Below are 144,179 nucleotides of genomic sequence, written 5' to 3'. Positions count from 1 at the left end.
AACTATAAGTTCACTATTGATTTTCACAAATTTTTTACTTTATATATGCAGGAGTCCAATGAAGATAACGAGTTAATAGATATTGCAAATACACCTGCCAAGATTTTGATTTTCTTCCATACTTTCTCTGTTGGTTGGATACCTATGTGAACCAATCGACCTATTTGGCTATTTGTGATACAGTTTTTAGTAAATGATGCACATCCAATCATTATATGTTGCTTCTTTACCTTTTAACAAAAGAAATGGAATAGTTGTGTTAAAATTAAACTGATGAAATAAGTGGTGGCCTATTGGTTTTTGAATAGGTCTCTACGTAAACTTTCAGGGACATAAATATTTCTTATAGGATGAACCATCTATCATGTTAAATGATGTTACATATAATCACTCTCTAAATATTATTGAATGTTTGTGGTATTTTGTTTGATACTAAGTAGATAGACTTTGTGCACCATCCATTGTTATTGGGTGAACCTCTTGAAATGTTTATGATAGATGTATATGGGTCAAAATCTGCTTTCATTAAGATTCGACACTAAGCGGTATCGAGCAAAGCGATATGGCTAAGGTCGATTAGTAGAAAACGGGGCTCGTAGCCGAAGAGTCAATAACGGCGAGGTCGAGTATGAAGGGCAGTACTAACGGCTAGTTTTCGTAGTAGAATATTCTCTTGAATATTCTATGGTGTATGTACTTTTAGGGTTGATTAGGGAATGTACCATATAAATAGAAAAGGAGATAGAGAAGAGGGGGGACTCTCTGAAAAAATATCCTTTGTAAGGCTGACACTCTCTCTAAACAAAAGACAACTGCTACCTTTCTAAAGAGATGGGATGATCTATTATGCCATACTTTTTCTGTTAGATCGAGAAAAGTCCTAACATTTTAATACTGGTCTTTCATTCATCATTGTCAGGAAGAAGAATCATCCACTTCATTCTATATTGGGTGAATCATTCTCCTTATTTACTTTAATGCCATTTATTGCTATTTATTACTCAATATTCCCCGATCATCAAGGATCTTGGAACATTGAGCGCACACTATATTTATTATTCTCTCAATACTACTCTTGCGTTATCTGTGTCAATCAATTATAGATCTGAAGTTATTATCATCAACTAAGTTTAGCCCTTCGTTTTATTAAATTAATTAGTTTAATCAAACGTCTACTTTTCTTGGTTAAACAATTTGGCGCCGTCTGTGAGGATTATTTAGTTAAATCTTTAGTTTCTTCTAGATCTATAACTGGTACAGTTCACACAAAAAAAAGGAAGCTCCTACTTTCTTGTACACCCAGATCTGACATGGCAGGTAAGGGAAAAGAAAGGATGAAGGCAGTGGCCGATCTCCCTACCAACCTCTTAAACACCACCAATGAGGTCTCCGAAATAGAAGGCGAAGATATAACGCCTAACACCTCTCCCCGGCGAAGTGGATCACCCCTCCCGCACGGCAGTATCACAACATCCCGTGATAAAGGGGCTTCCACGTCCACAGCGGAAGAGGTGCCACAAGCGGTGAAAAAGCTACTCGAGGCTTGGCTGACAAATACGCTGACCGGCATCCTCGACAAGCCCACTCAGGAGGAAATTAGAGAAAATGCAAGGACATACATTACACCAGCAACGGCCAAAAAGCACGGCCCTCCCCTTCCAGCAACAGGTATCACTCACGACATTAATAATGCAGGTAACGACACCCTCACGGCCATTCTGAGGAAAATAGAAGAAATGGAAAATGAAAACAAAATGCTTCGGGATCAAATGAGAGAACACCAAGAAAGAGTCGACAAAATACCGGGTGCCCCAAAACTCTTGACAAAAAGAGACGCTGGTCGGTTCGTTGAGCAACCCTACAGTGATGAAGTCATCCCACATGCCATACCCAAGACCTTCAAGATGCCGCCTTATCTGAAAATTTATGATGGTACGACCGACCCCGAAGATCACGTAACTTATTATGTCATTGCCATAAAAGGCAATGATCTCGCCAAAGAACAAGTCTCCTCCATCTTGTTGAAAAAGTTCGGCGAAACCCTTACCGGAGGAGCATTAACTTGGTATTGACAGCTGCCTGCGCGCTCTATTGAAACATTCAAAGAGATGACTGACAAATTCGTTACGACCCATGATGGGGCTAAAAAGGATGAGACAAAAGTGAACGATATATTTTCCATCAAACAATCACCCGGGGAGGGGTTGAGGGACTTCCTCGCTCGATTCAACAGAGTAAGGATGACCTTACCGAATGTATCAGAAGGAATAGTTGTAGCAGCTTTCTAGAACGGGTTGAACAGGAATGGCTCAAGGGCGACCAGAAAATTGTTAAGCCGGCTTATGAAATATCTCCCAACAACTTGGGATGAAATACACAATGCCTACTGCGCCGAGGTCCATGCTGACGAAGATGACCTGAATGGGCCAACCCATCGATTGACCTCGGTACAAATCGAAACCAAGAAGGATCGAAAAAATGATGCCAGGAGAGATCTAGCAGTTCCATGATCCTACAGAGAACGGAATCGTCCATATGTCAGAAGCGCCATCATGCCTCCCTCCCGCCACGAAGAGGGCCCATCTAGGCCAAGGACAGGGACTCTGCGGAATGAGAGGTATGCCCCCATTTACTATCTGCTCACAATTTTTGTGTGTCGCCCTCAGAAATAGTCTACGCATTGGAGAAGCTCGGACCAAAAGTAAAATGGCCACAAAAGATGAGGTCAGACACAAGCACTAGAAAATCAAACACTCTTTTCGAGTTCCATCAAGAGCGAGGTCACAAAACCGAGGACTACATCGCCTTAAGACATGAGGTCGTGAACATACTTCATCAAGGACACCTCAAAGAATTGTTGAGCAACCGAGGAAGAACCAACTTTACCCGAGGACATGAACAACACTAGAGACCGCCGAAACCACCCTCACCAACTCGCACTATTCAAATGATCATCGGAGGCGGCGTCGACATTTCAATCAACATCAAAAGGTTTGCCACAACCCACAAGCTCAAATGATTAGTTACTCAAAAACGGTACGACGAACTCGAAAAAAGTATCATCTTCGATAAGTCAGATACCCACGGTTTGGTTTTCCCTCACTATGAAGCCCTTGTTATCACCTTACGAATATTAGATACATATGTAAGATGCATTATGGTGGACGATGGGAGCGGTGCATGCATTGTCCATCCTCGAGTACTTGCACAAATGAAACTCGAGGATAAGATAGTGTCGCGTTGCATCACGCTAACAGGCTTTAACAATGCAGTTGAATGAACATCTGAGGAAATCACACTCTCCGTTCTGGCTGGCGGCGTCACCCTGGAGACCACATTCCACATCATGGACCAGGATACGGCGTACAACGCCATAATAGGTCTACCTTGAATACACGCCATGAGGGATATACCTCCAGCCTATACCAAGTTATCAAATTTCCAACCCCATGGGGAGTATTCAGCATAAGAGGAGAATAACGCACATCTCGAGAATGCTATCTCATCGCCCTGGATAGTACTTATACCCAACAAATGAAGGGAAAAACAGAGGATGCATAGCAATTAACAGGGTCGGGGTCAAGTTGTGATGAAAAAGCGGATGTCATCAGAGATACCGAAACAACAAACGCCACAGGAACAACCGTAGAAGACCTCGACCCCGTCCAACTTGACGAAAATGACCACATCAAGAAAGCCTATATCGGCTGCAAGCTTCAAGAACCAGGTAACTTCCGTCAATTCTTAACTACTAACGCAGACTTGTTTGCTTTTTCCCATACAGACATGCTAGGAATCCAGAAGGAGGTAGCCACACACAAGTTGAACGTCGACCCGTTCTACTAGCAAAAAATAGGTTCAGGGGCTTACTGGTCACATCGCTGCACTGTCAAGATTCATCTCACGATCATCTGACAGATGCCACAAACTTTTAGACGTACTCAAGAAAGGCAACAACCTCAAATGGACTTACGAGTGTGTTCAAGCCCTGAAGGAATTAAAGGCTTATCTATCGTCACCGCATTGCTTTCCAAAGCGGAACCAGAGGAACGCCTTATCGTCTACTTGCCGCATCTGAAGTAGTAGTAAGTGCAGCCCTGGTCCGAGAAGATAAAGATACACAATCCCACGTCTATTACATTAGTAGAACGTTAATCAATGTCGAGACGAGGTATCCCTACCTCGAAATATTGTCCATGGCCTTGGTCGTAGCTTCACGAAAGCTTAGACCCTACTTTCAGTGCCACCCCATCTCGGTAGTCACAACTTTCCCCTTGCGGAGTATTTTGCATAAGCCCGAACTGTAGGGCAGGTTAGCCAAGTGGGCCATAGAATTGAGCGAGCATGATATCATATATCAACCGCGGACGGCGATAAAATCACAAGTCCTTGCCGACTTCAGCAAAAATAATGTCTGAAGTCAAAAAAGAAGCTGCCCGCGCTTTTCCTCGAACACAAGATCTATGGATTTTGTACACAGACTGTGCATCCAATGCGTCATGGGCCGGACTGGGACTTGGCTCGAAGTCCCAAAAAGCGAGGTGGTTCGCCAATCCATAAGGTGCCCATACATGACTAACAACGAGGCTGAATATGAGACCGTGATTGCAGGGCTAAGACTAGCACTCAGGTATGGGGCGAGGCGGGTCATCTTACGCTACGACTCTCAACTCGTCGTCAACCAAGTCACAGGGACTTTCCAGATCAAAGAGCAAAGGTTACAAAAATACCAGGCCGAGATCTACAAACTAATGCCCGAGTTCGATGAGTGCTAGCTCGACCAAATCCCTCCAGCATAAAACATCGAAGCAGACGGCCTCTCCAAATTAGCGGCAGCAACTAAAAGCACAACCGGAGAAGGAAACGTGGTCACCCTCCTCCACTCACTGATAGATCAAATTGAGGTAAGGACTATAAACCTAACCTGGGACTGGTGCAACCGTATTGTTACATACTCCGGATGCCAAGAAGCTCCGGATGCCAGGAAGCTCTGGTGCAACGGCGTACTCCCAGATGATAAAAAGGAAGCCAAGAAGCTCCGGATGCAGGCGACAAGGTACATCATCATTCACGACGATTTATACAAAAGGATGTATGGTGGCCCCCTAGCGAAATGCTTAGGCCCGAATCAGACGCGGCACATCCTAGAAGAACTCCATGAAGGCCACTACGGAGCTCATTTAGGCAAACGAGCTCTGGTCAGATGTCTCATACGGGCAGGTTACTACTGGCCTACCATGAAAAATGAGGTCATAGAATTCGTGAAAAAATGCGAACAATGCCAAAAATACGCCCCAATGATCCATCAAGCGGGCGAGCATCTCCACTCGGTCACCTCCTCTTGGCCTTTCATCAAATGGGGAATGGATATCGTTGGCCCCCTCCCTGCGGGGCGAGGTAACGTACGATTTCTTTTTGTTTTAACTGATTATTTTTCTAAATGGGTAGAAGCAGGAGGATTCGCCCAAATACGCTAACATGAATTGATCACCTTTATATGGAAAAATATTGTGTGTCGCTTCGGCCTCCCCAAAGAGATCAGTTGCGATAATGGACCCCAATTTACTGGAAAAAAGGTCGCCAAATATTTTGAGAAGTGGCATATCAAAAGAATACTCTCCACACTATATTACCCCGCAGGCAACGGGCAAGCGAAATCCTCCAATAAATCAATACTGAACATCATGAAGAAAAAACTTGAGGACGCCAAGGGATTATGGCCAGAGCTATTACTAGAAGTGCTTTGGGCCTATCGCACAACACCAAAGACGAGCATAGGAGAGACACCCTACTCTTTAGTCTATGGGATTGATGCGGTACTACCAGTCAAAGTCGGAGAGCCCAGTTTATGATATTCACATGAGAGCGGGACGAGGAACGATGAAAGTAGAAGGCAAAAGTTTGATGAAGCCGAGGAACTGAGAGATATGGCCTACATAAGGATGGTCGCCCAAAAACAGCAGGTAGAATGCTATTATAACAAAAAGGCCAAGATCAGACCTCTCAAAGTCGGGGACTACGTGCTCAAGTCCAAAACACAAGAAAGTAAAGACCCGCGGGAAGGCAAACTAGGGACGAATTGGGACGGCCCATACAAAATCATGGCAGAAGCACATAAAGGGTCATTTCAACTAGAAACATTGGAAAGAAAACTACTGCCAAACAACTGGACCGTCGACCACCTCAAGTACTTCAGCTTTCAAGAAAAAAAGTCCTCCAAATCGCACTCTTTTTCCCTCACTTGAGTTTTGTCCCAATTAGGTTTTCTCGAGAAGGTTTTTAACGAGGCGACAAGGGGGACACTTCCAAGTCGCAATACGAATGGAAAGGGAAACCGGATAGATAGTTCATTCCCCAACCTCTCAACACGTCTCCAAGTTACCCAATAAAGGGACTAGATAGACTGGGACTCAAATGCCAGCCCGAAAAACATGTAAATTTCTCTTGGCACGTGAGAAAAACACAAATGTATGAAGTTCGCCCATGTTTTCATCAGAACAGCATCGCCTCAATATTTACCCGGCCACAATTAATTAACTCACATTCGACCTCGTTCGAATTAACTCAAATTCGACCTCTTTTGAATTAACTGACATTCGACCTCGTTTGAATTAACTGACATTCGACCTCGTTCGAATTAACTTACATTCGACATTGCTCGATTTAACTTACATTCGACCTCGTTCGAATTAACTTACATTCGACCTCATTCGAATTAAGTTACATTCGACCTCGTTCGAATTAAGTTACATTCGACCTCGCTCGAATTAACTCACATTCGACCTCATTCGAATTAACTCATATTCAACCTCTTTCAAATTAACTTACATTCGACCCCGTTCGAATTAACTCGCATTCGACCTCGTTCGAATTAACTCGCATTCAACCTCGTTCGAATTAACTCGCATTTGACCTCGTTCGAAGTAACTCACATTCGACCTCGTTCGAATTAACTTGCATTCGACCTCGCTTGAATTAACTCGCATTCGACCTCGTTCGAATCGACTCACATTCGACCTCGCTCGAACTAACTCGCATTCGAACTCGTTCGAATTGACTCACATTCGACCTCGCTCGAACCAACCCATAATCAAGCTCTCTCGAACCAACTCAATACAGGCTACGTTCGACCGCATTTGAATTAACACCTTTTAATCCACGACCATGCCAAAAACAAATTTTTATGATTAAAACGACATTTCTTACTTCAAATATATTCCTTACAAAGGCTAAAATAGATGCGAGCAAAAGTATGTACAAGAATTACAAGCAAAACTCGAGCAAACTATGCGGGCATGGTTCATTTGACCATTTGGCCCTTACAAATTTTTCCTATCGAGACCCTGTTGCCATAAAGTAACGAGCTTGCCCGAACTTGATGTCCGAGGGCGATTCCCCCCAGTATTCGAGGTTGATTTGTAAAGAGGCCTCGGATACTGTTGAATCGTTCTAAGTTAGCACGATCAATGGTTGCCTCATTAAAAACCTCACTGGAAAACCCATTTGGGACAAAACCGGTCTAAGGAAAAAAGAGTGCAACGTGTGCTTTCAGACCTAAAGGTTTTGTGTTTGAAGAATCTATCCATGTTTCTGCTCAAACACCTACAAGGGTTAATTTTGAAATACAAATGAACATGGGAGGGTCGTACCTTAGTATCGTTTTAGGTGCGATACGTTCCAATTGCTCGATAGTTGTTTGCCGTTTATCATACCGAACTTGTAGGATCCTTTTCCAACGATTTTGAGAACCTGATACGGTCCTTCCTAGTTCGGACCCTAGTTTCCCTTCATTTGGATTTCGGGTGTTGAGGGTGACTTTTCTTAGCACCAAGTCCCCGATGTTAAAATGTCGAAGATTGGTTCTTCGATTATAGTACCTTTCGATCCGCTATTTTTGGGCGGCCAATCGGACGAGGGCGGTTTCTCGTCTTTTGTCCAACAATTCTAGGCTCGTATTCATGGTCTCTTTATTTGACTCCTCTGTTGCATATCGGAACCTAATTCTAGGTTCTCCGACCTCGATCGAGATAAGAGCTTCGGCGCCATAAACCAACGAGAATGGTGTTGCTCTGATACTGGATTTCGATGTTGTGCGGTATGCCCATAGGGCCTCGGGTAGTATTTCTCTCCATTTTCCTTTGGCGTCGGTCAGTCTCTTCTTAAGATTTTAAATGATGGTTTTGTTGGTCGGTTCGGCTTGTCCGTTCTCGCTGGGATGATACGGTGTTGATAGGATCCTTTTGATCTTGTGATCCTCGAGAAATTTAGTTACTTTGCTGCCGATGAATTATTTTCCATTATCACATACAATCTCGGATGGCATCCCGAATCGACATATGATGTGGTCCCAAATGAAGTTTATCACTTTTTTTTCTCTGACTTTATCGAATGCCTATGCCTCAAACCATTTAGAGAAATAATCGGTCATAAATAAAATAAATCGAGCCTTACCTGGGGCCGATGGGAGGGGGCCAACGATATCCATTCCCTATTTCATGAAAGGCCATGGAGATAGGACCGAGTGGAGTATATCCCCGAGTTGATAAATCATGGGCGCATGCCTTTCTCATTTGTCGCATTTTCGAACAAACTCCCTTGCATCCTTGCTCATATCTGTCCAATAATACCCTACTCCGATTACTTTATGGACCAACGAATCGGCACCGGAATGATTTCCACAAGTGCCCTCGTGAATTTCTCGTAGGATGTAATTGGTATCTCCCGGTCCCAAATATATTTCCAATGGTCCATCGAACGTCTTTCTAAACAACGTTCCGTCTTCAGACAAGATGAACTGTGTTGCCTTTGTGCGCAGCGCTCTCGATTCCTTTGGATGTGATGGAAGCTTCCCGTTCTTGAAGTACTCTATGAATTTGTTTCTCCAATCCCAGGTTAAGCTTGTGGAGTTTATCTCGGCGTGACCATCTTTGATTACCGATCTCATAAGTTGTACGACAGTCCTCGACTTGAGTTCGTGATCTTCGACCGATGAACCTAAGTTTGTAAGAGCGTCAGCCTCGCTGTTTTGTTGGAGGGGGACATGTTGCAAGGTCCATTCCTTAAATCGATGTAAAGTCACTTGTAGTTTATCCAAGTACCTCTGCATTCGATCTTCTCGGACTTCAAAAGTCCCGTTAACTTGGTTTACCACGAGAAGGAAATCACACATAGCCTCTACGACTTCCGCTCCCAAGCTTCTAGCTAGTTTGAGACCTTCAATCATGGCCTCATACTCGGCCTCATTGTTAGTCAATTTTGTAGTTATGATAGACTGTCTAACTACATTACCTGTGGGTGATTTTAGTACAATGCATAGTACGTACCCCTTCGCATTCGAGGCACCGTCCATAAAGAGAGTCTAGACTCCCGAAGAGGTACCCGATTTTATCAGTAGTTCTTTTTCAATCTCGGGTATGAAGGCCGGCGTAAAGTCAGTCACGAAGTCTGCTAAGATTTGAGATTTGATAGTGTTTTGGGGTCGATACTCAATATCGTACCCGCTGATTTCTATGGCCCATTTGGCCAATCGACCCGAAAGCTCGGGTTTGTGCAAAATATTTCGAAGAGGATAAGTTGTTACAACATGTATCAGATGGCACTGGAAATATGGTTTTAGTTTCCTAGAGGCGCTTATTAAAGCAAGCGCTAATTTTCTAAGTATGGATATCTAGTTTCGGCCTCGCCTAAGGTTCGACTGACATAATAAATAGGGAATTGTGTACCTCGTTCTTCTCGAACCATAACTCCACTTACCGCTATCTCCGAGACAGCTAAGTACAGGTAAAGATGTTGTCTACTTTTGGGGTATGAAGCAGTGGTGGGCTCGATAAATACCACTTTAGTTCTTCCAAAGCTTGCTGGCATTCCGAAGTCCATGCAAAGTTGCTTTTCTTCTTAAGCAGTGAGAAAAATTGGTGGCTCCTATCTGAGGATCTTGAAATAAATCGTGTGAGGGCGGCTATCCATCCCGTTAGCCTCTACACGGCCTTTACATTATCTACTACTGTGATGTCCTCGATAGCTTTGATATTATCGGGGTTGATATCGATTCCTCGATTGGATACCATGAAACCAAGAAACTTGCCCGAGCCAACCCCGAATGCACATTTTTCGGGGTTGAGCTTCATATTGTACTCTCTCAGTATGTCGAAAGTTTCCTGCAAATGCTTTAAATGGTCCTCTACTAGTAAGGACTTAACTAACATGTCGTCAATATAAACTTCCATTGATTTTCCTATTTGCTTTTCGAACATTCGATTTACTAGGCGTTGATAAGTTGCACCAGCATTTTTTAGACCGAATGGCATTATGTTATAACAGTAGGTATCGTACTTAATGATAAACGAAGTCTTTTCCTAATCCTCCGGGTTCATCTGTATCTGGTTGTACCCGGAATAGGCATCGAGAAAACTGAGAGTCTCGTGGCCGGCCATGGCATCGATCATACGATCGATATTAGGCAAAGGAAAAGAATCTTTAGGGCATTCTTTGTTCGGGTCTTTGTAATCTATACACATTCTAAGTTTGTTTCCCTTCTTAGGGACTACCACCACATTTGCTAGCCATTCAGGGTATTTTACTTCTCGAATGGATCCTATTTTAAGAATTTTGGTTACCTCGTCCTTGATGAAGGCATGTTTGACCTCGGACTGGGGCCTTTTTTTTTTGCTTTACCGGAAGGAATTTCATATCCAAGCTTAGTCTATGAGTCGTTATTTCCGGTGGGATCCCTGTCATGTCAAGATGGGATCAAGCAAAACAGTTCATGTTAGCTATAAGAAATTGAATACTCTTTTTCCTGAGCTCAGGATCTAACCATGTGCCCAGGTATACCTTTCGCTCAGGCAGATGTGGATCCATGGCCTCCCGAACAGGGTGTTATATCTCATGTCACCCTCGATCACGTGGAACTTCATTTCTTGGATGGTCCCAGCCATGTTTACTGGCAAAATCATCTCGCCCTTAGTGGTTTCACACGCCATATTGAATCTGTTTAGTACCATGGTTGCGGGCACGATCTGGTCCTATAGACCGAGTTGCTCTACGACTTTTGATCGAATGATATTGGCCAAACTACCCGGATCAATTAACACGCGCTTAACTTGAGTTTTATTCATAAGTACAGATATCACCAGTACATCGTTATGGGGCTGCATGATTCCTTCCGCATATTCGTCACTAAAGGATAAGGTTTCTTTAGGTATGTAATCCTGAGTTCGAGATCATTTCTCTCTTATGATCGACATCTTAGTGCATTTAAGCACCGGCCCCTGTGGAACATCGATCCCTCCGATGATCATGTGGATGATGTGTTGTGGTTCTTCTTTTTCGTTTTGTCTATGGAACTCTCTGTTTTTGAAATGGTTCTTGGCCCGGTCACTTAAAAACTCTCGAAGGCGCCCTTCATTGAATAATTGGGCTACCTCTTCTCTCAACTGCCTGCAGTCTTCAATTCTGTGGTCATGGGTGCCATGGTACTTGCACATTTGATTGGGATTTCACTGGGTTGGATCGTACTGCAGAGGTCGAGGCCATTTAGTATCTTTGATGCGTCCGATAGCTGATACGATGGCGAATGCATCGATGTTGAAGTTATATTCTGATAACTGTGGTGCTTCCTTAGGTCTGGTATGCCTGTCGAACCCATTCTTGTTCATCAGCAGCCAAGACCCTTGGCCTCGATCACTTCTCCTTTCACCTCGTACGGAGTTACGTGCAGGCTCGCTACCCCTACGATCTCCGTTATACGGCTAATATCTGTCCTTGTTCGACCTTGGTTCTCGGTCGATGTCCCTTTTAATGATAGATCCAGAACCTAACTAGTCGTCTTCGACTCTAATCTTCGATTGATATCGATTGTGTATATTGGCCCAGGTAACAGCCTGGTACTCAATCAAGTTCTGCTTCAACTGTCGTGAAGCCATCGAGCTTCGTTCGTTCAGTCCTTGAGTGAAAGCTTGAATAGCCCAATCGTCCGTGACCGGTGGTAAATCCATTCGTTCCATTTGAAAATGAGATACGAACTCTCTTAGCATCTCGTTATCTTTTTGCCTTACCTTGAAAAGGTCTGACTTCCTGGTCTCGACCTTTATGGCTCCGGCATGTGCTTTTACGAAAGAATCTGCAAGCATATCAAAATAATCAATAGAGTTAGGCGGTAAATTATGATACCATATCATTGCGCCCTTTGATAGGGTTTCACCGAACTTCTTTAATAATACGGATTCGATATCATCATCTTCTAGATCATTCCCATTTAATGGCACATGTGTAAGAGGTGACATGCTCGTTGGGGTCAGTTGTTCCATTATATTTAGGAATTTCGGGCATGCGGAACTTCTTGGGGATCTGTTTGGGAGCCGCACTAAGGGGGAAAGGCTTTTGTACGAATTTTTTGGAATTCAAGCCCTTTAATACCGGTGGTGCCCCCGGGATCTGATCAACCCTGGAGTTATAAGTTTTAACTTTTTTGTCGTTTGCTTCGATCATCTTTTTTCCTGACTCAATTAGTTTTGTTAGTTCCTCGAGCATCCTGATAATTTTGGGATTAGTCCCCAATTCTTGTTCATTTGATCTTACTACAGCTGGCCCCATTTTGTGGGTAACTTCTCGGGGTGGACCAAGCTCGGCCCTGCTTGGTGCCTGGGTTTGGCTTTGTAACTGAGCTAATGCTACCTGTTGAGCTTGCAATATTTCAAAAAATCATATGCAGGTTGATCGTGTCTTCTCCAACATTTTGGGTATTTCGAACTGCAGATCGAGTTCCACCATGAATGTTGTTTTCTGGGTCGGAACTTTGGTTCACCTCAATGGACACATATGAATTAACGTCAATTAGATCTACGGCCCGAGTTCCAACGGGATCGACGAGTGGCCTTTCATCCCCAGTCATCAGGTTGTTGTTCTCATCTTGAAGGTCAGCTTCGTTGTCGATAAGTAGGGCCATTAATTGAGAGTTCGTCGTTTTTAACCTGAAATCAATGACACTTCCAAGAGCAAGCGTAAAATGGTGTGTTTTGTAGAGATTCGTACCAAATAACCATTGTTGTCCTTAGCCCCACGGTGGGCGCCAAACTGTTTACCCGAAAAACGGATAGAGTTGAATTTATACGTAGTTCTAAGGATGCGTGTTATAACTTGGTACAAATTGGAAAAATAAGTAGAGATATATCGAATATTGACTGTAAAAAGGAGTGAATACAAACCCAGATTGAATAGAAAATGAATTGATAAGTGAACAAGATGAATCAATATCAAAAACTCAAAAAAGAATAATATTTCCTAGATGTTATGTAAATGTCAATGAAATCTGAATGTCAGAATGTATGAATGTGTATCAGTCCATGTCTACTGCCAAATGACAACCACTCTTAATATAGTGGGTGAATCCCATTTTGGGTATAATTAAAAATACATAGTAGGAATCCCATGATAGTGTCACGGCCCAAAAATCTAACTAGTCGTGATGGCACCTAACCCCTCCCATTAGGTAAGCCAATTTCCAACTAACCAATTTCAATAACAATTATTAAAGCAATTTAAGTGAATAAAGATCCTGATCTTATACAATCCCCAAGAACTAGTAGTACAAATCATGAGCTTCTAAGAATAGAGTATACAAAGCGGAAATGAAATAAATACATAGTCTGTTTGAATAATACTTAAACAGAGCTTTTATAAATCTAAGGCTACCCTGAACAAGAGGCAGCTACAACAGGAACGCCGGTACATCTTCAAATCCCGCAACCATCGAGCACAGCAATAACAGCAGCCAACATCTGCACGAAATGTGCAGAAGTATAGTATCAGTACAACCGACCCCATGTACTAAGTAAGTAGCAAACCTAGCCGTAGGTTGAAAGTAGTAACGAGCTTCCACCAAGGTCGAGTCCAAAACCAATAGTCCACAACAATCCATAACAACATAAAGCAAATAATACCATAAGTAACTCAGGGATAAAATATTCAGCCAAATAATGATTTCAAAAATAGTAGTTCTTTCTTTCAAATACATCAGTGAAAACCCAAATCGTTTGCCGAAGTTGCCAATAATATAAATAGTTTGAAAATAATAAATTTCTCCAAAAACCTTTTCAATAATAAATAATATGTTTCATTTTCCTTCGGGATAACCCGTGTAAAACAAATGCATCACTATGCCCATCTGCCAAAATGTGTGAGAAATCATGAATGATGTGATGTTGTACAGCATGAGGAAAAATACATCTCTATGCATGTATGTCATGTGTGCATGCCAATGCGATGCAACTCAGTGATAAAATCATAAACAGCCCCTCGGGCAGAACATCACTCATATACAGCCACTCGGGCAAACCTTACAGTCACTCGTGCCACTCGGGCATACCTCACAATCACTCATGCCTCCCAGTCACTCAGCACTCGGCACTCGTACTCAGTAGGTACATGCGCTCACTGGGGGTGTACAGACTCATGAGGGGCTCCTACAACCCAAGCGCTATAAGCACGGACAACTCACGTGCTATAATATCATATCTGGATCTGTACGGACAACTCACATGCTACACGAACAACTCACATGCTGCACGGCCAACTCACGTGCAATAGTATAATATATAGATCCGCATGGCCAACTCACGTGCAATAGTATAATATATATATATATATATATATATATATATATATATATATATATATCGATATATAAAGCCAACATGGCCTGTTGCGGCGTGCAGCCCGATCCCAAAAACATATCCTCACATTCAGGCCCTCGGCCTCCCTCAGTCATCAATCTCTCCAGTCTCTCTTTCATGGGCTCACAATGTCATGAAAATAGCCCAAAATGATGATATAATGTATCAATAAATAACAACAGAGACTGAGATATGATATGTAATAAAATGAATATGACTGTGTATTAATTTTCAATTTAAAATAAATATTTCGCAATAATATGGCCTCTGTGGGTCCCAATAATACTGGCACATAGCCTTAATATGATTTTTAATATGCTTTTCAGCTCAATTTCTTTAACTCATAAAACGCATGGAAAATACCAAGATCATTTAACTACAAAATTCCACAGAAATAATTATGTCACAATTTCTATAGTGCACGCCCACACACCCATCACCTAGCATGTGCGTCACCTCCCAACAATTCACGAAATACATATATTCAGGGTTCATACCCTCAACTCCAAGATTAGAAGAGTTACTTACCTCGAACTGGCCAAATCCAATGTCGAGCAAGCTAAGCAATGCTCCAGAAATTCCAATCTACGCGTATCAACTTCCAAACGGCTCGAATCTAGTCACAATAATTTGATTCAGCCCACAAAAATTATAGGAATTAATTCCATATCAAAATACTAATATTTTCCAAAAATCCGAAATTGCGCCCCAAAAATACCTGTGGGGTCCACGTCTCAAAATTCAACGAAACTCACAAAATACGATAACACATCCAATTACAAGTTCAGCCATACTAATTTCACTCAAATCCGACTCCAAATCGGTATTCAAACTTGAAAAATTCGTTTTGTGACATTATAGAAATTTCCTTCTATTTCTCTTGAAGATTCAATAATCTTACACCAAAAATGAAGATTAATTCATGGAATATAATCACAAGGGAGTTAAGAACACTTACCCCAAGTTGTGTGAAAAATTTTCTCTCCAAAATCGCCCAACCCGAGCTCCAAAATCCGAAAATGGGTGAAAATGTAGAACCCTCAAAATTAAGGTTCTACCCCAGCGATTTCCGCATCTGCGGACAAGATTTGCGCACATGCGCATCCGCTTATGCGAGCAAACCGTCGCATTTGCTGACTCCACTCACCTGCCCAGTTTTTGCTTCTGCGCGCATCCGTCCGCACCTGCGCTCATGCAGGTGCGGAATTTTCCCTCGCACCTGCGACCAATGCCTCACAGCCCTCTGCGCTCCTTCTCGCGCAGGCGCGATTCCGCACCTGCGAAGCATCTTCCGCACCTACGCACCTACGCACCTCGCTTCAGCGCACCCCTGCTCGCACGTGTGACCACTTTTCCGCAGGTGCGATTACACTAGAAGGCTTCAGTTCCAATAGTCTTCCAAATTCAAAAATTAATTTGTTAACCATCTGAAACTCACCCGAGGCCCCCGGGACCTTAACCAACTATATCAACAAGTCCCATAACATAACACGGACCTACTTGAGACCTCAAATCATACCTAACAATCTCAAAAATACGAACTACACACGGATTCAAGCCTAATAAATTTCCAAATTCTACTAACGACGTTGAAACATATCAAATCACATGCGATTGACCCCAAATTTTGCACACAAGTCACATTTCACATTATGGACCTATTCAGATTTTCAGAATCAGATTTCGACCTCGATATCAAAAAGTCAACCCCCGGGTCAAACTTTCCAAATATTCATCTTTCGGCATTTCAAGCCTAATTCCATTACGAACCTCCAAATAATTTTCCGGACACGCTCCTAAGTCCAAAATCACCATACGGAACTATTGGAATCATCAGAATTAAATTCCGGGGTCGTTTACACATAAGTCGACATCCGGTCACTATTTTAACTTAAACTTTAAACCTTGGAACTAAGTGTTCCAATTCATTCCAAAAACCTCACCGGACCCGAACCAATTGCCCCGGCAATTCACACAATAACTGTAAAGTACAATTTGAGCAGTAAATGGGAAAGCATGGTTGTAATAATCAAAACGACCGGCCAGATCGTTACATTCTCCCCCACTTAAACATACGTTCGTCCTCGAACGTACCAAGAGTTGTTTCCAAGCCATCAAATCACTGTTCCATCTTACCACACATGTACCCGGGGGTGAACCCACATCACCCTATTCCACATAGGCTTGACTACACAATACAACTGAAAATTATTAATTTAACCTTAGCCCATAAACCTTGGAGTTTAATTTCCAACCTTTAGAATTTCTTTTAAGATACAAATCTTACATTTACACAACTCGCATGCTCGTAGCACCATTCCTGATCGCATTGACTACTCCAAAACCAACCACATACTAGTATTAAACCCATATTGAACCAAATCTCATCCCAAAACCTTCGTACACTGTTGATGATAAAAGAAACACGCAGAATCTTGTAACCCCTTATCAGACCAACAATTCATGGAGATCTCTCGCCCCAACCGGAACCATAATCACTTTCTGAGCCGACTTTCAATATTATACTCCCGAATATACGGAAATTAAACCTGATAGTACCTATTCTATGTCCAATGACCTTATATTACTAAACATAATTATTCCACAGATATACCGCACCAATATAACTGGGAGCCACAACCCGTGCCATCCGTGCACCAATACGCAACATTCAAATGTACCCAGTCATGGAAAATGACTCAAATGAGAGAACTGCCCCACCAGATTAAAAGGTACCGCCATAACGAAACGCTGAAAATTCATCATACACCGTAGAACCATCACCCGATTCTAACACGAGGTTCATATTATATACTCCGAGCCACCTTGCTCCAAATTAATAACGACAGAGAGGCAAATGACAAAAATACCGCACAAAACCTGAAAGGACATAACCATTACGCTATCGATCATGCAATACCCAAATACTCATCACACTCAAATTACGCTATAAATCTCAAATAGAATCGCACCATTTGTGCACATAATCAATGAATCACAACTCCTCGTAGCATAATGGAGTAATTCACAGATCATTTGAGAACACGAATAAGTTCAACATCAACCAAATGACACATCCCTCAATAATAGCAGTATGGAGCCAACCATTCCGGCTCGGTGTAAAATACACATCTTAATTGGGCCTACTTATGGACCCCCAAATCAACTCGGGTTACCCACAAATAGATAAAAAAAAATCCATTCGAAAATCCATAATGACTGAATCATAATACATTTTATCATCTGGCTAGCTCTGGCCACAACTTCACAGTCCACAACCATGAAACAATCTGCTCCTGGGAACTCCCAATCTCCAAATCCATAGAACACGCAAATTGCCATATTTGATTCCATCTCCACCGCCTGAATACCTATCACCTCTCTCATACACGATCATCCCATGAGAAATACTTTAAAAGTTCTTCCGTGCCACTTGACAAAATTTAAATATCAGCAGTCTATCAACCATGTGAGTACTGCAATACTAATTTATACATTCGTAAGTCAAAATACAATGCGCTTCTGAAGTCCTCCCCTTTCTCATACAACACCAATAATTTATATACCATTTTAGTTAGAAACCTTTCTCTTGCTTCTTTCCAGGAGAAAATCACAATACACAACACGTTCTCCACACCGGTAGAAACCATCAAGAATACTTTGGAATCTATTTGCACATAATCAAGCCCTTAAAACTAAATTCCTCTAACTCGACCAAGCCACGCAGGTCACCAAGTCCAAGTGTATTGCCAAAAAAGCACCTGTAGAAAACTCCCACATCATAAGCACCCAAAGAACCGATCATATCCATTACCATACTGATCCAACCTACTACCAGTTGTCCTATTTTCTCCGAGTCCCTTCCGAATTTGTCTTCAGATTGATACTTCTTCTTGCTAAAATACCATGATCTTTAACCACAACTCACCCTACAAACCTTAGCATAGAACCACAACGCCCTACGGCCCATAAGCAACTGTATTCTTCTTAAGCACCTTCAAAAATACCATAACTATAACACTCACTCTGAGAATACCTTATGTGAATTTGAAATTGTTTTTCTTACCTTCCTTATACAAAAATGTAGAATCCATAGTCATATATAATTTCCGCAAGTCCAGGAACCATCAAATTCAAATCTCGGATTTTATCCATACACAAGTCCGGAAACATTCTCAATTGCTATATATAATTTTCAAACCCACTGGAATTTTCTCGTGAGTCACCCATTTTGCTCACATCTAATTGCACTGCCCAAATGGGCCAAAAGACATGTGCCCCATTAGCACCACAACACTCAAAGAAGTAACTCTACTTTAACACCACATATCAAATTCATACTTCATGCGCACTACATCATTCACCAATAATAACTCACTCATCCCACGATTTGTTTTTCATATACTCATCCGTGCAATATAATCCATAACCAGGACTTTTCCTTATTCGAGTCATTTTCGAACTCCACCTCTGCAAGTCATGATTGATTCCCAAGTATACTTTAGACCCAAACAAAATTTGACACATACCCATGAATTGATTTGTCCATAGCAGGCTCCCCCACTTGGCTCAAAGCCATAGATTAAAACACTCCATAATTCAAAATACCCATACCCTATTACTGTCATAATACCGTAGACAGTGCCACAAAATTCTTCTCAAGCTCATGCAATGCCAACCATAAAAATACCCCAAATCATCCGCTAAGATCGCAATCATTCTCTTGATACTCAAGTCGACTTTCTCAGCCAAATTCGAATTCAAATCTCCACACATACGCCCCACTGGCAGAAAAGAAACCATCCACTCATATTACAAGGAACACACCTACGTAGATTACTCTCCAGGAGATAACCTACCTCCCTAGCCTCAAATTGGCATCTTGTTATATCTTTTCGTAGCCACAATTTCTACGCAATCACTAAATCATTCTGAGTCCAAACTCATTAACCCGACCTGAGAGTTTAATTTGTCCCATAATTTAACACGTGAAAGATCTTTCAAAACATTCACACTCGATACTGTACGTCATATCAAATCAAAAATCAAACATCCAATGGCCTTCCCTTTACATATGAAGGAAACACTTCTAGTTATGTTCAAATCGTCTTAACACATCCCGCGGTCACATCATACCCATCATACCACTATTTCACCGCTCATCGAGCCACAAATTTCACTGTAGGGTCATCACCGGACATATGAGTCTAATTGTACAAATTACAACTGAAGCTACCGAGTTTAAGCTGCGATCTAAACCTGGCCTCAAGTCCTCCAAACTGGCCCACCACCAAAACACAGAACACTCACCTCAAACCTCGTTCATAGAATCACAAGCCGGCGATGCATAGCTGATACCGAGCGCTCATGTGCGCATACGAATACGTGGAAGGAATTCAAAGAGTTATATTTCATGCTGAATTAATCTCGCACGATAAGGAAAGAAAGATGGGAAGTATATATATATCCTAAATGCCCTGTAGCCTCTCCAAGATAAGTATGGACGTCATCATACCGATCCGCAAGACTCTACTAGACACTTGCTCATGACTTGTAGAACCTATGAACCAAGAGCTCTGATACCACCTTGTCACGACCCAAAAATCCAACTAGTCGTGATGGCACCTAACCCCTCCCGTTAGGTAAGCCAATTTCCAACTAACCAATTTCAATAATAATTATTAAAGCAATTTAAGTGAATAAAGATCCTGATCTTATACAATCCCCAAGAACTGGTAGTACAAATCATGAGCTTCTAAGAATAGAGTATACAAAGCGGAAATAAAATAAATACATAGTCTGTTTGAATAATACTTAAACAGAGCTTTTATAAATCTAAGGTTACCCTAAACAAGAGGCAGCTACAACAGGAATGCCGGTACATCTTCAAATCTTGCAACCATCGAGCACAGCAACAACAACAGCCAACATCTGCATGAAATGTGCAGAAGTATAGTATCAGTACAACCAACCCCATGTACTGAGTAAGTAATAAACCTAGCCGTAGGTTGAAAGTAGTGACGATCTTCCATCAAGGTCGAGTCCAAAACCAATAGTCCACAATAATCCATAACAACATAAAGCAAATAATACCAGAAGTAACTAAGGGATAAAATACTTAACCAAATAATAATTTCAAAAATAGTAGTTCTTTCTTTTAAATACATCAGTGAAAACCCAAATTGTTTGCCGAAGTTGCCAATAATATGAATAGTTTGAAAACAATAAATTTCTCCAAAAATCTTTTCAATAATAAATAATATGTTTCATTTTCCTTCCGGATAACCCGTGTAAAACAAATGCATCATTATCCCCATCTGTCAAAAATATGTGAGAAATCACGAATGATGTGATGTTGTATAGCATGAGGAAAAATACATCTCTATGCATGTATGTCATGTGTGCATGCCAATGCGATGCAACTCAATGATAAAATCATAAACAGCCCCTCGGGCAGAACATCGCTCATTTACAACCCCTCGGGCAAACCTTACAGTCACTCGTGCCACTCGGGCATACCTCACAATCACTCATGCCTCCCAGTCACTCAGCACTCGGTACTCGCACTAAGTAGGTACCTGCGCTCATTGGGGGTGTGTACAGACTCATGAGGGGCTCCTACAACCCAAGCGCTATAATCACGGACAACTCACGTGCTATAATATTATATCTGGATCCGCACGGATAACTAACGTGCTGCACGGATAACTCACGTGCTATAATAATATCTGGATTCGCACGGCCAACTCACGTGTTGCACGGCCAACTCACGTGTTGCACGGCCAACTCACGTGCAATAGTATAATATATAGATCTGCATGGTTAACTCACGTGCAATAGTATATATATAAAGCCAACATGGCCTGTTGCGGCGTACAGCCCGATCCCAAAAACATATCCTCACATTCAGGCCCTCGGCCTCCCTCAGTCATCAATCTCTCCAGTCTCTCTTTCATGGGCTCACAATGTCATGAAAATAGCCCAAAATGATGATATAATGTATCAATAAATAACAATAGAGACTGAGATATGATATGCAATGAAATAAATATGACTGTGTATTAATTTTCAATTTAAAATAAATATTTTGCAATAATATGACCTTTGTGGGTCCCAATAATACTGGCACATAGCCTTAACATGATTTTTAATATGCTTTTCAGCTCAATTTCTTTAACTCATAAAACGCATGAAAAATGCCAAGACCATTTAACTACAAAATTTCACAGAAACAATTATGTCACAATTTCTATAGTGCACGCCCACACGCCTGTCACCTAGCATGTGCGTCACCTCCCAACAATTCATAAAATACATATATTCAGTGTTCATACCCTCAACTCCAAGATTAGAAGAGTTACTTACCTCGAACAGGCCAAATCCAATATCGAGCAAGCTAAGAAATGCTCTAAAAATTCCAATCTGCGTGTATCAACTTTCAAACGGCTCGAATCTAGTCACAATAATTTGATTCAGCCCACAAAAATTATAGAAATTAATTCCATATCAAAATAATAATATTTTTCAAAAATCCGAAATTACGCCCCAAAAATCACCCCTGGGGCCCACGTCTCAAAATCCGACGAAACTTACAAAATACGATAACCCATCCAATTACAAGTTCAACCATACTAATTTCACTCAAATCCGACTCCAAATCGGTATTCAAACTTGAAAAAATTTGTTTTGTGATATTATAGAAATTTCCTTCTATTTCTCTTGAAGATTCAATAATCTTACACCAAAAATGAAGATTAATTCATAGAATATAATCACAAGGGAGTTAAGAACACTTACCCCAAGTTGTGTGGAAAATTTTCTCTCCAAAATCGCCCAACCCGAGCTCCAAAATTCGAAAATGGGTGAAAATGGCGAACCCTCGAATTTAAGGTTTTGCCCCAGCGATTTTCGCATCTGCGGACAAGATTTGCGCACCTGCGCATCCGCTTGTGCGAGCAAACCGTCGCATTTGCAAACTCCACTCGCCTGCCCAGTTTTCGCTTTTGCCCGCATATGCGCTCACGCAGGTGCGGAATTTTCCCTCGCACTTGCGACCAATGCCTCATAGCCCTCTGCCCGCATCTGCGCTCCTTCTCGCGCAGGTGCAATTCCGCACCTGCGAAGCTTCTTCCGCACATGTGCACCTCGCTTCACCCCTGCTCGCACGTGCGACCACTTTTTCGCAGGTGCGATTACACCAGAAGGCTTCAGTTCCAGCAGTCTTCCAAATTCAAAAATCAATTTGTTAACCATCTGAAACTCACCCGAGGCCCCCGGGACCTTAACCAACTATATCAACAAGTCCCATAACATAACACGGACCTACTCGAGGCCTCAAATCATACCTAACAACCTCAAGAATACGAACTACACATGGATTCAAGTCTAATAAATTTCCAAATTTCCAAATTCTACTAACGACGCCTAAACCTATCAAATCACGTGCGATTGACCCCAAATTTTGCACACAAGACACATTTCATATTACGGACCTATTCAAATTTTCAGAATTAGATTTTGACCTTGATATCAAAAAGTCAACCTCTCGGTCAAACTTTCTAAAAATTCATCTTTCGGCATTTCAAGCCTAATTCCACTACGGACCTCCAAATAATTTTTCGGACATGCTCCTAAGTCCAAAATCACCATACGGAGCTATTGGAATTATCAGAATTAAATTCTGAGGTCGTTTACACATAAGTCGACATCCGGTCATTATTTTAACTTAAACTTTAAACCTTGGAACTAAGTGTTCCAATTCATTTTAAAAACCTCACCGGACCCGAAACAATTACCCCGGCAATTCACACAACAACTGTAAAGTATAATTTGAGCAGTAAATGGGGAAACAGGATTGTAATAATCAAAACGACCGGCCGGGTCGTTACAGATAGATTAATTAATTAGCTTTTCCTTGATTTCCGCCGAGATTCTCTTCCCAAATGCGTCTATAACGATTCTTTTGTTCCTCGGCTTGATCCCGATCTTGGCCGGTCTTAGTATTGGTCGGTCTCTGGGTTTCGAGCTCGATATTGATCGAACTTCTAGGTCTCGAGCTCGATATTAATCGGTCTCTGGGTCTCGAGTTCGATATTGACTCGAGCTCGATATTGATCGGTCACTGGGTCTGGAGCTCGATATTGACTCGAGCTCGATATTGATCGGTCTCTGGGTCTCGAGCTCGATATTAACTTGATCTCGGTATTGATCTCGACAACCCAACTTCACGTCACAACTTAATATTATAATGACGAACCTCGGTCCATCATGCTCCAATCTTGATTAATCATACGAATGGCAAACTTGGTTTTGACCGTATACAGGTCATTCTTCAGCAGTAGAGTTCCTTTCTGAGTTGGACTTTGAATGTAGCAACTAGACTTTAGACTTTGCACCAGCGCAAACTTCTTGCTCTTTTGACAAATTAATCGTCATGTAGGCTCAAATCTTATCAAATGTCCTGTTTTTCGAAAGGGAGAATATGGCACAACCATTGAGTTCCCGACATTCTATTTTTTTTATTGGCTAAAAAAAAGTGACACGCCTTCACGCGTGTGTAATGATATCTGAATCATTTTAAAATCTTGAAGTTCTGCCTTTGGATTATTAACCGTTGGTGCTAATAGTTGATTTGTTCTGCCCAAAATTTCTGATTACGTTCTTAAGTTTGTTAAACATACATGGATTTACAAAATTCATTATTACGTTAAATAGTACGTACTATTCAAACAAGATGTTAAGCACTTAAAAATGATATTGATGGTCACCGAAGACTAGCTAGAATCTGCATTTGCTTGCGTGTTAAGTTGAGAATAAAGGCACTTCTTAATTAAAGCAAGAATGGTGTCCATGATCCTTAAAATACCAGACTTGATATGAAAGAAAACTTATGTACTATTCCTAAGATAGGTTTTGCAGAAAATATATATTGTACTACTACGTTTACATTGTGTATATGTATGCTGATTTTATGGTTGCATTGAAAATAATGTCAGGTCCTCCATCTGATCAAGGCAATAGCAGTAGTTCAGCAGCCAACATAGGTGGCTGGTTACATTTTCTCCTTCATGATCATGATCATGATCATTATATAGGCCCTAATGTTGCTGGTAGACTTGATGAGAAGCAGAAAATACAAAGCGTAGCTCCGAATAGTTCGGAAGATGCCAAGCACTACGAGCCCCTTGTGGTTTCCATTGGTCCAATGCACCATGGGAAAGACCATCTTCAAGCCATGGAGAAGTTCAAACGGTCACTAGCGCAGAAGTATGCAGAACGAATACGAGAAGCGGATACGGCAGCTTTTGAAACAGTGTTGCTCAAAGCTCGGAATTGTTACTCTCACTCTGTTCATTCTGTTTATAATGACCCTGACTGGTTTGTAATAATGTTTATCGATGCCTGCTTTATTCTTGAATTCTTATCCTCCGAGCTTGGAGGGAGTAGGTGGGTGGATATGAATATGAAGAACCATGATAGAGATTTGGTGCGTCGTGACCTTTTACTGTTGGAGAATCAATTACCTTTTGAGCTTCTCCAGATATTTTGTACATCTTTTATGCGTGGAAATGATTTCTCTTTGATGGTTATTATCATGTCGTTCCTCTTTAATCGGATGATAACAACAGTATCCGGTGTTTCTTCAACTGATGATACATTAATTGATATTGATCATTTTGATGATTACATCGTGAACAATATGCCGCTGCCGCGCCAGGAATCAGAACGATTCCCCCATGTCTCTCACAAGCATCTTCTTCAACTTTTCAGAGACCTATCGATCGAAGCAATTGGAGCTGGCCCTACAAAACTTGAAGAAGAAGAAGAAGAAGATGATCTTGTTTATAATTACCCAAATTTATCAGTGACAGAGTTGAAGAAAGCGGGCATTCGCTGCAGGTGTGGAAAGGTTGGTGGTCGTCTTACTTATTTTTCCCCATCAGACATTTATTTTAAATCATATGCGTTATCAGGGAAGTTGGTCCTTCCTCAACTAACTATCCACGAGTGGACCAAGGCCTTGTTGTTAAACTTAGTTGCTTACGAATATTCGTGCAGCACACAAGATAATCCTTCAGGGATCTCAACTTACTTGAATTTCATGGGTAAGTTGATTAATCGAGAGGAAGATGTTAAGGAGCTGCGAGGCAGGGGCATCATCAGCTACTCCATTGGCGACGATCAAGCAGTGGTTGACCTCTTCAGAGATATAACAGCACATGTTGCTATGAACAATCCTCAAGCTTTTAAGCATGTCAAACGACACATCTCAGCATACTTAGCAAGTAAAAGGCTCCCTCTAAGAGTTTTTCTAGCTGAATTCAAGCAAAAATATTTTAGTGGTCCCTGGAATATTTTTGTGTTCCTTGCTGTTATTTTCACGCTTGCAATGACTATAATTCAGACCATCTTCACAGCCATTCAGACTTGTAAATAGACTGACTGTGACTGTGACTATCATTATGTAATTTTTCTTCTCTTCTATCTTCATTGATTGCAGTTTGATTGTGTTTAGTTGAATAAGGAAAATTTGGATGAGCTTACTTGATGAATGCTCGTCGAATGGATTTGTTAGGACGCACTAATCAGACAGTGTGGTTGACATGTTTGAAACTAATTGTACTTTTTCATATATAATTCATCATTGTTCTTATTCCAACAATACTAGACTAAGGAAATGGTATATGAGTTTTTACCTGATGAAAACTCATGGAATGGATTTGTTGATAAGCAGCAAGTCAATTTATGATAACATGTTCATAAAACTAATTGTCACATTCTGGGCGAATGTAAACGCATGTTCAGCAGCTACATATTACTTATATAGATACTAGTTACTCGATACGTAACTTGAAAGCAACTTCCCTTAATTTGCACCCTTAGGGAAGTATAAACATACCATGCAAGAAGAGAAAGTATCTAAGCTTACTATAAAAAGGGCAGCCCGTACACAAAGCATCCTGCGTTCGCGCGGGATCCGGGGAAGGAGTTGTTTCATCTTGGTAATGTAGTCGCTCATAGCTTGGTCCTGGGATTTTCCTGCCATGAATATATTATAACGTTACGTTAGCCTGTTTCTAGTTAAGTGCAAGCAAGGTTCAGCCTAAAAGGAGGCATTCAATATATGGGGTTCAAGTTATACGAACTAACAGCAGTTATACGAACTAACAGCTAAGATGTTTACACTAACGCTGTAATTTAAATTGTTATAGCAGATGATTTACTTTATTTTCTAGGATATCAAATCATTTTAGTTAAAAATAATAATCTAATATTGCAGGTAATATAATCTAATATTGTAAAAAAAAAATTGATAAGTTATGTGTCCTCCTATGTTTTGATGATCTGACAAACTTAATGTTAAGAACAAGATGGGGAACCTATTCCACATCGTATGAGTGCTCAAAGAATAACAAGTCTCAAGTGTGGGATATGCTCCAACATTCAGAGTCCAAAAAATAACAGAGAGAACACATTGACATCAGTTCCTTTGCTGACAGTACTAGTCAACTCCTCACAGTTGTAAAATGACTGTTATTGTTTCTCTGCACACACGCAACAGTACAAACAGTGGAGCAGTCACTTTATGGGGAATGCCTTTGTACCAAACATGCTTGCATCATTCAAGTGATGTCACTTATGTAATATTAACATGAAGCAAAGCAAAAACAATACACTTGCACACTCAGAATCCATCAAGCTCTCTCTCAAGTGTATTGCCAACCTGCAAGTGACATTCAAGGCGTCAAGAACAAAGAGCAACATAACGAAGGACTAATTTCTTGTTTTTAGTTATCATATATCCTTAGTTGTGTAGCATCTTTGTCAAAGTGATTTACTTGTAATTTCTACTTAGCTTAGTTAGAAGCATTGTATATGAAACTTTTGTAAAATCATAAACCATGTGTTTGTGTCTTGGTTAGAGTTAGTCAAATTGTAAGCTTTGTAATAGAGTTATTACAAAGGGGCTTGTAATAGATTTATTACAGAAGGGCTTGTAATAGAGTTATTACAAGTTAGTGAGGGATTAAGAGGTTAATTCCTAGGTTATAATAGTTTATAATCTGAAGTTTGTTCAGCAGTGAAGTTGAAATCGTACAAGGGTAGATCGTGATTTTTAATCCCGTGAGCTCGGAGTTTTCCACGTAAAACTCTATAGTATTATTTACTTACAGTTGTGTGAGTGTGTCTTGTGGGAACTAATAGAGAACCTGGTTCTCTATATAAGTTTGGTGAACCCTTAGTTTCTATCAATTGGTATTAGAGCAGGTTCTTTCTATCAGGCTAACACCTAGAAAGGATCCTCATGGCTTCTTCACTAAACTTCGAAGAAGGTCAATCCACCTACAGACCACCAAGATTCAATGGCCAATACTATGGATGGTGGAAGACAAAGATGCATGATTTTATCATGGCTGAAGATTCAGAGCTCTGGGATGTTATCTGCGACGGTCCTTTCGTTCTTATGAAAACCATTAAGGAACCAGCAGTGACAGTTCCCAAGTGTAGGAAGGAATACAGCGATGCCGACCACAAGGCTATAGAGAAGAACTTTCGAGCAAAGAAAATCCACGTCTTTGGCATTAGGCCAGATGAATACAATAGGATTTCGGCTTGTCAATCTGCCAAGGAGATCTGGGAAGCTTTCCAAACAGCACACGAAGGGACAACTCAAATCAAGCAGTCGAAGATTGATATGCTAACCACTGAGTATGAACTCTTCAGGATGAAGGACGATGAGTCCATTCAGGACATGCACACTCGCTTCACCTCTATCATTAATGAGCTCCATTCCCTGGGAGAAATCATTCCAAGGAATAAACTTGTCAGGAAAATACTCAGCGTATTACTTGGTTCCTGGGAAAGCAAAGTAAATGCTATCACGGAGGCAAAGGATCTACAAAAGCTAACAATTGATGAACTCATTGGTAATTTGAAAACTTATGAAATGAAGAAGAAAAAGGATCATGAGAGAAGAGAGCCCAAAAGGGAGAAGAACTTGGTCCTCAAGACAGACAACAATGAATCAAGTGATGAGGATGTTGATATGGCTTACTTGACAAAGAGATTTCAGAAGATGGTCCGCAAAAATAGAGATATTCCTAAGAAGGGCAGCTCTAGCAAGCCAAGGGGATATGACTTATGTCATAAGTGCGGGAAGCCAGGACATTTCATCAAGGATTATCCCCTCCTCAAGCAAGACCAGTACAAGCACAACATAGACAAAACAACCAAGAGGAACTCGGTTCCTGATAAAAGATTTAAAAGAAAAGAAGCTGCCGACAATGTTGTGAAACAAGCTCTTGCTGCATGGGGAGACTCTTCCAGCGAATTCGGAGAAGATGATGCACAAGCTGACACCTCCATGATAGCAGTCGAAAGTGAAGCAGCTGATTATGATTCCATCTCTGCCCTGATGGCAAAATCTGACGATGATGAAAATAATGATAATGATGAGGTAAACTTTCTAGACGTTTAGAGAAATCTGAAGTCTTACTCACAGAAAAAGCTCATATCCTTGGGAAATATTTTAATTGACGCTTATCACAATCTTATAAACGATAAAAATGCCTTAATTAGAGAGTTAGGAGAGGTAGAAAATGAGAGAGATGATTTGGTAGTTGTAGTGGCCGACCTAAAAGAAACCATCGAGAATCTAGTGAAAGAAAAAAGTGTTCTGATTAAAAAGGCTGAAAACATAGAGAATGAGAGATATGACTTGTTAGTAGTCATCATGGACCTAAAAGAAACAATAGAGGAATTAAAAAAGGAAAACAGTTCTAGGACTGTCCAAAAGGAGAAGGAAGTTACAAGTGAGGCATACATTAAGCTTGAAAATGAACTACAATCTGTGAAATCTAGTCTGTGTGTTGAACTTGAAAGAAATAGACAGCTTCAAGAAGATCTAGGCAGAGTTAAAAATGACCTCGAAAAATCTCTAAAGTGGACCTGGTCCTCTAATATAATTGTTGTCATATATACAAGTAATAGTGGGAATAGGCAGGGCGTCGGGTTCTAAAGGGAAAAAACTCCTTACAATCCACATAGCAAGTATGTTACTGTCCCTGATAACTGGCTTTGCACTCACTGTGGCAACGCTGGTCACTTTAAAGAAAACTGTAAGGCTACAATTCAGTCCCAACAGAAAAACAAAGTGTTTGTTGAAAAGGAAACTACTGCTAAGAACCTGGTCCCTTCGTTAAAAATGTATACTGCCTGTCTGGACAAAAAGAAGCTTAATTCGACCTTTTTCTCACTACAAGGGACTCAAACTTATTTGGTTTCCTAAGTCTAATCCTTGATTTTCTTGTGCAGGGAGCAGTGAAAGGAAGCAGCCAAAAATGGTACATGGATAGTGGTTGTTCTAAGCACATGACTGGAAGCATCAATGATTTCCTTTCACTCAAAGCCCTGCAAGAAGGGAGTGTGTCCTTTGGTAATGGAAAAAGGGGATACATTCTGGGAGTAGGAAGAATTGGGAAGTCACTCACCCACTCAATTGAAAATGTGTACTATGTGAACGGCTTGAAATATAGCCTACTGAGTGTTTCCCAAATCTACGACAAAGGAAACAACGTGGAATTTATGTCAAAAGTCTGCACAATTACAAACCTTGTGACTGGTGAAGTGGTCCTGGTGGCAAAAAGATACAAGAACATTTATGTTGCTGATTTTGAATCCCTGCAAAATGGGGATCTCACTTGCCTGAGTGTTGTTGATGATGATGATGAACTATGGCACAGAAGATTGGGTCATGCAAGCCTTACGTTGCTGAACAAACTGGTCAGTAAGGACCTGGTTCATGGCATGCTGATGTCAAGTTTCAAAAACCACAAGGTGTGTGATGAATGTGTAAAAGAAAAGCAAGTCAGGTCTTCTTTCAAGCCCAAAAGGATGTTAGCACCTCAAGGCCACTCGATCTCCTCCATATGGATCTGTGGACCTATGAGGGTGTCAAGTAGAGGAGGAAAGAAGTATATTTTCGTTATAGTGGATGACTATTCTAGATTCACCTGGACATTGTTCCTCAAAACCAAGGATGAAACTTTTCCAGTGTTTGTTGCTTTTGTAAAGAAGATCCAAATTAAGGTGAGCCACAATGTTGCGTGCATAAGATCTGATCACGGCATAGAGTTTGATAATGCCAAATTCGACAAACTCTGTGTTGAAAATGGCATAAGTCATAATTTCTCAACTCCAAGAACACCTCAACAAAACGGTGTTATGGAGAGGAAAAATAGGACTCTTGAAGACATGACAAGGACAATGCTGATTGACAGTGGCACTGCTAAAAACTTCTGGGCAGAAGCAGTTAACACTGTATGTTATTTGGTGAACAGGTGCATGATCAGGCCTCTCCTGAACAAGACTCCGTATGAACTGTTGAATGGAAGGAAACCCAAGCTAACACATTTGAGAACATTTGGCTGCAAATTTTTTGTCCTCAATAATGGAAAGTAAGCTCTTGGAAAATTTGATGCCAAAAGTGATGAAGGTATCTTTCTGGGCTATTCATCACAAAGTAAAGCATACAAAGTCTACAACAAAAGAACGCAATGTGTTGAGGAAAGCATACATGTGATATTTGATGAATCACACCATCTACATGGGAAAGATTCATATAATAAGATTGATCAAGTTGAAGAGAAGTCAATAGTCCCTGGTGAAGTCATTGATATGGCAAATGGAAAGGCTGACATGATGAGCTACGTCAAGGAATCAAATGATGATGATGCAGCGGTCTCTCCAGCGGATGCAGCGGAACCTAGTTCCTCGATCACAATAACTGAAGCTAAGAACAGAGTTGTTGATGTTGTGAAAGGAACCCTCGATGCTAAGCTGAGAAGTGGGACTCACATCAACCATGGGTCACATTCAGAAGTACCTGGACTCTCTCACAATGAGATTCGGGTGTCTAACTGGAAGCACAAAATCTCACACCCTCTTCAAAATGTGATCACTCCTCTCGACTCAGGGATTCAAACTAGATCGAAGTCGAGAAAATCACTTGCCTTCTCAGCTCTTCTCTCTCAAGTTGAGCCTAAAAATATCAAGAAAGCATTGAAAGATATTGACTGGATTACTGCCATGCAAGATAAACTCCATCAATTTGAGAGGAACAGTGTATGACACCTCGTTCCTCGACCTGCTGACAGAACTGTTATAGGAACCAGGTGGGTATTCAGAAACAAGCTTGATGAGTTTGGGAATACAACAAGGAACAAGGCAAGGCTGGTAGTTCAAGGGTACAATCAAAAATAAGGGATTGACTATGATGAAACTTTTGCCCCAGTTGCTCGAATGGAGGCCATCAGAATCCTTATTGCATTTGCATCTCATATGGAATTCAAATTGTTCCAAATGGATGTCAAAGGTGCATTCCTGAATAGCTTTCTAAAAGAAGAAATCTTCGTCAAGCAACCTCCTAGCTTCGAATGTGATGAGAATCCTGAGTATATTTTCAAACTCGATAAGGTCTTATATGGGCTGAAGCAGGCTCCTCGCGCATGGTATGAAAGGTTGTCCAAATTTCTCCTAGAAAATGGTTATACAAGAGGAAAAATTGACAACACCTTATTTCTGAAGAAACGGGGGTGGAACCTGCTCATTGTGCAAGTTTATGCTGAGGACATCATCTTTGGTGCAACAAATGATTCTCTGTGTGAGGAGTTTGCAAAGCTCATGGAAAGTGAGTTTAAAATGAGCACGATGGGGGAATTGAATTTCTTCTTAGGCCTGCAAGTCAAGCAAACTCCTAAGGGCACAATGATAAGTCAGCAGAAATACATCAAAGAGCTTCTGAAGAGATTTGAAATGGAAAGCTCAAAAGTCATTGACACTCCTATTGCCACTGCCACTCGACTGGACATGGATAAACCCGGTTCCCCTGTGAACGAGACCATGTACAAAGGTATCATTGAGTCACTCTTGTATCTCATATCAAGCAAACCACATATCGTTTTTAGTGTGGGGATATGTTCCAGGTTTCAATCAAATCCAAAGGAATCGCATCTGAAGGCTGCTAAGAGAATCCTAAGATATTTAAAGGGAACTGAAGACCTGGTTCTCTACTACCCCTTAGTAGACAACTTTGGCTTGATCGGGTATGCTAATACTGATTATGCTAGTTACCTGGTGGGCAGGAAAAGCACTTCTGGCATGGCAAACTTTCTAGGTTCGTGTCTAATTTCATGGGGTATAAGAAAATAAAATCCAGTGGCTCTTTCAACTGCAGAAGCTGAATATGTGACGGTTGCCTCTTGTTGTGCTCAACTGTTGTGGATCAAGCAGCAACTAGAAGATTTTGGTGTGTTTTCTGATTGTGTGTCATTACTATGTGACAACACCAGTGCTCTCAACATGGAAAAGAACCTAGTTCAACATAAGAGAACAAAGCACATTTATGTGCGACATCATTTTATCAGAGACAATGTTAAAAAGGGGATTATTTGCATGAAGTTCTGCAGCACAGAAAATCAAATTGCAGACATATTCACCAAAGCACTGAGCAGAGAGCACTTTGAAAAGAATCATCTTGCACTAGGGTTGATAAAATTAAGTTAAGGACCTGGTCCCTCGATGATTGGCTATGAAAGAAATGTACAGGTGAAATTACTAAAAAGTGTTTTCTGGCAAGGTCTAACTCATTTCTATACCATTACAGGTAGACACGCATGACGATTACAAAGCAAACAAGGAGTTAATGTATTGCATCTTCGCAAAAAGATGAGGATTACATTTCCAAAATCTGTTAGGGAACCTGGTTCCTGTGACACAGGTTAGTAGTTCCTTTTGAACTCTCATGCATAACTTTTTAAACAGCTAAAAAAGGTGCCATTTCATTTAATTGTCAGCTTCTTTTCTTTGGAACCCAAGCATCCTACCCGTTACAAAACGACCCGTCTACCTAGAAAATCAATACTCATTCCCAACTGGTCCCTCACTCCCTTTTAATAAACCCAAACTCTGTCACTCTCACAACTATTCACATCAAAAGCCAAAATTTCCCTTTTTCTCTCAACAACCAAACACTCTTCTTTCACAAACTCTCATTACACTCTATAATGTCTCAAAATCTCGAAGCCTCAAATGTCCCCAGTGTCGTCCCCACTATATCTTCATCTCTTGATGCACCAGTGACAGAGTCTAAGCACCTTACGCCACCCAGTCCAAACCCTAAGCAAGATTCCCAAATACTCACTGCCTCTTCTCCACCCCAATCAAGTTCTGATTCTCATTGGAGTCGCAAAACTTTGAATCCCAAGAGGTTTGTGGCTATGATCTCTCCCTCTGCCTTGCCAAAAAAAATGGCTGAGGGAGAAACAGTAGAGGGAGAAGAAAATCAGGAAGTTTCCAGTCTGCGTTTAGAAGAGAGTTTTGATGCACAACAAAGTGTGGTTAACACAATGACTACCCCAAGTCTCGATTTGAATGTTGCATATCTTACAGGTAATATTTCTTCTATACCTTCTGAGTTTCCTTTGGGGTTAGAAGAACAAAAGGCCATAGAAAATATGTTGTCAATAGCTGCTGAGGGGTGCGTGGATGGTTTCTATGAAGGTGTGTCTAAAACCAATGGGACTCAGGGAGAAGGTGATAGTCTACAAGAAGAGGATAGGGAAATGGTGCCTATTGAAAATTTGGCACCTGAAAGTACTACTAGGAACAACTCGAGGGACCTGATCTCTTCACCTAAGAGGAGCCCTCTGCTCCTACTTGGAATGAAACCTATGTTCATCAAAAGAACCCCATGTCAATAATGATCCCGATCCCTCTCCTCATTTCTATGTTGAGTCATTAGCCATTGTCGCTCCCGAGATGAGATCTCTGTCTGAGGAGGAGAATGACGGTAGTGAAGAAGACTATGATAATATGGATCTTGCAAGCTTTATTAGTACTAGGAGTAGCATGGAAACTTCCAAAACATCCACTCCTAAAAGACCTACTACTATGCTGCAACAGAAGGAGGCTCTTGAGTCAGCTCTGAAGAAAAGTAAGAAAGAAAAGAAGAGTAGAAGGTTGGTGAAGGGTAGAAAGTTAGTACATGAAGAGGTGGTGCCTACAGCTCTTGTTGTGTACATTGATGACGAGGTGGATGAGGTTCAAAATTTTGGAAAGAGTCATATGTGAAAGTGATGGAAGTTAGTAATGTTGAAGTGGGTGAGTCTGGAGAAAAAGCGGCAGAGGGGTCTGGTAAGAACATGTCTGAGAAATATGTGTCTGAGAAACCTATAAAGAAAGCTAAAAGTGTGAGAAAATCAGTAAAATAGAAGGATGGTGCCAATGAGGAACCTGGTTCCTCAAAAAGGACCAAGGTGAGGGTGGCCAAGAATGAAGGAAGAGAAAATCTGAGTAATCAGAAAGTGTTGTGGGGAAGAACATTTGCCCCTGATATTCTTGACATGTCAGGAATGCGTCAACTGGTTGATATCTGTGACTTTCAACAGTGGACACCTTTGTTCACAAAATGAGAGTCCTAAAGTATATGAGGCCGAAGTGCGCAGCTTTTATGCTGATTTTTTCACAGTCGAGGATGACAACATCTGCATGAAGGTGAATGGGGTTGATTTTGTATTGGATGAAGCTGTGTTGGGAACCATCTTGGGAGTGCCTACTGATGGTATATCCTCCATTGAAGGGACTTGCTCTTCAAACTTCAGAAATGTCATTCTGAAGGATGATACAGTCCAACAGGGGGAACGGTTGCACAAGAAGTCCCTCCTTCCAGTGTACTAGCTGCTATTCGAAATGGTGAACAAGGTGTTGCTCCATTGTGCAGAAAGACATTCTATTACATCACAAGCAGAATTGTTCCTCATGGAAGCACTGGATGCATACTCCACTATAAATCTGCCGGGAATTATGATTGAGCATATGAAAAAAAGGTAGCAGATTTCAAGGATGGTAATCATGGGCTGCCCTATAGGTTTCTTCTCACCAAAGTTTTTGAGTTCTTCAAAGTTCCCCTGGGAAAGGCCACCATGGATACTCGCAAGCAGAGTTTATCCAAAACTACCTTAGAAGAGTGAGTGCATCGATAAGAAAAGAGGAGTTGGCAGCAACTCTACTATCTCCCAACTGATTGAAGCTCAGAATATCACTAATGAAGAGATAAGGAAGTTGAAGGCAAGGAATGTTATCCTTGAGGGTCAGCTCAGTCAGGCCCAGTAGGCATCTGGTTCCAGTAGCTCACAAAGTACAGAGGTTGATCTCCTGACCAAAGAAAATAATGATCTCAAGAAACAGATCGAGGACCTGAAGGAGAGGTTGCTTAATGAGCAAGGGTCTACAAATGCTCGAATGGATATCCTCCTTAGAACTCTTGCCTCTTCCTCTCTGCCTCCCCCTTCCAGTGCTCCTTAGATTCATTCCCTTCCTAGTGTCAAGTTCAAGTTCAAGTTGTTTCTATTTACTGTGTTTTGTTATGTTTGATGACTGGTACCTTTTTGTTGTTTTTATTTGTGGTGATTGTGTAACAATGGAACTGCTCCCTGTTTATTTCCAAAATTAATGAATTTCTCGTCCTTTTGTTGTGCATATCTTGTTCTTCTACTCTGTTTTTAGCCATGATTGTGTGCACACATGTGGCATGAGTTAACCAGGCTAGACTTCTTTTTGCTTATTGCTTGTGCCTGAAGGGGAACAAGCACATGCTGAAAGTAATTGAGGGGGAACAAGCACAGGCTCAGGGGGAATTTATTAATTAAGGGGGAACAAGAAGGGGAACACGCACATGCTCAGGGGGAATTTCAATTACAAGTTTGTCATCATCAAAAATGGGAAAATTAATAAGTTATGTGTCCTGCTATGTTTTGATGATCTGACAAACTTAATGTTAAGAACTAGATGGGGAACCTGTTCCATGTCCTCTGAGTGCTCAAAAATTAACAAGTCTCAAGTATGAGACATGCTCCAACATTCAGAGTCCAAGAAACAACAGAGGGAACAAATCGACATCGGTTCCCTTGCTGACAGTACCAGTCAACTCCCCATAGCTATAAAGTAACTGCAACAGTGCAAACAGTGGAGCAGTCACTTTATGAGGAATGCCTTTGTACCAAACATGATTGCATCATTCAAGTGATATCACTTATATAATATTAATATGAAGCAAAACAAAAACAATACACTTGCACACTCATAATCCATCAAGCTCTCTCTCAAGTGTATTGCCTGAAAGTACAAGGGGGGGTGAATTGTGGTCGATTAAAACTTAGTTGACTAAATATGAGTTTAGTCGACTAGATTCTGCGCAGTGAACAGTTAAAGAGAAGTAAACCAAGCAAACTAAAAGATAACAAGACACAGTAATTTTTATACTGGTTCAGTACCGGTGAGGTACTTACATCCAGTTTCCCTTGGGTCGTAAGGGACTTCTTATATCTTTAATAATAGGTTACAATGATGATGGTTTGGTTCGCTCACCATCAACAACATTAAGTGATACTAGCTTTTGTAATGTTGACACAACTCTCTTTTTGAGTTCTATCTCTTCATATCTTTTATGACACTTGTAGACTCAAGAATACTGTGTTTGTACTAAGAACTAGAAAGGTTTAGACTCAGTTTGCATAGTTGCATAGTAATCCTTGAATACGCCAGTCTTCTTATAGACCATATTTGAGAGTTGTTGTCCATTGTTTTGATTGATGCACACCACGTTTTTACGATACTTGATTCATGACCCATTTCTTTGATTCCTTCAAGAAGGATGGGCTGGATTTAATAATCCAGGGAGTGCTCCAAGCCAAGATCTGGGGAGTTGCTTCCATTTCCCATGCTTTGTCGAAGAAGGGAGCAGTTGATGGGCTGGATTAATTTTATTCAGGGAGTGTTTTACATGCTCCATGCTTTATTGGGTAGAGGAACAGCACTTCAAGTTGTCTCCCATCACATTTTGTTTCCTTTCTATTTTAAATCTTCCTTCATACAGAATCTGTTGTTTGTATTTGCATGTGAGTTACATATAAGGCAATGGTTCAAGATACATAAACATGGAGTGGATCTTCATTCCTATTTGGCAATGCTTGCTTTACCTGAATATATTAATATAACATTAGTCAAGACTTTTTTATGGATATTTGATCATTATTAAAATTCTACACTTAACGGATACTTGATCATTATTAAAATTCTACACTTAAAAATCTCCCCTTTTTTGATGATGACAATAACCTAAAAAGAGTTTGACTAATTTATGGATACTTCCCTATTCTTTTTAAGTGTGTTCCCCATGTCTTTAAGCTGATTTTGATTTGATTTGAATTTGTATCTGCACTTGTCTTTTCAAGTGTGCTCCCCCTGTCTTTAAGCTGGTTGTTGATTTGAATCAACAACTCTTTTGTAACAGACTTGCAACCTTGTAGTTGTAATTCACCTGTAACACAACTGCAACAACTCTTTCTTTCTCCCCATTTGACATCAATCAAAAAGAGGGGAAACAAATTACTTGTTGTAATAGCACTAGCTAAGGTAATAGTACTAGTTAAGCAGGCATAAAATTTGTACAACTAAGCAGTTATAGTGAGCATAGTCGACTAATGCTCATACCAAACACAGCCAAAAGAAAATAGTCTTAAACTATCACACAAAGCAAAAAGTTTGTCTTACGCATTCCTAAACATTCAATGCCTCCCAAGGAAATATTTCAGGGTGTTGATCACTTTAGTTCAGAAGCTTTCATAAGAGGCATCAATGTCTTTGGTGACTTTGGTTAGCTTCTCAGAAACATCCTGCATGACCCTGATTCCTTGCCTCCTTGTGGCTTGAAGAGTGATCCTAAGTTTGGCCACGTCTGCCGCGGTTTCCTTGGTTACTTCTTTGATCTTGTCCACCTATTCCTGCATAGAGGTTAGTAAATCTTTGATATCTGCAATGTTGTGCTGCATCAGCATCAGTTGATCTGAAGAAGAGGATTTGATGGCTTCAGATTGTATTCCTCTACTGCTCTGAGTAGGGATGACTTCTGATGCTTTATCTTTTTTAAGCCAGGTTCCCTCAATTAAAGTATACAACATCATGGCAAAGGAAGTTTTGTCATAGCTGCTGGAGATAATCTTTGGAACATAGATAGATAGATCCACTTTCATGACTTTCAGGATGCGAGAAACTAGTAGACCATAAGGTAGGCTGCTCGCAAAAGAGGAAATGTCCCTAATACTTTCAAGCATGTATTGGCATATCTAGACAAACCAGTTTATAGTTTTAACATTTACCAAACAATACAGGATGACTGAGAGACAAAGTACTGAGTGAACTAGTACGGGGTAGCAAAGTGGTTGCGATAATGTGGGCTAGAACACGATGTTCAAACTTCAAGTTCTTAGGACCTATATCAGGGGGGTTTCAGACAGAACACTTTTGGCCTCACCAAACGATACTTCAAAATTATCTGGCCAGGAACATTGCACAAAGAAGTTGTATCCAACAAACTTTGTGGCAATGATTTTTTCATATTGATAAGAATCAAGGATAATGCGAGTTCCTAATACCATGGTTTCTCTTTATCATTCACAAAAATATTTGCATAAAACATGCGCACAGGCTCTTCATAGACAATATCACCAACAGTAGTAAATAGGGAGACAAGTTTCTGAGTTTTAAAAATAGACAAAACATCACAGTGAGAGTTTTGCATAGATTTTAAGCTTACATTATGACCAAATGCAATTGACTTTCCTTTGAAGACGAAAAATCTAGCCTTTTCTTTAGGACCATAGAAAATCATCTTATCTTCAGGACCAAACACAATATTTTCAGTTTTTACCTTTTTCTAAGATGATAGTTTGGGGATAGATTCGATTGGTCGTTTTCCTTCGCCCTTTTGAGATAAGTATTTATTCTTGGGAGCTACTTGATTCTTCCTCAGTGAGTGGGTTGTCTGTGATTTCGGAAGATTCGATATTAACAGGATCATTTTTGGTTTTCTTGAATAGGTGGCTTCTTCTGGGCAAGGAGGAGGAGGGAGAGGATTTTGCTTTGGCCATGAGTAAGAGAAAGATAGAGAGAGAGTTTTGGTTCCTTTGAGAGAGTAGGAGATACACTCGAGAGAGGAGTTAACAAAAGAGGACGCCTCGATTTTTGGAGAGACGTATGAAAGACAACTGAAAAGTTTTCTTCTGCAAAATTGTACCGTCAATTCAAATAGGAGTAAAGACTAATTAAGTGCTAAGAGAGTTTTTTGGCACAAACAACAACATACATGGAGTTTAAGTAAGAGTAATTATGGAATACATCAACCATTGTTATGAGGGAATTGTGCAAATGTCAATTTTGTTTAAAAGAAAACGAAATCTTTCTTCAAGCAAAGGTTTTGTAAAAATATCTGCCAACTGATTTTCAGTATTAACAAATTCTAACAAAATATCTCCTTTAGCAACATGATCACGTATAAAATGATGCTTGATCTCAATATGCTTAGCCCTAGAATGATGCACAGAGTTTTTGACATACAAATTGCACTAGTATTGTCACACATGATCGGAACAGAGTTAAGATGTAAATCATAATCTAACAGTTGATGCATGATCCATAGTACTTGTGTACAGCAGTTGCCTACTGCCAAATATTCAGCTTCTGTGGTGGATAAGGCCACACAGCTTTATTTCTTGATGTGCCAGGATACAAGGGATTTTCCAAGTAATTGACACGTTCCACTTGTATTTTTTCTATCAAGTTTATCTTCTGCAAAATCTGCATCTGAAAAACCTTTGAGATTGAACTTTTCCAGACTTTCATACCATAATCCATAGTCTACTGTTCCTATCAAATATCTGATACTATGTTTAATAGCAGTCAAATGAGTCTCTTTAGGAGTTGACTGATATTTAGCACATTTGCAAACACTAAATATGATATCTGGTCGACTAGAAGTAAGATAGAGTAATGAGCCAATCATAGCTCGATACATTATTTCATCAACACTCTTACCATTTTTATCTTCATCCAAAGTAGTCGACAGACTCATAGGTATTCCTATGGCTTTTGCATTGGACATACCATTCTTTTTTATGAGTTCTTTCGTATATTTTGTTTGACTAATGAAGATTCATTTTTGTGTTTGCTTGACTTGAAGTCCAAGGAACAAAGATAATTCTCTCATCATACTCATTTCAAATTCTCCTTTCATGATATTTGAGAAATTCTTGCACAAAACAATATTAGTACTACCAAAAATAATATCATCTACATAAATCTGTACAATTAGGTTGCCTAGAGATGATCGTTTGATGAAAAGAGTAGTATCAATATTACCTCTATCGAATCCATGTTTAATTAGGATAAAGCTTAACCTTTCATACCATGCTCTAGGAGCTTGCTTTAGGCCATATAAAGCTTTGGATAATTTGTAGACATGATTGGGAAAGGATTCATTTACAAATCCTGCAAGTTGCTTAACGAAAACTTCCTCAGAAATAAATCCATTTAAGAAGGCATTTTTCACATTCATCTGAAATAGTTTGAAATACTTATGAGCAGCATAAGCTAATAGAATGCGAATGGATTCTAACCTGGCAACAGGGGCGAAAGTCTCCTCATAATCAATCTCTTCTTGTTGTGAATAACCTTAAGCAACTAGTCTCGCTTTATTTCGCACGACTTGTCCGAATTCATTCAGCTTTTTTCTGAATACCCATTTTGTTCCAATAATGGATGCATTTGGTGGCTTAGAAATGAGTTCCCATACTTTGTTGTTTTCAAATTTATCAAGCTCTTCCTTCATTGCAATTATCCAGCTTTTGTCACCAAGTGCTTCGTCCACCCTTTTTGGTTCAAGTTGGGATACGAGAGTGATATTTGATGTCTGCTTTAGAGATCTTCTAGTCTCCATCCCTTCCTGAGGGTATCCAATGATATACTTATGGGGATATCCAGCTTCATTTTTCCATTCATTTAGGACGACTAATTTTGACTCCTTTTCAGCAGAGTTGGTTGGACCGGTCAAAGTGGACTCCTGATTCTTTGTAAGAGGCACAGTCGACTGATTTTGCTGATCAGTCACTTCTTCAGAGGCAATTCCACTTGTATCGATAGACTTTGGCACTATGAAATTTTTTTCATTTTCAGGAAGATGATCATTCTTCAAATGAGGGTTAGTATCCACAAAAATAATATGTATAGATTCTTCAATGGATAAAGTACGCTTATTAAAGGCTCTATATGCTTTACTGGAAGGAGAGTATCCAAGAAAAATACCTTCATCGCTTTTGGAATCGAACTTACCAAGATTATCTTTTCTATTATTGTGAATAAAACACTTACAACCGAAAGGATGAAAATAACTGATGTTGGGTCTTTTTCCTCTCCATAGTTCATATGGAGTCTTCTTGAGTATTGATCGAATAAGGCATCTATTGATGATATGACATGTCTTACTTATAGCTTCTGCCCAGAAGTGATGTGGGAGAGAATTTTCCACAATCATGGTTCTCGCCATATCTTGTAGAGTTCTATTTTTATGTTCTACCGCTCCATTTTGTTGTGGAGATCTTGGGAAGGAGAAATTGTGAGAAATCCCTTGATCATTGCAGATGTTCTCAAAAGCTTTGCTTTCGAACTCTCCTCTATGGTCACTTCTTAAGGAGGAAATGTAGTAACCTTTTTCATGCTATATTTTCTTGTAAAAGACTTCAAAGTTTCGTAGGGCTTCATCTTTGTGACTCAGAAAAATAACCCAGGTGAATCTTGGAATTTTGATTTAATTATGAATTTTTCGTCTCAAATAATTAATTAAACAAGCTTAAGAAGGAGTGTTGGTATAATTATCAAAATTTGGATTAATGAAGGCGTTGCCCTATGCTGATTATTTTCTATCTCTGATGATTGTTTTTGAGGTTTTATATATATTGTGTGGAGCCTTGGGCTATTTGTTGTGAAATTAATTGATTTTGTTATATCTTTGGAATTAGTTATGGTATTGGGCAAATTGTGATATGAATTAATTTTGTTATATTGCCGTGATAATATTTCGTGTAAATTGTCGTGCTATTTAAGTTATTATTTTGAGGATATAAGGTTGGCATTCCACTGTTGATTATGTGAGTATAAGGATGGCATTTCACTGTTGTTGTGTGTGTTGGGATATTATCTGGGCGGAGCGATAAGGGTGGCTATAGGAGAGATAAGGTTGGCTTTAGGAGCGATAAGAGTGGCTATTGATACTCTCAGGGTGTCGGGATAAGGGAGGCTATTATAGGAGTAATAAGGGTGGCTACTGTCAGGGATGATATGTGATGATGTGGAATGGTTGCATTGGTGATTTTTATGTGATGTTGTGATTTTTTTTGTGTCTATTTTTGTGCCTGGTGCAATTTGTCTTGTTGTTGGTAAATTGATAATAGTCTGATTTATGTTGAAACTGGGAGCCTGTGGCTATTGCCAGGCGTATTATGAAAAGAAATGTGGGCACGAGGTGCAGTGAATAAATAATGATAATATTGGCACGTGAATTATCCATGCAGTTGAGATATGAAACGTGGGCACGAAGTGCCGGGGAAAATATGACGGTTTTATTATTGGCACGTGAATTGTCCGTGCAGATGTGATATGAAAAAAATTGGCACGAGGTGCCGGAAAAATATGATGATTTCATTATGGGCACGAAATGCCGTAAAAATATGAAAGTGGGCTAAGACCCGTATTTACGAAAAATATGAAAAGGGCTGAGACCCGTATTTGTATGATTTTAAAATGGGGTGTCACATGGTGACTTTTTATTGAAAGAATTATATTCAAAATATTTATTTATAAGGATTTTTATTCAAAAAGTATTTATTAAAAGAATTATATTTGAAAGACACCTATTTGAGGAAATTATGTTGGAAAGAGATTTATGGAAAGAATTATATTTGAAAGATATTTATTTGAGGAAATTATATTTGAAAGAGAGTTATTTGGAAGAATTATATGTGAAAGATATTTATTTGAAGGACTTGATTTAATTGGGTGTACTTATATTTATTATTTGTTGAGCGATATTAATGGTGCTCTTGTTGCCCTGCTGTGCATATCACTGGTTGATTTGTGTTGCCTTATTGTTATTTGTTTCCTATTATTTTGTATATAATATTTCACATGTTATTAGACTAGTGAGTGTCTTGACTGTACATCGTCTCTACTCCACTGAGGTTAGTTTTGATACTTACTGGGTACCGACCGTGGTGTACTCATACTATACTTCTGCACATTTTTGTATGGTGACTTTTTATTGAAAGAATTATATTCAAAATATTTATTTGGAAGGATTTTTATTTAAAAAGTATTTATTGAAAGAATTATATTTAAAAGATACATATTTGAGGAAATTATGTTGGAAAGAGATTTATGGAAAGAATTATATTTGAAAGATATTTATTTGAGAAAATTATATTTGAAAGAGAGTTATTTGGAAGAATTATATGTGAAAGATATTTATCTGAAGGACTTGATTTAATTGGGTGTACTTGTATTTATTATTTGTTGAGCGATATTAATGGTGTTCTTGTTGCCCTGTTGTGCATATCACTGGTTGATTTATGTTGCCTTATTATTATTTGTTTCCTATTATTTTGTATATCATATTGCACATGTTATTAGACTAGTGAGTGTCTTGACTGTACCTCGTCTCTGCTCCACTGAGGTTAGTCTTTATACTTACTGGGTACCGACCGTGGTGTACTCATATTACACTTCTGCACATTTTTGTACAGAGCCGGGTATTGAAGATATTGGACTCAAACAGAGTTAGAGCGGAATCGCAAGGATTTAAGGTAGAGCTGCTTGGTCATCGCAGTTCCTTGGAGTCTTTTCATTTTTATTGTATTGTTAACTATTATTCAAACAGTATTGAGTATTCGATCTTTGAGATTATTTCATGTATTCAGTTAGAGTTCGTGACTCAGTATTACCAGTCTTCGGAGGTAGTTTGTAACTATTGAATTGTTAGTTTCTATATTTCTTTTTAAATGACTTGAAATGTGATTATAATCGGCTTACCTAGTCTTAGAGACTAGTTGCCATCACGACGCCTGAGATGAGATTTTTGGGTCGTGACAATAAAGTGGGAAACATTTATCTTTGCCCAAACCCAAAATGTAAAAAAGAAGATTACTCAGCGGTGAATGGGTAATAACATAAGCTTTATTTCCTTAATCCATCAAAATGTACATTTATATCTCATATCAAATGTGCTTTGGGTACAAGCTTCAGGTTAGGGTACTGGATACTACTCGATTTGTTTCTCTGTTCCTCTGGGACCGCGAAGCCATGTTTCTCATAGGCAAGTTCGCAAATGAATTGAAGGAACATTACTTGAGGTATATAAACTAATTAAATTCATATTTGTTATTTGAAAAATTCTAATGCAAAATTTCATTCTAGAATATCGGCGTTGTTGATGAGTATTCCTATCCAGTAGAGTTGAACAATATTCTTCGAAAAAAATTCATATTTAAGTTTATTGTCAAGCGATCGAACATTCAGTTGCAAGCTGAAATTTACAGTGTTGTCAAGCTTACAGATGAGGAGCAAATGATAAAGAAATATAATCATGCTCCACATTCAGATGCCTTCACTCTATGTGATCTTCGCTCACAAACTTCATAATATATTTAAATTGCGAACTGTTGTTAAATTGCATATTTTGTAGTATAATTTCAAACTCATTTATTTATTAATGTTTTGTAGGACCCTGACTTCAATACTAATCAAGGCATAGATGGATAGATGGAATGCAGGGTAAATACATACAGATTACATTGTCCTTTAACATTAAAGATACTTATATATCTGGAAGGATATCTTTCTGGAAAAAAATTCCGATCTGGAGTTTTTTTTTTTTTATAACTTTAAAAGTTTTGAATGTTCATTTTATTTATTCTATAGGACACTACGAACTCCCTATTAACATTTTTTTAGGTTATTGATTCTTTTAATTAAAGTATTTGCACGGTATAAATTAATAAAGCTACATGAACTATAAGTTCACTACGTTTTCACAATTTTTGTACTTTATATATGCAGGAGTCCACTGAAGATAATGAGTTGATAGATTTTGCAAATACACCTGCCAAGATTTTGATTTTCTTCCATACTTTCTCTGTTGGTTGGATACCTATGTGAACCAATCGACCTATTTGGTTATTTGTGATATAGTTTTTCAGTAAATGATACACATTCAATCATTATATGTTGTTTCTTTACCTTTTAACAAAAGAAATGGAATGGTTATGTTAAAATTAAACTGATGAAAAAAGCGGTGGCCTATTGATTTTTGAATAAGTCTCTCAGTAAACTTTCAGGGACATAAACATTTCTTATAGGATGAACCATCTATCATGTTAAATGATGTTACGTATAATCACTCTCTAAATATTATTGAATGTTTGTGGTATTATGCTTGATACTAAGTAGATAGATTTTGTGACCATCCATTGTTATTGGGTGACCTCTTGAAATGTTGATGATAGATGGTTCAGTATATGATGTAACATAATCAACTGTATAAATATTATACAACGAAATATAATCAACTCTACATAATCAATAGTTATAATTCAAACAACATGAAATATCTCAATAAAGTTTAAGAGTTCTGTGATTTCATAACATGAATATGGAGAAGTTCATAAGCATTTATTGCTGAGCATTTCTTGTCCTACATTTTATCCATACAGAGCTTGCGCACGTACAAGCAGCTTCCAGGATACTGAATACCAGACCATTTCAAGGAACAAAAACACAAGTAAATATAAACTGTGTACGCAACAGTATCTAACATTTTCCTTTATCTCCACCAATATATGACATTGTACAGCACCATAGAAAAGAAACAATATCAATAAACGATGGCATTCCTGGAGCAAAATGAATCAAGAATGCACAGAACTTTGGTGGATTTACTGAGAGGACCTAAAAGAGCAGATCTTTAAAGGCTTACGAGATGGGGCAGTTCAACTAGATAAGTTTTAGAGTGACTACTGACTAGTAAGCCAAACTAAACCAACCATGCCATAGGCCAAAAAAAATGATCTTGTACAAGTGTATATACATTCCAAAATGTTCTATTTCTTCATAATGTATCTTATAGGTGTTCTAGCACAAAATTCTAAATGGTCTTTTATATGTAGTTTTGCATCTAGATGGGCTTATCATTATAATTCACATACCGAGGCATTCGCTTGCATTCAAGAATTATTCTTGAGATATCCCCTTGACATTCATTATAAACAAGTTGCTATTCACAATCCAAGTTTCAAAGCTACACAATTTCAGCTTTCACAAACTTGTAGTTAGATATACAAAACGTATAGCCCTGCTTCGAGTTCATATGCCTGATTAAAATCCCGAAATAAAAACCATCCTCCAGTTGAACTCTGCTACACAAGGCGATAGGATATGAGATTGCTCCCTTTCGGACACCAAAAGTGCAGGAGACAGAAAAGCCTCAACTGCCGTATGAATCAACAAAAGGCGTTTGCTTTGTGATGATCATTACACTTTGGGTCATACAAGTACAGCAAAAACTTGCCACAACTCATAAGCAAATCATCACAGCTATATACATCATATTCAAAACTGCAAACAACTCATATTATTCAAAATTAACTATAGTCCAGGTTTTAGTAATCTTCTATTCTCCATTTAACTTGAAATTCATGTCATCGTCAAAATTAAATATGACTGAAAAACACACCTTAAAAAATGGGAAAAAAATCATTAATAAATAATTATGGCCTCAGAATTGCAGAATTGACAGCAAGGCCTCGAGGGCCATTCAGTCCCGAAAGATGGTGTTCTTTATAATTGATATCCTCACAGGCCAAATATATTCTATAATCATTAATAACAAGAAATAAAATGTATTTCTCATGGCCAATCCCAAGTAGCAATCGCAGAGACTCTGCTCTACAAGGCGATAGGATATGAGATCGCTCCTCTTCGGATTAAAAGCAGGATTCTTCCTTTCCCCAAAAGGAGAAAAAAAAGACTCAAATGCTAACATCGACAAAGAAGGCTTGTTCTATGATGATATTTACACACTTTGGGTTATGCGAATATTAAATTAACTCGCCCCAATTATACAGTGTACCATCTGAACAACAGATACAAACCTTGTTCAAATTTGTGTGACAAAATCTAAAATATAACATAATATTTGTATGGCTTAAGGGTAAAATCACTAAAGCTTCTAAACTATTTCAAAACAATATGAAAAATATCAAAAATGAAGAATTAAAAACGTAAAGTGAATGTGAGATGAAATTAGTAGACAAGAACCATTAGGAACCCATCTGTGGATTCATCTCAGCGGTTGTCTGGCCGCCGCTGATAAATTCAGCTTTCCCTTTATGCACTGTCGCTTAAGAACCGCACTATTGCATAATTTAGCGAAGCCCTATATTAATGCGAGTGCAATTTCATTCGACGCAGAAAACTAGAATTCTACAATGACGGCAAACATTGGAAGGAATATTCAAAAAGTAAATTGCTGCACTATAGCTTAAAATAAAGGGCGGCCATTGAGTTGGGAGACCAGAATCGGCTCCGAAGCAAAACCCTAGATGAAGTTTAGAGGACAATGAAGAGGAGGTTTTATAGATGGGTTTCGGTGGATATGTCTAGCGGCGGCCATAAAGTGGGCTTGAAATTCATGTCATTGTCAAAATTAAATATGACTGAAAAACACACCTTAAAGAGTCGAAAAAAATCATTAATAAAGGATTATGGCCTCAGAATTGCAGAATTGACAGCAAGGCCTCGAGGGCCATTCAGTCCCGAAAGATGGTGTTCTTTATAATTGATATCCTCACAGGCCAAATATATTCTATAATCATTAATAACAAGAAATAAAATGTATTTCTCATGGCCAATCCCAAGTAGCAATCGCAGAGACTCTGCTCTACAAGGCGATAGGATATGAGATCGCTCCTCTTCGGATTAAAAGCAGGATTCTTCCTTTCCCCAAAAGGAGAAAAAAAAGACTCAAATGCTAACATCGACAAAGAAGGCTTGTTCTATGATGATATTTACACACTTTGGGTTATGCGAATATTAAATTAACTCGCCCCAATCATACAGTGTACCATCAGAATAACAGATACTATCCTTGTTCAAATTTGTGTGACAAAATCTGAAATATAACATAATATTTGTATGGCTTAAGGGTAAAACCACTAAAGCTTCTAAACTATTTCAAAACAATATGAAAAATATCAAAAATGAAGAATTAAAAACGTAAAGTGAATGTGAGATGAAATTAGTAGACAAGAACCATTAGGAACCCATCTGTGGATTCATCTCAGCGGTTGTCTGGCCGCCGCTGATAAATTCAGCTTTCCCTTTATGCACTGTCGCTTAAGAACCGCACTATTGCATAATTTAGCGAAGCTCTATATTAATGCGAGTGCAATTACATTCGACGCTGAAAACTAAAATTCTACAATGACGGCAAACTTTGAAAGGAATATTGAAAAAGTAAATTGCTGCACTATAGCTTACAGAAAAGGGCGGCCATTGAGTTGGTAGAGCAGAATCGGCTGCGAAGCAAAACCCTAGATAATGTTTAGAGGACAGGGAAGATGAGGTTTTATAGATGGGTTTCGGTGGATATGTCTAGCGGCTGCCATAAAGTGAGCTTGAAATTCATGTCATCGTCAAAATTAAATATGACTGAAAAACACACCTTAAAGAGTCGAAAAAAATCATTAATAAATGATTATGGCCTCAGAATTGCAGAATTGACAGCAAGGCCTCGAGGGCCATTCAGTCCCGAAAGATGGTGTTCTTTATAATTGATATCCTCACAGGCCAAATATATTCTATAATCATTAATAACAAGAAATAAAATGTATTTCTCATGGCCAATCCCAAGTAGCAATCGCAGAGACTCTGCTCTACAAGGCGATAGGATATGAGATCGCTCCTCTTCGGATTAAAAGCAGGATTCTTCCTTTCCCCAAAAGGAGAAAAAAAAGACTCAAATGCTAACATCGACAAAGAAGGCTTGTTCTATGATGATATTTACACACTTTGGGTTATGCGAATATTAAATTAACTCGCCCCAATTATACAGTGTACCATCTGAATAACAGATACAAACCTTGTTCAAATTTGTGTGACAAAATCTAAAATATAACATAATATTTGTATGGCTTAAGGGTAAAATCACTAAAGCTTCTAAACTATTTCAAAACAATATGAAAAATATCAAAAATGAAGAATTAAAAACGTAAAGTGAATGTGAGATGAAATTAGTAGACAAGAACCATTAGGAACCCATCTGTGGATTCATCTCAGCGGTTGTCTGGCCGCCGCTGATAAATTCAGCTTTCCCTTTATGCACTGTCGCTTAAGAACCGCACTATTGCATAATTTAGCGAAGCCCTATATTAATGCGAGTGCAATTACATTCGACGCTGAAAACTAGAATTCTACAATGACGGCAAACATTGGAAGGAATATTGAAATAGTAAATTGCTGCACTATAGCTTAAAATAAAGGGCGGCCATTGAGTTGGGAGACCAGAATCGGCTCCGAAGCAAAACCCTAGATGAAGTTTAGAGGACAATGAAGAGGAGGTTTTATAGATGGGTTTCGGTGGATATGTCTAGCGGCGGCCATAAAGTGGGCTTGAAATTCATGTCATCGTCAAAATTAAATATGACTGAAAAACACACCTTAAAGAGTCGAAAAAATCATTAATAAAGGATTATGGCCTCAGAATTGCAGAATTGACAGCAAGGCCTCGAGGGCCATTCAGTCCCGAAAGATGGTGTTCTTTATAATTGATATCCTCACAGGCCAAATATATTCTATAATCATTAATAACAAGAAATAAAATGTATTTCTCATGGCCAATCCCAAGTAGCAATCGCAGAGACTCTGCTCTACAAGGCGATAGGATATGAGATCGCTCCTCTTCGGATTAAAAGCAGGATTCTTCCTTTCCCCAAAAGGAGAAAAAAAAGACTCAAATGCTAACAACGACAAAGAAGGCTTGTTCTATGATGATATTTACACACTTTGGGTTATGCGAATATTAAATTAACTCGCCCCAATTATACAGTGTACCATCAGAATAACAGATACTATCCTTGTTCAAATTTGTGTGACAAAATCTGAAATATAACATAATATTTGTATGGCTTAAGGGTAAAATCACTAAAGCTTCTAAACTATTTCAAAACAATATGAAAAATATCAAAAATGAAGAATTAAAAACGTAAAGTGAATGTGAGATGAAATTAGTAGACAAGAACCATTAGGAACCCATCTGTGGATTCATCTCAGCGGTTGTCTGGCCGCCGCTGATAAATTCAGCTTTCCCTTTATGCACTGTCGCTTAAGAACCGCACTATTGCATAATTTAGCGAAGCTCTATATTAATGCGAGTGCAATTACATTCGACGCTGAAAACTAAAATTCTACAATGACGGCAAACTTTGAAAGGAATATTGAAAAAGTAAATTGCTGCACTATAGCTTACAGAAAAGGGCGGCCATTGAGTTGGGAGAGCAGAATCGGCTGCGAAGCAAAACCCTAGATGATGTTTAGAGGACAGGGAAGATGAGGTTTTATAGATGGGTTTCGGTGGATATGTCTAGCGGCTGCTATAAAGTGGGCTTGAAATTCATGTCATCGTCAAAATTAAATATGACTGAAAAACACACCTTAAAGAGTCAAAAAAAATCATTAATAAATGATTATGGCCTCAGAATTGCAGAATTGACAGCAAGGCCTCGAGGGCCATTCAGTCCCGAAAGATGGTGTTCTTTATAATTGATATCCTCACAGGCCAAATATATTCTATAATCATTAATAACAAGAAATAAAATGTATTTCTCATGGCCAATCCCAAGTAGCAATCGCAGAGTCTCTGCTCTACAAGGCGATAGGATATGAGATCGCTCCTCTTCGGATTAAAAGCAGGATTCTTCCTTTCCCCAAAAGGAGAAAAAAAAGACTCAAATGCTAACATCGACAAAGAAGGCTTGTTCTATGATGATATTTACACACTTTGGGTTATGCGAATATTAAATTAACTCGCCCCAATTATACAGTGTACCATCTGAATAACAGATACAAACCTTGTTCAAATTTGTGTGACAAAATCTAAAATATAACATAATATTTGTATGGCTTAAGGGTAAAATCACTAAAGCTTCTAAACTATTTCAAAACAATATGAAAAATATCAAAAATGAAGAATTAAAAACGTAAAGTGAATGTGAGATGAAATTAGTAGACAAGAACCATTAGGAACCCATCTGTGGATTCATCTCAGCGGTTGTCTGGCCGCCGCTGATAAATTCAGCTTTCCCTTTATGCACTGTCGCTTAAGAACCGCACTATTGCATAATTTAGCGAAGCCCTATATTAATGCGAGTGCAATTACATTCGACGCTGAAAACTAGAATTCTACAATGACGGCAAACATTGGAAGGAATATTGAAAAAGTAAATTGCTGCACTATAGCTTAAAATAAAGGGCGGCCATTGAGTTGGGAGACCAGAATCGGCTCCGAAGCAAAACCCTAGATGAAGTTTAGAGGACAATGAAGAGGAGGTTTTATAGATGGGTTTCGGTGGATATGTCTAGCGGCGGCCATAAAGTGGGCTTGAAATTCATGTCATCGTCAAAATTAAATATGACTGAAAAACACACCTTAAAGAGTCGGAAAAAATCATTAATAAAGGATTATGGCCTCAGAATTGCAGAATTGACAGCAAGGCCTCGAGGGCCATTCAGTCCCGAAAGATGGTGTTCTTTATAATTGATATCCTCACAGGCCAAATATATTCTATAATCATTAATAACAAGAAATAAAATGTATTTCTCATGGCCAATCCCATGTAGCAATCGCAGAGACTCTACTCTACAAGGCGATAGGATATGAGATCGCTCCTCTTCGGATTAAAAGCAGGATTCTTCCTTTCCCCAAAAGGAGAAAAAAAAGACTCAAATGCTAACATCGACAAAGAAGGCTTGTTCTATGATGATATTTACACACTTTGGGTTATGCGAATATTAAATTAACTCGCCCCAATTATACAGTGTACCATCTGAATAACAAATACTAACCTTGTTCAAATTTGTGTGACAAAATCTGAAATATAACATAATATTTGTATGGCTTAAGGGTAAAATCACTAAAGCTTCTAAACTATTTCAAAACAATATGAAAAATATCAAAAATGAAGAATTAAAAACGTAAAGTGAATGTGAGATGAAATTAGTAGACAAGAACCATTAGGAACCCATCTGTGGATTCATCTCAGCGGTTGTCTGGCCGCCGCTGATAAATTCAGCTTTCCCTTTATGCACTGTCGCTTAAGAACCGCACTATTGCATAATTTAGCGAAGCTCTATATTAATGCGAGTGCAATTACATTCGACGCTGAAAACTAAAATTCTACAATGACGGCAAACATTGGAAGGAATATTGAAAAAGTAAATTGCTGCACTATAGTTTAAAATAAAGGGCGGCCATTGAGTTGGGAGACCAGAATCGGCTTCGAAGCAAAACCCTAGATGAAGTTTAGAGGACAATGAAGAGGAGGTTTTATAGATGGGTTTCGGTGGATATGTCTAGCAGCTGCCATAAAGTGGGGTTGAAATTCATGTCATCGTCAAAATTAAATATGACTGAAAAACACACCTTAAAGAGTGGAAAAAAATCATTAATAAATGATTATGGCCTCAGAATTGCAGAATTGACAGCAAGGCCTCGAGGGCCATTCAGTCCCGAAAGATGGTGTTCTTTATAATTCATATCATCACAGGCCAAATATATTCTATAATTATTAATAACAAGAAATAAAATGTATTTCTCATGGCCAATTCCAAGTAGCAATCGCAGAGACTCTGCTCTACAAGGCGACAGAATATGAGATCGCTCCTCTTCGGATTAAAAGCAAGATTCTTCCTTTCCCCCAAAGGAGAAAAAAAAGACTCAAATGCTAACATCGACAAAGAAGGCTTGTTCTATGATGATATTTACACACTTAGGGTTATGCGAATATTAAATCAACTCGCCCCATTTATACAGTGCACCATCAGAATAACAGATTCTATCCTTGTTCAAATTTGTGTGACAAAATGTAAAATATAACATAATATTTGTATGGCTTAAGGGTAAAATCACTAAAGCTTCTAAACTATTTCAAAACAATATGAAAAATATCAAAAATGAAGTATTAAAAGCGTAAAGTGAATGTGAGATGAAATTAGTAGACAAGAACCATTAGGAACCCATCTGTGGATTCATCTCAACGGTTGTCTGGCCGCCGCTGATAAATTCAGCTTTCCCTTTATGCACTGTCGCTTAAGTACCGCACTATTGCATAATTTAGCGAAGCCCTATATTAATGCGAGTGCAATTACATTCGACGCTGAAAACTAAAATTCTACAATGACGGCAAACTTTGAAAGGAATATTGAAAAAGTAAATTGCTGCATTATAGCTTACAGAAAAGGGCAGCCATTGAGTTGGGAGAGCAGAATCCGCCCCGAAGCAAAACCCAAGATGAAGTTTAGAGGAGAGGGAAGAGGAGGTTTTATAGATGGGTTTCAGTAGATAGGTCTAGCGGCTGCCATAAACTGGTCTTGTTTTGCTATCAGCTACCTGAATTTGGGCCGGCTTTTCAATTTGAAGAATTAACACAAATAGCCGTCCGCCCAACCGTTTATACTAAAAATAGCCGATTGAGGTATAATGTATGTATTATATGTGTATAATAATGTGGAATCTATGTATATGGCTAGAAAAAGTAAACAATGAATATGACCGGCTATTTGTGTAAAGAAACCTTTCAATTTTAGCCTAGGAGACTTGAAATTCTTACAAAGTTTTTAAAAGGAACAACTATTTAGTTTAGCCTTCCAAAGCAAAAATGCTATCAAAATTAGTCAATTCATAATATACTATTAATATTAGGTCAATGCTATAAATATTAGCCAAATTATCTATTTGTATACTATTCCATCTCTTTGCAACCTTTTTTGCCAATTTTTTTTTGTTGACCAAAGTGCTTTTTTTCAAAGTTAAATGTTTGGCGAAGCTTTTTGAAAAAAGAAAAAATATTTTTGAGTAGAAGCATAAGATGTTTTTGAGAAACTTTAAAAAACAATTTATCCCCAAAAGTACTTTTTTGAAAAATACTATTGAGAAAATATACTTAGAAGTACTTTTTAAATGCTTGGTCAAATACTAATTGTCACTCAAAGGTGACTTTCACATTGATTAACCAAACATAAACTGCTTTGCACCAAAAATATATTTTTAATAGCACGTGTGAGAAAATCACTTTTCAAAATAAGCTAATTTTAGAAGCTTGGCCAAACAACCCACTTTTCCCTCTTTTTTCTTCTTTGCAAAAGTTTGCCCGAGTAATCAAATATAATTGTTTAAGATCTTAGAGTAGTAAAATTCGTAAAATCTGCATATTAGCAAAACTGTTAAACTTGTGTAATGCATTAGTAAAGCAAATTATAACTTACAACCACCGAGATATAAACTACAAAAATACCGATTTGTCAACCAATTTATTCCTTTTTGTCATCTTTAGTATTTTTGTTTTTTAGTAAATCCATCTTGCATAACCAGCAACAAAAAAATTAAAACTTTCTTCGTTTATAAGCCGCTTAGAAAAATATAATTTTTGTGAACCACACTAATTCATGTTGCTTATAGTATAATTCATGAAACATATACATAGAATCATATATATCTCCTTCGATTCTGTTTATTTTTATTTGATTGTTTGGTGGCAGAATATGAGTTCAAACTCTATTGAAAGTCAATGAATTGAAACCCGCTTAAGCTTGAATTTAAAATTTTGAGTTTTTGAAATTGAAATTTATTTCAAGTGGGTGTTTGGAATAGATTAGGCACGTCTCAAGGAGTTTGAATCTTAATTTTGGGATGATTTGAGGTGATTAGAATTGAAAATTTGAGCCAAATCAAAAGTAGAAGATGAACATGAAATATCATAAATATTACTATTAGAAACAACTGAGAGATAGCAAGCAAATAAGTAGAAATGTAGAAGACATTCAACCAAATAACCACTATGAGGTAAGAGATCAAAACTGCATTCCGCATGTAATTTTTTTCATAGCAGGTAATCTAAACAAATAAATCCTCAACTCCAGAGCTCCCAAATTATTCACTTTACCGCACAGTTTGACAATTGTAGACTTTTCATTAATAGCCGAAAACAATTTGAGTTTAAAATTTCACAATTTGACATGTATAAAACCAAAGTATGTTAAAGTGCGCAAGCAAAGAAAATCTGACAACAGCAACAACTACTAGTGTCTAACAAGTTAGGATCGGTTATATGAATTCTCACTGACGACATTACTCCATTTAAACTAATCTCGTGACATATAATGCAAATACAAAATAAAAAGTAGTACAAGTTCTGTAGAATTTCTAAACGTATAAATATGACTTACAGTTTCTGGTCATCGTCGATCTCGAGCTTCTTCTGGCATCCAGTTGTCGGATTTGCAATGTTGAACTGCAAAACAAAAGAACAAATCAATTCATGTTGAGCGAAATGAATAATATGATAAATAAATTATAGGCTTGTTCAGCTACCTTCATTTTCGGTCGAACTCAGTGGAGGCCGCCAAGCTGACAATGAAACTCTCAAATTTTAGGCTGAGCTCCTCTCTCTTTCTCTCTGGGTTAGGGTTTAGGAGAAGATATATTTTATATCCAGGCTTTTACTAGGTCAGCCACTAATGGGCTTCGGCCCATTGTAATTAGTATTGGTAAAAATTGCACGGGGCGCCCTATTTGGTCGCCCTCATTTAACCTATACCCATTTTTTAAAAATATATTAACTTGTACCCACTGTTTAAACAACTTCAACTTTGTTTTCTGAATGGTGAAGAATTCTAATTTTAATTGCTATTGAAACACGAAAGCACGAGTTGATTCCCTGTGCTTTTACTAATGGTCTTGTTTTATATGTGTATTGCTTTACAAATTTCCTCATAATTCCATTATTCTAAGGTTAAAATATATAATAAATAGTAGTTAGCAACTGAATCTTAATGATAACTTGTCATTATTATTTTAGAACTTCAGCTCTAAGAATGCTGAAGTTCAGCAAATATAAACAAAAACTCCAGCTCCTAGAATGCTGAAGTTCAGCAAATACAAAACAAACTTCAGCTCTAAAGTTCATCACAAACATAACAAAGCTTCAGCTAAAACATGCTGAAGTTCAGCAAATATAGAACAAAATTTCGGCTAAAACATGCTGAAATTCAACAAATACAGAACACAACTTCAGCTACTAGAATGCTTAAGTTCAGCAACACATGATGTTGTTTTATTGAACTAAAGTTTGTCATTTCCACTATGAACTGAAGTTTGTGTGATTGCATTTGCAAGTGAGGCCAAACTTCATGCAAAAATATCTGAAGTTTTGCTACACTTTAGGCAAAAAAATTTGCTACTTCGGGCCCGTCTGCCTGAAGTTACGCGAAAAGTGGGTACGCTTGCAATTTTTTTTGCAAAGCGGGTATAAGTTAAAACGTGACCCGAAAAGCTGGTATAGATGCAAATGCCCCTTAGTACAGAACTTATGGCTCCTTAAAAAGGGATTGGGCTTTTCTGTAAGCGTAAGCCCTATTCATATGTACTTACAAGAAGGCCGATTGTAATCTTTAACTTTGAGGACAATCTGTTTCAAGAATATAGAATTGAAAATTTTCACTTGTATTGTTATGGTTCGATTAAATTTGTTTTCTAAAAGGTCTTGTGTACTTAGGTCTTTTATTCTGCCTAAGTTAAAAAGGAAAAATCCGCAATAAGTTATAAGCATTTGGATAATTTGTTTTGGAAAATAAAGGATTTTATTAACCAAAATGTAAATATGTACAGCTCAAGGTAATAAAAAAACATAAGATGGGCTAACTCTGAACAAACAGGTCCCAGAGTTTAGTTAACTAACATCTGCAGACGACTTGCACTCTTATTTTCCTCACTTAACCGCTATTGCTTGTTACATGTATAAGTTCTAGGGATAGAAATTCAACTGATTGAGCCTCCTTGCCAACCTTGGTATCATACTTCCTCTCTTAAAGATTTCTTGGATCAATTCCCATGTGACCATATCACTGTCTCGCTGCATGAGTTGGAAGCATATATAATTTCTTTCCTCCCATATATGATATATGCACCCTGCTAGAGACATTCGATATACTTCAGTTGCAACAGACTTTACTCTCGCATTTGCCACAACCCATCTGATTTCTTCTTGTCATTATCCTGCCACCCTCTGATTTCCTTACCACTTTAGTACTCTATTCCAGATGTTTGCAGGCACATTACATTCAAAGAATAGATGGGATATACTTTATTCTTCTATGTTGCACATAGGACAAGTTTTGTCAATGACTATTCCCCACCTAGATATTCTATTTTTAGTAGATAGCTTCCCATGCAATGCTAGAAAGAGAACAAAAGTCCATTTGGGCATCCCTTTATTATTACACACTAGCCTTCTCCATTACATTTTTTGAAATACCCCTCTCATGCTGATGTACATCTTCCTTATAGAGAAGACCTCATACTGTTTTAGATCTTGTAGTGTACCTCCTGCAACTACCACATTAACTTGTGCCTTTGGTATCTTTTGGATTACCAATGATGCTTGTTTAGCTTGTACCTCCTCAGTTGGCATTTGAATAATTGAAAGAAAGATTATGAGGATGTACGATTGCAATTTATAGCTCGTCGTAGCATTAGTCGAGGGCCGAAGGAATTGATCTTAGATATAGGATTGTGCAATCGCAAACTAGGGCCCTGCAATGATGCACAATCAAAGGGTTTAAGGCACGGAAGTATAGAAAATGTAGAAATAAGAAAAACTAAACAGCAAAAATATATCTATTCTTAATCATAATCTTCCCAATTGAAGGGTACATAGATAATATACTGAAAAATGGAAGAGGACTAAAATGAAAATAAAGGAACTAATAACAAAAATATAGGACTAGTTTGCAAAGTGATAAGTGAGAATTTATACCACTTGATGCAACTGTAATGACCCGGCCGGTCGTTTTGTGTATTACAATCCCGTTTACTACTCAAATTATACTTCACAGTTGTTGTGTGAATTGTCGGGGTAAATGGTTCAGGTCCTGTGAGGTTTTGGAATGAATTGGACCATTTAGTTCCAAGGTTTAAAGCTTAAGTTAAAATAGTGACATGATGTCGACTTATGTGTAAATGACACCAGAATAGAGTTTTGATGATTCCAACAGCTCCGTACGGTAATATTGGACTTAGGAGCGTATCCGAAAAATTGTTTAGAGATTCGTAGTGGAATTAGGCTTGAAATGCCAAAAGTTAAATTTTTGGGAAGTTTGACCGGGGGGTGACTTTTTGATATCGGGGTCGGAATCCGATTCTGGAAATTTGAATAAGTCCGTAATGTGAAATGTGACTTGTGTGCAAAATTTGAGGTCAATCGGACGTAATTTGATAGGTTTCGGCGTCATTTGTAGAATTTGGAAATTTCGAATTTTATTAGGCTTGAATCCGTGTGTAGTTCGTATTTCAAGGTTGTTTGATGTGATTTGAGGCCTTGAGTAGGTATGTGGTGTGTTCTAGGACTTGTTGGTGTATTTGGACGGGGTCCCGAGTGGCTCGGGTGAGTTTCGGACGGTTAACAGATCAAATTCAACTTGAAACATTTCTGGAATTGCTGCCTACTGGTGTGATCGCACCTGCGAAGCTTTTGATCGCAGGTGCGAAGCCGCATGTGCACGAAATCAGTCGCAGAAGCGGCCAAGTGTGGAACTGGGCAGTGCTCGCAGGTGCGAGGAATTTGCCGCATTTGCGAGGCCGCAGGTACGAAGGTGTTGGCGCAGATGCGGACTGAGGCTGGCGTGGGGCGAACGCAGGTGCGAAAGGGAATGCGGATCTGCGAACCCGCAGATACGAGATGGCGCCGCAGATGTGAGGTTTGAGAAGGTCGACTATTTTCGCAGGTGCACAATTTTGTCCGCAAAAAGCGAGGGTCGCATGTGCGACCCCTTGTCTGCAGATGCGGAAATCGCTGGGTTAGAACGTTAAATTCGAGGGTTCGACATTTTTACCCATTTTCGGATTTTAGAGCTCGGGTTGGGCGATTTTGGAGAGAAAATTTTTTACACAACTTGGGGTAAGTGTTCTTAACTCCCTTGTAATTATATTCCATGAATTAATCTTCATTTTTAGTGTAAGATTATTGAATCTTCAAGAGAAATAGAAGAAAATTTCTATAATGTCACAAAACTAAATTGCCAAGTTTGAATACCGATTTGGAGTCGGATTTGAGTGAAATTAGTATGGTTGAACTTGTAATTGGATGGGTTGTCGTATTTTGTGAGTTTTGTCGGATTAAATAGACGTGGGCCCCACGGGTGATTTTTTGGGGCGTAATTTCGGATTCGGGGGAAATATTAGCATTTTGATATGGAGTTAATTCCTATAAATTGTATGGACTAAATCAAATTAATTGTGGTAGATTCGAGCTGTTCGGGAGTTGATACGCGCATAATAGAATTTCTGGAGCATTGTTTAGCTTGCTCGACATTGGATTCGGTTTGTTCGAGATAAGTAACTCTTCTAATCTTGGAGTTGAGGGTATGAACCCTGAATATATGTATTTCGTGAATTGTTGGGAGGTGACGCACATGCTAGGTGACGGGCGTGTGGGCGTGCACCATAGAAATTGTGACATAATTATTTATGTGGAATTTTGTAATTAAATAATCTTGGCATTTTCCATGCGGTTTTATGAGTTAAAGAAATTGAGCTGAAAAGCATATTAAAAATCATGTTGAGGCTATGTGCTAGTATTATTGGGACTCACATAGGTTATATTGCTGTAAATTATTTATTTAAATTAAAAATTCATAGTGAGTCATATTCATTTCATTGCATATCATATCTCAGTCTCTGTTGTTATTTATTGATGCATCATATCATCATTTTTGGGCTATTCTCATGACATTGTGAGCCAATGCGGCAGAGACTGGAGAGATTGATGACTGAGGGAGGCTGAGGGCCTGATTGTGAGGATATTTTGGGATCGGGCTGCACGTCGCAGCATGCCATGTTGGCTTTATATATATTATTACTATCATATGGATCGGGACTGCCCGCCTGCAACAGGCTTTATTGGCTTATTATGGCACGTGAGTGGTCCGTGCGGATTCTGATATAATATTATAGCACGTGAGTTGTCCGTGCAGCACATGAGTTGTCCGTGTAGAGTATAGCGCTTGGGCTGTAGGAGCCCCTCCGAAGTCCGTACACCCCCCCAGTGAGCGTAGGTACCTACTGAGTGCTAGTGCTGAGTGACTGTGAGGCATGAGTGATTGTGAGGTATGCCCGAGTGGCATGAGTGATGGTGAGGTATGCCCGAGAGGCATGAGTGACTGTGAGGTTTGCCCGATGGGCTGTATATGAGTAATGTTCTGCCCGAGGGGCTGTTTATGATTTTATCACTGAGTTGCATCGCATTGGCATGCACATATGACATACACGCATAGAGATGTATTTTTCTCATGATGTACAACATCACATCATTCATGATTTCTCACACATTTCTACAGATGGGCATAGTGATGCATTTGTTTTACACGGGTTATCCCGAAGGAAAATGAAAATCTTATTTATTATTGAAAAAAATTCGGGAGAAATTATTGTTTTCAAACTATTCATATTTTTGGTAACTTCGGCGAATGATTTGGGTTTTTACTTATGTATTTAAAAGGAAGAACTATTATTTTTGAAATCATGATTTGGCTGAGCATTTTATCTCTGAGTTACTTCTGGTATTATTTGCTTTATGTTGTTATGGACTGTTGTAGACTATTGGTTATGGACCCGATCTTGGTAGAAGCCCGTCACTACTTTCAACCTACGACTAGGTTTGTTACTTACTCGGTACATGGGGTCGGTTGTACTGATACTACACTTCTACACATTGCGTGCAAATGTTGGTTGTTGTTGTTGTTGTGCTCGATGGTTGCAGGACTTGAAGATGTACATGCGTTCCTGTTGTAGCTGCCTCTTGTTCAGGGTAGCCTTAGATTTATAAAAGCTTTGTTTATGTATTATTCAAACAGACTATGTATTTATTTCATTTCCGCTTTGTATACTCTATTCTTAGAAGCTCATAATTTGTACTACCAGTTCTTGGGGATTGTATAAGATTAAGATCTTTATTCACTTTAATTGTTTTAATTATTATTATTGGAATTGGATAATTGAAAGTTGGCTTACCTAGCGGGTTGGGTTAGGTGTTATCACGACTAGTTGGATTTTGGGTCCAAAACTTGCTATTTAATACCAAAGTTATAACGAAAAAAGTTGAATTACAGGTTTTGGGTAAGTGGAGTAGCAAAAAGGGATAAAAAGACTTGAAAGAACAAGCCAAGGGAAAAAGAGTACAGTGTTGTCCGCAATGGATTTGTGCAGACTGCAATCCTGACTTTGCTGCCGAAACCCTAGCTCCTGAAGCCCAAGAGAATCAGCAACTGCAGAACCCATGATTGCGAACCGCAATGGAAAAGTGCAGTAGCACTTTAGTCCACAAATCCATCTGCCCGCTAAAAGTTTAGAAAATCATTGACATGACATTTTGCCAAGTTTTGAATGCTCAGATTTGCGGCTGCAATCATCCGATTGCGAACCACAACAGACAAGCACGCCCGCAATATCTTTAGTAGCGACCGCATCAATGAAGGCCAGCAAATCACACCATCAACTGCAGGAAGTGCGGACTACAATCGTACTTGTGCGGCCGCAATCCTACCGAAAAGGCATTTTTGAAATAAATTTGGAGACGATATAAATAGCTATTTTTAGCAATCTTTAGGCATCTTTTTTAATGTAGCAGTTTGGGGTTGTTAGTTGTAGCTATTTGGAGCAAGTTTAAGCTACAATTTGAAAGATATCACTTTATCTTTATCTTTATTTTAGTATTATGTCTTTAATTTCACCTTTTATTATGTTTTTGTTCTTTTTACTATGAATAACTCGATTTTTCTCTAGGGTTGTAATGCAACCCTAGTGTGTGAATTTGATGGTTATTAATATAATACTTGTTTAAGACTGGGTTGATTGTTTTTAGCCAATTTCATGCTTCAATCTTGAATTAGTGGTTGCACATTGATTCATGCCATTTTGACTTTGTTCTTAGTTGAAAAAGAGGAATTAAGTTTAGGAAAAGTTGGCTAATAAAAAATTGGACTAGTTAAGGTTGAGAATTTTGATTAGTCTAATTAAAGGATTTGGACTAGGGATGGTGATAATCTCACTTGGGCTCATAATCAATTGTTTTTATTCTCACCCATTTATATTTGAGAAAGCTATTTTGGGCATAATCACTCAATAATCGAGAGATATTTAGTGAGTACCTTAGAATTGGGAATCATTACAACCCCAATCAACTAAGAAAGCATATTAGATTTCACCCATTAGGTTACACCCAAGTTAGGACTATAACTTTAGGTTTTTTTCATTTGAGTCACAACCTTAGTTTAAATATCGGATATTAAGTGTTTGATAAATTGTCTCTTAGATAATTTTAGTATATTTAATAGTGTTACTAAACCAAGTTGTGTTGAAAGTTAATATAGGACATATTAAGTTGCTTACTTAAATATTTACCTTAGCACCCACTCAAACTCCTTGTGGTTCTACCGTAACTCTTATTAATGATCGTTACATATCTCATTCTTAGAGTGTGTATTGGGAATTATCACAAAGCCAACTAACAGCTATAATAACTAACATAACAAACTATGTATTACTCTAGAAACCTCATGTACAACTCATACAACTCCAAGAAAATATATGGCGTATCCTTACCCCCTCCTTTAAGCTTCCTTGTCCTCAAGGAAGGAATCCAGGGAACCTAGTCTTCACCACACTAGAATCTTCCTAAGTTGCATGTTTTTCGGGAATCTGCTCTCAGTGTATGAGCCATCATCCTCTGCAACACCTTAAAGGGTCGAGGACAGTAAGAATTGCCAATGTCCAATATAAGAGTGTGAGTGGTATACTTAGGCAACTCGAAGCAAGGCTTCAACAAGGAAACATAGAAGGCATGGTGCAGCTGCAACTCAAGAGACAATGCCAATTTGTATGCAACCTAGCAATCCCTTTCAGTGATCAAATAAGGACCATAGTACCTGTAAGATAACTTATTGTAGCGATGATTGGTTAATGTCAGCTGCCTGTAGGGTTGTGCCTTTAAAACACCCAGTCACCAATTGTTGAACTTCATATCTGACATATGCTTATTAGCGTGAGAAATCATTCTTTGCTAGGACCTGACTAAGTGGTATTTAAGGAGTTGAAATTTTAATTCTCTCACGAGTGACTCCTATCAATTTCCTCTGAAGCTGAATCCCCCCGGCATATGGAAGATGGATAGGAGGGGTTTGCCCATAAAGAGTGTGATGCACATGACAATATGAGACGTGTATCTATGTATTACCGTGTATAAATTTGTGTATCTAATCTATATCTATCTATTTATCTATATTTATATATATCTATACCATATTATTAAAAGCACGAAGGCACTTAGCGAAACGTTATTCGTCTTTTTTACCCCTTTAAAATAGAATTCACATTGGACAAAATAATCATTTGATTATTCTCCTAATATTTAAAAATATTCATTTAACTAATTTCTTACTATTTAGTAATAGTTATTTAATTATTACCCTACTATTTAGGAATAATAATCATTTAATTATCTAAGTCCAAGTTAAGTAAAAGAAAAATATCTTTCCAAGAAGGAATCAAAATAGTTTTCGATTGTACCTTATTAAAAAGGAAATTTTAACTTTTGTTATGGGGAAACTTTTTCGGCAAATTTGCTGATTATCAAACAAAAGTAGGAACTTTTCGTTTTGAAAAACTTTTTGGCAAAATTTCCGATTATCAAACAAAGGTATTAGGAACTTTTCTTTTACCCTTTTTTATTTACATTTTGGATTTGGATTGTAGAAATGCTATGTTTCTACTTTAAACACAATTTAATTTCTTCTTGTAAAGTGGCAAGTTCGTTTAATTTCAAGTAAGAAATGAACTATCCTTAGATCTCTATAAAGTTATTTTTAATGAGAATTTATTTTCAAAACAAAGAATATTATAACTAAAATAATTATTTATGGATGAACACATTATTGTAATGGTGACATTTTCTCTTACCCTTCAATTATGTACTATTTCTTCAAAAAAATATACATCTAAAATAATAAAACTAGTTTATAATGAATAATTGGTCAAACTAAAGTAAATTTCTTGAGTGAAAATTGAAGTTAAATTTGTGATATCTAAAAAAAAATAGCATTTCAAGTTAAGTTGAAAAAAGGTATTTGACAATCATGTTTGCCTTTTTAAGTTGTTTCCTAATTTTTTTTTAAAGGTTTTAGACGGACTGAAATACTGTTGTGAGCATTATTAACATAAATTTATTTCTTTATAGAATTAGCTAGACATAATCAACATTCTTTACATTAAGGAACTTACACTAATTTCTTTAATTTTTATTTTATAAATTACGATACCTTTAAAATAATATTTATGTGATTTTAAAAAGTTTTTAATCATGACATGGGATACACGTGCGACCCAAGTACAAAGCCCCTTAGAAATATTATTTGTCTTTTTACTCCTTTAAGATAGGGTTCCCATTGAAACAAATAGTCATTATTATCTTATTATTTTTTTAATATTTAAGACTTTTAAAATTAAAAATTTTAACTATTAAATTTTTCCTTATTTGAATTACGTAAGAACTACTAATATTTAAGAATTTAAAACTTTCCATAACTATAATATTCTTATCATATTGTAGAAGAAGGAATCATAATTGGGCGTTCATGACTTCTTCAGAAGCCCTTATTTTCATTAAAAAAAAAGAAGAATTATTATTTCAGAAAAAATTAATAAATAATTCATATTCTTTTATTTTCTCATTATAATAATAAAAAATTAAAATTGGATAGCCAAAGAGGTATGGAAAAAGTAATAAATACTATATGCTACAATAAAGAAAGGTTTCATCTGAGCACCGAAGCTAGCCACCAAACATCCTTTTTTTTTTAAAAAAAAAAATATATATATATATATATATATATTTATACGATTTTTAATCTTTTCTACCCATTAAGATAGTGTACACGCACAACGCGCGTATCGTAAAACTAGCTACAATCGATCGAATAATCGAGGATTTTCATAAAATTATAGCTGTCTCGTCTTCATCCTATAAATTTGAGCCAAATCAAAAGTAGAAGATGAACACGAAAGAATATAAGACGCGTATCTATGTATTACCGTGTATCATCTGTGTATCTAATCTATATCTATCTATTTATCTATATTTATATATATACTACATTAAAAGCATGAAGGTACTTAGCGAAATATCGTTCGCCTTTTTTCCATTTAAAAATAGAGTTTACACTGGACAAAATAATCATTTGACTATTTTCTGGTATTTAGGAATATCCATTTAATTAATTTTCTAATATTTAAGAATAGTCAATTAATTATTTGTCGAATATTTAATGATTTGGTTTTTGAATTTCTTTCGATTCTAGAATTTCAAGGACGTTCAATCACACTAGGAAAGTTTAAATCTTAGAGAATTAATTAAATTTTGCAATTCCTTCACTAGCAAAGTTTCGTTTGATTTTCAATCCCTTCAGTTGGAAAATTTGGTTCCTTTTTAGTTTCTTCACGAGGAAAGTTTTTTTTAGTTTGAATTCATTTAGATTTAAGAGTATTAAATTTTACGCTAGAAAAGTTTTAACCAATTTATACTTCTTTTAGGTTTAGAAAGGTTTTTTAAGTTAGTAAATTTTTGACAAATTATTTTTTTACGAATATATTAGGTACAAAACGACACTTTGAACTCCTTTTTGGTTTAGGAGTCTTATTTTTAATATAATTTTCGCTGTCTATTTGAACTGTACACAATTTTATCTTATATAAATCATTTTCTGGTTTGACTTTGTAAATGATGGAGACGATTCAAACATATATTATACATGCTGACTAAGATAACATATCGTGCTTCATTTGGTTTGTTATTCAAGTGATAACTCACTTGTCTTAGCATGTTTTTTAATAATAAATTTGCATTGGCAAAAAAAAAAATTGCAATTAACGAATGTATTTACATAGTTTTAAAACGTGATGAATGAAATCGTATTAGTAATTAGAAAGGAAAAAACGACAACTTAATTTCTTTTTGACTTTATAAAAATATAAGTAGATACTATTAGGTAAAGTAACTTATAGTTATGTTACATAGTTTAAATAAAAATAATAAATTATATACAATAAAATCTTAATTTATTTTAAACAAAGAAAAATGTAAACATCAAGAAAATTAAATAATTAAATAATTGGTTTTAAAGTAAATATCAAAAAAATAATATTAATGTTTTGAATTAATAAAAATTAAATTATTTCCTTTAATAGAACAAATAATTGAATCTTTGAATTAGATAATTAGCAACATCAACCAATTTTATTTATTTTATTTTTTTCAAATTCATCATATAAATAAAATTAACTATTTGTCACGTTGACAAAACTATTAAGGTACATAAATTTATTTTTCATAAGAAGAGCATTGGCGGTGAAAGAAATCAGAAAATAGAGCCAAATCAATTATAGTATAGTATTGACAGTTAAATTGGTAAAAATATAAATTTAAAATAATAAGAATAAAATAGTAGAAAACAAAATATATCATAAATAATTTGTCATGTTTTTTGCTCCATCCAACAAATGAAACCGTTTCACTATATTATTTTTTATATTAATTTATTTGTTACAAAGGATATATATTTAATAAGGGAGAAATTCAAAAATAACCAGATTTACAAGTGTTAATTAAAAAATAGCCACAATTTCAAAAGTAATCGAAATTTAGCCACTTTTCATGTAAAGATAAATCTGAACGAAAATACTGTTCAAAATCCGAAAAATATTCCAGCATAATATACTAGAGTTGCAGCATAATTCCAGTATATTATACTGGAGTTCCAATATAATATACCGGTCCAACATAATATGCTGGAAGTTCATACACATGTGCTCCAATCTCCAGTGTATTATGCTGGAACTTTCCGCGTATTGAAATTTCAGCATAATATGCTGGAATTTCATACACAGGTGCACCAATCTCCAGTTTATTATGCTGGACCGGTTCATGTTGCAGCAAAATAGTAGCTATTTTTTAATGACTTTACAAATGCCGGCTATTTTTGAATTACCAGTTTGAAAGCTAATAGAGGCAGGGTTCCAAGTGACACCACCATCAAGATTCAAGAACACATATGGACAATTGATTATGTCAAAACTCGGATTTTCAAGAGTGAACTTCAGGAGCTAAAATGGCAAGCTAACTATTCTATAATTTTAGTCGCTCATCAGAGTAATCTATCAAGTATGTTAGCCGCGAGTAATCAGAAATAAGTCATTTCTCAACCCAGTAAAAGCCTCCCTTGCCAAGAAGGCTCCAGATACCAAGCGCATCGGCTCAAAAAATTCACTCAATTCTAAACTTGCCAAAAAGAAATACCGACTGCAATATAGTACAAACATAATAGGTACAACCTATATTCCTACGGATGAGCTACCGAGCATCTTTATTCCATTACACAATGCAATCAACCAGCAACAGATCTGTACATATCAATAAACCACAAAACTAAACAATGAACATAGAATAAATTAACATACAACCGAAACAATGTCACAAAATAAGCCCCTTAATTTTCATAACCCACAATGATTACCCGTAATTACTAACCCAATACAAGCAAGATCCAGATTGCCTTGTGAACTAAACATCAAACGGAACTCGTAAGATATGATAATTTACCTTCAAACACATTTTGGGTAAATTGAACGTAGATCATATTGAAATGGCAGCCAAAAGATCATACTGAATGTCCTCCGTCTTGTGATTTCTTCATCTGGTCAAGTATTTAATAGACTTATATTGTTAAAATATTCTCGTTATGAAATATCAATATTCGCCATAAATGTAGCTCAACTCCAAAATACAATAATATCGGTCGCCACCAGTCAGAAGACGATTTTTAAGAAACATGTTTTACACAACTACACAGAGCATTCATCCATCTGGATGAAGAAACACAGTAGGATAATTAACCAAACACGAATCATCTAAAATGACTATATAATGCATACGACATACCTCCACTAGGATAATTATCAATGCAGAGCCAGAATCGAGCATATCAAAAGCAGCAAAATAACCAGATCTTAAAACTTTAAGGAAACTACTACAGAAATTATAGCTGACGAGCATAACAGACTTCCTTAATATGTAGCGAAGGAGTAAAATTTCAAAAGAATTCATTATCCAGACTCATCCAAAAAATAGCAATGCAAGTGCACAAGGCTATAAGGCATTTTGATTATCTTATTTCTTCTCTTCCTTTTCTGCTTCAGCTGCTCTCTTCAACCTCGCACCAATATGACGCGCATTTGTACGCTCAATACGCAGCTTGCCATAGGCATTGAATGATTTCATTTCATCCGTGACCTTCACAAGCTCAATAGCGGGCTGCTCCCTAGTAATGGGCATGTAAGTACCCTGGACCTGAGTGGCAGTGGCAAGTTCCTCAGGACTAGAATCACCGGCCTGTGCAATTGTGTTGGAGAAGATGTAAGTTTAAAGTAGCTCCAAGAAAATACCAATAAGACAACAACATTTTCATTGTCAACAGCAGACAGGTATGACTACAGTGATCTCAGGTTTACCTTGACTTTTTTAGCATGCCTTGGGAAGATGACTAGCTTAGCTTTGTATGTCTTGAGCCTCTGGACATTGGTCTGGAGACCTTCTAGGGATCTGTTCCTGCGCCTGTGATCCACAGCAATGCCTATAGTTGGAGCAAGTTTTTTGGGAATACCAGCTGCCTGAAAACAAAAGAAAATCTTTAGATATTAATACATGGTAAAGAATGATGTATTTTGGCAGAGAAAAATGGAAACGAAGGATATGATATGGATCGACTTCAAAAATCATAGTTGCAACTTACAAAGAGAGGTGTAAAATGAAGTCTGCCCCAATCAAAAGGAATAGATAAGTACAGAGCTTTTTGACCCATGAACTTGCTTGCACAAGAACTAAACTCTATGTAAGCTCAACATGCCAAACTCTAAATAAGCTCAGCATGAAACATAGATTCCAACAAGGAAACAAGTTCACCCGCACTCTCACATTTTTGCCATTTTATGAAGGTGGTTTCTTTTCTTTCTTTTTTTTTTTTTGAGAGAGAGGGGAGGGGTAAAAGTAAACATCTAGCGCAAGATTAGATCGAATGAATCTCACTTTCAGCTCTTCTAGAGAGAATCCCCTGCCAGATCTGACTTTCATGTTGTATTTTAGTGTTTGTCCATGAACAATAGGACGGAGTGGTCCAGCTGTTGGCCTAGGGAAGATTGTTGCAGCTTTCTTCTGCCTAGCTGGAGTTGTAGAAGCAAAAGCGGTCAAGAAATGTAAGTATACTAGAGCCAAAGCTTAATTTGAGACTTGAAGCCATCCAACAAATGGAAACTCACCAATGCGTCTCCTTGTTTTTCGAGCAGGTTGGTTAAACCATGTCCTTACATAGTTTTGCCAATGCTTCTTAAAGTGCCCGTTGGGGATAACATTGTTATGCTTCATGGTTTACCTGTGTACGCCGATGACATGGAATGAAGTTACTAAGAAAAAGCCTAGGAAATTTATGATGAGGACAAATAAACACCATTTGTAACATGAAAAGAAACATAATTTTGGCAATTAAAGAAGTAGGCCTATGTGATTCAAAGACATTAGAGGCTGCCCTAGGAGACGAGAAAGCATATGAGAAGATTATTATCCAAACAACAAGAAATAACTCAGGGAAAATAGGGTAAGCATTTTAAGAAGTTAGATTTGAACATGTAAAGGCTTAGAGTATAGCTATTCATTTGGATCGGATATCCGAAATCCGAACCGACCCCTTCAATTTAGGATTTCGGATTGTGTTTATTAAAATTTCGGATTTCGGATCGGATTGGTATAATTTTAATACGATCCGATCCGATCCAATCCGAAATCCGAAATTATTAGGGCATGTATAAATTCTAAACTTTAATTCGGATAATTAGTACTTCCTTTACATTTTCCTCCAAGTTATTACCTTTACAATTGATGGATTTAGCTCTATTGGCACCATAGTACTCTCATAATTGTATAAACATTAATTTTTCTTACTATACTGCCTCTTTTACAAAGAAAATATACATATGAGTTTGCAACTTTGAGGCATAATAATCCGATCCGATCCAAACTTTAAAATCCGATCCAATCCGATATTAATTCGGATCGGATTCGGATTGCATTTTCTAGAATCCGAAAATCCGATCCATGCACAGCCCTAGCTCAGAGGACTAGTTTAACATTATCTAAAGTAATGTTTAAGAAGCATTATCAATAGTTATAATTCAAACAACATGAAATATCTCAATAAGTTTAAGAGTTTTGTGATTTCATAACATGAATATGGAGAAGTTCATAAGCATTAATTGGTGAGCATTTCTTGTCCTACATTTTATCCATACAGAGCTTGCGCACGTACAGCAGCTTCCAGGATACTGAATACCGGACCATTTCAAGGAACAAAAACACAAGTAAATATAAACTGTGTACGCAACAGTATCTAACATTTTCCTTTATCTCCACCAATATATGACATTGTACAGCACCATAGAAAAGAAACAATATCAATAAAAGATGGCATTCCTGGAGCAAAATGAATCAAGAATGCACAGAACTTTGGTGGATTTACTGAGAGGACCTAAAAGAGCAGATCTTTAAAGGCTTACGAAATGGGGCAGTTCAACTAGATTAGTTTTAGAGTGACTACTGACTAGTAAGCCAAACTAAACCAACCATGCGATTACATAGGCCAAAAAAAATGATCTTGTACAAGTGTATATACATTCCGACATGTTCTATTTCTTCATATTGTATCTTATAGGTGTTCTAGCACAAATTTCTAAATGGTCTTTTATATGTAGTTTTGCATTTAGATGGGCTTATCATTATAATTCACAAACCGAGGCATTCGCTTGCATTCAAGAATTATTCTTGAGATATCCCCTTGGCATTCATTATAAACAAGTTGCTATTCGCAATCCCAAGTTTCAAAGCTACACAATTTCACCTTTCACAAACGTGTAGTTAGATATACAAAACGTATAGCCCTGCTTCGAGGAGTTCATATGCCTGATTAAAATCCCAAAATAAAAACCATCCTTCAGTTGAACTTTAATTTTCATAAATACCTAATTTGAACACTCGCTATGATTCACGAGCTCATCGGCCTGCTAACTGAGCTTATATCTAACTAGGCAGGTGACCACTTAAATTAAAATATCATCTTGCATAAATATGTACCTCATAAATAACAAACAGATAAATAATATATCAATATTCTATAATTTCAATTTATTGAATAATATGAATATCTACTCAATATGTAAGATGGAAAAAAGTTTATTCAAGCATTTGATGCAATGATTTCATATTAAACTCAGTTGAAAGTTAACTTCATTTACACTACTCACTGATAGATTTGCACAAACAATTTAATAACGAGAAATAAAATGAAGAAATATACGTATAATTAAATTTTTGGGACATTGAAGGGAAAAATTGAAACTAACCTGAAACGAGCTGAGCTAGGGTTTTTCTTTGAGGCTTTGGAACCAGAAGGTGGGAATCGAGGTTTGTTTTTATGTGGAACCCTAGATGAAAGACTTTTCTTGGGCTTCTATAGGCCCAGTATTCTTTAGGACGACTGGAAAATCTAGGCTGGCCCATAAAAGATTGGAAGTATTAATTCGGAAGATATTAGAAAATAGCCACTTTTGGAACTGCTAATCAAAGCTTTAATCAGCATTTCATTCCATTCAAATTTTATTATTTTTTAAAACGAAAAAAATATATAATAAATTTTTTAATTGTGGATGCTAAAAACTCCAGAAAGAAATGCTGGAGTTTTAATTAATATAATTCAAAACTCCAGAAACAAATTCTAGCAGTTCAAAATTAAGGAAAAAAGTAAAGAGATGAAGAAGTACACAATAGCCTGTTTGGCCAAGCTTCTGGAGTCTTAAAGCACTTTTTTTCGTAAAAAAATTATTTTTCAAAGTTGAAGTGTTTGACCAAATTTTTAGAAGAAAAAAAGTATTTTTGAGTATAAGCAGTTTTGGAGAAGTGACAACTTTGTGAAAAATACACTTAGAAGTACTTTTTAAAAACTTGGCCAAACACCAATTGTTGCAAAGAAGTACTTTTTAAAATAATTAGCCAAACATAAATTACTTCTTACTAAAAGTACTTTTGAGTTTAGCACTTCTAAAAAAATACTTCTCAAAATAAATTAATTTTAGATGTTTGGCCAAACATGCTACAATTAAGATAAGCGCTAAAAGATTATCTATTTATTATTAAAATGAGAGGAAAAAACCTCCACATTAAGCCAACTTACAACCTCACAATATGTCACCTAGCAATTTAGGACAAAGTTAGTTAGGTAAGGTAATAATTAGTTTTTTTTTTTAATTTAAATTTTATAAGCATTTTGTGTTGTTAATAATTAGTTACTCTTTTTGAGTTAACAAATTTGGAGTTTTAAAATTATTCTAAAATAAAAACGAAAATATTAAGAAGAAAACTGCCAATTCAAATTGGAGAGTAGGTTCTTTCAAATAAAAAATTAATATTTAATATTTAAACTTTCATACTTAATAAAATCTTACTACAATTTAAAATTAGAAACAGTTACAATTTTTATTATTTTTGAATGAAAGGAAAAAGATTTGAATTTAATCATCATTAATTGACAATAATAATAATAATAATAATACTAAAACTTTTGAATTTGATCTAAAATTTATCCCACTGCATATTGTGAAAATAATAAATTTTATATAATTTTATTATTAAATTTTAAATATACTTAACTATTTTTTTACGAAAATAAAATTTTTTATATATTGAAAATTATTTATTTTTAAACCATTTTTATTTTAAATTTGAAAGTTATCCTCACATAATATAACTTCATATATTATATTAAAAGAGTGATAGTGAAGTATGAGGTCAAGTCAAGTGGCATATAGAGAAAATGATACTTCGCACTTTAATGGCAAAAAATAAGTATATTTTATGACAAAATTTAATCTATATCTATATTATAGATTGTATAGATAATTTGAAATGCTAAAAAAATTAAAATCTAAAGCACACAATCTTTAATATTCTTATTAGATTATATCACTTTGAGATTTTGTATATATTTGAATTGATATAAAAAATATTAGTCTCGCATGTCATTATCGATTCACACAAAATAAAAGGTATATAATGAAATAATTACAAAAAGTATAGTAAAAAATATGAAAATTAAAATTTTATATTTAAAATAAAATAGAAGAAATTTCTTATTCCATATAATGTAGAAACAATATTAAAGATTTTGATACATTTTACACAAAATAATAAAATAAAATCTTTTTTTAATGAAGAAAAAAATCAAAATTAGTATTAACTGTGAAATTATTTCAATCATATATATATATATATTAAAAAGAGATAATTAACAAAAAATATTGAGTCAAATAACAAGCTAATAAAATATCATAATAATTAATAAAATATTAATAAATATAGTATATACGTAATAAAGAAAAGTAAGGAACTTAAAAGTTAATCGATGACCATATGAATCTTTTTCTAATTTCATCTAATTTTCTTATTGGCCATGTTTCATCGGATAAGAAAAAGAAAATTGAAATTTAATTCAAGTAATGTAATATAATATGGTCAAATAAATTAGGTCACGACTTATATTCTCCGCGCATCGCGTGGGTGTTGTACTAGTTGTAACTAAAAATTGGTTATTTTTCAACTACATTTTAACAGGTGGTTAATATCTAAAACCGGACCAAGAAGTGGCTAACCCGCCCAAATATCTCTAAAATTCGCACATTCTGGCCCAAATCCAACAGTATTATATTTCAATTTGGACTTTATACGTAATGCTGCTTCAGTAATCAGTAGTCAGTTCCTCCATCGGCGAATTTCCTCCGAACATCTTTCTGCGGCGAAATATCGCTGTAACTGTAAGCTCACTGCTTACTCTCACATGCTCTCTCTCTCTCTCTCTCTCTCTCTCTCTCTCTCTCTCTCTCTCTGTATTTCTCTTTTGTAATGAGTCAAAAAATTGAAGTATTTTGTTGTTGATAACCTGTAAAAATATTATTGTGCAGTTATAAATTTCTAGTATTTTTCTGAAGAAAAAGAGCTTCTAATCATTTTACTAAATCTCTCTAGTTAGGGAACTTGATACTTGATATTTCTAACTACTAGGAGCATTCGTTTTACAAATTCAAGATTGTTGTTTTCTTATCCTGAATTGTTTGGCTCTTTTGGCTTTTTGAGATTCAACCTAAGTGAACTTTAACCTTTATTTTGAAATGTAATTTTTTTAGCCATTTTGATATGAGGAGAATTGCAACTAATAATTGAGTTTGAATCTTTTTGAAAAATAAATTAATCTTGTCCTGTTTAGCTCAGAAAATTAATTAATTTGGCTCTCGATAAGCAAAAGTGCCAAACAAATTGGGACTGTGAGAGTAATTGTTAGTGAGTGCAGTGTAATACTCTCCCCACCCAATTCCCCTTTTCTCAATGTAATAGTAGTTGTTTAATTGATATTTGTTAACTGGTTTTGTGTGTAAAGCCCTATTTATTTATGTGGCCTTTTTGAAATTACATTTCAATGATGTTTAATTTGAGTTGTTGGATTAATGTTGTCATTATCATTGGATATAAGTGGGATAAGTAGGGTATTTAGAGAGCTTTTTTTGTTTAGATAAACCTTAGTTTGACATAAAAGACAAACTTTAGTATTGCAATAAAATAAGTCCAAATAAAGGAGAATGGATATATAGGATTTGAGCCGAGGGTCTTCAGAAACAGCCTTTCTACCTCCACAGGGTAGGGGTAAGGTCTGTATACACACTATCCTCCCCAGACTGCAGTTGTGGGATTATACTGGGTATGTTGTTGTTGTTGTTGTTGTTGGATATATAGGATTTATGTAGCTGATTGCTACTAGTTTGGAATTGAGGTGTAGTGGATTGATTGATTTATCAAGTGGATACGAGTCACTTGCAGGGTAAACAATGGAACTAGAAGTAGTTGCTTTGTCACCAACAGTCTTAAAGATATTGTATTGGTATTTCCATGTCTTTTCTGGACTTATCTTCTCTTACCGCATAACTGATCAACGTTGTGCCTTTAGATGTTGTATTGCTCATTTTCTGTCTTGGCCTTGGTTTCTGACACTTATAACATTGCTGTATACTCTTCCGCTGCTGCTTCACATGCTCTTGTATTGTGTTATTGTCGACATCTTCGTTTTTATACTATCATTACATGTAGTAAATCCTCTATCCATTTTTTTGAAACACTTATCGTTGTAGGTGAAAAGTAAAAGAAAGTGCTTAAGAGTGCTTTAGTGTCTTTGAATGTATGGTATGAATGTTTATTTCAACTGAAGTTTCATCATAACCTTTCTGCGGCGAAATTCAGATGTAAGCCTGTAACTTTAAGCTCACTTCTTTCTTTCTTTTGCTTTCTCTATATTTCTCTTTCTAATGAGTCACAAAGATGAAGTACTAATTTTTTTTTTTGATAACTCATAAAAGAAAAAATATTATTGTACAGAAATAAAGTTCTAGTCTTTTGTGGAAGAAAAAAGAGTATCTAATCAATTTACCAAATCATTCCATATCCAATATAGAATTGGGTTTTTATAATTAATTCAAGTGCTACCATTTATCCAATTTTTGGTAGTATCGTATACAGACAAATTACCGTTTTAGAGAACTTGAATTTGATATTTATAACAACTAGGAGCAATTATTTTCCAATTCCAAGATTATTGTTTACTTTGCCCTGAATTGTTTTCTATTTTTGGCGTTTCGAGATTCCAACTGACCATTATTTTGAAGAGAAAAAATTTAGAGCCATTTTGATATGAGTGAGAACTGCATTAATGTTTGAGTTTGAATCTTCTGAGAAAAGAAATTTAATCTTCCCGTTTAGCTCAGAGAATTTATCAATTTGACTCTTGATAAGCAAAAGTTGCCAAACAAATTGGGACTGAGAGAGTAAATATTAGTGAGTGCAATGTAACAAATTGTATCATGTGTAGAATATGAAGAAGCAGATGGTTGAAATTTATGAGAAGCAGATGATAAGAACGAAGTAGTGCTAAATAGTTGGGGTCAGGTTTAGGGGGAAGATATGCTAATGAATTTGAATCAAATAGTGCTGTAGAAATCACTACATCCATTAAACTGAGCAAGAGATCTTAGAAGACAAATTATTTAGTATTGGAATGAAATACGTCCAAATAGAGTAGAATGGATCCACAGGATTCGTGTAGCTAATTGAGGTATAATCGATCGATTGATTTATTAAGTGGATACAAGTCACTTGTAATGTGAGCAATGGAATCATAAGTTATTATTTTTGTTTCCGACGGTTTCAAGAGATTATTGGTATATACATGATTCCATGTTCAAGTTGTTGCTGGATGTGAACTTATCTGCTATGGGCACATAGCTTATTGATGTTGTGCCTTTAGCTGCTGTATTGGTCATTTTTTCTGTCTTGTCCATTGATCTCTGACACTTTTACCATTGCCATATACTCTTCTGCTGCTGCTTCATGTTCTCTTATATCTTTTTTTCATTCATCATTTTTATGCTATCATCACATGTGGTTTAATCCTCTACTTTTTTTTTTAAAACGCTGCGAATTGTAGGTGTAGAGTAAAAGAAAGTTCATAAGAGTGATTTAATGTCTTTGATTGCACGGTATGAATGGATATTTCAGCTGAAGTTTCATTATTTTCTCTACAGGTCATTTGGATTAGCAGGATAAAACCATCTTTTGTTGCCTTGAATAACTTAGTAACACCTGGCGCTATTTTGAAACGGGTACATAAGCATTATGAGAACAACATTATTGAGAAAGAAGAGTATTAACATTTATTGGAAATATTACAACTGTCTCTGCTCTCCTAAGGTGAATGTAAATGAGACATTTTCCTCAACAATATTACGCTCGTTTAGCAGCTCTAACAAATACGTTGATGAATCCACTCAGTCCAACTACCCTCCTCCTCCTGATCCTATACCGAATAGGCCCTTAAGAGCTGATTCCCGAAGGCCCTTCAATCCATCCCAAAGACAACGCCCCAGCAGCAGCAACCCCACCCATTCTACAACTTTTAGAAGACCTGGTGAGAATAATGAAAATCAAATCAAGTCCCAGGATAGCCAAGATTTTCTGAAAAGGTTTCAGCTTGGATTTGATCGTAAAGATGAAAATCCAAACACCAATCCTGCGCTCCACCCCAAAGGTGAAATGAGTGACACTCCTGCTTCCGAGTCATCTCCAGCTCCACCAGAAGATTCAGATGAGATATTCAAGAAAATGAAAGAAACTGGCCTAATACCCAATGCTGTAGCTATGCTTGATGGGCTTTGCAAGGACGGCTTGGTCCAGGAGGCCATGAAGCTCTTTGGCCTGATGCGTGAAAAAGGTACCATACCTGAAGTTGTTATCTACACTGCTGTAGTAGAAGGATTTTGTAAAGCCCACAAATATGATGATGGTGTGAGGATTTTCCGGAAGATGCAAGGCAATGGCATTATTCCGAATGCTTTTAGTTACAGTATCTTAATCCGGGGGCTCTGTCAGGGCAGGAGATTAGAGGACGCCCTCGAGTTTTGCTTGGAGATGTTGGAGGCTGGACATTCCCCCAACCTGATGACCTTTGTAGGTTTGGTCGATGGGTATTGCAAAGAGAAGAGTCTGGAAGATGCCCAAAGCATGATTAAAGCAGTGAGGCAGAAGGGTTTTATCCTTGATGAGAAAGCTGTTAGGGAATATTTGGACAAGAAAGGGCCATTCTTGCCACTGGTTTGGGAGGCAATACTGGGGAAGAAAGCTTCACAGAGGCAATCTCTCTTTTAAGGTGTTTTCTGTTTTTTCAATTGAAATATTCTAGAGTTCGATCGATATATGTAGTAGCTCTATGAGTATTATCATGTTATTCAAATACTTAGTTTTGTAGTGCCTATTTAGACTGTTGCCGAGTCTAAGAGCTTTGTATAAAACAGGCCATTGCATGAACTTGTTTAGTTATGAATATTGGTTCAAGTTTGTGCCATGTTCTTGTGGTTTGCATTAGTGGCTTTTGATGGCAGGTTATTCTGAGTTTAAGTTTGTGAGTTTCCACATGATCAAATCCCAGAGGTTGAGCTCGAGAGATGCAGTTTTTTTCCTCATAGATCTGCAAGAAGCACGTTAAATTACTGAGAGTGAATAGGTCTAAGAATGTTCCCATTAAGGAGGTGAAGTCAGGTATGCAGAGATAAAACTTGTTGCATCTTGCTTTTGTTTTATATTTAAGAAAATTTTGATTAAACATTTGGTATTTGGCCATGTTTTCTTTCTAGGACACACCTGTTTGCTTAACTTCACACAACCAGGAAAAGGCATGTAAAATGGCTTAGTACTCTTCATTTTGAAGCACTGTAGTAAACAATCAATGTACTTCTCTTGTGAACAATTTAGGTGTGATTTTATGGGGTGCATCACACAACTGACATTATGGTATTACTCTTGCACCTTTTGCCTTATATCTATAGCTTTCTCAGTGTGACTGGTGGATCAATGTTTGTGCAAATCAGAACAGAGCAATGAAAACAAAAGAAGTTTGTATGATGGAAGATAGTTGCCAGGACCCCAAGGTAGGTGTTGGAGGCGTATATAAGGATCCAACAGTTAGTTGTAACACGTCCTCTTGATTCGCAAAAAATGGTTACAAAAATCTCAATATCAGTACAGAGGCATGGAACATTAAGTAGCCAATTAAGGCCAAATAAAATTATTTGGTTTCTGTAACAGTCTATTCTTAGGTTAAATTTTTATTAAATTCGTTTGTCAAGTCATAATCCATTACATAATAAAACAATATTCCGTCTATTTCAATTTATGCAACATAATTTTTTTCAAAGCCTACTCAATAAAGAATGATACAATTTTACACTCACACTGTTTAATTTAGCTTAATAAAAATCTTTTATAAGCACAAAAAAATGTTCAAATTCAATGGTACAAATCCATTCATAGTCTCTTACAAGTCCTTCTCGCCGAAACACCCATAATAACATTATTCTTTTCTTTGTGGGTCCAATTTTTAGTCGACTTTATAATGTTGCCTAAGTTTCCATTTAAAGAAACTACAAATACTAAATTAGTAGTTGTCCAAGTTTTTGTTTAAAATTTAACTATAAACACTAAAGTATTTTAATTCTTCACTTATGAAGCAAGATTTCTTTTACATTTTCCAAATCTATAACATGACTTTTGGGTTCTTCAAAAATATTAGATTCAGATTTAACATGAATCTGCTTTAAAGCAAGATGATATGGTCATTTTAGATTAAAAAGTCGTTCATGTTTCAATAAAATATTTTTATTCAATTTCCTAAATATCTTTTTAATAACGGTGAGGTAAGGACGTTCAATTTCCTATATATATTTTTAAAGCAGCATAGCCTACTGTATAAGTTAATACGATAAATAAAAGGAAAAATAAATGAGGAATGTAGTTCTCATGGCCAATCCCATGTGGTAATTGCTCCCCTTCGGATATCAAAAGTGCAGAAGACAGAAAAGCCTCAACTGCCCTATGAATCAACAAAAGATGCTTGCTTATAATTGCCCTATGAATCAACAGAAAAAACTTGCCCCAATTCAAAAGCAAATCATCACAACTATATACATCATATTCAAACTACAAACAAATCAAATTATTCAAAATATAAACAATAACTAAAATACAGTCTCAGGACAATTATATTAATCTTCCATTCTCCATTTAACTTGAAATTCATGTAATTATTAATAACAAGAAATTGAATGTATTTCCATTCCAGTCCCGAAAGATGGTGTTGTTTATAATTGATCTCCTCACAGACCAAATACATTCTATAATTATTAATAACAAGAAATTGAATGTATTTTTCATGGCCAATCCCAAGTAGCAATCGCAGAGACTCTGCTCTACAACGCAATAGGATATGAGATGGCTCCTCTTCGGATAAATAGCAAGATTCTTTCTTTCCCCCAAAGGAGGAAAAAAAGCCTCAAATACTGACATCAACAAAGAGGGATTGTTCTATGATGATATTTACACACTTTGGGTTATGTGAATATTAAATTAACTCGCCCCAATTATACAGTGTACCATCAGAATAATAGATACCAATTATACAGTGTATCATCAGAATAACAGATACTATCCCTGTTCAAATTTGTATGACAAAATCTGAAATATAATATAATATTTGTATGGCTTAAGGGTAAAATCACTAAAGCTTCTAAACTATTTCAAAACAATATGAAAAATATCAAAAATGAAGAATTAAAAGTGTAAAGTGAATGTGCGATGAAATTAGTAGACAAGAACCATTAGGAACCCATATGTGGATTCATCTCAGCGGTTGTCTGGTCGCCGCTGATAAATTCAGCTTTCCCTTTATGCACTGTCGCTTAAGAACCGCACTATTTCATAATTTAGCGAAGCCCTATATTAATGCGAGTGCAATTACATTCGATGCTGAAAACTAAAATTCTACAATGACGGCTAACTTTGAAAGGAATATTGAAAAAATAAATTGCTGCACTATAGCTTACAGAAAAGGGCGGCCATTGAGTTGGGAGAGCAGAATCGGCTCTGAAGAGGAGGTTTTATAGATGGGTTTCGGTAGATAGGTCTAGCGGCTGCCTTAAACTGGGCTTGTTTTGTTATCTGCTGACTGAATGTGGGACCAGTTTTTCAATTTTGGCTAGGAGATTTTAAGAGCCCGTTTATCCATGAAAATTTTTTCACCTTTTTTTGAAAAAAATTTATTTTTCTTCGAAATCAGTATTTGGCCATAAAATTTTCAATTTTCACTTGAAGATTAAATTTAAAATTTTTCGAAAATTTGAAAAACTCCAAAAAGCTATTTTTCAAAATTTTCACTCAGATCACTCACAAAAATTCAAAATCAACCCAAAATAATACTCATGTCCAAATACAACTCTAATTTTCAAATATTCATTTTCATGATGGCACCAGACACCACTGTCAGGCAAGCCAACAATACCTACTTAGCTTAATTACCCATTTTAGTATTTTTGAAATCAAAAATTTCTTCAATGAAATAATAAAGATGAAACTCATAAGGTAAATGATAATATTTTTAGCAACTAAATTTCTATACAATTCACCACCATTCCAAAGCCCGGTGTCACAAGTGCATGAGCATTTACTTGGGAATTAAAAATAAAATACGACATCTATCCAGAATACAAATTAGACAGGAAAATATAATAACTTTGAAGGAGACTTTGTTGGCTGCGGATCGTAATACAAAATACATCTCACCTATGTCCCCACAATTTTTAACCACACCTCTGCACCCACATGGCTGCTAGACATATATGTACCTGCACAATAAAATGTGCAGCAAGTGCAGTATGAGTACGAAAACAACGTGTACTCAATAAGTATCAAGCCTAATCTCGAAGAGGTAGAGATGGGATGGTCGACTTTGACACTCACTAAGGGTCAATAATAATAAGTAAAATAAAAATAGAAATATTTTTATCAACATGATTCACAGAGTTAACAATAATTTTATTGAACCAGCAAAAATAATTAAATTCCTTCAATTCAAATAAATTTCCAATTTATCCAATTAGCTTCATTTACAGGAATAACCATAATTTTCTTATCAAGCCGAGATAATTAATTCTTTCAATTCCTATAGTTTCAAATTTATCAATTAAATTTCTTCAAATGCAACAATTCTCAATCTATTAAATTAAATTCACAAGCTGCAATTAAAATAGCAAAGTATCGTGTAATTATTATTATTAGGCACGATTTGTGCCGAGGTCGTACGACCCGATCCAGAGTGTCGTGTACACTGCCGAGGGACATGCGACACGATCCATAGATGCATCTATCCTGCCGAGGCGTTCGGTCCGCTCCACAAGAAAGGAGGACATTTTCTTATGTACCTCCGAAAGGACTCCGAAAGGAGAGTATAATCATTATAAGATAAATTCGTGAGGATGAACAATTTCTTTTAACAATAATTAATCTTAAACAGAAAATTTAAGCATATGAGTTTTTTATCCTTTAATATTTTTACCTAACAATTCACAATATATATATATATATATATATATATATATATCAAATAATATTAATTAAATAAAGAATACAATTTGCACAAGTATATATATATATATATATATATATATATATATATATATATATATATATATATATATATATATATATATATATATATATATATCAAATAATATTAATTAAATAAAGAATACAATTTGCACAAGTAATTCATGCTTTGTGTCCTAAACTACTCGGACTTTAGCGTTAATAGTAGCTACGCATGGACACTCATCACCTCGTGCGTACATAGCCCCCACAATTAGCAATAATTATTAATTTAATTACCTATGGGTAATTTTCCCTCACAAGATTAAACAAGAGACTCACATTGTCTCAAAGTCCACTTTCCGATCACCACGACGCGTTAAATTCTCAATTCAATGCCGAAAAATCCGAACTATCCAAAAGTTATATAAATTAATTAATACACGTTCAATAATTCAAATTTAGGCTATTAATAAATTATCCTAACCAAAACAGTAAAATTCCTAAAATTCACCCCGGGCCCACGTGTCCGGATTCTGGAAATATTTGGATGCAAACGTTACCCATAATCTCAAGAATTCAAATATATAATTTCTACCCAATTCCATAACCATTTTCGTGGTTAAAAATCAAAAATACCAATTTCTAGGTTTTTCTTCAAAACTCCAAATTTCTACAAATTTTTATGTCTAAATCCATGTATAAACCTTGTAGCTAACTCACAACTAGTAAGAATCACTTAGCTCATGATTGATGGTGAAATCCCCTCTTCAAAATCTCCAAAAATCGCCCAAGCCGTGTGAAAAATGGGTGAAATGAACTCAAATCCCGTTTATAAAACGTTCTGCCTAGCCCAGGTTCGCGAAGGCCAAAGACTCTACCCCGAAATTCTTCTTCACATTCGCGACCTATACCTCGCGTTCATGAAGCTTCTGACCCTTGACCCTTCGCGTTCGCGTTCCAACTCTCACGTTCGCGAAGGCAAAAAATGCCACTGCCCAAAATCTCCTTCGCGTTCGCGAAGGTCAGCTACTCTGACCCTTCGCGTTCGCGAGCCCTTCTTCGCGTTCGCGAAGAGTAATTTCCTCTGGCCCACAAATCTTATTCGCGAACGCGATCTCTTCCCCGCGTTCGCGATGAAGGACACTAGAACCAGCATGAGTAGCAGAAAAACATGGAAAAATGACCCGAAGCCAACCTGAAACACACCCGAGGCCCCGTCCAATCATACCAACATGTCCCAAAACACAACACGAAATTGATCGAGGCCTCAAATCGTATCAAACAACATCGAAACCATGAATTGTGCATCGATTCAAGCCTAATAAACTATTGAACTTCTAACTCCCACATCCGATGCCGAAACCTATCAAATCAAGTCCGATTGACCTCAAAATTATGCACACAAGTCATAATAGACATTACGGACCTACTCAAACTTTCAGAATCTGATTCCGACCCCGATCTCAAAAAGTCCACTCCCCGGCCAAACTTCCAAACTTAAATTACTATTTTAGCCATTTCAAGTCTAATTTAACTACGAACTTCCAAATAAAATTCCGAACATGCTCCTAAGATCAGAATCACAATACGGAGCTACTCTCAGGCTCGAAATTTTAAACGGACCTTGATTACTCCATAACTTACTCCAAACTAAATTTAAAGAACATTAAACCTTCAAATAGTTAAATTTTACTATAAATCGCCAAAACGCTCCCGGGTTGTCAGAAACCTGATTCAAACATACACCCAAGTCCAAAATCATCATACGAGCCTATTGGAACCGTCAAATCCTGATTCCGAGGTCGTTTTCTCAAATTGTTGACCGAAGTCATACTTGGCCTTTTTAGGCTAACTTAAGGAACCAAGTGTTACGATTTCAATCCGAACACTTCCAAATCCCGAACCAACCATGTCCGGAGTTTACGGATGCTGGCAGATATACCTCGAAGTCTCCGTACGCAGGTAACTCACTGACGTCTAGGCTGGTAAGATGTGCCTGGATCTGCACAAAAAGATGTGCAGAAGCGTAGTATGAGTACACCACAGCGGTACCCAGTAAGTGCCAAGCCTAACCTCGGTAGAATAGTGACGAGGTCACGTGAGACCCTACTGGAATATAATAATGGAATGGTAAAATGTTTAACAATATAGTAAAATAAAATGACACTGAAAATGAATCAAATAGTATGTCACATTTAATGACACCAAATAATTACAAATAATATCTCGTGGAATCAAAACAGAATTTCCTTCAACTTTATGAAAATCACAACAATTAATCGAAGGCAACTATGGCCATAAATCAATATTAACAAGGGCACTACCGAGGTACCGCATCGTAGTCCTAAATTATAAATAATTTTACAATATCTCATTTCCTTATATCACCGCGGGAGCCTTCACAATTTATTTAAAGAAAATATTTTTTTTCCGAAATAGCATCCCGCGTTTTAGCCACCCTTATCACACCGCATGGCTTCTAGTAGTCCCCCCTACTAGCCACGCGTATCAAGCCACCCTTATCTCACCGCATGCATTTCAACACCCAGACCTTATACCACCGCATGTGTATCAATATCACAATATATCACAATTTGCACCTCAAGTGCCCAATATTTCAATTTTCCACAAAAAAAAAATCTCACGAAAATATTCAAGAATAAATAATTCAGGAAAATAATATTTCAAAATCTTTAATACGTTGCTTCAATATCAAGTTTAAAAATGTCAAATACTTCATATTAATAATATTTAATTTTAAAAAAATCAACCTTCAAATAATGCACAGAATAAAAGAAACCAAGTTTCAACTAAATAGGTAAAACAATTAGTAAGAAAAGATCAAACAAATTTGAAGTATATATCTCAGATCAATGGTGAAGAATATAACAAGATAAAATAATTTAATAAATGCGTAACAGTGATCTACACAATTTAAAAATATAATCTTTCACAATTTAGCCCGTGTACACACTCGTCACCTCATGCACACGACTTTCAACACATTTCAATAATCACATTAATATTAATTCTAGGGAAAATACCCCCCCTCTCCCCCCCCACACACAAGGTTAGACAAGTCACTTACCTCGACTTACTCCAATTTAATCAAGTATTATGCTTTTTCCTCAAATTTTTGACTCCGATCGGCTCGTATCTAGTCATAATTAATTCGATACAATCAACAAAAATTATAGTTATCAATTTCATAAGAAAATATTACATTTTCATTAAAATTCAAAATTAGCTCAAAATTTACCTGTGGGACCCACATTTCGGAATCCGACGAAACTTACAAAATCCGACAACCCATTCAATTACGACTCCACCCATACCAATTTTACCAAAATCCGATAACAACTCGACTTCCAAATCTTAAATTTTCATTTTTGGAAGTTTTTGCAAAAATCTTAATTTATCTTTCATAAATTCACGGATTCATGATGTAAATGAGTATCATGAAATATAATCAATATATGATAAGGAACACTTACCCCAATATTTTCCTGTGAAAATCGCCCAAGAACTGTGCTCTAAATATCCAAAACGAAATGAATGAAATGACCATTTTTGGTCCTTAAGTTTCTGTCAATCCGTCACTAAAAGTCCATGTTCCGTCACTAAAAGGCCATTTTTCGTCACTAAAAGTCCACCAGAAACTGTTCTACTAGCCATCCTTCAATTAATCATAACTTTATGTACAAATATCCAAATGATAAATGGTTTAACTTTCTGAAAACTAGAATCAACCGACTACAACTTTCATGTTTTGCAACTTTTCTGATTCCTTATGAATTGCGAGATATAAGCTTCCAAAATCGGCTCCATGCATTAATATTTCTGGCGAAACTGCTCTACCAGCCTTCATTCAATCCATCATAACTTTCTGTACAAATGTTCAAATAATTAATGGTTTAAATTTATGGAAACTAGAAACAAACGAATACAACTTTCATGTTTTGACAATTTTTCGATTCCTTATGAATTACGAGATATAAGCTTTCAAAGTTGGCTCCACACACGAAATTTCTGCAAATTTCTAGCAACCTTCTTTGTCCGAAATCCATTCCGTTTACCTTCCGAATTCCACCCGAGACCTTCGGGACCTTAACCAATTATTCCAACATGTCCCAAAATATAATACGAACTTAGTCGAGGCTTCAAACCATATCAAACAACATCAAAACGACTAATTGCCTCAAATCAAAATTTATGAACTTTGAACTTTCAAATTCTATATCTTGTGCCGAAACACATAAAATCAATTCGGAATGACTTCAAATTTTTCACACAAGTCATAAATGACATAACAGACCTATTTCAATTTCCAGAATCGGATTCCGACCTCGATATCAAAAAGTCAAACCCCCGATCAAACTTCCCAAAAATTTAACTTTTGGCATTTCAAGCCTAATTCTACTACGGACTTCCAAATAAAATTCTGATCACACTCCTAAGTTCAAAATCACCATACGGAGCTGTCAAAATCATCAAAATTCTATTCCGGGGTCGTTTGCACATAATTTGACATCCGGTCACTATTTGAACTTAAACTTTTAGTTTTTCATTAAAATTCCATATCTCGGGCTAGGGACCTCGGAATTTGATTCCGGGCATACGCCTAAGTCCCAAATCACGATACAGACCTACCAAAACTGTCAAAACACTGATCTGAGTCCGTTTGCTCAAAATGTTGACCAAAGTCAACTCAGTTGTGTTTTAAACATCTAATTCACATTCTAATCCATTTTTCACCTGAAAACTTTCCAAAATTTTTTTACGGACTGCACACGCAAGTCGAGTAATGGTAAATAGTGCTTAGATCACATAATTAATCATTAAATTTAAAGATGACATTTTGGGTTATCACATTCTCCACCTCTAAAACAAACGTTCGTCATTGTACGGAGTTAGAAAAAGTACCTGAGCTGGTGAATAAGTGTGGATAACAGCTGCGTAAATCATGCTCGACCTCCCAAGTCGCCTCCTCGACCGGATGACCCCTCCACTGAACCTTTATGGAAGCAATGTTCTTTGACCTCAGCTTTCGAACCTGCCTATCTAAAATAGCCACTGGTTCCTCAACATAAGATAGATCCTTGTCCAACTGAACCGAACTGAAGTCTAACACATGAGACGGATCGCCGTGATATTTCCGAAGCATAGAAACATGGAATACCAGATGAACCGCAGAAAGACTAGGTGGTAGTGCAAGTCTGTAAGCTACCTCTCCAACTCTCTCAAGAATCTCAAAAGGCCCAATATACCTAGGGCTCAACTTGCCCTTCTTCCCGAACCTCATCACACCCTTCATAGGCGAAACCCGGAGCAATACCCGCTCACCAACCATGAATGTAACATCATGAACCTTTCGATTCGCATAACCATTCTATCTAGATTGGGCTATACGAAGTCAATCCTTAATCAACTTAACCTTTGCCAAGGCATCCTGAACCAAGTCTGTACCCAATAGCCTAGCCTTGCCCGGTTCGAACCAACCCACTGGATACCGGCACCGCCTATCATATAAAGCCTCATACGGAGCCATCTGAATGCTTGACTGGTAACTGTTGTTGTAAGCAAACTCCGCTAGTGGTAAGAACTGATCCCAAGCCCCCTTAAAATCTATCACACACGCACGAAGCATATCCTCTAGTATCTGAATAGTGCGTTCGGACTGCTCGTCCGTCTGAGGGTGAAATGCTGTACTCAACTCTACCGGAGTACCCAACTCACGCTGTACTACCCTCCAAAACCGTGAGGTAAACTGTGTACCCCAGTCAGAGATGATAGATACCGGTACACCGTGAAGTCTAACAATCTCGCAAATATATACCTGAGCCAGCTGCTCTGAAAAGTAAGTAGTAATCACACGAATGAAATGAGCTGATTTGGTCAATCTATCCACAATCACCCAAACTGCATCGAACTTCCTCCGAGTCCGTGGGAGCCCAACAATGAAATCCATAGTGATCCGCTCCCATTTCCATTCTGGAATTTCCAATTTTTGAAGTAATCCACCCGGTCGTTGATGCTCATATTTCACCTGCTGACAATTTAGGCACCGAGCTACATATTCCACTATATCTTTCTTCATTCGCCTCAACCAATAGTGTTATCTTAAGTCTTGATACACTTTTGCAGCACCCGAATGAATGGAGTATTGCGAACTGTGAGCCTCCCGAAAAATCAAGTCGCGCAAACCATCTACATTTGGCACACATAGCCTGCCCTACATCCATAATACATCTTCATCTCCAATAGTGACTTCCTTGGCATTGCCGTGCTGAACTGTGTCCTTAAGGACAAGCAGATGGGGGTCATCATAATGATGTTCCCTGATACAGTCATAAAGAGAAGACTGAGAAACCACACAAGCCAAAACTCAACTCGGCTCGGCTCAGAATCATCCAATCTGACAAACTGGTTAGCCAAGGCCTGAACATCCAAGGCTAAAGGCCTCTCTGCTACCGGTAAATATGCTAAGCTGCCCAAACTTTCTGCCTTACGACTCAAGGCATCGACCACTACATTGGCCTTCCCAGGATGATAGAGAATGGTGATGTCATAATCCTTAAGCAACTCCAACCACCTCTGCTGCCGCAAATTAAGATCATTATGTTTAAATAGATGCTATAGACTTCGGTGATCGGTGTAGACCTCACAATGGACACCGTACTAATAATGCCACCAAATCTTCAAGGCATGAACAATAGCTGCTAACTCAAGGTCATGGACCGGATAATTCTTCTCATGTACCTTTAACTGTCGGGACGCGTAGGCAATCACCCTACTGTCTTACATCAACATTGCGCCGACACCAATACGTGACACATCATAATACACAGTATAAGACCCTGAACCTATAGGTAATACCAACATTGGGGCTATAGTCAAAGCTGTCTTGAGCTTTTGGAAGCTCTCCTCACATTCCTAGGTCCATCTGAACGGAGCACCCTTCTGGGTCAATCTGGTCTTAATAGTTGTTCATAATCAATTACAGAATCGTCAATTAACTTCATGTTAACATAAATCTCATTTCAAACTTTCACAATACTGATAACGAGACACGAGGCATGAAGACCTCAAAATTATTTACCCAAATTAATGAGTCACATTTAACGTCACCTGGACGGGAACCTATCTCGTAGGTTAAAACTCAATAATTACTACACAAATTTGGCAAGTATGCATAGAGGATTTCATATAAGTATTTAGTACTATAGTACAAATTAAAATTCACAAGGGAGAACTTAAACACAAAAATTTTCCTCACAAGGATCTCGTCCTTATATAACTTTCACCGCAGCTCGTAGCCCTGTTTGAACATATCAGTTTATATTAAATGAGAGGATCTCGTCCTCAGTTCTGAATCACAAGTAATATGCACATCGTGCCAATCAAAACTTTTCATTTGCTCCTTCTAAATAATTTCTGTTAAATAAAATCACAACACATAATGAACCCCACACCGGTAGGGCATATAATTCAAAATTTGTAATTAATTATCCGTAAATTACATCAAAACTTACAAAAATGAGTAACAGAAAACCACATTTAGCCTCACAGGTCTTATTAGTGACCAACATGGAATGATAGGAGTAGTTATCTCCATGGAATCTCCCAACAGGAGTAAATACATAAGTAGATTATAGAATTATGAAACTCACTCATAAGTGGAGCACAATAGGAGGACTCATCTCGATACTCAGAACCGAATCAAGTTAAGGAAATTATTCCTTTATATTATATCAAGGTCGTACCTGTAACGACACTAACTGATGTAGCGACCTCCGCCATACCATAAAATAAATATATCAACAGCTGGGTCTCCACCTCTAGGACGCCTTCTACCCGCCTGTCCTCCACCCCTAACTGGTCATGTGGGTGGTGTAGTAACTTCAATGGGGAATTTAGCCTGAGTGCTTTGATGAAATATGTCTCTCCCAAGTTTGGGACAATTTTCTCATGATGTGACTAGTATCACCGTATTCATAACAACCCCTTTGCGGGTTTGGATGTTCATATTGAGTATGTGCCAGATAACTGGAATAACCATTGTAGGAACTCATGTCAGTGGTGCATTAAAAGAACTTACTGGAGCACCCCGAGTAATCTGATGTGCGGACTGGGCTGACCGACTGCCTGAGCCCCCGCCATAATGATTTATACTTGCAGAGTAGAATCCACTTAATCCCCAGAACCTCCAGATTTCTTGGTCTCCTTAGTTTCCTTTTTCCTCACCCCGAACACGTTCTAATATCTTGGAAATTTGTACAACTAGCAGAAATGAAGTATCGGCTTATAGCTCCCGAGTCGTACAAAATTTTACGATCATAATTGAGTCCTTTAATAAGTCTGTAAACTCGCCCTCTGGCTGTAGGAAGCAAAGTAGGAGTATGACGAGCTAACTTATTGAACTTGATGGCATTTTCTGACACCGTCAATGGTGACCTGGCGCAATTGTTCAAACCCTATGCGCCATGCATTACAGAGAGTCTGGAAAACAAACTCTTTCAAAAGCGTTTCTGAGAACTGAGCCAAGTGGGCGGTGTTGCATTGGCTGGTCTGCCCTCTTCATAGGCTTGCCACGGACACCGGTGGAGAATTACCTCTCCCAAGGCAAATTTCTTCTTTTGTTATGCTGACTCAACACTGTTGAGCTGACCAATTTCTTAACATACTCTTCGATTCTTCTTTGGGGTAACCCTTACCCCTATTTATACACAACGATCACAAAAGTAGAGCTCCATACAGACAAATCTTATCACGAACCACATAGTCCAGAATCTCGTCAACAACTGTACTTCATCAGAAGCACCCCAAAATCCGCAACCGTAATGTCCACGCTGAGTAGACCTTATGTAATTTAGAGTTGTTTCTATAACTCCTTTGGTACTGAAGTATATGATTATTAAGGAGGCGGACATACCGTAAGTCCCATCCTTATCCTCTACAAAATCTCAGTCCTTAAACATGTGTAAATTTTAGGGAACCTTACAGTACCACATATATACATTTTAGGCCAAAACTGATATAACTCATGACCCCGCAATCCACCCATTGATAGTGGACTCCCCCCACTCGGCACAAAGTCATATGTCACAATGTTCGATGATCCACAACAATAACCTTCACAACTCGTATAAATCAACCAGACGCCAACGTTCGTTGCAGCCCCCACATGATTCACTAGGTAATCTCTCAATACGCCCGCATCTTCAGTCGGAACCATATGTTGAGGCAATGTTTGAGCATCTCTGGCTCCCTCGTAGTCCATATGCGACATCATGAACCGTCGACGCACAACTGATACTGAGTGCGCAATGTTATACACGAGTGGATACAAAAGAATATAAGATATATGTTTCAAGATAAATCAATGCCGCACGATAAGGAATCAAAGAAGTGAATGTTTCCTAACAGTTCCATAGCCTCTCGAAGATAAGTACAGATGTCTCCGTACCGATCTGCAAGACTCTACTAAACCTGCTTGTAACTCATGACACCTATGAACCTAGTGCTCTGATACCAACTTGTTACGGACCCAAATTCCCTCCGTAGGATGTCGTGATGACACCTAGTCTCTAAGACTAGGTAAGCCTATCAATGCAGAATAATAATAAATATCTAAAATAAATAAACTACAATTCAAACAATTTCAACTCCCAAAACCCGGTAGAAATAAGTCACAAGCTTCTAAGAATTTATTCTCAATGTCTCTATATATCAAGGTCTAAATAAAATATAAGGAAGCAACATAAAATGATAGAAGGGGACTCCGGAGTCTTCTTAATTGAAATTGAGATTTTGTTGATGTCTCTAATGAGATGGCCTAGCCGATCGGGTCGTGATCGGACTCCGTACTAAATTTATAGTGGTATTGGTATTGATAGTAATTGTGGTTGATGTCTCTAATGAGATGGCCTAGCCGGTCGGGTCGTGATCGGACTCCGTACTAAATTTATGGTGGTATTGATATTGATAGTAATTGTGGTTGATTCTCTAAAGAGATAGCCTAGCCGATCGGGTCGTGATCAGACTCCGTACTAAATTTACGGTGGTATTGGTATTGATAGTAATTGTGGTTGATTCTTTAATGAGATAGCCTAGCCGATCGGGTCGTGATCGAACTCCGTGCTCAGACGCTGGCAGATATACCTCGAAGTCTCCGTACGCAGGTAACTCACTGACGTCTAGGATGGTAAGATGTACCTGGATCTGCACAAAAAGATGTGCAGAAGCGTAGTATGAGTACACCACAACGGTACCCAGTAAGTGCCAAGCCTAACTTCGGTAGAGTAGTGACGAGGTCATGTGAGACCCTACTGGAATATAATAATGCAATGGTAAAATGTTTAATAATATAGTAAAATAAAATGACACTGGAAATGAATCAAATAGTATGTCACATTTAATGACACCAAATAATTGCAAATAATATCTCGTGGAATCAAAACAGAATTTCCTTCAACTCTATGAAAATCACAACAATTAATCGAAGGCAACTATGGCCATAAATCAATATTAACAAGGGCACTACCGAGGTTCCGCCTCGTAGTCCCAAATTATAAATAATTTCACAATATCTCATTTCCTTATATCATCGCGGGAGCCTTCACAATTTATTTAAAGAAAATATTTTTTTCCGAAAATAGCATCCCGCGTTTTAGCCACCCTTATCACACCGCATGACTTCTAGTAGTCTCCCCTACTAGCCACGCGTATCAAGCCACCCTTATCTCACCGCATGCGTTTCAACACCCAGACCTTATACCACCGCATGCGTATCAATATCACAATATATCACAATTTGCACCTTAAGTGCCCAATATTTTAATTTTCCACGAAAAAAAACTCACGAAAATATTCAAGAATAAATAATTCAGGAAAATAATATTCCAAAATCTTTAATACATTGTTTCAATATCAAGTTTAAAAATGTCAAATACTTCATATTAAAAATATTTAATTTAAAGAAAATCAACCTTCAAATAATGCACAAAATAAAAGAAACCAAGTTTCAACTAAATAGGTAAAATAATTAGTAAGAAAAGATCAAACAAATTTGAAGTATATATCTCAGATCAATGATTAAGAATATAACAAAATAAAATAATTTAATAAATGCGCAACAATGATCTACACAATTTAAAAATATAATCTTTCACAATTTAGCCCGTGTACACACTCGTTACCTCGTGCACACGACTTTCAACACATTTCAATAATCACATTAATATTAATTCTAGGGGAAATTCCCTCCACACAAGGTTAGACAAGTCACTTACCTCGACTTGCTCCAATTTAACCAAGTATTATGCTTTTTCCTCGATTTTCTGACTCCGATCGACTCGTATCTAGTCATAATTAATTCGATACAGTCAACAAAAATTATAGTAATCAATTTCATAAGAAAATATTACATTTTTATTAAAATCCGAAATTAGCTCAAAATTTGCCTGTGGGGCCCACATCTCGGAATTCGGCGAAACTTACAAAATCCGACAACCTATTCAATTACGACTCCACCCATACCAATTTTACCAAAATCTGATAACAACTCGACCTCCAAATCTTATATTTTCATTTTTGGAAGTTTTTGCAAAAATCTTGATTTTTCTTCCATAAATTCACGGATTCATAATGTAAATGAGTATGGAATCATGAAATATAATCAATATAGGATAAGGAACACTTACCCCAATATTTTCCTGTGAAAATCGCCCAAAAATCGCCCAAGAACCGTGCTCCAAAAATCCAAAACGAAATGAATGAAATGACCATTTTTGGTCCTTAAGTTTCTGCCAATCCGTCACTAAAAGTCCATGTTCCGTCACTAAAAGGCCATTTTTCGTCACTAAAAGTCCACCAGAAACTGCTCTACCAGCCTTCTTTCAATTGATCATAACTTTATGTACAAATGTCCAAATGATAAATGGTTTAACGTTCTGGAAACTAGAATCAACCGACTACAACTTTCATGTTTTGCAACTTTTCTGATTCCTTATGAATTGCGAGATATAAGCTTTCAAATTCGGCTCCATGCATCAGAATTTCTGGCGAAACTGCTCTACCAGCCTTCATTCAATCCATCATAACTTTCTGTACAAATGTCCAAATAATTAATGGTTTAACTTTATGGAACAAACGAATACAACTTTCATGTTATGACAATTTTCCAATTCCTTATGAATTACGAGATATAAGCTTCCAAAGTTGGTTCTATACACCAGAAATTTCTGGCGAAATTTCTGCAAATTTCCAGCAACCTTCTTTGTCCGAAATCCATTCCGTTTACCTTCCGAATTCCACCCGAGACCTTCGGGACCTTAACCAATTTTTCCAACATGTCCCAAAATACAATATGAACTTAGTCGAGGCTTCAAACTACATCAAACAACATCAAAACGACTAATCGCACCTCAAATTAAAATTTATGAACTTTGAACTTTCAAATTCTATATCTTGTGCCGAAACACATCAAATCAATTCGGAATGACTTCAAATTTTTTACACAAGTCATAAATGACATAACAGACCTATTCCAATTTCCAGAATCAGATTCCGACCTCGATATCAAAAAGTCAACCCCCCGGTCAAACTTCCCAAAAATTTAACTTTTGGCATTTCAAGCCTAATTTTACTACGGACTTCCAAATAAAATTCCGATCACACTCCTAAGTCCAAAATCACCATACAGAGCTGTTGGAATCATCAAAATTCTATTCCGGAGTAGTTTGCACATAATTTGACATCCGCTCACTATTTGAATTTAAACTTTTAGTTTTTTATCAAAATTCCATATCTCGGGCTAGGGACCTCGGAATTTGATTCCGGGCATACGCCTAAGTCCCAAATCACGATACGGACCTACCAAAACTATCAAAACACTGATCCGAGTTCGTTTGCTCAAAATGTTGACCAAAGTCAACTCAGTTGTGTTTTAAACATCTAATTCACATTTTAATCCATTTTTCACCTGAAAACTTTTCGGAAAAATTTTACGGACTACACACGCAAGTCGAGTAATGGTAAATAGTGCTTAGATCACATAATTAATCATTAAATTTAAAGATGACATTTTGGGTCATCACAGCCCCGTACATCGATTTAAGGTCCCGAACAACTTCATAATACGTATTATGACTTGTGTGTGTGGTTGAGTTTGGTTTTCGGACGATTTGGGATCAAATTGGGAGAACAATTCTTAATTAAGAAGCTTAAAAGAAAAGAGTTGACCAGAGAGTCGACTTTTGAGCAAACGACTCCAAAATGGAATTTTTATGATTCCAATAGCTCCGTATGGTGATTTTGGACTTAGGAGTGTGTCCAGATATTTATCTGAAAGTCCGTAGTTGATTTTGGCTTGCAATGGAAAAAGTTGGAAATAGAAAGTTTGGAAGTTTGACCGGGAGTCGACTTTATTGATATCGGGGTCAGAATCCAGTTATGAAAATTTTGATAGGCCCGTTATGTCATTTATGACTTGAGTTCAAAATTTGAGGTCAATTGGACTTGATTTGCTATGTTTCAGCATCGAACCTAGAATGTTTCGACATCGATGCTTCAAGAGTACGTGGTATTACATTAAGAAAATGAGCTCCAAATTCAGTTTTTATTGAGGCATTAGATCCATATTGAAATTTTGGAGCCATAGCAAAAAGAATCGTCGAATTCGGATATCATATGAGAGAGTTATTCCTATTTCCGTGTCAGGAATGATTTTTCGTCGTCGTTAGCGCCCAGGGTAGCGTGGGGCGCTAGTCCTGGTGCTGGGATGTTTAAAGGTACTGGAAATAGCGCCACAAACAGCGCCCCATGCCACTCGTGGCGCCCGAAACAGCTGAGGCCCTATAAATAGGGGTTTTCTGCCATTTTTGACAAAAATAGAGTTGGGGAGCTCGGTTTGGGCGATTTTTACGGGTAAACATTGGGGTAAGTGTTCCTTATCCTATATTGATTATATTTTATGGTTCCATACTCATTTACATCATGAATCCGTGAATTTATGGAAGAAAATTCAGATTTTTGTAAAATCTTCCAAAAATGTAAAATGAAGATTTGAAGGTCAATCCGATGTCAGAATTCGATAATTTTTGTATGGTTGGACTCGTGGTTGAATGGGCGTTCATATTTTGTAACTTTTGTTGGGTTTCGAGACATGGGCCCGACCGTTGATTTTTGAGTTAATTTCGGATTTATATTGTAAAATTTAGCAAATTCATATGAAATTAATTCCTTCGATTCGTGTTGAGTATATTGATGTCACGACCCAAATTAACCCCTGTCGTGATGGCGCCTATCGTGGAACTAGACAAGCTGACTCATTTCCAAAACAAACCCATATTTTCACTTCAAAGATAATTCCAATGTTATTTAACATAAAAACCTTCGTAAAGGAGTTCCAATCAAAATAAAAGTGCGGAAGGAAAAGCCCGACATCGGGGTGTCACTAGTTATGAGCATCTACTACAATCTGTCTAACAATATCAAGGCTAACTCAGCCTGAAAAATATCTAAATACAACTAGAGGAAGATAATAGGGAGAAGAGTAGGGGTTGCGATCGCCAAATAACTACCTTGCTATATTCAAGAAAATCTGCAACCAGAACAATCAATAACCGCTGCCGTGTCCAGCTACACCTGAATCTGCACACAAGGTGCAGGGAGTAACGTGAGTACGCCAACTCAGTAAGTAACAACAATAAATAAAGACTGAGCAGTAATGACGAGCAATAAAGCATATAACATTCATGTCGGGAAATCTCAGTAAAATACCTCATGCTTTTAAAATCAGGGTTTGAATCAAAACATCTCGTTTAACCCAGTTCTAGTAAAAATCATTTAAAGATATTTTTTCAACAGTTTTCAAACAGAGGAAAAATGCAAAGGTGAGCAAAAATGATGAAATCATAAACACTCCCTCAGGCAAAACATCACTCATATACAGCCCCTCGGGCAAACCTCACAGTTACTCGAGCCACTCGGACATACCTCACAATCACTTTTGCCACTCGGGCATACCTTACAATCACTCATTCCTCCCCGTCACTCAGCACTCGACACTCGGCACTAGCACTCCGTAGGTACCTGCGCTCACAGGGGGTGTGTACAGACTCCGGAGGGGCTCCTTCAGCCCAAGCGCTATAATCTGCACGAACAACTCACGTGCTATAATAATAAAGTATGTTGCAGGCGGGCAGCCCCGATCCACACTCATCCTCATAATCAGGCCCTCGGCCGATATCAACATGATGCGGCGTGCAGCCCGATCCCATAAATATCCTCACAAATCAGTCCCTCGGCCTCACTCAGTCATAAACCTCTCAAGCCACTCGGGCATTTCAGTAAAACAGGGTATTCGACCCAAAACATTTATATGCATCAAAATAGAGTCATAAAACTGAGTTATGTGGTAAACAAGTATAAACATGACTGAGTATAGATTTTCAATCGAAAACAATGAGAGGATAGTAAGAAAAAACCCCTAAGGGTCCAAACAGCACTGGCGCAAGGCCCAAACATGGCATTCATCCCAATTTACAGGAACTCTTTTTAAAACATATAAGTATCATATAGTTTCAACAAAGTATGCAACTTTACAGTTGCTATGGGACGGACCAAGTCACAATCCCCAATAGTGCACGCCCACACGCCCGTCACCTAGCATGTGCGTCACTAAAAATAGTAGAATGATACAAAATCTGGGGTTTCGTACCCTCAGGACTAGATTTACAATCGTTACTTACCTCAAACCGTCAAATCTCTACCCCGCAATGCTCTTGCCTCTGGACTCGACCTCCAAATGCTCCGAATCTATTCACAATCAGTACAATACCATCAATACGCGATAATGGAATGAATTCCACAAGAAAAGCTACAAAATTAGACCAAAACACGAAATTGACTCAAACCCGGCCCCCGGGCTCATGTCTCGAAATCTGACAAAATTTACAAAACTAGAAAGCTCATTTACTCATGAACCTAACCATACCAAATTCATCAACATCCGACATTGTTTGGTTCTTTAAATTCTTAAATTACTCTCCAAAAATTTCAAGCCCTAACCCCTCATTTTTACTAATTACAATGATTAAACAATGGAAAATCACCATATATACGAGTATTAGGGCTCAAGAAACTTACCTCACTGATAGCCCTTGAATCACCCTTCAAAAATCCCTCCAAAAGCTCCAATAACCGACTTGAAAATGGTGGAAATGAACCAAATTCGCGAAGGGTTCTATTTATGGTTTTTGCCTAGGTTTTTCGCACTTGCGGAAACTTTCACGCTTCTGCGCCACCGCACCTGCGGAAAATCCATCGCAGGTGCAGAACTCACTTAGGAGCCCAGCTTTCGCATCTGCGGCCCAAATCCCCGCGCTTGCCGCACCTGCCCGTTTCCTCCGCTTCTACAAAGCCTGCCCAGCATCCCCCTTTCCGCATCTGCGCCCCAGGTTTTGCACCTGCGGGCTCGCAGATGCGACCTCCAACTCGCACCTGCACAACCTGCCTAGCCCAGCATTGCCCGCACCCGCGCACTCCCCACACGCACCAGCGGCCTCGCACCTGCGACTCTTTCTTCCGCAGGTGCAAAAATAGCAGTAGCAGCAACTTCAGCTGCATTTTCCAACTTTGACAAATCCATTAACCATCCGAAATCACCCCGAGGCCCTTGGGACCTCAACCAAAAATACCAACAAGTCATATATCAATATACCAACTTATTCGAACCTTCGAATCACTCCAAACAACATCAAATCATCAAATTACCCTCGGATTAAAGCCTAAGAACTTCTAAATTTCCAAATTCGGCAACCGATGCCGAAACTAACCAAACCACATCCGAATGACCTCAAATTTTGCACACACATCACAAATGACACTAAGAACCTACTCCTACTTCCGGAATTCCATTCCGACCCCGATATCAAATTTTCCACTGCCGACCGAAATCGCCAAATTTCCAATTTTGCCAATTCAAGCCTAATTCTACCACGGACCTCCAAATCACATTCCGGACGCACTCCTAAGTTCAAAATCATCTAACGGAGCTAACGGAACTATCAGAATTCAAATACAAGATCGTTTACATATAGGTTTACATCCGATTGACTTTTCCAACTTAAGTTTCTACTTAAGAGACTAAGTGTCTCAATTCACTCTGAAACTACTCCGGTCCCGAACCAACTAACCCAATATAACATAATATAGCTAAATAACACAAAATAAAGTAGAAATGGGGAAAATGAGGCTATAACTCTCAAAACGACCGGCCGGGTCGTTACAATTGAATTATTTGTGACTAGATTTGAAGCTTTCGAACACGAATTCGCGAGGCAAAGGTTTATTAAAATCTTGAAATTGGTTTCCAAACGAGGTAAGTATCTTGCCTAACCTTGAGTGGGGGAATTACCCCTTAGGCATTGATTCTTATGTGAAAATTATGTAATTGAAAACTATGTACGCGAGGTGACGAGTACGTACTTGGTTTATATGCGCTAATTATATCGGTTGAAATTCGTAGACGCTCTTATGTATTAAATTGGAAAATTGTTAGAACTTAGTAAATCCTTGATTTGTCATGCCTCGTTCCTTGTTTGTCGAATTTGTATTTTATATGATAATTTGGTGTTATTGTCACTTGGATTTTTATGTGAATTCCGAGTATTGTTGATTTGATATTTCTTCGAAATAATCACATTATGGATTTTTCATCTGCAAATAATTAATTAAATAAGTTTAAATTGAGGCGTTTATATATTTATCAAAAAGTTAGATTAAAGAAGGCGTTGTCCTGTGATGAGTTATTTTCCCATCCTTGTGGTTGTTTTTGAGATTTTTTATACATTGTGTTAAGCCGTGGAATATCTGTTGTGAAATTACTTGACTTTATTGTACCTTTGGAATGGTTGTGGCCTACGGGAAATTTGCAAATATGAGTTAATGATGTTGTGATGTTGTGATAATATTGTGTTTGAGTTGTTGTGCGATTTGGATTACTGTTATGCGGCGTATAAGGGTGGCATTCCATTGTTGACATTATGCGGGCATAAGGGTGGCATTTCACTGTTGTTATGTGTGTTGGGATATTTTCTGGGCAGAGTGATAATGGAGGCTATGTCACGACCCAAATTAACCCTCTGTAAGGTGTCGTGACGGCACCTAGTCTTTACGACTAGGTAAGCCTAATATTACGAAGAATATAAAGAAAACATAACATTTTAAAGATAAACAACATATTGTGAATAACCAAAAGTAGTACCACTCGGCATATACAAAATAATTTTTCAAGACCCAGAATATCACTAAGTCACAAGCTGCTATAATCTATGTAGCTCTATACAAAAGTCTGAAGATAATAAAGAAAGTTTCTAGGCGAGGGAGTAGAAGGGGACTCCGAGGATCTGCGGACGCAAGAAGAAGTACCTTGAAGTCTCCTAGAATCAGCAGCACGCACTAACCCCGAGGCTGATAGCTCGCACATGGATCTGCACACGAAAACATGTGCAGGAAAGGGAATGAGTACACCACAATGGTACCAGTAAGTGCCAAGCCTAACCTCGATCGAGTAGTGACGAGGTCAGGTCAAGGCACTACCGGAGTAAATATAATAAATTAAATAGTAAAATATATAAGTAAAGTTCACGGTAACACAGTTAAAGAAATTTATCAAAAATTTAATAGTTAAGGGATCCCTAGGCTTAGAACAATGTAAACACAATGTGAAATCTCCCGGGATACCGTCCCGTAGTTCCGAATGAATATGCAGTACAAGGGGGATCTCCCAGAATTCGTCTGTAGTCCCAAAATAAATATGCAGTGCTGGGAAATCTCCCGGAATACGTCCGTAGTCCCAAAATAAATATGCAAGACAAGAGAATCTCCCGGAATACGTCCGTAGTCCCAATTTAAATATGCAAGACAGGGGGATATCCTAGAATACATCCGTAGTCCCAATTTAAATATGCAAGACAAGATGAAATGATAGGTATGGCATCGAGTTATACAGTTTACATTGAACACATATAAGAAAAATAGGGACTTAACTAAGCATGGCGCACATAATGTCAAACAGGCAGTTAAACACACGTAAGCATGCTTCTCTAATCTAAGCTAAACAATTAAAAGTATTAGTGCAATTTAATAAGGGAAACAAGTTTATGATTTAGAAAGGAAGAAAATAAAATGGAATTTTTGCAATAATAGCCCGTGTACGTACTCGTCACCTCACGTACACGGCGCCCACATATAAATTAATCTCAAACATCCTAAGGGGAAGGTTCCCAATACAAGGTTAGGCAAGCCACTTACCTCGACCGCTCAAATAAACTTGATATCACGTTCTTGCCACGAGTATCCGACTCCAAATGGCCCGAATCTATTCAAATTAATTGCATAATATAAATATAACTACAAGTAACTAATTTAACTAATTAATTCGAAGCTAAAACATGAAATTAGAAAAAACTCCCAAAAACTCTCCCCGGGCCCACGTCTCAGAATTAGGTAAAAATTACAAATTATGAACACCCATTCATTCATGAGTTCACTCGAACAAAAATCATCTAAATCCGACGTCAATTCGCATAAAAATCTCAGATTTTCAATTGGGGAGCCTTTTACCCCATTTCCAAACTTTTTCCCTCAAATTCCATAATTAAATGAGGGAAAACAACAATAGATTAATGAAATATACATGAATTAGAGTAAAGAATTGTTACCCACTGATTTCCTCTTCAAAACCCTTGCAAAATCGCCTTCTCCCGAGCTAAAATTCGAATTGGTGAAAAATGAGGAATGAACCCTCGAATCTGCCTCTTCAACCCAGCGTTTTCCGCACCTGCGGACCTAGGACCACACATGCGGTCACGCACCTGCGGACAAACCCATCGCATGTGCGAAGTCCACTTATTTGGGCTGGGGCCGCATATGCGGACAACCAGCCGCACCTGCGAGCCCAGCTTGACAATCCCATTTCTGCATCTGCGAGCTTCCCATGCGCACCTACGCTTCATCACCATCCCCACCAGTTCCGCATCTGCACACTCCCTCCGCACCTGCGGCTCTCGCACCTGCGGCCTCCCTTACGCAGGTACGAAACACCAGAACCAGCAAAGGCACCATATTCTTTCCAAGTCCAAATTCCATTCCGTTAAGCATCTGAAACACACCCGATGCCCCCGAGACCTTAACCAAACCTACCAATCAATCCTATAACACCATACGAACTTAGTCGAGCCTTCAAACCACATCGAACAACACCAAAATCATGAATTAAGCATGGATCCACGCCTAAGAATTTAGAATTTTCCAAATTCTACAAACGTCGCCGAACCACATCAAATCTAGTCCGAATGACCTCAAATTTTACACACAGGTCACAAATGCCACTACGAACCTACAACCACTTTCGGAATTCCATTCCAAGCTTGATATCAAAATTTCCACTATCGACCGAAATCGCTGAAAAACTAACTTTTGCCAATTCAAGCCTTAATCTACTACTGACCTACAACACACATTCTGGACGCGCTCCTAAGCTCAAAATCACTCAACAGAGCTAACGGAGTCGACAAAATTCTATTCTAGATCCGTCTTCACACAGTTCTGACTACAGTCCAATTTCTAAGGCTTAAACTCACAACTAGGGACTAAGTGTCCGAAAACTCCCCGAATTCCATAACCAATCACTCTGGAAAAATCCCAAAAGTAGAAAAAAATGTGGGGAAAACAGATATTAGGGGATCGGGGCTCTAATTCTCAAAACGACCGGCTGGGTCGTTATATCCTCCCCCTCTTAAAACAATCATTCGTCCTCAAACGAGTATAAAGACATACCTGAAACTGTGAAAAGATGAGGGTACTGGCTGCACATATCCTACTCGGTCTCCCAAGTCTCCTCCTTGCCGGCTGACCCCTCCACTGGACCTTTACTGAAGTTATATTCTTTGACCTGAGCTTTCTGACCTACCTATCCAAAATGGCTACTGGCTTCTCAACATAAGATAGATCCTTATCCAACTGGACTGGGCTGAAATCCAATACGTGAGTCGGATCACCGTGATACTTCCGGAGCATAGACACATGGAATACCGGGTGAACTCCTTCTAGGCTGGGAGGCAAGGCAAGCTCATAAGTAACCTCCCTAACTCGCCACAATATTTCAAAAGGACCAATGAACCTCGGGCTCAGCTTGCCCTTCTTCCCGAATCTCATGACGCCCTTCAGAGGCAATACCCAAAGCAAGACCCGCTCACCGACCATAAATGCCAAATCACGAACCTTCCGGTCCGCATAACTCTTCTGCCTGGACTGGGCTGTGCGAAGTCTCTCCTGAATCACCTTTACCTTATCCAGGGCATCCTGGACCAAATTTGTACCCAACAATCGGGCCTCGCCCGACTCAAACCATCCCACTGGGGACCGGCATCGCCTACCATACAAAGCCTCATACGGTGCCATCTGAATGCTGGACTGGTAACTGTTGTTGTAAGCAAACTCTGTAAGTGGCAAGTATTGGTCCCATGACCCTACGAACTCCATCACAGAGGCACGAAACATATCCTCAAGAATCTGAATTGTGCGCTCGGACTACCCATCAGTCTGAGGGTGAAAGGTTGTGCTCAGCTCCACCCTAGTACCCAACTCCTACTGTACGTCTCTCCAAAACCGTGATGTGAACTGTGTACCTTTGTCTGAAATAATGGATACTGAAATACCATGAAGGCGGACAATCTCTCTGATATAAATATCAACCAACCTCTCAGAAGAATAAGTGGTCAACACTGGAATAAAATGATCTAACTTGGTCAGCCGATCCACGATTACCCAAATAACATCAAACTTTCTCAAAGTCTGTGGAAGTCCAACTACAAAGTCCATAGTGATCCGCTCCCACTTACACTCTGGGATATCTAACCTCTGAAGTAATCCACCCGGCCTCTGGTACTCATATTTAACCTGCTGACAGCAGAGACACTTGGCCACAAACCCAATTTTATCCTTCTTCATCCTCCTCCACCAATAGTGTTGTCTCAAATCCTGGTACATCTTCGCGGCACCAGGATGAATGAAGCACCGCGAGCTGTGGGCCTCCTCGAGAATCAACTCCCGAAGCCCATCTACATTGGTCACACAGATCCGGCCCTGCATCCTCATCACATCGTCATCACCAATAGTCACATCTCTGGCATCACCTCATCGAACCATGTCCTGAAGAACTAGAAGATGAGGATTGTCATACTGACGCTCCCTGATACAGTCATAAATAGAATACCGAGAAACCACACAAGCTAATACCTGACTAGGATCCGAAATATCCAATCTCATGAACTGGCTGGCTAAGGCCTAAACATCCAAGGCTAAGGGCCTCTCGGCTGTCGAAAAATATTTAAAACTCCCCAAATTCTCTGCCAGGTGACTGAAGGCGTCAGCCACTACATTGGCCTTCCCTGGGTGGTACAATATTGTGATATCATAGTCTTTAAGTAGATCCAACCACCTCCGCTGACGCAAATTAAGGTCCTTCTGCCTGAACAAGTGCTGCAAACTCCGGTGATCAGTGTAGATTTCACAAGGAACACCGTACAAATAATGACGCCAGATCTTCAGGGCGTGAACAATAGCTGCTAACTCGAGATCATGGACCGGATAATTCTTCTCATGCACCTTCAACCGTCTAGACGCGTATGCAATCACCCTACCGTCCTGCATCAATACCGCTCTAAGGCCAATCCTCGAGGTATCACAATAGACAGTGTAGGACCCTAAACCTGTAGGCAATACTAATACTGGGAATGTAGTCAAAGTTGTCTTGATCTTCTGAAAGCTCTCCTCACACTCCTCGGTCCACCTGGACCGGAGCACCTTTCTGAGTCAGCCTGGTTATAGGTGCTGCAATGGATGAAAACTCCTCCACAAAGCGAGGGTAATACCCCGCCAAACTAAGGAAACTACAGATCTCCATAGCTGATGACGGTCTAGGCCAACTTTGCACTGCCTCCACCTTCTTCAGATCTACTTTGATCCCATCACAAGACATTATGTGGCCCAAGAATGCCACTGAATCAAGCCAGAATTCACAGTTAGAAAATTTTGCATACAACCTCTTCTCCCTCACAGTTTGAAGCACGGTCCTCAGGTGCTGCTCATGATCTTCCCGAGACCGGGAATATTCCAGGATGTCATCAATAAACACAATGACGAAGGAATCAAGATAAGGCCGGAACACACTGCGCATCAAATACATAAAGGCTGCTGGGGCATTGGTCAACCCAAATGACATGACAAGAAACTCATAGTGACCATATCTGGTCCTGAACGCAGTCTTCGCGATATCCGGCTCCCGAATCTTCAACTGATGATAGCCAGAACACAAGTCAATCTTAGAAAACACCCTGGTACACTGTAACTGATGAAATAAATCATCAATGCGAGGCAAAGGATACATGTTCTTCACTGTAACCTTGTTCAACTGCCGGTAATCAATACAGATACGTATAGAACCATCCTTCTTCTTCACAAATAAGACCGGAGCACCCCAAGGTGATACACTGGGCCTGATAAAACCCTTATCAAGCAACTCCTGCAACTGCTCCTTTAACTCCTTCAACTCAGGAGGAGCCATACGGTAAGGAGGAATAGATATGGGCTGAGTGCCCGACAACAAATCAATGCCGAAATCAATATCTCTATTGGGCGGCATACCCGGAAGATCAACTAGAAACACATCAGGGAAGTCCCTCACTACTGGGACTGACTCAACTGTAGGGTTATCAATACTGACATCTCTCACATAGGCCAAATACGCATCACACCCCTTCTTAACCATTCACTGAGCCTTAAGAAATGAAATGACCCTGCGAGGAGTATACTCTAAGGTACCTCTCCACTCTAATATCGGCAAGCCTGGCATAGCCAACGTCACGGTCTTAGCGTGACAATTAAGAATAGCATAATGGGGCGACAACAGTCCATGCCCAAGATAACATCAAAATCTACCTTACTGAGTAATAACAAATCGGCTCTGGTCTCAAAACCACTAAGAGCAATCAAACACGACCGATATACGCAGTTCACAACGAGAGAATCTCCCACAGGAGTAGATACATAAACATGGGAACTCAAAGAATCCCGAGATATCCCCAAATGTGGAGCAAAATAAGAAGACACATATGAATACGTAGAGCCTGGGTCAAATAATACTGATGCATCCCTATGACAGATAGGGACGATACTGAATCTGAAGCAACGACCTCTAAATGGGCTGGAAAGTCATAGTACCTGGCCTGGACTCCCCCTCTAGGGCAACCTCGACCTCCCCGACCTCCCCGACCTCTACCTCGAGCTGGCTGAGGATGTGGGGTGGAAGATGGGGCTGGAAGAATGGCCGGAGGACCCGGTGTAGCACGCAGAGGATGATAAGTCTATGGAGGTGCACTCTTCCTAGCTTTGGGGAAATCTCTAACCATGTGACGAGTGTCACCACACTCAAAACAACCCCTCGGAGACGCGGCGGCTGAGACTGACTCAGACCTAGCCTGCTGAACTGGCTGGTAATAGCACCTCAAACAAAAGGCATACTAGATACTGGCGGTGCATAATAGGGCTCATGAGGACTAGGAGGAGCTGGAACACCGCTGGCTGCTGGAGGAGCTGAATGAATAGGGCGATTCACAAAACCCCTGCCATGGCGTGCTGCTGGTGCACAAGATCCTGAATAATGATCAGTCTCTCGAGACCTCTTGGCCTCTCTCTCCTCTCTTTCTCGGGAGAACATGCCCTCCACTCTCTTGGCAAGGCTCACTGCCTGCTGATAAGTGATGTCCATCTCCAACTCCCTGGCCATACTGGTCCGAATACTGGGGTGGAGTCCCTCAATGAAGCGACGAACCCTGTCTCTGACTGTAGCAACCAGAGGCGATGCATGACGATCTAACTCACTGAAATGGACTGCATACTCCGACCCAGTCATAGCACCCTGACGCAGCTGCTCAAACTCTACGTGCCAAGAATCCCTGAAGCTCTGAGGAACATACTCATGCAAGAACATATCTGAAAACTGAGTCCAAGTGAGTGAGGCTGCCTCGTCCAAACTACTCAGCTCATAGGCACACCACCACTGATATGCCGCTCCCCTCAACTGGAAAGAGGTGAAAGAAACCCCACTCGTCTCCACAATGCACATAGTGCAGAGCATACGATGACACTCCTCAAGAAAACCTAGAGCATCATCTAAAGCTAGTCCGCTGAAAGTAGGTGGCTGGTATTTCTTGTACCTCTCAAGTCTGAGCTGCTCTGCCTCAGAACCAGCTACCCTGGTCTCATGCTGAATCGGAGCCACTGGGGGCATAGGAATATACTCTAGGGCCTGATCAACCTGGATCATCTGCTCAGGAGTGCGAGCTGCGGGAGTCTGTACCCCTCCCCCGTCCTGAGATGTAGTGGGAGCAATAAGAAATATTCCATCCCGAGCTAGAGTGCTGAACATGCTCAAGAACTGAGCTAAAGTCTCCTAGAGGGCTGGAGTAGCAATAGGGATCTCCGGTGTCACCCCTCTAGCTGGAGCTACTGGGGGCTCCTCTAACGCAGCTCTCACAGGTGCTCGGGCTGCACCGCGTGGTCGTTCTCTACCCCGACCCCAGCCTCTGGCGGCTCTGACAGGGGGCTCGGGTGCCTGATCGTCGGTCCTCCCGGTACGAGTCCTCACCATCTGTGAGAAAGAATAGAATAGAGTTTTAGAATTTTGATGTCAATAACTTGCACGATAAGGAAATCAAAGGAATATGATTGTTCTTAACAGATACATAGCCTCCCGAAGATAAGTACGGACATCTCCGTACCGATCCGCGAGACTCTAATAAACCGGCTTGTGACTCGCGACTCCTATGAACCTAGTGCTCTGATACCAACTTGTCACGACTCAAATTAACCCTCCGTAAGGTGTCGTGATGACACCTAGTCTTTACGACTAGATAAGCCTAATATTATGAAGAATGTAAAGAAAATATAACATTTTAAAGATAAACAACATATTGTGAATAACCAAAAGTAGTACCACTCGGCATATATAAAATAATTTCCCAAGACCCGGAATATCACTAAGTCACAAGCTGCTATAATCTATGTAACTCTATACAAAAGTCTAAAGATAATAAAGAAAGTTTCTAGGCGAGGGAGTAGAAGGGGAATCCGAGGATTTGCGGACGCAAGAAGAAGTACCTGAAAGTTTCCTAGAATCAGCAACATGCACTAACCCCGAAGCTGATAGCTCGCAAGTGGATCTGCATACGAAAATATGTGCAGGAAAGGGCAAGAGTACACCACAATGGTACCCAGTAAGTGCCAAGCCTAACCTCGGTCGAGTAGTGACGAGGTCAGTTCCGTAGTCCCAATTTAAATATGCAAGACAAGATGAAATGACATGTATGTCATCGAGTTATACAATTTACACTGAACACGGATAAGGAAAATAGGGACTTAACTAAGCATGATGCATAAAATGTCAAATAGGCAGTTAAAACACGTAAGCATACTTCTCTAATCTAAGCTAAACAATTAAACGTATTAGTGCAATTTAATAAGGGAAAAACAGTTTATGATTTAGAAAGGAAAAAAATAAAATGGGATTTTTGCAATAATAGCCTGTATACGTACTCGTCACCTCACGTACACGGTGCCCACACATCAATTAATATCAAACATCCTAGGTCCCCAACACAAGGTTAAGCAAGCCACTTACCTCGACCGCTCAAATCAACTTGATATCACGTTCTTGCCACGAGTATCCGACTCCAAATGGCCCGAATCTATTCAAATTATCTGCATAATGTAAATATAACTACAAATAACTAATTTAATTAATTAATTCGAAGCTAAAACGTGAAATTAGGAAAATACCCAAAAGGTCTCCCCGGGCCCACGGCTCAGAATCGGGTAAAAATTATAAATTATGAACACCCATTCACTCACGAGTTCACTCGAACAAAAATCATCTAAATCCGACGTCAAATTCCCATTCAAAACCCATTAGAGTTAAGAATTGTTACCCACTGATTTCCTCTTCAAAACCCTTGCAAAATCGCCTTCCCCCGAGCTAAAATTCGAATTGGTGAAAAATGAGGAATGAACCCTCGAATCTGCCTCTTCAACCCAACGATTTCCGCACCTGCGGACCTAGGACCGCACCTGCGGTCACGCACCTGCGGAAAAACCTATCGCAGGTGCGAAAGCCACTTACTTGGGCTGGGTCCGCACCTGCGACCCCTGGGCCGCATCTGCGGTTCCGCTTCTGCAGACAACCAGCCGCACCTGCGAGCCCAGCTTGACAATCCCATTTCCGCATCTGCGAGCTTCCCATGCGTACCTGTACTCCATCACCAGCCCCACCAGTTCCGCATCTGCGCACTCCCTCCGCACCTGCAGCTCTCGCACCTGCGGCCTCCCTTCCGCAGGTGCGAAACACCAGAACCAGCAAAGGCACCAGATTTTTCCCAAGTCCAAATTCCATTCCGTTAAGCATCCGAAACACACCCGAAGCCCCCGGGACGTCAACCAAACCTACCAACCAATTCTATAATACCATACGAACTTAGTCGAGCCTTTAAACCACATAGAACAACACCAAAATCATGAATTAAGCACGAATTCAAGCCTAAGAATTTAGAATCTTCCAAATTCTACAAATGACGCCGAACAACATCAAATCTAGTCTGAATGACCTCAAATTTTACACACAGGTCACAAATAACACTACGAACCTACAACCACTTTCGGAATTCCATTACGAGCTCGATATCAAAATTTTCATTATCGACCGAAAAACTAACATTCGCCAATTCAAGACTAAATCTACTACAGACCTCCAACACACATTCCGGACGCGCTCCTAAGCTCAAAATCACTCAACGGAGCTAACAGAGTCGACAAAATTCCATTCCGTATCCGTCTTCATACAGTTCCGACTACAGTTTTAAGGCTTAAACTCACAACTAGGGACTAAGTGTTCCAAAAATCCCCGAATTCCATAACCAATCACTCCAGCAAAATCCCAAAAGCAGAAACAAATGTGGGGAAAGCAGATATTAGGGGATTGGGGCTCTAATTCTCAAAACGACTGACCGGGTCATTACAGGCTATTAAACGAAGCGATAAGGGAGGCTATTTTAGGAGCGATAAGGGTGGCTATTGATATTGTCATGGAGGAGGGATAATGGAGGCTATTATAGGAGTGATAAGGGTGGCTATATGAGAGATAATGGTAGCTATTGTAAGGGATGATATGTGATGATGTGGGATTATTGTGTTGGTAATTTTTATGTGATGATTTGGGGTTATTGCATTGAAATTTTTATTGATGTTGTGATTTTCCTTGTGTTTATTTTATATCTTGTGCAACTTATCTTGTTGTTTCGGTAAACTTGATAATAGTCTGATCTATGTTGAAATTGTGAGCTTGTGGCTATTGCCTGGAGGATTATGTTATTGGCGCGTGAACTGTCCGTGTAGATGTGATATGAAATATGGGCACGAGGTGCCAGGGAAATAAAATAATTATGTTATTGACACATGAACTGTCCGTGCAAATGTCAAATAAAATGCAGGCACGAGGTACCAGGGAAATATAATAATTATATTATTGGCACGTGAGTTGTCCGTGTGGTTATGAAAGAAATATGGGCACGAGGTGCTGGGAAAATATGATGAGTTGTATTATTGGCACGTGAGTTGTCCGTGCGGTTTTGATAGAAATATAGGCACAAGGTGCTATGAAAATATGAAAGTGGGTCGAGACCCGTGTTACGATAATATAAAAGTGGGCTGAGACCCGTGTCTTATGATTATGAAATGAAAGAAATATATTCGGAAGGTATTTATTCGAAAGGATTATATGTGAAAGATTTATATATCAAGAACTTGTTTAATTGGTTGTACTTGTGTTCCTTATTCGTTTGAGAAATAATTATGGTGTTCTTGTTGCTTGCTGTTTATATCACTGGTTGATTTTTATTGCTATCACTGCTAGTTATTTTTCAGTACTATTATATACTACTATTTTGCACAGGTTATTTGACTAGTGAGTGTCTTGACTATACCTCGTCACTACTCCACTGAGGTTAGTCTTGATACTTACTGGGTACCGACTGTGGTGTACTCATACTACACTTATGCATATTTTTGTGTAGAGCCAGGTATTGGAGATATCGGACTCGGGCAGAATTAGTGTGTTGATCGCAAGAATTCAAGGTAGAGCTGCTTGGTCGTCGCAGTCCCTTGGAGTCTTTCCATTTTTTTGTACTGTCAACTCTTATTCGAACAGTATTGTATATTCGATCCTTGAGATCATTGTATGTATTCAGTTAGAGTTCGTGACTCAATATTACCAGTCTTGGGAGGTTGTTATATTTGTTTCCGCTTCTGATTTTGACACTTTTATTACATTATATGTAAAAACAAATGGCTCAAAATGTAATTGTAATCGACTTACCTAGTCTTAGAGACTAAGTTCTATCACGACGCCTATGGTGGGATTTTGGGTCGTGACGAAAATAATTTTTTTGAATTTTAGATTTTATCAGTATTAAACGTAGAGTTAAGATAAAATATTTTTCCTACTCGTGGATTGTTATGGTTTAGTACTTTTAATTAAGAAATAAACTTTATTTGGTGTTGCTTTAATGCTAGGAATATGCATTGCTCCGCTTAAGTCTTGAAAATTTCTACTATTGTATCTTCGTCCATTCAGGTATGCCATACACCGTTATAAATAACAGAGGCGGATCCAGAATTTGAAGGTTGCGGGTGCCACTATTTTACACATATAATATACCTACTACTAGCTACAAAGATCGAATAGGAAAAATGGTAAATTCGGTTAGTGTTTGGTTAATTCGAATTAGGTCTTTCACTCACAAAGCAAATTCAAATATATTATAAAAAAATTATAAATAAAAAATAAAATTTTATGAAAGTGCGCCTCTAACTAAAATATTTGCTTAAAGAGTAGCTTGATTACTGCATATTCTTAATTTGACTAAATTAATTTACCTTTATTATTCTTGGGTTAATATTTTCATATTAATTGTCATGTTATAAGACAATTATTTTCAAAGCAAAATCTTTAACATTTAATCTATGATAATAAACTCAAAACAACTATTGCTCAAGCCAATTTATTTTTTTAAAAATTCAATAAAAGATATTGTTCAAATTATACTCCAATATATAAACAAATTTCGTGTCATTAAGAAGAGAGATTATATGCTAATTAAAATCAATCTAAATTGCCTATCGAAAAAAGTGGCTAACGAACTAAGGTATGATGATAGAAACAGAGGGTTGTATAAAGAAATTAAAAAATGAAGAAGACATATTAGCAAATAAAAAGGAAGAAAGGGAGGACAAGAAAGTGAAGGGAAAAAGGGAAGAAAAGGTGCGCCCTAGAGCTAAATAAACTAAGAACAAAGAAATCTTAATAAGTAGAATTAAAGGTAGAAACAAAGAAGACGCTACAGTAGGATTCGAACTCGCATACGTGAGGTCACTAAAGCCTTTAGAGTGGGCGCTGAACCCGTGGCACCCAAGACTACTTTGTGATTTTCGGGTGCTACTCTAATAATATAATCGTTTTCTCACAGCTATCTTACACATATAGTAAAACTTTTACGGAAGCGAGAGGGTGGCGTGACACCCCTACCTCATAAGGTAGATCCGCCCCTGGCTATAATAATACTTCATGCAGAATTACAATTCGTTTATGCTTGAATTAGTACTATTGTATTAGTTTGATAGTAATTTTAATATATTGCATTCATGGGTTGTTTAATCATTAGGAAAAAAGCGAAGTTAAAAATCAATCAACCTTAATTCTTCTCACATCAAAAAGTTTCTTCTCTAAGTACGCAGATTTTAAAGATTAAAAAGAACCTCACAAATTCAAACCTCTTGAAGGACCATTAAATAAAATGTTAAAAGGGTTTTAAATTATACGGAGTATTAGATCAAATAGAAAGATTTTTAATATAATTAGATCACTTTTATTAGGTTACAGAATCCCACTTTTTTGGAGTGTTACCTATAGATATCTTTTGGATGACCTAATAAAATAAAACTTCTTTAAACTCAGCGTATTCAAGTTAACTCATGTTAAAATTCTTTTGTGTGTATTTAGTTCCAAGTTATTGCCAGTGGTATTTTGGTTTTTAAAAACTTTTGATTCTTTTTTTATGAATATGCAGGGTAAGTCCTTGAGATGTCGACATGCTTCGCTGTGGCAGACCAACTTTATTATTCGTAGAATCAGTTTGAAACTTCCTTACATGATTTCTTTGAGAAAACACATAATGGGCATAAACTAAAGTAGAAGTACCATTCTTAATGTGCAGAATATCTTCTAACATCTCACTAAATATTCATCTAATAGCCAATTTAATCAAAGTGCTGCAAGAAGCATATCTAGATGTGGAAGATCAATAATCTCTCTATTTTCCCTTTGATAAGTTTATTGCGTATGTCATATATATTTATCATCCGATCTTGATATTTTTCGACTACTCTTTTAAAGAAATTTATAGTCTTTTTTCAGAATTCTTTTGATTGTTTTGTACTTTTAGTTAAGTTATTAATTTGTACTTCTATTAATATAATTGTGCATTTCCTACAAATGTAATAGTAGCTGATTGTACATAATCAACATCCTATTGATTTGTTGTGTTTTGACTTTTAAAATTTTGAATCTGTTTAAAATGTCAATCACTTAGAGATTTTTCTTTGTAGGTTCGTTAATTAACTTTTTTTTTGCTTTGAAGTTATTATTACATTAAAAAATTTAAATTATAGTGAATAGCTATCCTTCATTAATTATGTTAAAACTAGCCAACCTTAAACAAATAATCAAAATGCTTTTCGTTCTTCTTCTCCTAAACTTTTTGTACGCACAATCGCACATATATGAAGTATTTCATAAATATGTCGAGTAATTTTCTTTATAATTTTGTCAAGCAGAGAACGCACTCTTAATGAGTGTATATTTTTTTTAACCTTAATAATAACATACTTATCTGAATATGATTTACAAGTAATTAAGACGATATGTGATAGTTGGAGATGCGACGTCTAAATGAAACTGACACTTGCAGAAGAAGTTTTACGACGCATTGAAAAATGTGGCTATGAGTATTATGAATAGTTATCGTTATTAAATCACCTATTTGTTAAGTTTGTGAATAAAGAAAGAAAGTCTCACGTGTAGAAACTTTATAAAAAAAATTGATAGAATGTCTATGGTCTAGATTAGATATCCAAGATATTTAGTATAATTATTTTGATGTCGGCATTAGTCTTATGAAGAATGTGTTAAAGAAAAATCTTTTGAGGCTGAAGTGTTTAGAACGACTATGATTGTCGTGGTGTATTATGTTTGGTGCAAGAGAAATTAAAGGGTATTCCAAAATACAAAGTATGACTTTTACTTCATCACAAAGCAAATTGTTCAAGATGTGCATTGCAGAGGAGTTTTGAAGTTAAAGCTTTTCAATTGGCTGAAAAGGCTCAATTTCTATCATATTTAACTGGCTTGAGATCTTAGCAGCATGCAGTGCTGGGTGTTTTGGTAAATTTGTTAATAAAATCTTTAATAAGACAATACACCAAATACCAAGAACATCATCTGCAAAGTATGTAAGGACAGATATAGAAACATAACATATTATTATCTCATATAATGAAATACTCAAAATCGAACCGAAACCGAAAACTGAACCGCAAAAGTGGCTTAATGGCTTATTGGTATCGGGTTATCGGATTAACGGGTGGTGAACGGATTGAAATTTTATTATTAACGGCTCATCGGTTTGGGGTGGATTATTCAATTTTCTTGTCGGACCGTTAATCCGTTAAGAATTTTTATATTTATTTATTTTTATCCATATATATATTAATTTCGGTATAATCATCACCAAAATGTATGCATAAAGCGGAAGCTTAAGAAAGCCAAGAAGTGTGCAATACTTTACCTTGGATACAGTAAGAGCAAGGTTCCATTGTTCTTTTAGAATGTCCAAACAAATACTACCATTACTGTTGATGTTTGGGTGAAATATTGTAACGACCCGGCTGGTAATTTTGAGTATTATAACCCTGTTCCTCCATTTACTACTCAATTTATACTTTACAGTTGTTATGTAATTTGCCGTGGTAATTGGATCGGGTCCGGAGAGGTTTTGGAATGAATTGGAATACTTAGTTCCAAGGGTTAAAGCTTAAGTTGAAATAGTTGACCGAATGTTGACTATATGTAAACGATCCCAGAATAGAGTTTTGATGATTCCAATAGCTCCGTATAGTGATTTTGGACTTGGGAGCGTGTCCGAAAAATTATTTGAAAGTCCATAGTTAAATTAGGCTTGAATTGGCTAAAATAAAAATGTAAGTTTGGAAGTTTGACCGGGGATTTGACTTTTTGATATCGGGGTCAGAATCTAATTCTAGAAGTTGGAATACGTCCGTTATGTCATTTATGACTTGTGTGCAAAATTTGAGGTCAATCGGACTTGATTTGATAAGTTCCGGCATCAAATGTAGAAGTTGAAAATTCTTAGTTTCATTAAGTTTGAATTGGGGTATGATTCGTGATTTTAGCGTTGTTTGATATGATTTAAAGGTTCGACTAAGTTCGTATGATGTTTTAGGACTTGTTGGTGTATTTGGTTGAGTTCCCGTGGGCCTCAGATGAGTTTCAGATGGTTAACGGATCAAATTTGGACTTAGAACAATTGAAACTTGATGATGCCTACTGATGCAATCAAACCTGCGTAAATGAGCTCGCATAAGCGAGTTTGTTTGCGCAGGAGCAGAATTGGCTTGGCAAGGGCAGGGGTCGCAGGTGCGCACGCAGGACCGCAAAAGCGGACTGGCACCTGCGACGAGTTGATCGTAGAAGCGAAAGTGAAAGGGGAGGGGCCTCATCGCAGAAGCGGCTTGGGTTCCGCAAATGCGAGGCCACAGAAGAAGATCTTTTGTCCGCAGAAGCGGGGAGGACCTCGCATCTGCGAAACTGCCGATGCGGTTAAGTACTCCGCAGAAGCGGAAACGCTGGGCAGGCAACAAAAACAGAAGGGTCCGACATTTTTGTCATTTTGGACATTCCAAACACAGTTTTGGGGCAATGTTAGAGAGAATTCATGAGAAACCTTGAGGTAAGTCACTTGTGATCATTGTTAGTCGATAATATTGAATTATCATTGATTATTCCGCCTAGATTACGTGTTTCTGAGATGTAATTAGAGGATTTGTGCCTAGGGTTGTGAAAATGAGATTAAGGGATTTGAAGGTCGAGTTGTTGTCGGAATTTGGTAAATTTGACATGGTTGGACTTGTGGTTGAATGTGAGTTTATTTTATAACTTTTGTTAAGTTACGAGACGTGGGCCCTACTGGCAATATTTGAGTGTAATTTCTGATTTTTTGTGGGATAATTAATATTTTGATATGGAATTAATTTCTATAATTTGTGTTGACTGAATCAAATTAACTGTAACTAGATTCGAGCCATTTGGATGTTGATATGCGCAGAATGGAATTTCAGGAGCATTGTTTAGCTTGCTTGATATTGGACTCAGCTTGTTCGAGGCAAGTAACTCTTCTAATCTTAGTGCTAGGGGGTATGAAACCCTGAATTTTGTGTTATGCGTTTGCTGTTTAGGTGATGCACATGTTAGGTGACTGTAACGACCCGGCCGGTCGTTTTGAGAATTTGATCCCCGATCCCGTAATATATGCTTTCCCCATATTTGTTTCTGCTTTTGGGATTTGCCGGACTGTTTGGTTATGGAATTCGGGGAGTTTTGGGACACTTAGTCCCTAGTTGTAAGTTTAAGCCTTAGAGTTTGGACGGTAGTCGGAACTATGTGAAGACGGATCCGGAATGGAATTCCGTCGACTCCATTAGCTTCGTTGAGTGATTTTGGGGTTAGGAGCGTGTCCGAAATGTGTTTTGGAGGTTTGTAGTAGATTTAGGCTTGAATTGGCGAAAGTTAGTTTTTCGGCGATTTCGGCCGATAATAGAAATTTTGATATCGAGCTCGGAATGGAATTCCGAAAGTGGATGTAGGTTCGTAGTGTCATTTGTGACATGTGTGTAAAATTTGAGGTCATTCGGACTAAATTGATGTGGTTCGGCATCGTTTGTAGAATTTGGAAAATTTTAAATTCTTAGGCTTGAATTCGTGCTTAATTCATGATTTTGGTATTGTTCGATATGGTTTGAAGGCTCGACTAAGTTCGTATGGTGTTTTAGGATTGGTTGGCATGTTTGGTTGAGGTCCTAGGGGCTTCGGGTGTGTTTCGGATGCTTAACGGGAAGAAATTTGGACTTAGGAAAATCTGGTGCCTTTGCTGGTTCTGGTGTTTTGCACCTACGAAAAATAGACCGCAGGTGCCCGAGCCGCACATACGAACATGGGAGCGCAGATGCGAGAAGTTGAGAGTTGGCCTGGGGTCACATGTGCGAGGAAGTTCAGCATCTGCGATGCCCGCAAATGCGCAAGATGCGCAGAAGCAGAAGGGACGTCCGCAGGCGCGAGTGCGCAGGTGTGGCCCTTTCGTCGCAGGTGAGAAGGCAGAGAGGGAAAGTGAGTTGCGCATGTGCGCACGTTTTCCGCACAAGCGCACCCACAGGTGCGAACCCAGGTTATGCAAGTGCGGAAATACCTGGGTAGTGATTAAAACTGAAGGGCTTCGCGATTTTTATCATTTTTGGCTTTGCAAAATCGGGTTATGGCAATGTTTGAGAGCATTTTTGAGGCATTCTTGAGGTAAGTTCCTTGTGCTTATTTTTTGTCAATAATCTTGCCTTGCTATGTGTTTTCCCACCTAGTTAATATGTATTTAAGGTGGAAATTCGAAGTTAGTTTGAATTGTGGATTGGAGGACCATTTGGTGTCGGATTTTAGTAAATTTGATATAGTTAGACTCGTGAGTGAATGAGCTTTCTTGTTTCGTGGATTTTGTCGGGTTTCGAGACATGGGCCTGGGGGCCGGGTTTGAGCCAATTTTGGGTTTTGGCCTAATTTTGTAGTTTTTCTTGTGGGATTCATTCCATTAGCGCGTATTGATGGTCTTGTACTGTTTTGAATAGATTCGGGCAATTTGGAGTCGACTACTCGTGGCAAGAACATGATATCGAGTTGATTTGAGTGGTTCAAGGTAAGTGGCTTGCCTAACCTTGTGTTGGGGACTTCCCCCTAGGATATTTGATATTATTTGGTGTGTGGGCGCCGTGTACGTGAGGTGACGAGTACGTACACGGGCTATTATTGCAAAAATCCTGTTTAACCTTTTTAAATCATAAATTGCTTCTCTTATTAAGTTGTACTAATATGTTTAATTATGTAGTTTAGACTAGAAAAGCATGCTTACGTGTTTTAACTGCCTAATTGACATTCTGTGCGTCATGTTTAGCTAAGTCCTTATTTGCCTTATCTATGTCCAGTATAAACTGTATAACTCGATGTCATACCTGTCATTTCATCTTGCGTTGCATATTTACTTTGGGACTACAGATGTATTCCGGGAGATCCCCCAGCACTGCATATTTACTTTGAGACTACGGACGTATTCCGGGAGATCCCCATGTATTGCATATTTTCTTTGGGACTACGGACGAATACCGGGAGATCCCCCAGCACTGCATATTTACTTTGGGACTACGGACGTATTTTGGGAGATCCCCTTGTACTGCATATTTATTTGAAACTACGGGACGGTATCCCAAGAGATTTCCCACTATGTTTACCTTATTTTGAGTCGAGGGCTCCCTTAACTGTTATATTTTCGAGATTTTCTTTAACTGTGTTACCGTAAATTCTAATTATATCTTTTACTTTTTAATTTATTATATTTACTCCGGTATGGCCTTGACCTGACCTCATCACTACTCGACCGAGGTTAGGCTTAGCACTTATTGGGTACCATTGTGGTGTACTCATACCCTTTCATGCACATGTTTTCGTGTGCAGATCCAGATACGAGCTATTAGCCTTGGGGTTAGTGCGTGCTGCTGATTCTAGGAGACTTCAAGGTACTTCTGCTTGCGTCCGCAGATCTTCGGAGTCCCCTTCTACTCCCTCGTCTAGAGACTTTCCTTATTATCTTCAGACTTTTATATAGAGCTACATAGATTATAGTAGCTTGTGACTTAATGATATTCCGGGTCTTGGGAAACTATTTTGTATATGCCGAGTGGTGCTACTCTTGGCTATTTATAATATGTTATTTATCTTTAAAATATTGTGTTTTCTTTATATTTTTTGAAATATTAGGCTTACCTAGTCGTAAAGACTAAGTGCCATCACGACCCCTTACGGATGTATAATTTGGGTCGTGACAAGTGGGTATCAGAGCACTAGGTTCGTAGGAGTCACGAGTCATAAGCCGGTTTATTAGAGTCTCGCGGATCGGTGCGGAGACGTATGTACTTATCTTCGGGAGGCTATGTAACTGTTAAGAACAATCATATTTCTTTGATTTCCTCGTCGTGCGAGTTATTGACACCAAAATTTTTTGTAAGATTCTATTCTATTCTTTTTCATAGATTTTGAGGACTCGCAATGAAAAGACCGGTGATCAGGCACCCGAGCCCCCTGCTAGAGCCGCCAGAGGCCGGGGTCGGGGTAGAGGAAGACCACGCGGTTCAACCCGAGCACATGCGAGAGCTGCGTCAGAGGAGCCCCCAGCAGCTCCAGCTGGAGGGCCAGCGACATAGATCCTTATTGCTACTCCAGCCCTCCAGGAGACTTTAGCTCAGTTCTTGAGCATGTTCAGCACTCTGGCTCAGGTTGGACAATTTCTGATAGCTCCCGCTACATCTCAGGCCGGGGGAGGGGCACAGACTCCCGCAGCCCGCACCCCTGAGAAGAGGGTCTAGGTTGATCAGGCCCCAGAGTATATTCCTATGCCCCTAGTGGCTCCGGTTCAGCATGAGATCAGGGTAGCTGCTTCTGAGGCAGAGCAGCTCAAAATTGAGAGGTACAAGAAGTACCACCCACCTACTTTCAGCGGACTAGCTTCAGATGATGCTCTAGGTTTTATTGAGGAGTGTCATCATATTCTCCGTACTATGGGCATTGTGGAGACGAGTGGGGTTTCTTTCACCTCTTTCCAGCTGAGGGGAGCAACATATCAGTGGTGGCGTGCCTATAAGCTGAGTAGTCCGGACGAGGCAACCTCACTCACTTGGACTCAGTTTTTAGATGCGTAAGTATGTTCCTCAGAGCCTCAGGGATGCTTGGCGCGTAGAGTTCCAGCAGTTGCGTCAGGGTTCTATAACTGTGTCGGAGTATGCAGTCCGTTTTAGTGGGTTAACTCGCCATGCACCGGCTCTGGTTGCTACAGTCAGAGAGAGGGTTAGTCGCTTCATTGAGGGACTCTACCAAAGTATTCGGACCAGTATGGCCAGGGAGTTGGAGATGGACATCACTTATCAGCAGGCACTGAGCATTGCCAGGAGAGTAGAGGGAATGTTCGCCCGGGACAGAGAGGAGAGAGAGGTCAAGAGGTCTCGAGAAACTGGTCATTAATCAGGAGCTCGTGCACCGACAACACGCTATGGTATGGGTTTTGTGAGTCGCCCTGTTCATTCAGCTCTTCCAGCAGCCAGTGGTGTCCTAGCTCCTCCTAGACCTCAGGAGCCCTATTATGCGCCGCCAGTATCCAGTATGCCTCCTACTCGAGGTGCTATTACCAGCCAGTCCAGCAGGCCAGTTCTAAGTTAGTCTCAGTCGTCGCGTCCTCCAAGAGGTTGTTTTGAGTGTGGTGAATCTCGTCACCTAGTTAGAGATTGCCTCAGAGCCAGGAGGGGTGCACCTCCACAGACTTATCAGCCTCCACGTGCTCTACCGGGTCCTCCGGCCATTCTTCCAGCACCAGCTACTTCCCCACCTCCTAGACCAGATTGAGGTGGAGGTCGGGGAGGTCGAGGTCACCCTAGAGGGGGAGGCCAGACCAGGTACTATACCCTTCCAGCCTGATCAGAGGTCGTTGCTTCAAATTTAGTCATCACAGGGATTGTCCTTGTCTTTCATAGGGATGCATCGGTATTATTTGGCCCAGGCTCTACGTACTCATATGTATCTTCTTATTTTGCTCCATATTTAGGGATATCTCAATATTCTTTGAGTTCCCCTGTTTATGTAACTACTCCCGTGGGAGATTCTCTCATTGTGGACCGCGTATATCGGTCATGTTTGATTGCTCTTAGTAGGTTTGAGACCAGAGCCGATTTGTTATTTCTCAGTATGATAGATTTTGATGTTATCTTGGGCATGGACTGGTTGTCGCCCCATTATGCTATTCTTGATTATCACACTAAGACCGTGACGCGACTATGCCAGGTTTGCCGAGATTAGAGTGGAGAGGTACCTTAGAGTATACTCCTTGCAGGGTCATTTCATTTCTTAAGGCTCAGCGAATGGTTGAGAAGTGGTGTGATACGTATTTGGCCTATGTGAGAGATGTCAGTATTGATACCCCTACAGTTGAGTTAGTTCCAGTAGTGAGGGAGTTCCCAGATGTGTTTCCAGCTGATCTTCCTGGCATGCCGCCCGCCAGAGATATTGATTTTGGCATTGATTTGTTGTCGGGCACTCAACCCATCTCTATTCCTCTATATCGTATGGCTCCTCCTGAATTAAAGGAGTTGAAGGAGCAGTTGCAGGAGTTGCTTGATAAGGGTTTCATTCGGCCCAGTGTGTCACCTTGGGGTGCTCCGGTCATATTTGTAAAGAAGAAGGATGGTTCTATGCGTATGTGTATTGATTATCGGCAGTTGAACAAGGTTACAATGAAGAACAGGTACCCATTGCCTCATATTGATGACTTATTTGACCAGTTACAGGGTACCAGGTTGTTTTCCAAGATTGACTTGCGTTCTGGCTATCATCAGTTGAAGATTCGAGAAACAAATATCCCGAAGACTACTTTTAGGACCAGATATGGTCACCATGAGTTTTTTGTCATGTCATTTGGGCTGACCAATGCACTAGCAACATTTATGCATTTGATGCATAGTGTATTCCGGCCTTATCTTGATTCTTTCGTCATTGTGTTTATTGACGACATCCTGGTATATTCCCGGTCTCGGGAAGATCATGAGCAGCACCTGAGGACCGTGCTTCAAACCTTAAGGGAGAAGAGGTTATATGCAAAATTTTCTAAGTGTGAATTCTGGCTTGATTCAGTGGCATTCTTGGGTCACATAGTGTCTTATGATGAGATCAAGGTAGATCCGAAGAAGATGGAGGCAGTGCAAAGTTGGCCTAGACCGTCATTAGCTACGGAGATCCGTAGTTTCCTTGGTTTGGCGGGATATTACCGTCGCTTTGTGGAGGGATTTTAATCCATTGCAGCACCTATGACCAGGTTGACCCAGAAGGGTGCTCCGTTCAGGTGGACCAAGGAGTGTGAGCAGAGCTTTCAGAAGCTCAAGACAGCTTTGACTACAGCCCCAGTATTAGTATTGCCTACAGGTTCGGGGTCCTACACTGTCTATTGTGATGCCTCGAGGATTGGCCTCAGAGCGGTATTGATGCAGGAGGGTAGGGTGATTGCCTACGCGTCTAGACATTTGAAGGTGCATGAGAAGAATTATCCGGTTCATGATCTCGAGTTAGCAGCTATTGTTCACGCCCTAAAGATCTGGCGCCATTATTTGTACGGTGTTCCCTGTGAGATTTACACTGATCACCAGAGTTTGCAGTACTAGTCCAGGCAGAAGGACCTTAATTTGCGTCAGCGGAGGTGGTTGGAGCTACTTAAAGACTATGATATCACTATATTATACCACCCAGGGAAGGCCAATGTAGTGGCCGATGCCTTGAGTCGCCGGGCAGAGAGTTTGGGGATCTTGGCATATCTTCCGGCAGCTGAGAGGCCCTTAGACTTGGATGTTCAGGCCTTAGCCAGTCAGTTCGTGAGATTGGATATTTCAGAGCCTAGCCGGGTATTAGCTTGTGTGGTTGCTCGGTCTTCTCTTTATGACCGTATCAGGGAGCGCCAGTATGATGATCCTTATCTTCTAGTTCTTCAGGACAGGGTTCGGTGAGGTGATACCAGAGATGTGACTATTGGTGATGACGGTGTGATGAGGATGCATGGCCGGATCTGTGTGCCCAATGTAGATGGGCTTCGGGAGTTGATTATCGAGGAGGCCCATAGCTCGCGGTACTCCATTCATCCGAGTACCGCGAAGATGTACCAGGACTTGAGGCAGCACTATTGGTGGAGAAGAATGAAAAATGATATAGTTGGGTTTGTGGCCAAGTGTCTCAACTGTTAGCAGGTTAAATATGAGCATCAGAGACCAGGTGGATTACTTCAGAGGTTAGAGATCCCAGAGTAGAAGTAGGAGCGGATCACCATGGACTTTGTGGTTGGACTTCCTCGTACTTTGAGGAAGTTCGATACTATTTGGGTTATCGTGGATCGGCTGACCAAGTCAGCCCATTTCTTTCCGGTGTTGACTACATACTCTTAGAGGAGATTGTCTGAGATTTATATCAGAGAGATTGTCCACCTTCATGGTATTCCAGTATCCATCATTTCAGACAGAGGTACATAATTCATATCTCGGTTTTGGAGAGCCGTACAACAGGAGTTGCGTACTAGGGTAGAGCTGAGCACAACCTTTCACCCTCAGACGGACGGGCAGTCCAAGCGCACGATTCAGATTCTTGAGGATATGCTCCATGCATGTGTGATGTAGTTCGGAGGGTCATGGGACCAATATTTGCCACTTGCAGAGTTCGCTTACAACAACAGTTATCAGTCCAGCATTCAGATGGCACCGTATGAGGCTTTGTATGGTAGGCGGTGTCGGTCCCCTGTGGGATGGTTTGAGCCGGGCGAGGCCCGATTGTTGGGTACAGATTTGGTCCAGGATGCCCTGGATAAGGTGAAGGTGATTTAGGAGAGACTTCGCACAGCCCAGTCCAGGAAGAAGAGTTATGCAGATCGTAAGGTTCGTGATTTGGCATTTATGGTGGGTGACCGGTTCTTGCTTCGGGTATCACCTATGAAGGGTGTCATAAGGTTTGGGAAGAAGGGCAAGCTGAGCCCGAGGTTCATTGGTCTTTTTGAGATATTGCGGCGAGTTGGGGAGGTTGCTTATGAGCTTGCCTTGCCTCCCAGCCTAGCAGGAGTTCACCCGGTATTCCACGTGTCTATGCTCTGGAAGTATCACGGTGATCCGACTTATGTATTGGATTTCAGCTCAGTCCAGTTGGAAAAAGATCTATCTTATGTTGGGGAGCCAGTAGCCATTTTGGACAGGTAGGTTAAAAAGCTCAGGTCAAAGAATATTGCTTCAGTAGAGGTCCAGTGGAGGGGTCAGCCGGTCGAGGAGGTGACTTGGGAGGCCGAGCAGGATATGCGCAGCCAGTACCCTCATCGTTTCACAGTTTCAGGTATGTCTTTATACTCATTCGAGGACGAACGATTATTTTAAGAGGGGGAGGATGTAACGATCCGGCCGGACGTTTTGAGAATTTGAGCCCCGATCCCCTAATATATACTTTCCCCATATTTGTTTATGCTTTTGGGATTTGCCGGAGTGTTTGGTTATGGAATTCGGGGAGTTTTGGGACACTTAGTCCCTAGCTGTGAGTTTAAGCCTTAGAGTTTGGATGGAAGTCGGAACTGTGTGAAGACGGATCCGGAATGGAATTTCGTCGACTCCATTAGCTCCGTTGAGTGATTTTGGGGTTAGGAGCGCATCCGGAATGTGTTTTGGAGGTCTGTAGTAGATTTAGGCTTGAGTTGGCGAAAGTTAGTATTTCGGCGATTTCGGCCGATAATGGAAATTTTGATATCGAGCTCGAAATGGAATTTCGAAAGTGGTTGTAGGTTCGTAGTGTCATTTGTGACATGTGTGTAAAATTTGAGGTCATTCGGACTAAAATTGATGTGGTTTGGCAACGTTTGTAGAATTTGGAAAATTTTAAATTCTTAGGCTTGAATCCGTGCTTAATTCATGATTTTGGTGTTGTTCGATGTGGTTTGAAGGCTCAACTTCGTATGGTGTTTTAGGTTTGGTTGGCATGTTTGGTTGAGGTCTCGGGGGCCTCGGGTGTGTTTCGGATGCTTAACGGGAATAAATTTAGACTTAGGAAAATCTGGTGCCTTTGCTGGTTCTGGTGTTTCGCACCTGCGGAAAATAGACCGCAGGTGCCCAAGCAGCACATGCGAAGATGGAAGCGCAGATGTGAGAAGTCGAGAGTTGTCCTGGGGTCGCAGGTGCGAGGAAGTTCAGCATCTGCGATGCCCGCAAATGCGCAAGGTTGTTCGCAAATGCGCAAGATTCGCAGAAGCGGAAGAGACGTCCGCAGGCGCGAGTGCGCAGGTGCTGCCCTTTCGTCGCAGGTGCGAAGGCAGAGGGGGCAAGTGAGTTGCGCAGGTGCGCACGTCTTCCGCACCAGCGCACCCGCAGGTGCGATCCCAGGTTCCGCAGGTGCGAAAATACCTGGGCAGTGCTTAAAACTGAAGGGCTTCGTGATTTTTATCATTTTTGGCTTTGCAAACTCAGGTTAGGGCGATTTTTGAGAGCATTTTCGAGGCATTCTTGAGGTAAGTTCCTTGTGCTTATTTTTGGTCAATAATCTTGCCTTGCCATGTGTTTACCCACCTAGTTAATGTGTATTTAAGGTGGAAATTGGAAGTTAGTTTGAATTGTGGATTGGAGGACCATTTGGTGTCAGATTTTTGTAAATTTGATATGGTTAGACTCGTGAGTGAATGAGCTTTCTAGTTTCATGAATTTTGTCGGGTTTCGAGACGTGGGCCCGGGGGCCGGGTTTGAGCCAATTTTAGATTTTGGCCTAATTTTGTAGTTTTTCTTGTGGGATTCATTCCATTAGCGTGTATTGATGGTATTGTACTGTTTTGAATAGATTCGGGCCATTTGGAGTCAGATACTCGTGGCAAGAACGTGATATCGAGTTGATTTGAGCGGTTTGAGGTAAGTGACTTGCCTAACCTTGTGTTGGGGACTTCCCCCTTAGGATATTTGATATTATTTAGTGTGTGGGCGCCGTGCATGTGAGGTGACGAGTACGTACACTGGCTATTATTGCAAAAATCCTATTTAACCTTTTAAAATCATAAATTGCTTCTCTTATTAAGTTGTACAAGTATGTTTAATTGTGTAGTTTAGACTAGAAAAGCATGCTTACCTGTTTTAACTGCCTAATTGACATTCTGTGCATCATGTTTAGCTAAGTCCTTATTTGCCTTATCTGTGTCCAGTATAAACTGTATAACTCAATGTCATACCTATCATTTCATCTTGCGTTGCATATTTACTTTGGGACTACAGACGTATTTCGGGAGATCCCCGTGTACTGCATATTTACTTTGGGACTACGGACGAATTCCGGGAGATCCCCCAGCACTGCATATTTTCTTTGGGACTACGGACGTATTCCAGAAGATCCCCATGTACTGCATATTCATTTGAAACTACGAGACGATATCCCGAGAGATTTTCCATTGTGTTTACCTTGTTTTGAGTCGAGGGCTCCCTTAACTGTTAAATTTTTGAGAATTTCTTTAACTGTGTTACCGTAAATTCTACTTATATCTTTTACTGTTTAATTTATTATATTTACTCCGGTATGGCCTTGACCTGACCTCGTCACTACTCGACCGAGGTTAGGTTTGGCACTTACTGGGTACCATTGTGGTGTACTCATGCCCTTTCCTGCACATGTTTTCGTGTGCAGATCCAGGTACGACCTATCAGCCTTGGGGTTAGTGCGTGCTGCTGATTCTAGGAGACTTTAAGGTACTTTTGCTTGTGCCCGCAGATCTTCGGAGTCCCCTTCTACTCCCTCGTCTAGAGACTTTCCTTATTATCTTCAGACTTTTGTATAGAGCTAGATAGATTATAGCAGCTTGTGACTTAGTGATATTCCGGGTCTTGGGAAACTATTTTGTATATGCCGAGTGGTGATACTCTTGGCTATTTATAATATGTTGTTTATCTTTAAAATATTGTGTTTTCTTTATATTTTTTGAAATATTAGGCTTACCTAGTCGTAAAGACTAGGTGCCATCATGACCCCTTACATAGGGATAATTTGGGTCGTGACAGTGACGGGCGTGTAGGCGTGCACCGTGTGAATTGTAACTATGTTATTTCTGTGGTGCTATGTAGTTACCTGAACTTATCTATAATAATAAAATCTCTACGTACTATAGTTATTGAGTTGTGATCCATATTAGAAACCAAGTCTAAGCTACATGCTTATTCTCTTGGGACCCACTGAGGTCATTACTGCAGTTGAGTTATTTGCTTACATTGCAATTTCATACTCAGTCATGTTCATTCATTACATATCATATCTCAGTCTATGTTGCTATATATTGACACAAGATATCATCATTTTGGGCTAGTTTCATGGCATTGTGGGCCCGATAGATTGGAGAGATTGATGATTGAGTGAGGCCGAGGGCCTGATTGTGAGGTTATTGATACTATAGCATGTGAGTTGTCCATGCAGCATGTGAGTTGTCCGTGCAGATCCAGATATTGGTACTATAGCACGTGAGTTGTGCGTGTGGATCTAGATATTGATATTATAGCACGTGAGTTGTCCGTGCAACACGTTAGTTGTTCGTGCGGATTATAGCACTTGGGCTGAAGGAGTCCTTCCGGTGTCTGCACACACCCCCAGTGAGCGCAGGTACCTATTGAGTGCGAGTGCGAGTGCGAGTTCCGAGTGATAGGGAGGACTGAGTGGATTAATACTCTGAGAGTATGCATAGGGTTGTTCACTATGTTGTACTACATTAACATGCACACTTGACATACAAGTATAGATACACATTTTTTCTCATGTTGTACTATATCACGTCATTCATGACTTCTCATACACATTGACATGTATGCATAGAAATGTACTGTTTCGCATGCCATTTCATAATGAAACATTTACCTGTTGAAAAGTTTTGGAATGAAAATCACGATTTTACAAACTTAATCATATTTTGGTATTTTCGGTAAAAGATTTAGGTTTTCATTGTTATACTTGAAAAGCATGCCTATTTTCTGGAACTGTGAATGAGCTAAACATTTTATTTCTGAGTTATTTCTTGTACCATTTTTATTATATTGTTATGAGCCGTTATTGGCTATCGGTGTTGGACTTTGACATGTGTTCCACCTCGTCACTACTTTCAACCTAAGGTTAGGTTTGTTACTTATTGAGTACATGGGGTCGGTTGTACTCATACTACACTTTTACACCTTGTGTGCAAATATTTGATGTTGATGTTACTGTGATCGACGGGAGCTGGATTTGAAGATGTACCGACATTCCGTTTGTAGCTGCCTCTTATTCATGGTAGCCTTACATTTATAGAAATCTGTTTATGTATATTTTTAACATATGATGTATTTATTTCATACCAGCTTTGTAAATTCTAATCTTAGAAGCTCATGATTTATACTACCAGTCCTTGGGGAGTGTATTAGAGTTAGTTGAATATTTATTGAATCGGATTGTTGTTATTTGGCTTACCTGGCGGGTGAGGTTAGGTGTCATCACAACTAGTTAGATTTTGGGTCGTGACAAGGTGGTATCAGAGCTCTAGGTTCATAGGTTCTACAAGTCACGAGCAAGTGTCTAGTAGAGTCTTGCAGATCGGTATGATGACGTCCATACTTATCTTCGAGAGGCTACGGGGCATTTAGGATAATCTCCCATCTTTCTTTCCTTATCATGCGGAATTGATTCACCTTGAAACATAGAACTTTGAATTCCCTTCCACGGATTCGTGTGCGTATGTGAGTGCTCAGTATCAGCTGTGCATCGCCAACTTGTGATTCTATGAACGAGGGTTGAGATATGTATTATGTGTTTTGGCGAAGAGCCAATCTGGAGGACTTGAGGCCAGGTTTAGAACGCAGCTTAGGCTCAGTGGCTTTAGTTTTGTGAACTTGTACATTTGAACTCATATGTCCGGTAGTGTCCCTATGAGTGGAATTTATTGTTCGATGAGTGGTTGAATAGCTATATGATGAGCATGATGTGACTACGGAATGTGTTCAGATGGTTTGATTGTGATGAGAATAGTTTGCTTGTGCTTGGTGTCTGTTTTGATTTGACGTATAGTCTCGAGTATAAATATGTTGAAAGATCTTTCATGTTGTTTAATTGTGGAGCGAAGTAGATTTTTATGTTGTGTTGATGAGTTCAAACTCAAGAAGATGAAGTGATTGCGTAGGAATTGTGGCTGCGAAAGGGTATTGCAAGATGCCAATTTGAGGCTAAGCAGGGTTACTTCTTTGAGTGTTGTGGTGCTAATGGGACACGTGTCTTTCTACCATTTTAGGCGGTACAATTTAGATTTGGGCAGAGTGGATGACTCTTGAGAAGGTTCTAATGGATTCAAAATGTATATGTGGAATTGAAATTTTTTTTGGATTCGTATATCGCTAGAATCGGTTATTTACATTGGATGGTGTCGGGACTTGCGGTAATTTTGTATGACTATGGGTTCTACATTTCAGTATAAGAAAGGAAAGAGGGAAAATTTTAAATTCACATAAGGTCCTTCAAAGTGGGTGCCTCGGTTGTGGTACTTTGTGGTGCTTAAGAAGAATACAATGGCTTATGGGCCTTAGGGCGGTGTGGTATTATGTTAGGATGTCTTGTAGTGAGATTTGGGTAAGGATCATAGTGTTCTGACAAGGAGAAGTGTCAACTTGAGTGTTTTTCAGAAAAAACTCAGAAAAAATAGGACAACTGGTAGTAGGCTAGACCAACATGCTAATGGTGTGCTCGGTTCTTTTGGGGTAATTATGATGTGATGAGGTTCTACAGATGTTTTGGTGGCAATATTCTTGGTTTTGGTGACTTGTGTGGCTTGGTCGAGTTAGAGAAATTTAGATTTGATAGCTTGATTATGTGCAAATGAATTTTAAAGTATTCTTGATGGTTTATACCATGGTTTGAACCAGATATTTTCTACCGGTGTTGGGAACATGTTATGTATTGTGATTTCCTCCTGTATGGGAGCAAAATGGAAGGTTTCTAACTAACCGGGTATGTATTTTTGCTTGTGACTCAGAGTGTTAATAAGGATCTCATGTTCTCGTAGGATGGTCTAATAGAGGCAGTGAGTAGAGTGAGATTGGGATTTGCATGTGCAAGTATATGATTCAGTATCAAAAGGAGGTAATGAGTTTATGAAGAATAAAAAATTTCAAATATTGGCACTGGTGATATTACCCGGGTAGGGGGTGTATATTCAAAAAGGCACACTGTGGTTTAGACTTACGGATGTCTCATTGGTATCGCGGTATTTGCCTGATTGATAGACTGCCGATAGTCAAATTATTGCTATGTGGCATGGAAGAATTATGGAAGTATTACTCGTGGGATGATCATGTATGAGAGATGTGTTAGACAGTCGGGCGGTGGAGTTGGGAACATATATGATGATTCGTGTGTTCTATGAATTTGGGAGACTAGGAGTTCTCAGAAGCAGATTGTTTCGTGACTATGAACTGTGAAAATGTGGCCAAAGCTAGACAAATAATAGTATATGTTACGGTTAGGTCATTGTGGACTTTTGGATGAGTATGTATCTATTTGTGGCTGACCAGAGTTGATTTGGGGTCCATTGGCAGGCCCAATGAAGATGTGTATTCTACATCGGGTAGGATTGGTCGACTCCGTACTGCTATTTGGGGGATGTGCCATTCGGTTCTGATATGATCTATATGTTACTCCTCTACGCTACGAGGGGTTGTGATTTGTTGGTTATAAGTACACATGATGCGATTCTGTTTGGGCCTTATAGCGAAATTTGAGCGAAATGGATATTAGGGTGTTGAATGATTGATTGCGCATTTGTTTATGTTCTCTCCAGACTATGATATATTGTGCTATCTACTTTTTCGTGGTTATGGTCATGCACCTTGGGTACTTGATGTCAAATTGTGCACGGTTGTTGTTTTTGAGCATGGTAGCTGGAGGTATTTCATATGGACCAGTGTTTGGATGGGGTCACGCATTGCCGCTGGGATATGTTGGGTTATGATCCATTGTTTTGGATTCGTGTGTTTGGTTCTACAATGTATGATGGGTTTGTAGCATTGTGGTTGTGGTGGTACTTGTTGAAGTTGCGGGATGGTTCTCTCGTTTGAGTCATTTTTCCATTTTTGTGTACATTTGAATTGTTGCTTATGGTGCACGGACTACGTGGGTTGTGGTTTTAGGTTGTATTGGCGTGGCATATCTGTGGAATAGTTGTGTTTGATAATATAAGGCCATTGGACCTAGAATGGGTACTATCATGTTTGATTACGGTATATGCAGGAGGATAATATTGAAAGTCATCTTAGATAGTGATTATGGGTCTGGTTGGGGCGAGCGAGCTCCATGACTTGTTGATCCGATAAGGGGTCATGAGATTCCACGTGTTTCTTTAATTATCAGCAGTGTACGAAGGTTTTGGAATAAAGTTTTGTTTGATATGGGTTTAATACAAGTATCAGATTGGTTCCGAGTAGTTACCGAGATCGGAAATGGTGCTGCGAGTATACGAGTTGTATGATATATCATGTGATTACATCTTGAGTTATGGATATGGCTTGATACAGTTTGTTCGGACTTATACAATGTGTAGATGTGAGATTCGGGTCTTGAAAAGAAATTCTGAATGTTGAAAATTGAATTCCAAGGATTATGGGCTAAGGTTGAATTAATTACTCTCAGTGATGTTGTGTTGTCAGGCCTATAGAGAATAGGGTGACGTGGGATCACCCCCGGGTACGAGTGTAGTAAGATGGAACAGGGATTTGATGGCTTGGAAACAACTCTTGGTACGTTCGAAGACGGACGTATGTTTAAGTGGGGGAGAATGTAATGACCCGGCCTGTCTTTTTGAGTATTACAGCCCCGTTCCCCTATTTACTGTTCAATTTATGCTTTACAGTTGTTATGTGACTTACCGGGGTTATTGGTTCGGGTCCGCTGAGGTTTTGGAATGAATTGGAACACTTAGTTCCAAGGGTTAAAGCTTAAGTTGAAATAGTTGACCGGATGTTGACTATGTGTAAACGACCCCAGAATAGAGTTTTGATGATTCCAATAGCTTCGTATGGTGATTTATGACTTAAGTGCGTGTTCGGAAAATTATTTGGAAGTCCGTAGTTAAATTAGGCTTGAATTGGTTAAAATGGAAATGTAAGTTTGGAAGTTTGACTGGGAAATTGACTTTTTGATATCGGGGTCGGAATCCAATTCTAGAAGTTGGAATACGTTCGTTATGTCATTTATGAGTTGTGTGCAAAATTTGAGGTCAATCGGACTTGATTTGATAGAATCTAGCATCGTATGTAGAAGATGAAAATTTTTAGTTTTATTAAGCTTGAATTGGGGTATGATTCGTGATTTTAGCGTTGTTTGATGTGATTTAAAGGTTCAACTAAGTTCGTATGATGTTTTAGGACTTGTTGGTGTATTTGGTTGAGTTCCCGGGGGCCTCGGATGAGTTTCAAATGGTTAACGGATCAAATTTGGACTTAGAACAATTGAAACTTACTACTGCCTACTGATGCTATCGCACCTGCGGAAATGGGCTCGCAGGTGCGAGCTCGCAGAAGCGAGCTAGGTTGCGCATGAGATAATTGTCTTGGCAAGGGCATGGGTTGCAGATTCGCATGCAAGACCGCAGAAGCAGACTCACACCTGCAACGAGTAGATCGCAGAAGCGGAAGTGAGAGGGGAGGGGACTCATCGCAGAAGCGGCTTGGGTTCCGCAAATGCGAGGCCGCAAAAGCGAACCTTTTGTCCGCAGAAGCGGGGAGGTCATCGCATCTGTGAGAACGCAGATGCGGCTAAGTACTCCGCAGAAGCGAAAACGCTGGGCAGGCTACAAAAACATAAGGGACCGACATTTTTGTCATTTTGGACATTCCAAACACGGTTTTGGGGCGATTTTCAGAGAAAATTCATGGAAAAACTTAAGGTAAGTCACTTGTGATCATTGTTAGTCGATAATATTGAATTATCATTGAGTATTCCGCCTAGATTACATGTTTTTGAAATGTAATTAGGAGATTTGTGCCTAGGGATTTGAAAATGAGATTTGGGGATTTAAAGGTCGAGTTGTTGTCGGAATTTGGTAAATTTGGTATGGTTGGACTCATGGTTGAATGTGAGTTGGGTTCTGAGACATGGGCCCCACTGGCAAGTTTTTAGTGTAATTTCAGATTTTTTATGGGAAAATTAGTATTTTGATATGGAATTAATTCCTATAATTTGTGTTGACTGAATCAAATTAACTGTGACTAGATTTGAGCCATTTGGATGTTGATACGCGCAAAATGAAATTTTAGGAGCATTGTTTAGCTTGCTCGATATTGGGCTCATCTTGTTCGAGGTAAGTAATTCTTCTAATCTTAGTGCAGGGGGTATGAAACCCCAAATTTCGTGTTATGCGTTTGTTGTTTAGGTGATGCACATGCTAGGTGACGGGCGTGTAGGCATGCACCGTGTGAATTGTAACTCTGTTATTTCTGTGGTGCTATGTAGTTACCTGAACTTATCTATAATAATAAAATCTCTACGTACTATAGTTATTGAGCTGTGATCCATATTAGAAACCAAGTCTAAGCTACATGCTTATTCTGTTGGGACCCACTGAGGTCATTACTGTAGTTGAGTTATTTGTTTACATTGCAATTTCATACTCAGTCATGTTCATTCATTACATATCATATCTCAGTCTATGTTGCTATATATTGACACAGCATATCATCATTTTGGGCTAGTTTCATGGCATTGTGGGACCGAGAGATTGGAGAGATTGATGATTGAGTGAGGCCGAGGGCCTGATTGTGAGGTTATTGATACTATAGCACGTGAGTTGTCCGTGCAGCACGTGAGTTGTCCGTGCGGATCCAGATATTGATACTATAGCACGTGAGTTGTCCGTGTAGCACGTGAGTTATCCATGCAGATCCTGATATTGATATTATAGCACGTGAGTTGTCCGTGTAGCACGTGAGTTATCTGTGCGGATTATAGCGCTTGGGCTGAAGGAGCCCCTCCGGAGTCTGCACACACCCCCAGCGAGCGCAGATACCTATTGAGTGCGAGTGCCGAGTGATGGGGAGGACTGAGTGGATTGATACTCTGAGAGTATGCATATGGTTGTTTACTATGTTGTACTGCATTGACATGCATACTTGACATACAAGTATAGAGACGCATTTTTTCTCATGTTGTACGGTATCACGTCATTCATGACTTCTCATACACATTGACATGTAGGCATAGAGATGTACTGTTCCGCATGCCATTTCATAATGAAACATTTACTTGTTGAATAGTTTTGGAAGAAAAATCACGATTTTACAAACTTATATTTTGGTATTTTTCGGTAAAAGATTTGGGTTTTCACTGTTATACTTGAAAAGCATGCCTATTTTCTGGAACTGTGAACGAGTTGAACATTTTATTTCTGAGTTATTTCCTGTACCATTTTTATTATATTGTTATGAGCCATTGTTGGCTATCGGTGTTGGACTTTGACCTGTGTTCCAACTCGTCACTACTTTCAACCTAAGGTTAGGTTTGTTACTTATTGAGTACATGAGGTCGGTTGTACTCATACTACACTTTTGCACCTTGCGTGCAGATATTGGATGCTAATGTTACTATGATCGACGGTTGCGGAATTTGAAGACGTACCAGCGTTCTGTTTGTAGCTGCCTCTTGTTCATGGTAGCCTTAAATTTATAAAATTCTGTTTATGTACATTTCGAACATATGATGTATTTATTTCATACCAGTTTTGTAAATTCTAATCTTAGAAGCTCAGTAATTTGTACTACCAGTCCTTGGGGAGTGTATTAGAGTTAGTTAAATATTATCGGATTGTTGTTATTTGGCTTATCTAGCGGGTGAGGTTATGTGCCATCACGGCTAGTTGGATTTTGGGTCGTGACAAATACTTTAGTTTTGAAGGCAACCTACAAAATGCACAAGTCAAAATAAAGTAATGTAGAAAATCCAATCACTGGAACCAGGTGTCTTGAGATAACTAAAGAATGACGAAATGCGCAAGTAAACTCGCTTTTTGCTGGTATTTACTAGTTACACGAAGGACCAAAATAGACCTCTGTAATACATATTCAAATAGACCGATAAACCGCCCGATAATAGCTAAACTGATACCAATCCGCTCGATATCTTATCGGGTGGCTAGCGGATTAATACATTTAAAAGCCGATAATCGATAAGTCAAACCGTTAAGAGTAAATAACTGCCTCATCCGCCCGATAAAAAATCCTAATTCCAACATAAGTCATCATAAATCTTAATAAGGCATCTCATAACTTATGTGAAACATGATTTCTTCATTTATTGAGCTAGATAAATGGGGAAAATATTCATCATATTAAGATATTTTTATTTTATAATTTTATGTAACTCAAACTCATTATCTAATATTATTTATCCGATTTTAAAAAAATCATATGCTCATTGTTATGGTTACGCGCAAAGCACATACCTTGAGACTAATATGTATTACTGTACATCTCTCTCTATATATATTTATATATATAAGGAGGGAATAGAAAATGTGATTTGGCACCTCTCATTGACCAAGTAGCCTATTTATCTTCCCCCCCCCCCCCCCCCCCCCTTTTTTTTTCCCTTTTCTATAATAAAAAAAATAAGAAAATCTAATTGTTGAATTTTAATTATTGTATATAATAATGAAAGCTGAAAAGAAAGTATATTAAATTTATGATAAATGGAATGTGGACATTCATTTCACTCTTGGTCTTAAATCTCAAGCACCCAACATTCTAATTTGAAAGAAAAAACAAATATAGCGTCATTTTTGTGAAAAGTTAGTAACCGAAGATAGTTGACAACTCATAATATCTAGAGCACCGTTCCAATATGCTATGAGCCTATGAATGTGGAGGAGAAAAGCGGAAGAATGTGGGCAGAAGCTTTCATAATTGTAATAAACACATAATAGCCCGTCGGTCCAAAACTAATCAAATAATATGCAAATCAATCAAAATATACTTTAATACCCATAATTAATCAATTTAAACAATTCCCAACTCCGTTCGAAAAGTTAATAAAATCAACTCTCGGGCCCACGTGCCCGGATTACAAAACATTTCGAAAATAAACTCTACCCATAACACCACGAACTCAAATATATAATTTATTTTTAATTCCATGTCCAATTTCGTGGTCAAAATCCAAAAATACCAAATTCTAAATTTTTCACCAAAACCCCACAATTTCTACTAATTTCCATGTTTAAATCCTTATACAAACCATGTATTTAACTTGTAATAGGTGGGAGTCACTTACCTTGTGTTCCTTGATGAAAATCTCCCCTTGAATCTCTCCAAAAATCGCCCCAACCAAATAAATATGAATGAAAATGGGCCAAATCCTGTTTTTATAAAAACTTCATTGCCTAGACGACTTTTCGCATCTGCGGTTATTTGACCGCTTCTGCGGAAGCTTCCTCGCATATGCGAATTCCCCCAAGGCCGGCATTTTCCACTTCTGTGACCACCTAACCGCAGGTGCGCGTCCGCTTCTGCGTAAAAACTTCCGCACTTGCGGACTCCCTAGCTCGAACACCATTCCGTACTTGCGTGCCCGTGACCGCACCTGCGGCCCCGCAGAAGCGCTACATCACCCGCATTTGCGATCGACCAGTCCCAGACCACCTCCGCTTCTGCAACCCTAGGGCCGCTTCTGCGGGTTCGCACCTGCGGCCCTTTTCACGCAGGTGCGATTCCACCAGACACCAACTGCCTCAACATCTCCTCCCAAGTCCAAACTCGATCCCTTTTCAATTCGATTCACACCCGAGGCCCCTAGGACCCCGTCCAAACATACAAACACATCCCAAAGTACGATACGAACTTAGTCGAAGCCTTAAACTACGTCAAACAATATCAAAATCATGAATCGCGCCTCGAATCAAACTTATAAATTTTGAAATTCTATATCTTGTACCGAAACATATCAAATCAAGTCCGTTTGAACTCAAATATTTTGCACATAAGTCATAATTGACATTACGGGGCTACTCCCACTTTTGGAATCGAAATTCGACCCTAATATCAAAAAGTCCACTCCCGGTCAAACTTTCCGAAAATCATCCAATTTCCAGCTTTCGCCAATTGATGTCGGGATGACCTACAAACCTCCAAATCCACATTCGGACATGCTTCTAAGACCAAATTCACCATACGGAACTATCTCCAGGCTCGGAATCCCAATCGGACATCGATAACCTCAAACTCCACTCCAACCCAAACTTGGAAAATTTTTAAACCTTCAAAATGACAACCTTCCGTAATAAGCACCGGAATACTCCCGGGCCACCCGATACTCGATCCGAATATACGCCCAAGTCCGAAATCATCATACGAACCTATTGGAACCTTCAAATCCCGATTCTGAGGTCGTTTAATCAAAAGTCCGATCTTAGCCAATTCGTCCAACTTAGAGCTTCCGAAATTAGAATATTTCTTTCCAAATCCATTCCGAACTTTCCAAAATCCAATTCCTACCACATGTACAAGTCATAATACTTGAAGTGAAGCTACTCAAGGCCTCAAACTACAGAATGACGTGCTAGATCTTAAAATGACATATCGGGCCATTACATTCTCCCCCACTTAAAAATACGTTCGTCTTTGAACGTGCCAGGAATTGCTCCAGAGTTGTCCAAAATTATTGTTTATCACCTTGTGCACCTGCCCGTGCCCCTACAACCCAGGTGAGCCTGCTAGCTCGAGCCAGACCAAAGCTTCTCTCTTTTATTAGTCAATAAGCCTTAGAACCAAATTCCAACTTCTGAATTTCTTTACAAGGCCTAATTCTAACACACGAACACTGTACCAATCACCACACACTGTACCAAAATTGTAATGACCTGTCCCATCGTTTTGAGCTCTAGCACATCATTCGGCGGTTTGAGTCCTTGAGTAGCTTCAATTCGGGTATTATGACTTTTACGTGTGGTCGAAATTGAAATTCGGTAAGTTCGGAGTTGATTTGGAGAGACAATTCTAATTTTAGAAGCTTTAAGTTGTAAGAGTTAGCTCAGGGTTGGTTTTTGAGTAAACAACCTCGGAATCAGGATTTAAAGGTTCCAACAAGTTTTTATGATAAATTTGGACTTGCACGTATGTTCGGAGAGGGTTTTGGGTGACCCGGGAGTGTTTCAGCACCTATTATGGAAGTTGGCATTTTTGAAGAATTTCATAAGATTGAGTTGAACTGAATTTCAATGATATCAACGTACGTTTGGGATTCCTGAGTCTGGGAATAGTTTCGTATGGCGATTCTGGTATTGGGAGCGCGTTTCGGAAATGGATTTGGAGGTCTGTAGGTCATTTTAGGGTCATTTGGTGGAAGTTAGAAATTTGAAAGGTTTTTGAGCAGTTTGACCTGGAGTGGACTTTTTGATATCGGGGTCGGATTTTGATTCTAGGAGTTGGAATAGGTACGTAATGTCAAATGTGACTTGTGTGCAAAATTTGAGGTCAATCGGACGTGATTCGATAGGTTTCGACATCGATTGTAGAAGTTGAACTTTCAAATTTCACTAAGTTTGAATTGGAGGGTGATTCATGTTTTTAGCATTGTTTGATGTGATTTAAAGGCTTGACTAAGTTCGTGATGTGTTTTGGGACGTGTTGGTATATTTGGTTGAGGTCCCGAGGGCCTCGGGTGGATTCCAAATGGTTAACGGATCGAGTTTGGACTTGGATGAGATGTTGAGGAAGCTGATAGCTGGTGCAATCGCACCTGCGTGAAAAGGGCCACAGGTGCGAGCCACGAGTCGCAAGTGTGAAAGAGAGGAGGCTAGTCAGCAACCGCAGGTGCAGAACATTTGGGCGCACCTGCTAAGGCGCATGTGTGAAGTGGGCAACGCAGGAGCGGGCGATGGGCGCAGGTGCGGCACCTGGACCACAGAAGCGGACGTGTAGATGCACTACATGGAGTGCATATGCGGGAATGTTGGGCTGAGCTTGAACCGCACCTGCGATTGAATTTCCACAGGTGTGGAGCCACCGAAGCGGCTATTGCACCGCAGGTGCTAGGATCGCTGGGCAGTGAGGCTTTTATAAAACGGGGTTTTGGCTCATTTTCACTTCATTTCGTCCATGTGAGCCGCTTTTAGAGCACTTTTGGAGTGTCGTCTTCATCAACTATAATGGGGTAAGTGATTTCTTCATATTGTGAGTTAAATACATGGTTTTTACATGGATTCAAGCATGAAAAGTTGTAGAAGTTTGGAATTTTGAAGAAAAACCTAGAAATTGGTATTCTTGGATTTTGATCACAGATTTGGGCATGAAATTGAGAATAAATTATATATTTGAGTTCGTAGTGCTATGGGTAGTGTTTGTCTTCGAAAATTTTCGGAATTCGGGTATGTGGGCCCGAGGGTTGCTTTATTGATTTTTCGAGCGGAGTTGAAAATTGTTATAAATTGATTAATTATGAGTATTAGAGTACATTTTGATTGGGTTGCATCTTAATTGACTAGTTTGGAGCGACGGGCATCAATTTGAGGTGTTAGAGAGGCTTTGGAGCCAGTTATGAAATTTCAGAGCGAGGTAAGTCTGTTGTCTAACTCTGTGAGGGGTAAATTACCCCTAGGTGTTGTATATTGGTGTGTGGTACTTGTTGTGGGGGCTACGTATGCGCGAGGTGATGAGAGCCCGTACGTAGCTACATTCATGTTATTGTCCGGGTAGGCTTAGGTTCATATCATGCTATAGCTGTATTATTTGAGCAGTCTCTCGCCTATTAAATTTCTCTATTTTACATTACTACTTAAGACTAGACTTGTTATTGTAGAAACTTCACGAGTTCATGATTAGTCACCGAATACTCCTCTTACGGCATGTTTCTGTGATATATATATATATATATATATATATATATACACACACACACTTCATTGAAAGGTTTTTGTTAAAGAAATTACAATTCACACGTTTATTCGTGAGTGGGGTCAAGGACCCATCAAAGCTTCTTACTCTTATGGGATCGGGCCGTTTGCCTCAACAGGAATTTGTATATCACTCTTATGGGATCGGGCCGTTCGCCTCGGCAGGAATTTGTATTTCATTCTTATGGGATAGGGTCGTTCGCCTCGGCAGGAATTATGTACCACACTCTCATAGGATATATGCATGCTCCGGTTAAGGAGGGAATTTCTAATGGAGAGCTTGAGTTCCTCGTAAAGAGGGGGAAATTTATCCCACGTGATTTATTACTTGTTTACCTCATTTATTTACTCTGACTTATATTTACTTATCTCTTCACTGTACTTGATATTATTGGACCACTAGTGAGTGCCTATGCCGACCCCTCGTCACTACTCCTCCGAGGTTAGGCTAGATACTTACTGGGTTCATATTGATTACGTACTCATGCTACACTTGCTGCACTTTTTTGTGCAGGTACATATGTGACTAGCGGCCTTGTGAGAGCAGAGGCTTGTATGCATACGGGGACATACGTGAGCTGCATTCCACATTACGACCCGCAGCCGGCAGAGTCTCCTTTAGAGTATTAATATTTCTCATGTCCAAATTTGTATTCCGGACATATGTTGTATTTTTTTTTTACATTCCTAGTTAATGCTCATGCACTTGTGACACCGGGTTTTTAGGGTGATGATGAGGTGTTTTGTATTGAAATTTGTTAAAAATATTATTATTTACTCTGTAAATTTCATCTTCTACTGTTTAATGGAAGGAAAAATATGATTTCAAAATATTAAAACGAGAACCAAATTGAGTATTTATGGTTGGCTTGCCTGACAGCGGTTTCCGGCTCCATCACGACCTTTAATAGATTTTGTGTCATGACAAAAACATGATCATGCACCTATGCTAAAATCACACCATGCACCACATAAGTCGGTTGCCCATAATAACATTCTCCGACCACAATAGCTGAAATTTCATGAATTCGATGCCCGCAATATATCTCATGACGCATATAAATCCTGTTCCAACTCTCGCAATATTTCCACGATGAAAGAGACGTTTAGAAACTCATAACCACCTGCCGAATCAATAATTCATGGAGTCTCTCCTCCGGACAAGAACCATTACCTCATTCTGAACTGAATAACGATATTTTCTCTTTAATGTACCTTATATAAATCTGATTGCACTAATTTCAGGTCCAAAAATCTCGTCTCACCCAGTACAAGCTGCTCAGGCAATAAACCGTCTCAGATACTACCAAAAACCTTATATGACGCTCACAACGCGCCAACAAGCTACAACTCGAATGGGATATATAAGGAGGAATGAACTCTGGAGAAGGACTACCCAACCCGCGTAACAAATAGAACGACCGAATAGATGCTGTGAACCTACCTCAGGGATGAAAACAAGGCACACAAAATAAATGTAAGGAGCTATGCTCAACATCTCGTTGTTGCAGCGTGCAACCCAATCCACATAACATGCTCGTGGCGGCGTGCCACCTGATCCACACATAACATTAAGAAGAAAAACACACACATCAAGCAGTAATGCTTATACTTACGAAATGCCCGAATTTCGACCACAAGCACTCCCAGTGCATAATACAAATCCTGGGGAGACGGATAGCGCCATACACTACGAAACCCAAGCACAACTAAGGTAAAATGATGACGTGCATCTTGAGATCCATCCTGCTCATATAATACCACCAGCTACTCAGGATCTCAACACATGTGCGAATAATAAAGCCATCTCACAACCCACATGGCACAATAGAGTATTACATGGAATACTGATGACAGAAATAACATCCAATGTCCGAAGACTCCTCCAGAAGCAACGCTATGCTGAACGAACACATCCGGCCTGATGTAGAGCACACATTCACATTAGACCCATCAACGGACCTCAAGCCGATTCTAATCCTACCAAACTGGGCCAATAACCTTCCAAGGATCCACAATGGCCCCATTCATGACACACACGAGTAGTCTCCTACTCCGGACTAAACTCCCACAGTTTACAACTAAAGGAATAAAGCGTCATCTAGGAACAAACTCTCACATTAACGATAGTACCAAAAAATCTCCGTACTTGGTTTCAATCTTTAATAATAAAGTGACTAACATGTCACACTTATACAAATCTCCCTGTGGGGTACGCTACCACGACCTTCCGCTCTAGTAGCAAAGTCCGCACATCCACACCACCAACCGTACTAATATGTAAAGCAATTCAAGAACCCGCAAATCAATACACAATGCCCCTTCCACAGAACACCATTCTCAGGTGACACTAGAGAAAAGGCCAGCTTACTCTGAACACCTGAATTCACCCCTACACATCCGAGATCGGGACATTCATGTCAACACCGAACCGCAACCTTGATCCTCAACTTTCAATTTCCCATGCGGCTCACTACACTTATCATGTCGCCACGCGAGAATACGAGAATTCATCATAACTCCTGAACTACTAGTAGAATGAACACTTCATTGACTAGAAAACCTTTCACTTAGCTCATTTTAGAAGAACCAAAGCAACACACAACTGAATTTCCAAACCGTAAAAAATACAAACCTCAAGTCATGATCTACACTACCATGACTCTTCCGGAAATCCATTCATACCACAAAGCCATTTGAATCAAATACTTACCAAATCAATCAAGTTATGGTGGCTGCTGAGCCCGCACGTACAACCACAACCCACATGTATGACTTCACACACCGAAGGAACTGATCATTGCCACAATCATGCCGGCTCAACCATTACTAACCGACCCAACTGCTTTCAATGTAATCTTGACATAATAGTTCCATTCACAACATAACAAACTTTATCCGCACTCATCCCGAGTGACCCGAACCGCGAGACCACATCATTTCCATGCCCATGAACCATCCCATACCCTTATCAAGTGCACAATAACATCTCCAACTAATTCATGACCTTCCGTGAATCCAAACCTATTTCTTCCTTTACTCTAATACTGCACCGCATACCC

The 144,179-nt window shown here is 38.8% G+C and overlaps 6 protein-coding genes, 1 long non-coding RNA gene and 15 other non-coding genes across 23 annotated transcripts; 3 read left to right on the top strand and 19 right to left on the bottom strand.

Moving 5' to 3' along the window:
- Positions 1–8,566: 8,566 nt before the first annotated feature.
- LOC138903160 (uncharacterized) lies at positions 8,567–9,169 on the bottom strand. Its single transcript, XM_070191083.1, has one exon. The coding sequence runs from the start codon at positions 9,167–9,169 to the stop codon at positions 8,567–8,569; it is 603 nt and encodes a 200-aa protein (XP_070047184.1).
- Positions 9,170–24,627: 15,458 nt separating this feature from the next.
- LOC104088237 (UPF0481 protein At3g47200-like) lies at positions 24,628–26,109 on the top strand. The gene has a single exon (XM_070191082.1). The coding sequence runs from the start codon at positions 24,628–24,630 to the stop codon at positions 26,107–26,109; it is 1,482 nt and encodes a 493-aa protein (XP_070047183.1).
- A 1,869-nt stretch (positions 26,110–27,978) lies between these two features.
- LOC138903159 (uncharacterized) lies at positions 27,979–31,802 on the top strand. Its single transcript, XM_070191081.1, has 5 exons — positions 27,979–29,130; positions 29,176–29,624; positions 29,721–29,862; positions 29,988–31,012; positions 31,160–31,802. The coding sequence occupies exons 1-5, from the start codon at positions 27,979–27,981 to the stop codon at positions 31,800–31,802; spliced, it is 3,411 nt and encodes a 1,136-aa protein (XP_070047182.1).
- A 14,333-nt stretch (positions 31,803–46,135) lies between these two features.
- LOC108948387 (uncharacterized) lies at positions 46,136–56,388 on the bottom strand. Of its 2 annotated transcripts, none has more exons than XR_011412753.1 (3): positions 56,254–56,388; positions 56,109–56,173; positions 46,136–46,356 (listed from the first exon to the last, which is right to left on the bottom strand). It is a non-coding gene; the product is annotated as an uncharacterized lncRNA (long non-coding RNA). The 2 variants fall into 2 exon arrangements; XR_011412754.1 differs by lacking the exon at positions 46,136–46,356 and adding an exon at positions 46,829–47,023.
- Positions 47,381–47,472, bottom strand: LOC117274652 (small nucleolar RNA SNORD96 family). Its single transcript, XR_004504788.2, has one exon. It is a non-coding gene; the product is annotated as a small nucleolar RNA SNORD96 family (small nucleolar RNA).
- LOC138903762 (small nucleolar RNA snoR143) lies at positions 47,898–48,065 on the bottom strand. The gene has a single exon (XR_011413163.1). It is a non-coding gene; the product is annotated as a small nucleolar RNA snoR143 (small nucleolar RNA).
- On the bottom strand, positions 48,375–48,466 carry LOC138903766 (small nucleolar RNA SNORD96 family). The gene has a single exon (XR_011413167.1). It is a non-coding gene; the product is annotated as a small nucleolar RNA SNORD96 family (small nucleolar RNA).
- Positions 48,892–49,059, bottom strand: LOC138903759 (small nucleolar RNA snoR143). Its single transcript, XR_011413160.1, has one exon. It is a non-coding gene; the product is annotated as a small nucleolar RNA snoR143 (small nucleolar RNA).
- On the bottom strand, positions 49,369–49,460 carry LOC138903765 (small nucleolar RNA SNORD96 family). The gene has a single exon (XR_011413166.1). It is a non-coding gene; the product is annotated as a small nucleolar RNA SNORD96 family (small nucleolar RNA).
- On the bottom strand, positions 49,886–50,053 carry LOC138903761 (small nucleolar RNA snoR143). Its single transcript, XR_011413162.1, has one exon. It is a non-coding gene; the product is annotated as a small nucleolar RNA snoR143 (small nucleolar RNA).
- LOC138903764 (small nucleolar RNA SNORD96 family) lies at positions 50,362–50,453 on the bottom strand. The gene has a single exon (XR_011413165.1). It is a non-coding gene; the product is annotated as a small nucleolar RNA SNORD96 family (small nucleolar RNA).
- Positions 50,879–51,046, bottom strand: LOC138903758 (small nucleolar RNA snoR143). Its single transcript, XR_011413159.1, has one exon. It is a non-coding gene; the product is annotated as a small nucleolar RNA snoR143 (small nucleolar RNA).
- On the bottom strand, positions 51,356–51,447 carry LOC138903763 (small nucleolar RNA SNORD96 family). Its single transcript, XR_011413164.1, has one exon. It is a non-coding gene; the product is annotated as a small nucleolar RNA SNORD96 family (small nucleolar RNA).
- LOC138903760 (small nucleolar RNA snoR143) lies at positions 51,873–52,040 on the bottom strand. The gene has a single exon (XR_011413161.1). It is a non-coding gene; the product is annotated as a small nucleolar RNA snoR143 (small nucleolar RNA).
- On the bottom strand, positions 52,350–52,441 carry LOC117281270 (small nucleolar RNA SNORD96 family). Its single transcript, XR_004511872.1, has one exon. It is a non-coding gene; the product is annotated as a small nucleolar RNA SNORD96 family (small nucleolar RNA).
- LOC117281272 (small nucleolar RNA snoR143) lies at positions 52,867–53,034 on the bottom strand. Its single transcript, XR_004511874.1, has one exon. It is a non-coding gene; the product is annotated as a small nucleolar RNA snoR143 (small nucleolar RNA).
- On the bottom strand, positions 53,344–53,435 carry LOC117281271 (small nucleolar RNA SNORD96 family). Its single transcript, XR_004511873.1, has one exon. It is a non-coding gene; the product is annotated as a small nucleolar RNA SNORD96 family (small nucleolar RNA).
- LOC117281273 (small nucleolar RNA snoR143) lies at positions 53,861–54,028 on the bottom strand. Its single transcript, XR_004511875.1, has one exon. It is a non-coding gene; the product is annotated as a small nucleolar RNA snoR143 (small nucleolar RNA).
- A 12,578-nt stretch (positions 56,389–68,966) lies between the features above and the next one.
- LOC104115525 (large ribosomal subunit protein eL13z-like) lies at positions 68,967–72,568 on the bottom strand. The gene is made up of 5 exons (XM_009626188.4): positions 72,430–72,568; positions 70,297–70,409; positions 70,067–70,200; positions 69,493–69,651; positions 68,967–69,373 (listed from the first exon to the last, which is right to left on the bottom strand). The coding sequence occupies exons 2-5, from the start codon at positions 70,400–70,402 to the stop codon at positions 69,152–69,154; spliced, it is 621 nt and encodes a 206-aa protein (XP_009624483.1). The 5' UTR covers positions 70,403–70,409; positions 72,430–72,568; the 3' UTR covers positions 68,967–69,151.
- A 2,240-nt stretch (positions 72,569–74,808) lies between these two features.
- Positions 74,809–79,019, top strand: LOC104115526 (pentatricopeptide repeat-containing protein At4g38150-like). The gene is made up of 2 exons (XM_009626190.3): positions 74,809–74,892; positions 77,704–79,019. Exon 2 carries the CDS (start codon positions 77,795–77,797, stop codon positions 78,821–78,823), a length of 1,029 nt encoding a protein of 342 aa, XP_009624485.1. The 5' UTR covers positions 74,809–74,892; positions 77,704–77,794; the 3' UTR covers positions 78,824–79,019.
- A 2,276-nt stretch (positions 79,020–81,295) lies between these two features.
- Positions 81,296–81,463, bottom strand: LOC117281274 (small nucleolar RNA snoR143). Its single transcript, XR_004511876.1, has one exon. It is a non-coding gene; the product is annotated as a small nucleolar RNA snoR143 (small nucleolar RNA).
- Positions 81,464–107,663: 26,200 nt separating this feature from the next.
- LOC138903158 (uncharacterized) lies at positions 107,664–108,284 on the bottom strand. The gene has a single exon (XM_070191080.1). It carries the CDS (start codon positions 108,282–108,284, stop codon positions 107,664–107,666), a length of 621 nt encoding a protein of 206 aa, XP_070047181.1.
- Between the last annotated feature and the right edge of the window lie 35,895 nt (positions 108,285–144,179).

This window comes from Nicotiana tomentosiformis, chromosome 12 (assembly GCF_000390325.3).
Source record: "Nicotiana tomentosiformis chromosome 12, ASM39032v3, whole genome shotgun sequence".
NCBI classification, from domain to species: Eukaryota; Viridiplantae; Streptophyta; class Magnoliopsida; order Solanales; family Solanaceae; genus Nicotiana; species Nicotiana tomentosiformis.
The sequence above is the reverse complement of the archived record's forward strand: the minus strand, read 5'-3'. Positions and strand labels throughout refer to the sequence as shown.

Coding starts and splice junctions, on each gene's coding strand:
- LOC138903159 (XM_070191081.1), top strand. CDS start 27,979: ATGGCTTCTTCACTAAACTTCGAAGAAGGTCAATCCACCTACAGACCA. Junction 29,625..29,720: donor AAATCTCTAAAGTGGACCTG/GTCCTCTAATAT, acceptor CAATCCACATAG/CAAGTATGTTACTGTCCCTG. Junction 29,863..29,987: donor AAACTACTGCTAAGAACCTG/GTCCCTTCGTTA, acceptor TTTCTTGTGCAG/GGAGCAGTGAAAGGAAGCAG.
- LOC104088237 (XM_070191082.1), top strand. CDS start 24,628: ATGTATGCTGATTTTATGGTTGCATTGAAAATAATGTCAGGTCCTCCA.
- LOC104115525 (XM_009626188.4), bottom strand. CDS start 70,402: ATGAAGCATAACAATGTTATCCCCAACGGGCACTTTAAGAAGCATTGG. Junction 70,201..70,296: donor AAAAACAAGGAGACGCATTG/GTGAGTTTCCAT, acceptor CTACAACTCCAG/CTAGGCAGAAGAAAGCTGCA. Junction 69,652..70,066: donor TCTCTCTAGAAGAGCTGAAA/GTGAGATTCATT, acceptor TTTTGTTTTCAG/GCAGCTGGTATTCCCAAAAA.
- LOC138903160 (XM_070191083.1), bottom strand. CDS start 9,169: ATGTGTGATTTCCTTCTCGTGGTAAACCAAGTTAACGGGACTTTTGAA.
- LOC104115526 (XM_009626190.3), top strand. CDS start 77,795: ATGAGAACAACATTATTGAGAAAGAAGAGTATTAACATTTATTGGAAA.
- LOC138903158 (XM_070191080.1), bottom strand. CDS start 108,284: ATGTGCATTGTGGAGACGAGTGGGGTTTCTTTCACCTCTTTCCAGTTG.